This window comes from Pecten maximus, chromosome 18, assembly GCF_902652985.1.
Source record: "Pecten maximus chromosome 18, xPecMax1.1, whole genome shotgun sequence".
Taxonomy (NCBI): Eukaryota; Metazoa; Mollusca; class Bivalvia; order Pectinida; family Pectinidae; genus Pecten; species Pecten maximus.
The window spans coordinates 15,798,434-15,939,033 of NC_047032.1; the positions used below are offsets into that span (position 1 = coordinate 15,798,434).

The window sequence follows — 140,600 nt, forward strand, 5'->3', positions numbered from 1 at the left end:
GAAATGTTCTGGCGCCGATGAAATACCGAAGGGTAGACGGTTGAAACAATAACGCCCACATGGAGTAATAAAAGTTGTCAACAATCTCGAAGATTGTTCTAGCGGGATCTGCCAGAATCCTGAGTTTGCGTCAATTTTAGAGAATACCTTTGCTCCTGTCAATCGGTGTAAAGTCTGTTCTACACTAGGTAACTGTAGGTGTTCCCTGCGAACCGATTTGTTCAACTGTGTAAGATCAACGCATATACGTACAGTTCCATCCTTTTTAGGTACCACGACAAGACCAGAGCACCAATCTGTCGGTTCCTCAACAGGGGAGATAACCCCCAAGCTCTCCATCCTGGCAAGTTCATCCTTTACCTTGTCCAATAGTGGTAGCGCCACGCGCCTTGGCGAAGTGAGAGCAAACGGTGTGGCGTTGTCGCGAAGTTTAATGGTGTAGTCGCCTTCAATTTTACCTAGTCCACTAAACAGTTTTGGATACCTTTCCTGGATACTACCGGTTGACTGTACTGAAGCCACAGTTTTCACAAGGTTGAGTTTTTCAATAGCTGGACGACCTAACAATGGCTTACTCAATGTCCTGATGACATAAATATCTGTCTCAGCCCGAGTTCCCTTCTCTGTACATAATTTACTTGAAAATTTTCCCAACACTTTGAGACGGTTCTGACCTGGACCTTGTAGAACTCTTGTCGAGGATTCTAACTTCTGACCGATTCGTTGAAAGACACTCTCAGGTATAGCTGTAACATCTGCCCCTGTATCTATCTTAAAATTTACCGGTGTGTGTGTTTGACCTGTCTGAATAACCAGATCTATGTTCCATGGTAGGGATCCTTTGCTTTCTACCGCTCCTAAAAAGCTTTGTACCTCGCCAACTGTTGATCGGCATTTCTTGGCATAGTGACCCTTTTTGCGACATTTCCGACACTCGGCATCTTTTGCAGGACAGCTTCCTTTCCTGTGTCTAAATCCACACCTGTGACACTCTGGATTCGTCTGATTATTAAATGACTTCCGGTTTTCGGATGCCTTCCGGTTTTCAGATGACTTCCGGTTTTCAGACGACTTCCGGTTTCCTGAGAACTTATGTTTTGGACCTTTCTGGAATACTGCATCCACATTACTATCTGCCTGACTACTACTCGTAATAGGATCTCTGTCCCTAACAATTGACTGTTGTTGCTTGACTGCCTCAGATTGGCGAACCTGGTTTACAGCCTTCTCTAGAGTAAGTGTTGCGTCAAGCTGGAGTTTCTCCGATAATCTACTATCGCGAATACCCACGACAATACGGTCCCTTATCATCTCAGACTTCAAATCTCCATACTCACAGTGCTCAACTAGTGAATATAAGGCCATGATAAAACTTTCTGCAGTTTCTCCCTCATTCTGCTTTCGGTGATTGAACCTAGCTCTTTCAAATATCGTATTTCGTCTGGTAATAAAGTAATTGTCAAATTTCTCAACAACTTTCTCATACTTTTTGGCATCCTCATCTGACAATCCAAATGACTTGATAATATCTTCTGCCTGACCTCCCATAGAGTAGATAAAAGTATTAACCTGGATTGGGCCCTCCTTGGCTCCTAATCCCGCCGCTACTCGAAACCGTTCGAACCTCATTAACCATTTCGGCCATTCCTCTGGTTTATTGAACGTAAAATTTTCTGGGGGTTGCACCTGATATGTTGCCATGACGACGAAATTCTTAACAATACTTGATGATATGATAACGCCAGGTATCTCAGTGTTCGATCATAATATATGAAAGTTCAAATAAATGATGGAATCTATCATAGTCGTCATCTCCGACTGTTCTGAGAATTTGAGTCAACCACGTGCGCGAGAACACTGCTGCCTTATCGTGTGTAAATCTCATAAAATCTGTCTTTTCAACATGACTTCACTGCGATGGTTTACTCTTACCGCTTAAGAAGATGTTGACCGACTTCTGACACCATGTTGAATGGGATGACAGTCGACAAGAGACATAGGAAACATTCATAAGCTGTATTGCTAAAACACTGTATGTTTACATGCCGGCCATTTGTACAGGACAGAATTGAACGATAGTTGACATATCTGGGATGAGATCACCTCCTTGCACTGTTTTTTTTAATTAAACAGGTACCCGGATGCTTGCGATGCGGGACTTACCGGAAGAGGTTACAGGAAGCGGAGCTATGGATGAGTTCCGGCGGAACTGCCTCTATGCTTCACAGTCATGAAGATCATACTCTCCACTGCGTTTTATTCGGACGGAAAGACTTTATTGTCATTGACGCAGAACATCGTAAAATTTTTAATTATAAAGAAAAGGTAAGCATTATATATATTTCAATTTGTTGTTGGTTGAAAACCTTCACAAGGCAAACTAATACCAGATATGATTTGTTCAAAAGATTAACTATAAAATGAAACGCCTGTTATAATTTGTTTCAAATTTCAACGCTAAACAAGGAAGCGAATGCAACGCTTTATATGATTAGATGGAAGGATATACAGGAAATAGTTGTGCTAGATATGATTTGTTCAAAATTAAAAAGGAAATATAACGCCAAATATAATTTGTTGAAAAGTAACACTAGGAACTATCACGCCTCATGTGATTGAGTATCTATACCAAAGGCATTTTATAACGATACATATCATTGGTTGAATAAACTGCACAGTGATATGCACAAAAGATATGACTGGCTGACAAAAACATGAGAAGCAACCAATTGCAACCATAATAATTTTCTTCTTTATAAATGTCCAATACATGCCTAATTATTCATATAAAATATGGTAGTGTTTTCTTTTCTGAATTATCAAATGGGCTAAAATTATCTTGTGCGTGCTTATCTCCCCTTTCAGTACCACAATGCAGGAGCGGGTTACTCGCCCATGGACATGGATTTCATCAATATGTTCCAAAATTCCAAAATCTCCAAGACGCCCTGGACTTACAGCACTCTTACACCGGGGGACTGCCTCTTCTTACCGGCAGGTATATAACGATAACACACCCTACCCACTTCGGTCATATTAAATTGTGAACGTGGTGATATCTGTCGTTTTTTGTCATGGTATGGTTAGAATTCGTTAGCATCTATCTTCTATAATTTTGGTGAGTTCCATGTTCTTTTCATTGATACTTTATCCTTTTCTTTGGTCATTCATTGACCCAAATGACTTCTTTCTCTGTCCATACGCCGTTTACGTCTTTGGAATATATACCATCTGTATCTGTGTAATACTGTGCTGCCTTCAGATCGGAAGATTATTGCTCAGGGTGGGGTAGCGTGGCGGAAATTAGTCTCTTTTGTGGAGGTTACTTCGGAAGTCCTCTACACCACTTGGTGTTACACAGTTGTGATCTAGATGGTTCCAGTCTTTGACTGTTCGTGGGAAGGAGCTGTTGTAGATTGCTGTGGTCGCCGTGAGAAGATTTAAGTTTTTTGCATGTTTTGACGTGTTCTTTTAGTGTTTGGAGTAATAAAGTTTTCAGGGGGAATTGCTACTAGGTCGTTTTTTAATTTAGACATTATGATGAGGCGGTGCTCTCTTCATCTTTCTGCCAGGGGAGTCAAATTTAGTTTCTCCATCATTTCTGATACACTGGAAAAGGTTTGTGAATAGTTTATTAAATGGTTCCTGGTTGAATTATCTGATTAATCGCTTAGCTAGTTTTCGCCCACCAAAACTAAAGCCTGCTAAATGAAATATATGCTATTGCAAGTTTTCTTTTTTTTCTTTGATCAAACGCCAACACACGAATTCTTGGCACGAATACCCAATCTACCGTCCATATACACAAAAAATGTATCATATGATCGTGGATTGGGTTTTCTTGCAAAAACGTCTGTTGACACATCGTTAGTTCTTTCCTTGAAAATGTCCCCTTTTAATTCTTTCTTGCTCAGCTAAAATGTGCTATTTTCGTATTCCATTTAGGGTACATGCACCAGGTTCGTTCGTATGGTAGAGGGATTTCCTACACTGTACTGTTTTCTCCGTCGTTCGAGTTCGATTCATCCGACTGCCGAGTACAAGTAGAGAAAAAGGGCGACAAACCAAGTATTCCATCTCTGGCTGATGTCGACTTCGTCTGGACTGCACGAAACGGTGAAAGGGTAAACATGCTTTATTGTCAATCGCAACATTTCGGCTAATTCCGTCAAGGTCCGGAAAGATTTTTATGGATTTGGCTGAGATGTCATAATTATCTAAAACGTTCTTAAATCATATTACGTTCTCCAATCTAACAGGCATACCTCCTCTTGCAGTTAAAATATTAGCATTGTGGTCTATAGTCCATTAGAGGTTATGGGATATATAAAATAGCACTCAAATGTATCAGATTACGCTTAAGTCGAATACTGCCCCGATTTTGCCTTCATCTTATAGCAAATCTGACACATTTTTTTTTTTTTAAACTGTCTAATCGAAAATTGCGGTTGTATCGAATATATTTTGTGGCCCGTCCCGTCTATTCAAACCAAGACTTACCTTCTCTTTGGCGAACATTTTGTTTGTCAATACATATGAAATATTGCATTTCGAATCTAATGGAAAACGACTATGTTCACCATCACAGGAACTTATGATGCAGTGGCTGTGGGTTCAGAATCCGTGCCAAGTGCCTGTGTTCACCAAAAGTGTGTATCATCTGGTCCTTTGTAATGACCGATTTTCTTTCGAGGCTAACAAAATACAAATATTTATCATCTTAATGTTTAATAACTAAACCCGTTTTATGATTAATAATGAATCCAAATTGGCGATATATCAATATTGATAATTTTAGTCATAGAAATATCCTTGCTATTATCATTTTTTAGAATTAGAAAAAAATATATATTGGTACTAGGCAACGAAGATAATGAAGCTTGGATGTGCTTACACCGGCATTTATGACAATGTATGCACTTTTTGTGAAAGGCATAATTTTTGCAATTTTATTATTGCATTTTAGAAGAAGAAAAAACATTTTTAGAGTTTCCTTACCTGCAGGTGGGGCGTAAAATATGTACCTGCTGCCCTAATTTCATGATCGTTAGAGGCGACTAAATTTGGAATCTTAGGTTTTCTCTTCTTTCTAAAAAGCTTTCTTTTTCCTTATGTTTCCCTTGAAACTGTCTCACTTTTTGTGTTTAGTTGAGCGTTCGCCCTATGTGAGAAAGGCTTTGGGTTCTTTCCCCTGGCCGAGATATACCGGAGTCTATAAAAATCAGCATTGTAGGAGTGTGACGACTGGTTCGTCTGTTGCCAGTATAATGTGACTAGGTGGAGTATCCCGGCGGTATGCTTTAGTTAATTAGGTAGCACTATAAAGTCAGTGGTCGGCGGTATGCTTCAGTGAGATAGCACAATAAAGTCAGTTCCCCACTATCACGAAGAGACGACCATGAACATACTGCAGCCTTCCAAAGCACACACAAACACTTCACGTGAATCTCGTACGCAGTGGAGGTCATCCTTAAAAGATCAGAGCTGTTAGTATTAAGAGTATTTTATTTGACCCATATACATTAAATGCAAAATTACAAAATAATCAGTTCATCATTTTCAAAAGGATATGGAAGCAAGATTAAATCTTATATCAATCCATCTCCCTTAAAAGTTGAAAGAACGTTAAACCATACCAAATCAAGCAACCCATTAGCGTAGAGTTTCCGTTTTTGTTTTAATTTATTAATTTATTTGTTTTGTGTGGTGTTTATAGTTACATATCGGATGTGTATTACCGACTGATAAGAACTCCCAAGTGAGAGAAACCGACACCGCTGCCAATTGAATGTTATCATAAAAGAAATGATATATCTACATATGGTGGCTGGCTCCAATTACATGCCACCAATGTCTTAACGTTATCACAAACGGACAGCGGCGTAAATGATTTGCTTCATTTTTTGTTGTTGCATGTTTTGGGTGCCAATGGGTATTGAACTGATTGAATAAATCATTCATGATAAAGGAACAGTCCACCCTTATATAACTTATTATTTTCACTGATAATGCTCATATTCATTAATATAATTAACATTTTCGTAACAGGTGCTGAATATTGATGCAATGACGCCCTCAATTCTATCACACATACTCGATATGCTGATTAGGAACAAAGACAAACTCTACATTGAACAATTTGAACACTTCTACCTTGACGCACTTCAAAAGGTAAGACTGTTATTGTATTTTATCAGAGTTACTTCCCCTTTGTTTCACTCGGTCCGTACCATAGCGGTAGCCAGGCTGACAGCTATCTCGCCGATGGAGTTTCCAGAAAACTGGCCCGCCCTGTAAGTTATTGAACTTATAAATGGACATGGTCCTGACGGGTTGATCTCTAGGGGCTACTAACATAGTATTAGATTTATGTTTGGCAAACCTTCACAAAATCGAGTGGCCAGTAGCAAATCTGGTTTATAAGAGTTGCCGAATTTAATTTTTTAATATATCAAAATTAAATAAATGACGTTATTTGTTATCATTATCTTATATATATTGTATATATTTTTATATATTTTATAATATAAATGTAGTTATATTAAAAAAAAATCTTACAAATTTGAAAACGATATTAGGTATCGATTTTAGCATTTAAATCTAGTAGACATTTTATTAAAAAAAAAAAAAATAAGGAATTAAAGTAAAAAAAAACAAACAAAAAACTATGATACTTCAATTCGTTTTTTTTTCTTTTCTACTATTCATAGGCTTATCAGTATCCTCCTGCAAAGACGGCTTTTGAAATCCTGACTGGAAGTGCAGAGAAAACCTTCCTAACCAGGACCTCAATAAAGAACCTGAAACTGGAACAATTACAGCAAATGTGTCGGTTATATAACGACGCATTTCTAGAGCCGACATTACACAAGGAGGAATTATAGAAAGGGAAAGTTGTAGTTTTTTTTATAAATAAAATCTGTAATCTACCTGTTTATTTCTAGTTGTTACTTAGGAGGCAGGGGGTTCGATTCTCCGATCGTACTTGAAAATGTATGGTTTCACCTTCATCTTAAACCGGGCAAACAAGAGTGATTCATGTAAATTGATAGGACTTGTTTCGCAGTTGTTGTAAAATAAATAAATTCTGTTTTTTCAAGAATGAAAATATTATCCCCATTCCTACTTTTTCATAATCTTGATTGCCATTATAAGGGAGACAAATCGTACAAACCTATCTGCTACTCGTGAGTTTGTTTTGTATGGTTAAATCGTGAATCGTGTATCGTGTATCGGCGGAAAAAAATTCCACCTGATATATGGTTAGAGTAATTCATGACAGATAAAGGTAGCGATTTGTTCAACTTGCGTCAACTGTGGGCCCGGACATACACATTCTCATCTATGTTTATTTAACTCCAGGGGCAGTCAGATATCTACGAATTTCATTTCGTCTTCCGAGATGTTTGGTTCAATAATTACATGAACTTGCCTGCGCTTAGAGAACTCTAGGTCCACGGACTTCCCTGTTTTGTCATTGTTGTGATATTAAAATGACCTCCCCCCCCCCCCCCCCCCCCTCCACCCCCACCCCCAAATGCTGTGGATGCGATGAGCCTCTCGTATGTTGCTCAGTGAGGTAGCCACCAGCTACTACAAGGAGACTCGGCCCCCAAAATTACACTGTCAGTTTATGGTTTAATAAACAAATAGCGGTAATATCACGCTCCACTCTTAGCTAACGGTTTATACTCTTCCCCAAAAAAACAAAAGTATTAGCATTAATAAAAAATAAATAAAAAATAAATGTTCATTACCCTATGTCCTGGAAGTGGTCACATTTGAAATGTGAGATGTACATGTTTGTGAATTTACATAAATATTTCACAAATATTCTATTTAGTTTATTTTTCATTTATTATAATTTCTGGCTATTGAGTGCTAATTTTGTCTTCGTGTATTGGCACGGATTTGAAAATGGTATTCCATATTTACCTTACACCATCATGTACTTTTAAAACATTGGCACCGAACTCATCCTCTTCATCAAGTCTTCAGTGGTGATGTATATTGTTGCTAATTGGGAGCCACACACGGTCTTAAAACATACCCATTCGTTTTCTGCCATCGCCATCATCGTCATACTTTTCTATAGACCACTATCCATCATTAGAAGTCTATGATGCTCCGAGCGTCATGCTGTGTTTCGTCTGTAGATAACTAGACGGGCTTTTTTTCTACACTGTCTTGGTTTTTGACGTAACTTCTATGCTATCTGTTTTGTTGTGTCTTCTCATTTTTTGTTGACAATGTGGTGTTGTTTTGTTTGTAATGGAATACAATGTGCCAATATTTTAAAATTTCAGTCATAAAAATTTCAGTCATCATCTGTTCATGTTTAAGGATGGATTTACCTCCAATGCCCCAAGTGTACCCAAACTCTTGTGTATTCGCATTGTTTTTTCCTCTAAAATCAAATTTGATTTTTTTTGCTAAAAACTGTTTAAAAAAAAGACTAACAGAGAGCACCGACAAAATAAATAAATAAATTCACATAAAAATAAATGAATGCATTAATAAATAGATAAAGACAAAAATTAAAAAAAAAGGGAATAAAGATAAATAAATAAATGAAAAGGAATATTCCGATAAATAGATAAATAAATAAAAAGGAATAATGAAATAAATAAAGGAATAAATAAATACAATTTTAAAAAATCTAACTTAGAATGTGTAAATTTGACAAAGCGAGGGAAAATATATAGACTGGCATAGAGGCCCTTAAATTAGTACAAGGAGAATAAGACAGGTTTTCCGGAAGGTTAAGCTCTACTTCATCGACGTCGTACGAGATGCACATCTACTATAGAAAAATCAACATATCGTTTCGCACATGGAAATATAATTTTTCCCAGCGAGACAATGATGTCCGCCATAACGCTTCCATGAGGTCGCCATCTGTATCTCTTTTGACCTTGTGTTGTTTATTTCACTTTCAGTAACCGACATCTGTCACGGAAATCGTGATCATGAAAACTCGTTGAATGTCGAATCAAATGGGACATGTAAACATTGTAGATAAGAGAAGCTGGGAGGTTACTAACTAGAAATGGAAAAAAATAGCGTTTGGGAATTTGAAACCATCTCGTTTCTTTGTAAGGTTATACTTGTTGTAAGTATAGACAGAGATAATTGGCCGATATTGATAGTCTGAAATGAATTGATTTCAATTTAGATAAGATCATTACGTTCTTTGTTATCTGTATGTGAAATTAAAGGACTTTTCAAGTTTAATGCAATAAAATAAATAGGTCGGGCTAGAGAGGGAACAGTTTTGCTCCTATGGGTATGTCAAAAATATGTTGGAAGATCAGAAATTTTATAATTTTTCTCTAAGCCCTAGCCATAGATTGTAAGGTATGTGGCCGTATAGTTCACAACTATGTTCCTATAACGCTGATTTTCTTTTCATCACAAGAGAAAAAAGGCGTTCTCCGAGTTAGGATCGGAGGATGACAGTGTTAACGGTAGAGAAATCAAATGTTTTGATAGAAGAAACGCTATTAAGAAACGGATTTCTAAACAACTGAAGCTCTGAAGTCCTAAAACAGTTAAGTTTATTTCAAATAATATAGAACGAATTATAATATTACTAAACCTTTTCAGTCGAATAAATAATTGATGTGTTATTTGTTCATTTTACATACAATCATAACGTAAATTGACTTGAGGTGACTTTTTTAATCAAGTGTATGACGTCAACAGTTTTGCGTGTGGTTTATGAAGTTAATACGCATGACGTAAGATAGCTAAGAACACGGATGTAAATGTTATGACATTTGAGATTTTGATAAATACATTTCTACCACAATACATGACTCTCCTAATTAGGCATTTATTAATCATTTCAACTGTTGTAAAGCAAACATTTACATCAAACGTAGAAAAAAATGTCAATGTATGGAACGCCAGAGCTGTCTTATGTGTTTTAGTTTAATCATATGCTGTTATTGATTAATCATATGATGCCATTCAGTAATTATATTCGGTGGTTCTATTATTATATGCTGTGCTTCAGTAATTATATGCTGTGGTTCTATTATTGTATGCTGTGCTTCAGTAATTATATTCGGTGGTTCTATTATTATATGCTTTGCTTCAGTAATTATATTCGGTGGTTCTATTGTTATATGCTGTGGTTCAGTAATTATATTCGGTGGTTCTATTATTATATGCTTTGCTTCAGTAATTATATTCGGTGGTTCTATTGTTATATGCTGTGGTTCAGTAATTATATTCGGTGGTTCTATTATTATATGCTGTGCTTCAGTAATTATATTCGGTGGTTCTAATATTATATGATGTGGTTCAGTAAATATATTCGGTGGTTCTATTATTATATGCTGTGCTTCAGTAAATATATTCGGTGGTTCTAATATTATATGCTGTTGATCTAATATTATATTATGCTGTTGTTTTATTATATGTGGTAGTTATGTTATTATATGTTGTAGTTCTATTATTATATGAAGTGGTATTGGTATTATATGTGGTGGTTCTAATATTATATGCAGATACATTATTATGCTGATGAGGTGTTGAATCCGAATTCGTACGGGAAGCTGTTTTTTTGTTACATGTACTACCGCTGTAGAGATGATGGCGGGCGCTAGGTCGAATTTGAGATGACCTACACGTAAACCCTTAATCATTTAAGTTCACATATGTCAATTGGTTAAAGCCTTTAAACAACTTTCTCATTAAGAAAACTTTGGACTGGTATTTCCAGCAGGATTACAAAGACTTGTATATTTTTACACATTTACAGTTCCAAAATGTTACCACACTTAGGGGAGGGAAAATGCATTTTAGCTTTGACCAAGAATGAGTTGAGTAAAAATTCAATAAAAAGTATTTGATTGTTACATATTTTTTTGTTTTATTTTGACCTCTCTAAACTTGACGCAACATACAACTCAACATATTACTTGATTACAACGTCAGTTGTTACTAGTCCTGAAGTACTGAATGCATTTAAAGTCGAAAAAATACGCTATGTTCTGTAGGCTGCTCCGCACCTTAGATGGCGATCTGTGCTATTGTAGGTCTGCTCCCAATAGCTAACTTTCTTTTCCTCTTTGTTTTATGCCTAAGTTACATCCCTTACACGGCTTTTTTGCCACTTCTATTAGGTCATCTGACCCGAAGTGTCATGATGACCTTTTACCATCGTGCTTTGTCCGTCGTCATACGCCGTGTGCCGTTAGACTTTTACTTTCAAAACGCTACTTCTCCTTAACCCTAAAGCGAATTACTCCCAAATTTAGCGTGAAACATCACTGGGGGAGGGCATTTATATTTTATATAACTGAGGCTGGTCCGACCCATTGGAACAGGATGAGGCCCCAAAACAGAAACTCGGCAGAAATTTTGTTTTCTGCTACTTGACTCTGTGTACATGAATGCTACTTGTATTAAGTTTTTGTTTCCTGTGATGTTTGCTTGCACCCTTTTTAAATGGTTGTCTGTATGCTTTTTTATTTATGTTTTACTCTGTCGCAATAATAGCACTACAGTGCTAATGCTCTTTGCTTACAATGTGCAATAAATAAGTATTCTTGTATCTTGCATTAGAACCCATTGTGGTCAAAAACACTGTTTGGGGAAGCGGTTAAGATTTTGCAAAATGCTTAATATGACAATGTAATGAATAATACCCGAGGTGAAAATATAACCGTTGAATGTGTCTCAGATTGTATTTGTTGTCAAAATGAAATGTAATCTGGGTGCCAAATAACACCGGATGTCCTGGTGTTTATCTTGCACCAAGATTGCATTCATATTGACAATGAATGCAATCTGACAGACATTAAATAGTTAACCAAATCGAAAATCAGATTAAGAAATTGTTCAAATTGATATAATTACAGGTAGCATATGATCAGTTTATTTCCTCCTGATCAGTGGTTGTTTTTGAGACATTGGTCTTTTTTCACAATAAAAACACAGTTTACTCCTTGTTTGCAAATAACCTGACAATACATGCCAATACAAACAAATTATTTATCTTGTTAGTTTTTTTAAATCAACTTGAATATTTGTTTTTCATGAGCATGATTATTCAAATGTTCAAATGTATTAAATTCTTCAATCTCAATAAGGAGCAAGTTTGTTGAAATGAGTGACATGACCACACAATCTGACCAATTCTGCATATAGTCCATCCCACACCTGCGGTAAACAAGCGTAGGCCGTAGCTCGTGATCTAGTTGTGCCTTTAAACAATATCCAAACATCTTTGAAAATCCTCGATTTCGATCTTTTGGTCGTCCCGTCTGTAATTGTGTGCCAAAACATCCATGCACTCGTCACTGATCAAGGTGGAAAGTTTCAAAAATTGGCTGTCTTCTTCTTCAACGCTGTCTTGATCTACAAGTCCCTCAATCCCATAATTGTGTAGATCCTCAGCACTATGAAGTCCAACAGGGTTTTGAAGCTGTCCTGATGTCCATATATTCAGCGGAGGAGATCTTACAGTGCGTATTCTATGTCCTGCCCATGCCTCACTCCAAAACACAAGCTTTCTGTTGATTTCTTGGAGAAAAACATAGTGAAGGACAGCAGGATGAATTGGGTTTAGTGGATCAAGTAGGTTTTTTATCCTCTATATAATAAAACAAGTGGTAGAAATATATCAAAACTCCATCGTAAACATCTCTCCATAGTCTCTATATGCGTTGGTTGTGGGTGCTTTTCCCTGTTATGATACTTCCTTGACCATTTTTATTAAACATGCAATCAGCCACAGAAACATTCTCCATTCCTTTGTCAGATCTGACTCGGTTTGGAATACCATGTTTTTGAACACCTGCTAAAAAACATTGCAATACAGTTTCGGATGTGTTGTTGTCTGTACATTTAAGAAACGTTACCAATCTACTGAAATCATCGATTCCACCTACCATAATAAATCGCCAGCGGACAAGTTTATGATTCGTGTCAATGTGCCACAGATGTTTTGGTCCCATTACACTGTAGACACGCCTTTGAAGTCTACCAACTCGTCGTTCATGAACACCCTCCTGTGTATCCATTCTATGTATGCTTTCTCGTAACCTCCATCTTGGTAATCGTATACCTTTTAGAGTTATCATTTGTTTCAAGAAGTTTTCTACACGCATTGGAAAATCTTTCACAATTTCTCCCAAGTTTTAAATCAAGCTCATGGTCGTTTTTTTTTTCAGAAAAAAATCAATTTACTTAACCCATAGTGGCCCATTCTTCAATAAATGGTACTTTCAGATACTGATAACAGTTTCGATATGTAGGAAATTGTGCATCCATTGTCTAGGGAATTGTCCAATACTGATTTAGGAATGTTAAAGACTGGAGGACCACAATGAGATTATACTCATATTTTACACATTCATTTCCCAACCTCGACATTTCTGCTGCGCTGGAAATTCCTAACTGTTTCATTTCATGTACAGACATTTTACATACCAGGTATGGTGTTATTTTTTTAAACTTCGAATCTCTCTCTAAACATTTGTAGGTTTAAATCTTTCAAAACTTTTCCGATCGATCTTATTTTGATCTTGAAACTTATGATTCTAGCATTTTAACCACAATATTATAATTGTACTACTGAATATAATAATGGTATAATATAATACTAGAACCACAGCATATAATAAAAGAACCACCGAATATGATGATTGTACAACCTAATATAATAATAATATAATATAATAATATGACTACAGCATATAATATTAGATCAACAGGATATAATAAAAGAACCACATCATATAATAATAGAACCACCGAATATAATTACTGAAGCACATCATATAATTAATAGATAACAGCATATGATTAAACTAAAACACATAAGACAGCTCTGGCGTTCCATATTAATGCGTTTTGATTGGCTGACACGATGAACTTTGACCATGAAGACGCTTCACGCTATCGCGGAAAATAAAACGCACAAACCCGTTAATTCCGTGTTATAACTTGTAATATATTTAAAGATTTCCATATATTTCGGACATTGATAGTTTTGCATTTTAACTAGCGACATTTCACCACATGTCATATCAATACGCTGAACTTATATCGTTAGCAAAACAGATGTAGATACTGAACAGGCGAATTCATCCCCGCAATATTTCATTGTGGTAGAAACAAGTCAAACAAACGTATGATTGTTTTACATGTACATGTATATGCTATTTCTTGCACTCTCGTTCATTATTTTTCAAAAGTTACAAAATACTCTCGATAGAGCTCGTGCTTTAAGTTTTTGTAACTTTTAGAAAAAGCAAACAAAACATAACAACTCGAATGGAAGAAATGCCACATAAAGCACCCATGCTTGTGTAGCCTGTATATAACCTATACAGCCATCAATCAAAATTCCAGGCCAAATGTCTTCTTAGTGCATAAATGTGAACAGGTTTTATACTCAACATGATAGGGTAATCTGCATATCAAATACTGCATCACACATTGTATTATGTATCATAAGTCCTTCATATTAAATTATACTGAGAGAAGGCGTAGATAAGTTTTGCTTAATCCTTTGTTATAACTTTGACAATAGATATCTTTAAATCAATAAACATGGAAATTAGTTTGCTGGAGTATATAACGGGCACGAAGACGACAGCGCTATCTGTTGGATATGAAGATGGCTTAATTTTCTAAGCGGAATGAAATGTATAACTGTATTTGAACTTAAAGCATAGAGGATAAGAAATAGAAATTCTACTTTAAGTTAAAAAAACGAACCTCAAGGGCTTTCATTTTTGGAAAGCCTTAGCCGTATTTCCAAAAATTGTCAAGTGTTTCAGCATACTGTACATGCCTACGACATATATTCGGTTAAATACAGTTTCTTTTGCATGCGAAAAAAGATTTTATTGTTTATGGCAGAGTTTTCATTTTCAAATATTTTGTTATTTCAAACGACTGCACACAGACTAACGACTGCACACAGACCAACGACTGCACACAGACCAACGACTGCAATTTGAACATCGTGATCAGGGTACGAATATGTACTTTTTTCAATTTGAAACAAAGTTGATAATTCTTAGTACAATTACGGGCCCGGGGCAGACACGTCGACTCTTTTAAGTAGACGCTAATTATTAGAGACGGCCAACATTTATAGCGAATAAATGTCAAGATTTTCTTCTCAAAATGACTCTAAATGAAAATAAAAGACATCTTAATGTTTTCATATACTATGAAATAATAGCAAAACATATCTCTAATATTTTTTCTTATTTGCATTTAAAAGATGACATTCTTACGCAAATTTGTCATAGATAAATTGCACATGTGTAGCTTCCTTAAGTATGTATGGCCGGAGTCTACCTGTCGTAGTTTGTTTCCTGCTCTGTACGGTGGCTTGTCTCTCCGTGACTGTCATGACACTGAAACCATAACGGCCAACTAAACAACTAAGGATTGTGTAAATCTTACTATGTAACACTTGGTAGGGCTTGTCAACAAGCATATTCATTTGCATCATGGCATTTACGATTAGCGTTAATTACTTCATTCACCGGTGGCTCTTGACACACCTTTGCGGTGACACGATGACGTAAGAAGGAAATATGATATTTAATAACAACTAAATCATTTTCTGTAACATAACTTATTGTCGCGTGCGACTTTTTTTTTGCATATTTTCGCGGGGGATTTAAGATCGCGAAAATTATTCGCCGCAAAATAGTTTCAATAACAGGTACAGTAGGCCTTTTATGATTGTAAATCTCGAAATTGAATCGCCATAAAAAGTCGTTAGGCATGAAAACGCGAAATAAAGTCGCCGCGAAAACTAGTTAGTTTTCAGAATTGACTGTGGAACACTTAATCTTAAGCGAATAACTAAATTTCAACATTATAAGTACGATGATGAATTGGCGCTCCCTACAACACACATCGTAGACAGCAATTACTCTGTACGCAATCATAATTTAGTACAAGGCTTTAAACGCAAACAAAGCGCTATAATTGTATAACCGCTAAATTGGTTATCTACAGAACACGCTGGGGCGTTGTACTGGATTGGGATGGCCGTGTAATAAAGTATACCATTTTGATATCTCTTAATTTCGGTTGACCATCATTCATCTATTGTGTTTGAATCCAGTTAAGCGCTAAAAGTTTAATTCGTCAAAATCAATGAACAGCTATCTACATTTCCAATGACGATAGTTTGTTTATATTGATTCCATTTGATTCTTGCTGTCGTTGATACGGGAATGTGCTTTTAGCTTGTTGCTAATACATAAGCTAACGCAGTTCAGGTTTATATTTGGCTATAAGTCCTTGGAAAACAGCAATCGTAAAAACTATTCATCATGAATCAGTTCAAACATTTTATTATGTTGCTCTCTTCTGGTCTAAACTCTATTTGTTGTTATTAAAATGACATCGTGTGTTTATTACGTCATAATGCGGAGGCATTTCCGCTGAATTTGAAAAATGAGTAATGCGGTCGAATGAAATATATATATATGTCGGCGTCTTGATTTTGTTTATGGAGACACGGTTTCACCAATTTCAGAAATTTGAGTATCTGTCCTTTCATGTCTTTTCTGTATATTAATGTACATTTGTGTAGTGACGAAAAGAACAATACGTGCACACTTGTAACAAAATATAATAGGAAAATGGTTTAAAAGGTATTTCCAATCACCAAGCTATTACGAACAGAGAATTCAAATCGCCCGCGGAGGGTGCCCAGGTGGAATATTTTCTGCGTCTAAATCTATTTATATGACAATTATCATGGAAACTACAGAAGCCCCTACAAGGAAAAAATATTCTTTGAAAATACATCTATGGCGTTCCTATCACTATGGGTATTGTATCCTGACATCATTTCCCTACTGTTAACACGTGGTGCGGGTGAGAATCATATCGATTAAGAACCAGTTGGGAAGATACACAGCTTAATCAACGTAACACGTTTATAAAAAAAACACGAATAAGGCGATATTATCTTCTGTTGTATGATGGAACAAACATTTGAGTATGATATGTTAAGCTAGTGTCATTTATCACTTGAATGAAGCAGCTGAGATATCTGGGGATACCAAGTAAATTATTCAAGTTGCCGCAATTGTTGCTTGAAACGACAAAAGAAAATATTAAGGGCAATGACGCCGTATTTGTTTATTGTAATTTGAGGTAAATTTGACATTTTTACGAATTGGAATAAAAGACTGATATATATTTCTAAGGAAGATCAGATCGAGGTCAACTGCTTCTGTAGATAATAAAGGGAAGAATGGGTTGTCTGTCATGGTAGGCAACTTATCAGCTTGAATGCAAACATTTCGAAAGAAGAAACAACAAGATCAATGGCAATGTATGTGTCAAAAGAAAATATCTGCTCATTAATAGTTAAATAATTGTATATGTTTCCTTACAAGATATAACCTGGTGTAAAACATAACTGATGGTATCACGATATGGTTTCCCTAACAAACGAACATAAGAATAAAAAGAGTATCGATATCATAACCAAACATTCCAACTGAAAATCGATGGAACGAGGGCAGAATATGAGCATGAATATAGATTCGCTTGCTTGAAGACCCCCAGACAAATACAAGAAAAATAAAACCAGGTGTTCAGGAAATTAAGCGTCTTTTGCTTCACCGACGACACCCGCCATACCAATCCAGCTCAAATCCTGGGTTAATTCATGTTTTCAAAATGAGAGTTAAGGTGATGACAAGTATCTTGATTTTTCGAAATTCCTGGCCCAAATCAATAGAAGCAACCGGTCCAGTATACTTCTTTTCTAAAGGAAACATGTCAGTTGATGTCTTATGAGGTTTGCCACCGTAATGCCTATTCAACCTGCCTCCACTTCGCTGATATTGAGTATATTGCATCAAAACACAGAAAGATGTGCATGTATTGTATATCTTCATGATTTTGTTTTGTAATGTAGGTATGTCTGTTTGTCTATCTGTCTGTCTGTCTGTTTCGACCTTGGCTGCCGTGTCTGTTTTCCCTGTTCAAGCCGTAACTAACTAACAATCATTTTTAACTTCCAAACAGCGCAATACCTAAATTGCATGAACCTTCAAACAATAGAATTAACAGATGGAAATCATTTCTGGTGAATGCTAAGCTAATAACGCTTTCGGATTTGGACAGGAAATGCATAGAAATGATCGATGAAATATTGACGGGATTATTTAATAATATGGATATGTAAACAAACCTTAAATAATGTTTAATCTTGTGGATGGCGCGAAGCGGCTCTAGTACCTGAAACCACAAACTCCGAACAATACTGTACGGACTCTATTCTTCGCAAATAAATGATTGTTAATTTTAATATGAAACGACATTGATTTGCCGGCGGAGAGTGCGGAAGGCCTTTACTAGTGATTGCCCGTAATAAGAATACGTGCTGACTGGTCCTCGCGGGGAGTCCTCTTACCCTGTCAATCCCGTTTTGTACCGATGTCAGATGTACTCGAGTAATTAGAGCAGTTGTCCTCCCCTCGCCCCGGACTCCCTGGTATGATGAGATTCAAAAATTGATTCTAAAAGAAAATTTGAGTTATTGTGTGGGTTGTTGACTTCTAATTACCAACTTCAACGTCTCCTCACCTGGGGAAAGTTAATCCCTAAAACATGAGGTGTGGAAAAATCACCGTTTTTGTTGTCATTGTTGAAAAAAAACCAGAAGAATTATTCTGACATAGAACGAAAAATCATAGAGTATTACATTTTTATGTTATCATTTTATTTTCAAGTAAGTTAGTTATTGCATACAAGCGTACTAGACAAAATTAAAGATGCTATTTCCTGTTCTGTTCGGGTTTTCTGTATATAAATATGTTAAAAGTCGCGGAAATGTTATTTCACTACATTGACCATTAAATATAGCGCGAAAATAAATATTCAGCGAATATCTTTATTCCTATGTACAAACAAAAGTATAGAATGTTTACTAAAGAATGTCTACATGGGAGGAGTGGTAACGCGAAATTCAGCAACAGCAAAAAACCTGGACAATTGGGTAATATCAGTTTAAACTATACAGTATCTAAACTGTTTAAGGTAGTGCAACGCCCTCATTTTTTGACGCACATTGTCTTGAATAAGACTCCTTTCCTTCCGAGACTGATGGTCTTATCCCCTCATGACGACGTCGAGTCAGGAATACCATATATAGATCGGGAATGAGAATGCTTCGTAGGAATTCGTGTTGCATGATTCCAAGGTCAAGGTCGAGGCCACAGTTGTTTTTATAGATTTTTTATCAATGCTAAAACGACTTCATTATTTAATTTTGATCAAAATTACCGTATTGGTATGTATGAAAAGACCTAAACCGGGTTCATGTGAATACGCGAGAAAGTTAGTATCGTGTGTGATGTCTTACCTGATCGTGATTTTAGGGGATCCAAAAACTATCATAGAAACCCTAGATAAAATGCCGGTAAAAACAATTAAGAAAGACAGAACAAATCTCTTCTCTTCATCAGATGTAATACAACGGCGAAGTTAAATCTTTGTCGAAACAATAAAATGTCACGCTCTCATAATGAGAATCGGAGTAGTGTCTGACTGAGTTCATTTTACTGTAATGACAAGTCTCCCATATTTCACTGTCTGTCGGTCGGTCGGTCTGTCTGTCTTTAAGGGGTTTAGTTTGGTTTGTTTGGTTTGTTTTTACCCAGGTTCATTTCAGGACGTGCCAGGTTTTGGAGGTGGAGGAAAGCCGGAGTACCTGGAGAAAAACCACCGGCCTACAGTCAGTACCTGGCAACTGACCCACGTGGGTTTCGAGCTCGCAACCCAGAGGTGGAGGGCTAGTGTTAAAGTGTCGGGACACCTTAACCACTCGGCCACCGCGGCCCCGATATATGGGGCACAAAACATATGAGAAATGTAACCATTCATGCAACAGACAATTACATCCAGGTGTCAGATTGATATACAATTTTAGATTAACATCACTTTGTAACCGATGCGATTAATCGTATTCATTCTGAGGATCTGATATAACTCAGCTTTTTATATATGTCAGTTGTCGTCGATGGAGCCGGAGATGCTGACCCTTCCGGAGCACCTGGTCCTGTAATCCTTATACTATTTCAGGGATGGCAAAATACGTGTTTTTTTTTTAAATTTTGCCCTCGTTTTATTGATTCCGCGTTATAAGTACTGTATTGTCAGTATTCTCTGTTGTCAAAGCCACACATTTATTGTGGGAATTGTGCACCCCGCACGTATCAATATCATATACATATGTATAGATAAATTAAGAAATTGATTACAAATGTACACATTACATCATTTAAGTAAAATTCAGGCTTTGTTCATTATTATTTTGTAGGTATACACTTATGGTGATTCCGTTGATACAATCCTGGCTTTGGCATGCTATTTACATGGTGGACATTCGTTATTTGTAGTTTCCACCCAATGCATTGATTCAGAGACAAAAATACATTTTTACTTACAGGTAGATATTATGTGACTGTTTTAAGCCAAATATACACATGCATGTTTAGTTAATGTCATATTTAAATTTAGAACACCTAATACTTTATTATAATCTAAAAAAACGTTTTGTATATTAAATACTTTTTTAAAGTTTGACATTCGATTATCATATAAAGCACGAATGTTGATTTTACACTTATGTTTAAATTGACTATTATATCATTAAATGCTTTAATTAGAACCAAGCAACTCTATACGACATTTGATAAAAAAATAATTAACACTGATTAATGTTACCTGAATAGTGCCACCTGTGACAGAAATATGACATCGTAAATCACTTCTGGCAAGTTGACATATAATAAATATTAATCTGAGCATGCGTTTGTCTTCCTTTACATACACGTCAAATGTAATTGGAGGCAACTCACAATAGCTCGAGAACATATGATATTTCGCCCAGAAGATCAGCATAGGTGATAGGAACACTTGTGAGATGAGATGTAATTTAATGGGTTAAACTGTAAACAGGAGATACTCCGTCAACAGTTGGCATTTTCATGAGACCTGTTTAGGCTGTAATGTCAACGGAGTTGAAGACATGAACAAAAAGACATGCCAAGTGTAATTTAGGAATTGTGGACTCGGATTTCTTAACTACGGAAGACCCACGACACAGTTACGTTTTGCGAGTATAGCTATGATTTTGATGTATCATGTTTCATACTCATAAAGCATCAATTCAGTTTATATTATTGTAAACTTGTGATAAACCGCACTGGAAACCCACAGCTAATATATGTATGAGTAAGTTAGTAATAAAGTTGTTCTCCTCCGCTAATATCTGCTGTATGTGTTTATGTATTTTGTGAATTAATCATGTTTAAATAACATTAATACATTTTTACATATCTAACCTTCAGACTTCTTCGCTATGTGAAGAAATGAGCAGATTAGGAAAATAGGATACATATTGTTTTTATACCAGTTTGTTCACATAAGGCGACTAATGTGAACTATTTTCGCCTGTGTTATGAAGCAATAAAGAGGCAAACAATGATCTGCTGATGTCGTTCATGTTCGTTTGTTTGTACAAGGTCTAAAGTCCCCTCAAAAGGTAGGGATGTAATAGGACGAGTGTCAGGGAGATATCAACAGAGAAAACCCGAAGCAACGAAAGAAAAAGGTCAGATAGGAAAGAAGAAAGGAAAAGATAGAGGCATAGTGGTTTGATGAGGACAGCAGGTCAAGTTCAAGCTTTTCGTTGTTCCTTGAGCTGAACAATAGGTGGAAAATTCCCAATTCAAAATACAATAAGAATATTCTTGGCCTGATTCTGCACGAGTTCATATTTTTATATCATATCATATTTTTCCTTCTCTCTCAGATACATTTGATTTATCGTCCTCAGTATCAGTTTTCATATGAAATAAGTTGCAGTCGAAATATAAAACGCTGGAAAAGTAAATTAAATAAATAATGAAATAAGTGAATCCATACACATGCAACAAACAAAATGTCAAAAAAATGTCAAAAAAACGATATGAAAAAATGAACCGTCGTATGTGAAATACGCCAGTCTTATTTTGTGGTATTTGAGACAGCATTACGATAAGTATACAATATGTGTATTAGTTTACGCTCTGCTCGCACTGTCCCACCAACCAATTCGCTGTTCTGTATCCGTGAGTGTGACTAATGTACACAAAATACGTTCGGGGCGGAGCTTTTTGAAAGATTATTACAGTTGAATTCTGTCACCGTTTAAAAAGTCAAGATTTGTTGGACTAACAAGGTCGTGCCGGCAAAATCTTTACAGCCCGTGCTTACACATGAAGAGCGGCTAATTGATCGTTATCGAGAGGAAGGCGAGCGGTATTGACGACTAACGGAGGAAAGACTCGGTGAAAAGGCCTCAATTAATAATTTTCGCTTTTCATCGAACGCAGTGTATACAGCGTTTAGTTTGGATTAACGTCAATGCAGGGTGTTTACGGGATTTTTTCGTATGATTCATACATGTGATTTTGCCAACATTTTTATAGTTTTTTTTCAGTATTGACAAGCATATATGCAGGCTTACTGAATAATGCTGTATGCATATATGATTTATATGTATAATGATTCTATAGTAGTGCAGATCTCCAACAGAAGTATTAAATAGAGTGGCATGTATATAGTACATAGGTGTTGTATATGTACTATAACTGTGTATATTTATCTAAAAACTGGATTTACAAATGTATATAGGATCGCGTAGGGATGGCAGTAGAAACAAAACATCTGTAGTGCGTGGTATGCCTCAGAGGATGATTAGAATCACGAGCAATCGTTATATCTGTGTGTGATACAGCAGGCCAAGCAAGCAGAAATGGCTTGAGTGACACGGGCTTGTTTATGTCCTCTTTGCCAATTCCTTGAATATTTATAATTCTTGATTCCTGAGCTACTCCTGCTGGAGGTGTATGTATAGGTCTCCCTGTCAGACGCTGGTATTTGTGTTTCTCTGGAAAGGGGCGAGAAAACCAGACCTGGGATTCTTGTTTAATTCAAAGATAAAAGACAGAAAGGGGGAGACATAAAGTGGTGAGAAGAGGAAAAAGTACATTAAGTTTTCTTGAATCATGGCATTGCCTGGGATATAAAATACTCCCGAGATGTAAGGATGAGACTGGACAATTGGAAGCGGCACCTGGTGGCCGTCTTGGGGATTATAGTGACCGTCGTCCTGCTTGGACCTTTACGGTGGATTATAGGGACACCACGTGACGATATTTACAAAGAGTAAGTATACAGGATATTAGAAATATTGAACTTCCTGGTCTGTTAATTTCACTTTAACTACTACCAAATGTATGTGATGTATAGCGATAATAAATAGTTGGGTTTTTCTTAAAAAGTTGATAATTTTACTACATCAGATTTTATCAAAGAATTTCGCAACATCAACACGAGTATAAGCCTTGAAGGAGTTGTTATTTCAGGAGAAAGAGAATAACTAAACAAGGCAGGCAGGGAACATGCATGAAGATAACATTTTTAAGCGACACTTTTAATATGTTGGTGAGGCAAGAGGCCATGCTATTGTTGTAAAATGATAGGTATAATATATAGACAAAATGTAACAAATATATAGAACTACCAGGAAATGTATATAACCGCTATAATGTAGTAAACTATGTGTTCTGTAGTAAGATGTACAATCATAAATGAATTACACAATGCATTGAAAGTGAACTAAACAAGCAAGCAAAATAAAAATCTTTAAGCAATACTTACCTTTAGCAAATGTTCTTGTGAAATAAATTCATTCAAACTAAAGTTGAAAAAGAAACTACTTTAAATGCGTGGATTTAAATGTATGCAGCAATTTGATTTCTTCAAATACGCAAAAATAACCCAACTTTAGAAAACACCCACCTACATAATGGAGAGTTTACTTAAACATGATTTAGTAAAGACATATTTGTGAAGAATGTAGTTTGGCACATTACAATAGGTATTGTTCTCATGTCAATGAGTTTTCCATTGGGGTATTCGAATAAATTAGCAATAAGGTAATGTAATTGTTGTAAATCTATGGAAATACTTTATAAAAAGGAATTAATCTACCGAATAAAGTTTTCTCGTATGGACATCAACGTTAAAACGACTGTGTCTATCTGTTAAGAATTTCAGTCTTATTTAACCGTATAACAAATGTCAACTGGAGAGAAACCAAAGTTTTTAGGACCAGCTTCACTTAGATCGTATTTTGAATATAAAATGAAGTATTACGTAACTAAACGTTATTAAGGTTAAACAAAACGTTTATATAACTCGTTGCAAGATGTGGACGTATGAAGAAAACAAAATACTACCAGACCGACAGGTGTTGGAAATGAACAAGATATGCCATTATTCAATTAGCATTGTATTGATCAGTAGAAAGACACCCACGTTGTCATGCCTGAAAAGATATACGAAATGAAATAGCATCCCACCTTTATGTTATTATCGATATAATGACGCCATGTCTCAATTATATTAGGGGCATTATCTGTTGTAATTGTTAATTTGGTGTGAAATTTAACACAATTAGTTAATAGTTAGTATGAGAGTGTTCTACAATTTCTCTTAGAATTTTATTCGTGAACTCTTCACTCCTAGAAAACCTAGAATATAGTACACGCAATTAGAAAAACTCTTTGTAAATTATTATTGTTTCTCCTACATTTGTAGCTATCCCTCGGAATTAATGTGGAACAATATCACGGCCTGATATAATGATTACAAAACATATTGCCTTCCTGGTATGTGCATCAATACATATGATATCTGCCAGGCAAGTTCAATGCTGTGATATGCACTTCGCTGTAGATCTATGCGATAAGGGGCTTAGTGGGTATTCAGTGTGTTTATAAACAGGCTAAAATGACTTAATGAATTGTCCTAATTACGCCATAGAGGTATGCAGGCAATTTGACATGTCTAGCAGCTGTTTAGCGTGTCAAAACGACAGTTGACTACGGGAGCAAGCTAAATGTTAGAAATAGTTTATGAATAACGCGCCACTCAATAGGAATGAGGAACTACCTAGCACAAGGATATGAGTCCAGACGCGATCTGTCGACATTGTCGCTGATATCATAGAGTAGGATAGGGACCAAAGTCTCCCTAACAATTTCAAACGTGACTCGAAGTTGACCAATTGTAATAGTGCCAATCATGTTAGGTTCATTCCAATACATTTGTTTAGTTATAATCTGTATTTTACACTAGGTGGGAATTTGTAAAAATCATACGATTGTAACATATACCAAAACATTTTTTATAATAAGGATTTACGGAAATTTGAATGTTATGAAAAGTTGGTTGGTACAGAGATAATGGTGACGGACAGAAAAGATTGATTTCGTTTGGACAATTCCTTTCCGACGATATAGATTGCATCGCACAAATTACCTGCGCCATACTTTGCTCTACTGTATCTTACTGTCAATTTGTTTGGAAAAATTCTAATATAAAGTGGGGTTTTTTTGTACATTCCTTGTAGCCATTTAAAGAAAGGCATTTACAATTTGAATTAATACTTATGACTGGGATATATTTTTTAATTTGATCAATCTAACATTAAGACGATTATATTAAAATATGTAACGCTAAATACTGATATTTCTATAGACTAATAATGAATGAATAATGAAATTATATATCATCGGTATGGGAAACCGTATTGTTAACTCAAACTCTTAAGTTGTTGTCAGAAATATTTGAAAAGTGTTCTTCAAACCTGCAATGTATGTCTAGGTCAATTCCAAGTAATGTCAAGTTCTTCAAATAAGAACCGAGGTAGTGAAAAACCGGAATAAGGGAATATCAGCTAAATCGCTTTATTTTGAACAAAGGGGATATTAGCTAGCACAGAAATCGTGATATTTGGATCATGTAGTCAAATATTGATTCAACTGTGAAATGAAATGAACGCCGCACCCTGGCGAAGAGGGGATATTACTATCTAGAAATGGGGGAAATATACGAGACAAATTGAAGTAATTCGCTTATGATACAGCTTAGTATCAAGCTGTCCCTGTGGTTACGATGCATGTTAATGTCGGGGTAAACGACATATAAGCTAGAGTCTGTAGTATTCATGAATGTGGAGATCTAGTTCACAGCCAAATATTATCACGCGTATTGCAGTTTGCCTTTCTTTGAAAATAAAGTTCATTAAGCAAGGAAGGAGTTCATCATTCTGTCAGCATATCCTAATGACTCCCATCTATTATCGCCACTTGACATGATTACTTGATTATTAATTTGATGTGTTTCTCATTGAACACATCCTTCACTGATTACGTCATGATGAAATCAGATAATCAAGAAATCAAATGAGCTACACTTATTGCTAAATTTTCATATTTCAATTAAGATAATAATTATGATATTTTGAAAATGTCACTTCGACTATCATAAACAGAATAAACAGTTTCCAAAGCTAGAAACAATTTCCCAGTTAAATCCTATGATAGCTAAATTTGTCAATGAAAAAGGTGGTAAGATATTGATTTTTTGATCAGAAAACTCAAAGCAGCCTAATTACTTCTCTGAGCATTCTAAGAAACGAGCTGCTTGTTACTGGATAAATATTATGTGCTTAGTAACGTTTAAAAGTTATAAATATGTTGATTACATCAGCAAAATGTCAATTAATGCGAAAACAGACGTCCACGAATGAAAGTGATTTCTATGATTAAGCTACAGGTTCTTGATATACATCTAAGAATTGCTCATTATTGTTACTTGATAACAAGCGAATCCTTAGATTAGTTTCTAAATTGTCAGAACCGTTAAACATAACGTAATATTTCAAAGTTTTCATATGATTTGTCAACATCAAGGCATTTTATTGGGGTATATTCAATACTGTTTTAGATGTTTAAGCGACTGAACCTATATTATCCAAGAAATGCCATTTTGACATTACAAACCATATCCTTTATGATTTGCTAGCGGTCTTGATTTTCCTGCTTTATAACGAGGCAAACTCGATCGGATTTCGAGGGGTGCATGTTGATAAGTAATGCTGAAAAGTTAAACAATGTGTTACGGTTTTCATAGTTAATGTATTTGGGTTTTTTCTTTTGATGTATGAAGTTACTCGTATACGTGGTTTTCAATAATAGTTCATATTCCCTGAACTTCTGCCAAACGGGAGTTGTCTGTATTCAAACATGATTTCTTCAGGTGTGATACGCAAAATAATTTTTTTTCTGGTATGGTTTGAAATTAAAACAGGTATAATTTTGTGAAATAAAAGTAAAATTATGCGTCATCAAAGTCTTGGTTCTGAAGAGAAAAAAATTGGTTTGACCGGCGAAATGAATTAAATAAAAACAAAAAAACAAGAAAAAGAAAAAAGAAAAAAAGAAGAGCTTGGAGATAAGCAAATTTCAATCTTATCACGAATACTCGTGATTAGATATTTTTCAACATTAATCAGCGAAAAGAACAAAAAATTAATATTGAATCGAACTATTTTGCAGTTGGAGGAAATTTAGATAAACGTTTAAACGCTCAATGAAAATAGCCTATGACATTATATATTGTCAATGTATTGATAAGCTGTACTAAATGTTGTTAACTTAATGGCCAGAAGATTTACGAGCTACATCCGTTATAATGTAGTAGAGCGTAATTGAGAAATGCAACCATCGACTTAGTACTTAAAATCACTGATGCGTAATTCAATTAACCCTGTATAATCCGTAATACTACACAGCGGTTGACAGTAATGTATTTCTGCTTGAGCGATATGTCTACGCTATGCATTAATGAAGCTTTGTAGACATCAAGCACCATTAGTAAGATTGGGAGATTAGTAAAGTACACATATATAATTTAATGGGCTGATTTGGCGTATTAGCCAATGCTCCATTCAGGAGTATGATGATGTTTAACTCCACTTATTTCTGCTGTATTTTCTTCTCAATTTGTATTGAAAACTGTTGATATCTCTTTTCGGGCTCGTGCAATCGAATATTCACCTAATCAAGAGTCAATAAATTATATATTTGATAACACGCAGTGGAATAAATTCACATCACCGTTTATTACATTACGTTTAGTGCATGTCAACTTATGTCAATATGACGGTTTTGAAGAGTACAATAACACCGTCGGACAAACTGTCGCATACCACTTGGAGAAGTTAAGAGACAATTCGACAGGAGTAACAAGACCAATTGAGACATACATATGTATAATTTAAGTTTTAGTGTTTTATACGGAACATGTTCTCGTGCTTAAACGAGTATTCGTCACGTGTTTGTTGAAATGATGTACTGTTCTTTCAGATTACCTTTCTAGATAGCAACATTCCAGCACAACTTACCTATGGAGTTTACACGTCCCAGATCTTTCATCTCTCCTAGAACTGTTGAAAAATTTTCTTAAGAATTTTCTGTTAGTTACAGTAACATTTCTAGTAAATATATGAGCTTTAATTTTAGCGTATTATCAAATTAGCGAATATCAAAAGTAGCAATAAGAATGTGTTCATCCGTAATATTTGTCAAGGAAAGCAAATAAATTACTTAAATTGGTTTTAAACAATTAGCGCAGTCATAATTTAGCACAATGCTTTCAGCGCGTAAAGATCACTGCTGAAATTGTTTGTAATTAAACTATCTAGGTAACTAGAGCTTCTACTAACGGCAAAAGTGTGGTGAATTGCTAGGGAAATCTATAAAACAACAGAATGTATTGTGTCAAGATTATCTATCAGAGAGGCTGGAAACAACAAAGCAGTAAGTTTACAGATATCATAGGGATCTACCATATAATACAGTCTTCAATCTATAATGAAAATTCGAATGATCAATGCTAAAAAATATATAAGTATATCTTGCATATCATTACCATGTTCATAATAAGGTTGTAGAGTGTCTACCTTAATCCAAGACTTCTTCCTTATCTCTATGATCGCTCGTGACCTATATTTTTCTCTGTCTGAATTGACGAGATACGCCGTGACATGTGTCACACCTGGTACAGGAAGCACTTAACAATACGGAGCATCTGTTTGCCTCTTGGTTTGGCGGGCGATGTTTTAGTGCTGTTTCCACGTCTTGTGTAGACTTTGCGTTCCGTTTGAATTTTCATGCAGATACAATTTATCGCGTTCCGTTTTTGTTGACGCCTGGTAAATATATCTCGTATCGAGTAACTGATGTTTGCAATGTGAACGGCGTTAACATTTTAGCAGCTACTTTGCCAAGACAACATGCGACGGGCTCTCCGTGTGACGTCAGTAAGGTAGCCAACTCTAAAACAAAAACGGCGGCAAAATATAAACAAGATATAGATTCTCATGAAGACTTTCAAAAAGGTAAAACTGAGAAACAGTTTATAATGACAGTACATTTCGTTTTTTGTTTGTTTATTTTAGCAATTTTTAATGACAGTACACTGATTTCGTGTTCGTGTCATGGCTCCATAACATAAAAAATATACTCAAGATAAATCTTAATCATCTTTAGATAACCACTGTCAAATGGATTGGTTCCAAACCACCAATGCAATACCTGGTACCGGTCATATAAGCACCAAGGCTCCATATCATCACATCTCCAATCAGTAGCCCGATAGTATAAAGAATGTTGTTAAACTTTCATTAGAATCAGAATCAAAGATTGGAATAATATTTAAGGAGTAACTGTTATGATATTTCTTTGGGTTTTGACGTTCAGCATTTGTGTATTCGATATCAAAGGCAGCGTTAAAGATTTAACAGCAAATGATATAATTTTGATAAAGCTAAATATTAAAACTTGTCACGCAAGTAGTAACCAGCTGATCAAGAAACACAGATTTTTTTTTGTGTGTGTGGCCTCATACTAGAATGTTCTGTTGACCCAATCAAAACACTCTCCTTTCCTCTCACGATACCGTCATGTCTCGTGCGTGACATATTTGATACGGCATTAATAAAATCCTACGCATAAAGGTTATGTACTGTTCAATGAAAGAGAAAAGCCGTATAAAAAAGGAACAAAAACATATGACACATAATGCTAAGCTTAAACCATAGATTGACGATAAGTTTGAAAAATCAAATTAACTAAGGAATTGGGTAGCGTAAATATTTAAACAGACACTCTCTCACAAGGCAGCATGATTATTGCGAATTCGCACGATAAACTTGACGGTTTATCACACAATGGCTCATAGTCTTAATTCGGTCATGCATTGTGCTGAAAACACAAACGATTTGTAAAGCTTGACCAACGACAGTTCAGTAATTATACGACATGCAATTCATCTCTTTTCTTTATGATTACCGAGGAATTGCATGTGAATATATGCTTACTCCGTAGAAGCCACATATTAGCTTATTTTGTGTTGAACTTTGGTCTAACTTATGATTGGGTTGCTGTTGGTTCGAATTTCAAATATAACAAAATTGCTTGACTTACTAGAATCACTTTCTCTTCTGTTTACATAAATTTGAACTGGTTTTTCTTTCCTTTTCAGATTAATCTTTACTGTTGAACTTTGATATTGCCTTAACCCTTGGTATGGTTAACTGAACGTTTAGTTTAGGGGTGTCCAATGTGGCTTCGATACGTGATGCCTCAACAGGTTCTTGACACACTATCTAATATATATTATTCATATTTTGACGAGAGATTGTGGTTGTCTCTCAAGTTCCTTTGGATGATTTCATATGTATAACACAACCCTACTGTATACAGACGACCTTCAAATAATCATAACCATTATTTTTCGCGTTACGATCTCCCATTTACTCAATGTTTAATATGCATTGAACCGCATTGCTATGGCATCTAAAGTCGTTATGAGTAACAGATTTTCAGTGAAACGCACCATCGCTATTTTATCGGTGGAGGATGTTTTTCAACTAAATTATTGATTTAATCAATTACATTATTTAGGGAAATTTTCTTAACAGATTTTCATTGTTCTTGATTTTCGACAAACTGATGCTCTTTTGCCGAATATATAAATTATGAATTATAACCAAGGGTCTTATTCAACAGCGTCCGGTTTCCTTTCTTATTCAATATTGGCCTATTGGCCTGCAGCTTGTGTTTTATAATCGTACCTTGTTTCCCAATTGCATGATCTTAAAATGCGACTAAATTTGGGATCTTTTCTTTTCACTTCTTTCTAAACAGCTTTCTTCGTTATGTCTCCCTTGACACTGCCTCAATTTTGGCCTTTAGTTTAGCGTTCGCCCAATCTGAGGAATGCTTTAGGTTCCATTCACTATTCGCTACTCCTGCTTAACGCTCGGCATTTTGGGAGTTGGGCAACTGGTTCGCCTGTTGTCAGCATAATGTGACACGGTAGGGTGTCCTGTTGAGTGACTTCGGCAGTCTAGTTCTGGGAGGTAGCACCGAAACATCGGCATCAGTTCCGCGAATAACGAAGTCTTCCAAAACACACTTACATTCACCACAATAATGCATCTCGCACACTCGTGAGGCCGTCTTGAAATGACCAAAGCTGTTAAATAATGCACAACCTAAAACCATCCTCATCAATTATGGAGATCATACAAATCCGTAATGCTTTGGTTCATGCGTCCTTATTTGCTATACTTTGTTTTAGGCTACTGGTAAATGTTAACTTTCTGTAGGTTAATAAAACATTGTATTGACCTCAATAACGGTGAATGGTTGTATTAATAAACTTTTATAAAAAAATAATAATAAAGTCTGTACTGAGCGGTATGTTTTAATAAAATGTAATAACGTGTTTTTCCAATGTACTTTAACAATGATTTCTATTTGGTTTAACCTGAAATGTTAGCGTGGTTATTAATTTGGTTTTACATTTAATAAAATACAAGGTATAAAATCAATAACAGTCAAAATCCGTTTGTATTTGTATAAGATATATTACACACGATATTGACTTCATAACTGTGTATACCGGGTAAGAGAGCCTCAATCAAAACTTCTAGTCAAATGAACAAAATAAAGCCGGCCTTAAACTGTGTAGGAATTGACTAGAACTACGGTTTATTATTGTCATTAGTCATGTCAGCGTACTGAGTACTCGACCCAATGACAGGGTCAACTGATAGTGCACGCGGCATACCCTGGGTACAAACCGTTGCCCTGGTGGATTTCCGGCAGTTGTTTAAATCAGGTTTCATACGGCGTCGTAATGAAAGTGGAATATACAGAAATCAATAACTCCTATGTTTACAAATTTCAAATCTAAATTTCTCAATATTATACGTGGAATGCAAAGTATAAATTCATTTTAATATTTCTTAATTGAAAAAGTTAAAAATATCCTGCAATTTTGAAAAATTTTTACCTTTTCTTTTAAATAACAAGGTTTTCTGATAATGTTTTGAAATGGTTTTAGAAATGTATTTAGAAAAAAAAAATAGCGCTTAATTTAAACAAGCAGAAAATTAATTTTCAATGTATAAATTCGCTTTTGATAAACTCGTTTTGTGTTTGGATTATCTATCCCTGTCGCGTCCCTTCCTAGGCGAGTTTAAGTAGGATTAGACCTTGAGCTGATGTTTGTGTTTCTCAAACCATCTTTGACAGTTTGAACAACCTTAGATTACACTTGTCTCGTCAATTACGCCAACACGAGAAACACGACAGCAAACGCTGCCATTATATGTCGCATTGGCATTGCATAACGTAAGTAAAAACAGTAAAAACCCTGATCGGTAAAACCCACATATTCATTTTAGAACACATTTTGTTGATAATGTATAAGGGTCAATTTGTCCGCTTACTATACAAATTCTACAGATTAGTTGATTTTGTGCCAAGCTTCCGAAGAATTATTTTCAATAACATTTCAAAAATGACATTTAAAAATATATGTTTTAGGACTAAATGTTTGTTTTTCTTATCCAGACTGATTTTTACCAGATATCAAAATAAACTTGAACTAGCATGTGCTTATGTGTCAGTGTCAGTCCTGAGGTATTTACAGAGGCTGTACCCGCGAGTTGTACATATTGCACGTGTAATGCGTGGCAGACTGGCGCATGCCTGACGATCTGAACGTGCAGATATAGCTCCACAAACATAACACAGATGAATTCCCTAGAAGAAAGAGCATCCGTTTTAATTTGTCAAACTTGTATGGCTGGGAGACTTTTTATCGGGTCTATGGAGCTGAAGCTTTTCGGAAATATCACAATCCAATGGCGAATTTTGGGAACAACGCCGAGAGGGGTAGCGGTTAAACATCAGTTTTAATGTCTTAATGGCGTTAGCAAAGTTGAAAGAATATGACGCAAATCAGCACTTGATTTGAAATACTTATTCATAAAATTTTGGAAAATGTCGAAGATTCATTATACACAATATCTGATAATTATTGTCCATTATGGGCTTCCATACTAATGGCTGTCTACCCATCTGTCTGTCTATGCATTCGGTACTTTTTTATCCTCTATTCCTCTCTTTAAGTTTCATGGCCACAAGACCCTTCCATTCAAAAGCAAACTGTAAAGTTTTTTTCTTCTCACCGACAAGCTTCCCTTCGGGAAAAAAATGAAAGGTAACTCGGTTTGAATAAATCGCGCTGTACAAGTAATGTACCTCCGGAAACCCTCGTGTGTGGTTAATGGTGGTAACATTCGCGAAGTAATCGGAACACCTCGTCTTCGTAGCCCAACGTGGTGCTGCAATCAAAGAGCCGGTCATTTGATTGACATGTTCTCAAATCTATTTTCTTATATATTTGTTTGTTTGTTTGTTTTGTTTTGTTTTGTTTGTTTATTTTCTTTTAGAAAAAGAAATCAATAATTATATCACTATCTCGTGCATTGTCTATGACCACATATAAAAAATAAGAAAAACAAGTCCTGAAAGCCTTAATGGATTTTGATTCAATTTGGTCTGGAACATTATTGTGCAAATAAGTTCAAACGTTGTATAAACCGGAGAAGCGGGGCCCGAGAGTGGAAATTCAGGAAAATCTTTTAAATCACTACTAGTTCTGAACACCTCAATTGATTTTGATGAAATATGGTCAGGGTCATTATTGGGCAAAGGAGATCAAACATTGTATAAACGGAGAGTGTGGCTTCCCTTGGCCGAAGAAGCGTGCCAAATACGGGGGATTGAGGTAAATCGTTTAAATCACTACTAGTCCTGAATGCCTGAATTGATTTTGATGAAATTTGGTTCATAAGTGGCCAAATGAGATCTAATGTTGTATAAAGGAAAGATGTGGCCCTCTTGGGAAGAGACAAAGGGGGCCTAATAGGGGTAATATAGCAAAAAAAAAATGCTTTATTCAGGAATAACAGGATTTGCTCCATCTGTAGTTTGAACCATTGTTTGGAAAGGCAGTTCAAAAGTAGGGAAATATTTAAAATACCTTGTATAACTTAAATAAAATTATTTTACCATAAATACAGATCTATCAAGGTGAGCGATTCAGGCCCTCTGGGCCTCCTGTTTTCCGGTACTATTGAGTTGTCGCGGTCAGGCCATAGGGAGAACGAGACGGACATTCGAGCGCTCTGCCTTTGAAAAAGTGGCCAATTTGGCTTGACCAGGAAGGCGGATAGATAAATGACGAGCGGTTCCGAAAGATTCTAGGAGTTCCGAGTATTGAAAGTTAACGTACGCGATACCTTAATGGAAACCACCCTGATGTGTTGTCTAATTAATTAACATTGATTCTTAATTTGATACTCGTGTCGATTACATGGAGATACGAAAACAACTTTGAATGCATTTTAAAGGATATCTCTTAACTGATAGGAAATCTCTCATACTGTAGTTTTGTGTGAACAGAAAAACCTATTGAGGAGCAACGTAATCCCATACAATGTACATGTAGATAGTATGTAGGCCAATGTTTTTTACCTAATTACTTTGCACCAAGACTCAGGTCAAATGAGTAGTTACACCCATACATTCCCACAATATAACCAGCATTTTAATGTTTTCATCAACACGGTACATTTTGCATTTACCTCAGAAAGGAGAAAGAATATCTCTTTATCAATTGTCTTTTAGATTTAGAAACGTAAACAATAGCATATATACGTACATAACAATGTATTCCATGTTTTTAATAGACTCATAAAATTGGGGATGATTACAAAGCATTCTTGCGAACAAAACTGTCGACATTTATTAATTATCTTACAAATTAAAAAGGGGGCTAATATTAAGTATTAATGCATTTCTAGTATTTGATAAAGTTCCTAACAGAATAAACCATTCAGATATTCGCGATTTAGATAGTTTTATGGCACACGGTTAAAAGTATTGTTTCTTAAAATACCAAGTTTTTTTGGTTTTTTTGTTTTTTTGGGTTTTTTTGGGTTTTTTTTGTTATGCAAAATTTTGTCAGCAAAAATCAATTTTATATTTGATATAGGGAGCAATAGAGTTACCACGTTGTTGTCATAGCCACTCGTCACACCTTTTCACTGTGAAAAGTGTTTCGTACATGTATTTGGACTATAATTCCAGATCCAGTTTATCAATACATGTATACAGAACTATTCTGGGTTACAAGGTTATAGAGATGACGGAGAATGTGTAGTGTATAACACTACTACACTTTATATAAGTCCACGTTTGCTCGGTTTATATTTTTTCTGGATTTTAGAGGTTTATCGATCTTAAGAACCAAAGACCAGTGAGCTCAACAGAACTTCTTGTTTCTTTCCGGAATAACAATGACGGATTCTATAAGTTTCTCCAACACAGTACTTTCTGACTCTAGGCCAAAGGTAGGAATCACGAAAGCAAACAGAACCGCAAGAGAATGAAGGTATTGTTTGTATGTAGATATATACATACATGTCAAATGCGCGTCTATACACATACGGTTCTAATTTCCCAGCATGCCTATCGCTGTTCCGGCGTCATCCCGATAACGCCACGTGCTGGGAAATGTTTCTGAAGCTAGTTTGGACACTCTGACAGTTCCTATCTACAAGAAATATCTACGTATTTTTTTCTTCCTCCTAGTTCTGATTTTCAAGGATACTTCCCCCCTTGAGCGTCTTGGTGAAATCGAACATGACATTAACTGGAAAAAGGGACGGGTATCTTCTTGTCCCGTATTTACTTGAAGATAGCTCGATAGCAAACGGTCTTGCGGGCTTTAGGAATGACAGACAGCAAAAAGCTTAGTCATCTTACATCACACAACATCCACAAGGTTTACTATGACGTTATTTTATTCAAATGCCTTTTGTGCGATGTAGAGTTAATTTTCTTTGGTTTGATTTGTATGTTAAAACAATAAATGCACCACTACAGCACCATTTGTGTAGAATTACTCATTAATGGAATTTGGTTTGGTTTGGGTTTATTTTTGTTTAACGTCATATCAACAGCTAAGGTCATTCACGCACGGCTGCATTATTGAAAATTCAAGTTAAATCCCAAATGTAGCATATATAGAATATCAGTACATAGAAATGAAAACAAATGATCATATAATCCATTAAACTAATCGGGTAACCTCGGCTAATTTCGTTCCGGAACTAGCCGAGCTGTAACGAGTTCTATCGGTCGGATATCTACGGATGTTTTCGACAAACTTAAAAAAACTCTCTGGGTTCGTTTTCTTCAAAGAGTTCTAGATGTTATGATGGAGTCTACAAATCGTATCGTTTTATAAAAGAAAACGAGTGTATGATACACTCGGATGAAGTTGACCCAGCAATACACGTTTGAGATTTTTTATGTAGTGTCAAGTTATGACATATTCCCCAGCTCAGTGTAAATGTCAAATGGTTTATCGAGAGCAGAAAATAAAACACAATATCTGTCAAAAATGTCTGTGTATGATATACCGTGGCGTGTTGTGTTACGAAATCGGTGTATGCTGTAGTCCCTTTCCTATGATTTTGACATGCTCCAAACCCCTTTTAACTTTTAGCTTAATTTGTGTGATAGGTTTATGAGATCACGTGATAGTATAGTTGTCATTTTTAATCTTAGTTGAAAAAGCCCGCTGTTTAGTGGAATATTCTTTGAAGACGAAGGAAACAAATGTCTCGACATGGTTAAAACATTATAACTTTACTATATCGTCAAATGTTGCATTTAAATGCTGATTTGCACCCCCTATTTGGAAAGATAGAATAAACATATCAATTCCAATCAGTCGATTTTGTAACCCCCCCCCCCCCCCCAAAAAAAAAAAACCCGAAAAAACCTTGGATATAAATTTCGGAATGCAAACGATGCGTACTATAGTTATTGATATAGGCTTAGTAACTATATGTCTTTATGGGTCATCTTTATAACAGAATAATGCTGAATTTCAAGCACCAATAAATATTTTAAAATTTGCACAAAAACAATCATGTAAAAAACCAAAATGTTTGTTTTGACATGCAGTTTCTTACAATCATCAATAATCTGCTGTATATGCTATAGGTTTCTTTATAGAGTATAGAGCTTTGTGGTTAGATGTAGCTTAGAATAATTATAAGTCAGACAAATAGCCAAGCCTGAAAAATAGCCAAGCTGTAATGCTCACAAGTGTCTATAGCACAGGGTAGGAACATTTGTTTGACCGGATTTGACTTTATGTACGTATGAACACATTTTGTTTTGACCTTGAAATGCGAATGGCGACTGTGAATAATATTTCACAAATATGGCATAGAGAGAGGCATTTTAGACAATGAAAATGCTCCTACAGCACACTTTGAAGACAACTGATCATAGCAAGAAGGACCGTTTTACGCCAAATTGTTAAACAGTGGAGTTTGTGTCCTTTTTTTAGAAAAAGCCACATTTTACCTCAAACTCAACGGTTGAACATTTTTTCTAAAAGCAGACTTCCTGTCATTTCTAGAGGTCTTTAAAGTGACTAATAAGAGCATTTTTGATGTTTGAAATACCTTCTTATATGCCATAATTGTGTGATATTATTCACGACCGCCATTTGTATTTCAATGTCAAAATAAAATTGTGTTTATGCATATTAAAAAGTCAAATATGATCAAATCAATGCTTCTTTTTTGTGCTTTAGACATTTGTGAGCAAAAATACATGACTATTTCGTGCAATATATGCGATACAAATTAGCTAATGAAACATGCACTTTTCGTTTGTTTTGTTGAAATTTACAAACAGCTGAACTAATTACATGTCAATGGTAAGGCCTACGGTTTACAATGGTACATACTTAAAGTTCATCAAGTTATATTTGATAAATTGCATCATTCTATGAATTTATAGGCTGATTAGATATCACTGTTTTGCTTGGATTAGCTGTTTGGATGCCCCCTATATCAGTCAATAGTGTGTCTGTTCGTCTAACATCGTGTGACGTCATAAGACAAAGCAAAACATAATTGAGGGATATATTGTGTTTCTCATCGCAAATGACCGTTTCTGAATCGTGAGCAAGTCAAAATGCTACAATTACATACCGATAGTAAGTTCTTTCAGTTAAAAGTGAAATAAGAACCCGGTTTTCTGTTTTGTTGGATCTATTTGCCTGCCATATAAGAGTGATATGGTAAAAGGAATAGACGCAGGTGGAAGCAAAGATAATTCAAACCAATGTGGCGAAAGATCGATGGTACGTTATCATACAATAAAATGAACCTGTCTTTCGCTTCAACTACAGAATACATGTGTAATTTTAACTCACCAGAGGTTTGGCCATAAAATTGAAAAATCCAACGCTTTATCTCCTATAAACAAATGTATATATACCCACGATCATTAAGGATTCGTTCAGAAGCCAAATTATTTAATGCTTCAACGCTGACTTATTAAATAAAGCTTCCAACGATTAATTTTCCGACTGAATCATACAAATACGACACAACCTTGATGGGTTTTTTTTGTTTGTTTTTTTTAAATCTTATTGATCAGGCGATACAACGATTCATGGATGGAGAAGACCCAGAGAAATAAAGCGAAAGCGTTCTTCTTAATCCGACAAGATGTCTTCTTGTCTCTCAATTTTTATTTGGTTTTTCTTCTGTTCCTGATTTTCTGGTAGTGCATATGTTGCGTTTCATTTTGTTTCGGTGTTTCTAAATTTCCTGTCATCGTTTGTCTTGGTATCTCCTTCATTCACTCTGATTCAATTCATTTGTTATTTGTATCTCCTCGAGCCGTTCAGTGATGTTAACTTACTTATCGTCTCCCCAAGTTTGGTTTTAACTTTCCCTTTTCAAAAAGAATGTTCGTTCGTTCCTAATTTTGTCGTGTCTTCCGTGTTTGAGGCTCTAGGTAACCTGTGCTGTCATTTATTCAGCTCTTTTTCCTCCGTCAGCTATGAATTTTCGCTTGGTGCTGTATCGATGTGTTTCTCATATTCATATACCTCAATAACATGGAAACGTATATTGCAAAATAATTGGCCTTGAAAATATACCATAAACGATGACATCCTGTTATTCATTCAGCAAATAAGTTGTAAAATGATTCATTGAAAAATTCTAGCCTTTATCTGTCATATTGAACCAGACGAGTTCTTCATATAGTGTGTTATTTTGACCCGGAATGATTTTTTTTAAAGGAAAGTCAATAATGGTTGCATTTTGAAGAGCCCAAACTTTTGACAACACCACTATATCAATACAATATTCAGGATTTAGTTCAACTTGTTCGTCAAAAACCCGCTCTAGTTATGTTTACACAAATGTTGGAATAAAAGAGGTAAGTGTCTCCTTCCGTAAGAAGGTCAACACTCTGCGTCATCGGATCATGAAATTTATTTCTACACTCCTACACGAACTGTCTCTTTATTGGCTGTGGCGAGTTCAAGTGAAAGGTTTTGAAACTACAATAAATACACGAACATTGGAATTTAAACATTTCTGTTCACCAAAGTCGATAACGTGCACTTAGATAGTTACAGGCTATAATTTCAAGCATTTATCCAACCGATCTGCCCTGATTCCTTCATACCACTTTCCTATAATTTGATGTTGCAGCATCCTGCCTCAGTAGTAAATTTTCTATCTAGTAAGGGTCAGCGAGAAGCAGTGATAAATTAATTGGAGTCATTGTTTTCTGAACGAAAGATATGAAGCCGTGTTCTATTTTTAGCAGCACTTTCACGCTAACAAGATGTAGATGGTTGTCAGATGTTGATAGTGTTTGGACATACGGCATTTAAGGTTTGGTGTAAGTTATCTCCTGTTTACAATACTTGTAACGAGATCGGTGCATTTAAACCGGAGGGGTTTCTTTCTAGGGTATAGACCAAGGCTTGGGATATGTAATAAACCTGGCGGGGAAGAGAGTTTTCCTATTTCTTGACATTCAAGCTTCAATTAATTACATTTGTTTGTGAGTTAAAATGTCATAAACTATCGCTGCATAGCCTAGATTAATACCCTTTAACAAAGTATCAAAGAGATCATTACCTTGGCAATAGGCAATAAGGAATAAGCAAAGCATAATCAGTTTATAATAGAATCAGTTACCAGTGGCAATTTGCAATCATTTAGATATTGCTAAAGGAGATATGATAAGTATGATATTATTCTTTCTTGTAGCATTCTATTTTTTACGAAGCGGGATAAATTACACATAGTTTATTTTTATTGTTAAGCATTACACATTTCCATCAATGTGAAAATTATGAATTTTAAGGAATGCACGGTTCATCTTTGTCCTTTGTGCTTTTAATAATATTACTAAATGCATTTAATCCTTCATTTCATCAATAATATTTATCATAATAAAAAACTTAATTGACAAATAATTTTTGATGTCACTTCTTTTGAGCTATTCCTTGGTAATGTAGTGTCTCTCAGCGATTTCCTTGTTAGACTCTTTACCAATTCAAATTATATTATTTTTCAATGTTCAGAATCAATATCATTCCTCTGAGGATAATCTGTCGTGTTATTTCTAGAGCATATACAGTAACAGGGAACGGATAAGTATGAACGGAATGCATAGTTATGTACACCCTGTTATGATAATCAAGATATAGAGAGAATATATCATAGGGCAATTTTTCAAATGTTCATTAGAAAAAAACCGTAGAAAGCATTGTTGAACAACGGTATACAATTACTGCCTTTTGTCTGGTATTTGTAGTCCCGTTCCCATGTCTGTGTTTAAATCACTTTCCCGTTAATGCTTTTCTACACGATTTATTGACTTTGTTTTTTAATCATAGCTACAAACTTTTATTTCAACACGTAGGTCTTCATCTGTACTCTATGACTTTCGTCATCCCGGTTTATAAATATACCTTGACACTTGGCTGAGGGTTCAGTGAGGGAAATTCTCATTGATTTCCTATATTTACACAGATGTCAAACAGTTTAAAACTAGTTATAATGTTTCAATGCCAAATTGGAATTTATTTTAATCGTTTAGACCATCCAGAGTGACACAACAAGTATTTGGATGTATTAGTTACCCCGTGGTGGGCCTCACAAACCTGACAAGCTTGGTGGCATTGATAGGCGTAAGCAGTTTCTGACAGCTGAATAAAACATCTACAATAGAGGATCCCGAGAGGATCTGGCAGGTGCGATCACTGACTGGTTCAATTGCTTGCACCGTACCGATATCTCCGTGTCAAGCTGGGGATAACGGCCACACCATGGGATACTGACTGAGGTATTTTTTTAATCGTTAAATGAATACCTCACAGATAACTAAGATAAAAATGTCCGCTAATGTTTTGACTTAATAACCCGGTCGGCCCTTATAAATCTGTTCTGTTTTAGGTTTTGAGTTTGTATAACGCGATGGTAATTTAAGAGGGTGAATGTAAGGAAACTTAATGTTATTTGATGATGATTCATAGCATCTTCGAAACCAAACTAGATCAATCTAGTGAGAATACTACAGTTATAAATAAATAAATAAAACTTCATGATATTGAGCAAGGCAATTCTTTACAACTACATGTACATAACTTAAATAGGGGTTGGCGGTAAATCCAGTTTACTAATGGGATTACGATATTGATTTTGAAACTTTTATTTTTCATGCAATTACATAGTGAGTGAAAAATATATCATTAACGATTATATTCTACTATTATATAAATTTCAAACTTGCAGGAAATATTTCAGGCAGGAGAACTAAGCTAGAAGAATGTGAATTCGACCAGATGTAAGGTCAGAATCACGATGATATTCTTAATGTAAATATAGATAAAAGAACTTAAAATGACCTGTTCTCAAAGTGATGACTGGGCAAATAATTATAATCAGACATGTGAAAAAACTCATTTGGAAATATACTATCGTCACAACACTAGTTATCATTTTGAAAATATGACTTATTCCGGTTTTGACCTAGATTTGTATGGTGGGTGTCGTCAACGGGGCAGAAGATGCTTTCTCTCCGGAACGCCTGGAACACCTTGTTTTCTCTTGTACTTAATCTATATATTTTGTTCATATCTTAACCTGTTTCGTTATTATGTCGATATTCTCTGTTGTTGTTTGAAGTCGTCGAACTTGACTCGTAACTTTTATAATACGGCATAACAGCTTCATTACATGATATTGCAGAATCTTTTACAGAATAAGCCCTTGAATATCCAGTCAACCACATAGATTAGGAAAGTAAAGCTAAAGCAATGTACTAGTATTAAGTTCAGTTCATAAAACACAGATAGCCCTTTTAGTTTCATTTGGTTCATATGGTGTATTTTATCAAATATTGGAAAACATTTGGGAGTGTTGTTGGTTTCCATTTCCCGCCAGAAAATTAACGCCAAGTGGAAACCAATCGGGTGTTTCCGTCATAAAGGAATAATAACCTGATAGGCCACGAGATTGTTACGGACACACCAGATTGGACAAGCAAGTAAATGATAGGTTTTGAAGTCGTCTTTTCTGTGTAGAGATTTGACAACGGACATATAGATGTTTAGAGATAAACGTTAATGACATATTAATTCTTTAATGGCCCATTGTTATAGTTACTCATAAATGTATTGTTAAAGTATTACAATGCTAAATAGACTTTAAAGAACGTTGACACCTTACATTATAATAGTTGAATCAAACATACAGGTAGAATGTTTGTAACTATACAGGTAATATATACTGTACATGTACAAAATATATCATTTTACCGGTAGAATATAAATTATACATAATCATACAGGTAAATTGTATATTTTTAGTTACAAATGTACACATTAAATCAATTACGTATTAAAATAGTAATTTTCAGACATTAATGTGCATGGACATAAATGTATTCCTGTTATCTTTTCCTTGTGTTAATCTATTTTTTGTTTAAATTCCAAATCATTAGAGCATAGTTAAGAATTTTATTCTGGCATAAGTGATTAATTTTGGGGGGAAACGACAATCACACTCTCTTAAAATGTTATCAGTGACAATTTGAAGCACCGTGGACCGTTCGTTGACATTGGGTACGTTACCTTATAATTCTTTTTCGTGTCAGTCGTTCTTGACACAAACTATATATTATTGTAATGCAAGCTGACACGCAGCATTTACCTGTAGACATGTAGTAAAGTTTACCTGTTGATGAGGGGGAGGTTTAAATTCCATTATTGTTCAACAAGGTTGGCAAGATCCGATTATAAAGATTAATGATTCAACGCACGTGCAATAACTACTAAAGGCGAATGCAGTTGATTTAATTATTCAATGTAGATTAGTTACTGGAAAATTATGTGTTTTTCGCGTGATATTAGTTGTCGGCGTATCCTGGTATTGAACATCGAGTTCTAGTGTATTAAAGATAAACATTCGAAAACAGAATTGAAATATTAATTCAAGATAATAAAAATGTAATTGAATACTAACTTTAAAATTTACGAGTGTGGCAGTCAAAATTGACATCACGCTTGTGCTTTTCCAAATCATCATTGACTATGAATTTTACAATAACTATAGCTGTTGAAGCTTTATGGTTGAAATCGTGATCTCATTTTGAATTATTGTATTATCTTCATGATATGAAGCCAGACGTGTTTGAGACTCCTTGATATATGAATACTTATATACATATAATAAAAAATTAAAAAAAAATACGCAGATGTACCCAATGGTTCTGCTGTCACCACTCTAACTCCCATCCTTGATGGGACTATATTTGACCTAAATCTGAATAACATGAGTTGTTGATGAACTGGAAGACGCTTACTTTTCCGGATCACCTGGTCTTATCCCCATAATTTTTTTATCAATTGTGAGTAAGAATCTCGAATCTGAATTCATTAATATCGTTTCGTAACCAAACTTACATAATTGCATGACTGTACAGTATGTCCTAAGACTGTTAAGTATGCTCTGACACTATAAAGTATGCTCGGTTTCTGTAAAGTATGCCCTGACACAGTAGAGTATGATTTGAAACCGTAAAATATGCGCTGACCCTGTAAAGTATGTTCGGACCCTGAAAAGTAAGCTCTGACCCTGTAAAGTATGCTCTGTCAAGTGTGACATGACCTTGTAAAGTATGACCTGACACTGTAAAGTATGCTCTGACACTGTAAAGGAAGCTCTGACACTGTAAAGTATGCCCTGACACCACTGTCAAGTATGCTCTGACACTGTAAAGTATGATCTGACACTGTAAAGTATGCTTCGACACTGTAAAGTATGCCCTGATACCACTGTAAAGTATGCCCTGACACAGTAAAGTATGCTCTGACACTGTAAAGTATGCTCTGACACTGTAAAGTATGCCCTTACACAGTAAAGTATGCCCTGACACTGTAAAGTATGCCCTTACACTGTAAAGTATGCCCTGACACTGTAAAGCATGCTCTGACCCTGTAAAGTATGCCCTGGCACTGTAAAGTATGCCCTTACACTGTCAAGTATGCTCTGACACTGTCAAGTATGCTCTGACACTGTAAAGTACGCTTTGACACTGTAAAGTATGCCCTTACACTGTAAGTATGCTCTGATACTGTCAAGTATGCTTTGACACTGTAAAGAACGCTCTGATCTTGTAAAGTATGCCCTGACACAGTAAAGTATGCCCTTACACTGTAAAGTATGCCCTGACACTGTAAAGCATGCTCTGATACTGTAAAGTATGCCCTGACACTGTAAAGTATGATCTGACACTGTAAAGTATGCTCTGATACCACTGTTAAGTATGCCCTGATCCTGTAAAGAACGCTCTGATCTTGTAAAGTATGCTCTGACCCTGTAAAGTATGCTCTGACACTGTAAAGTATGCTCTGACACTGTAAAGTATGCCCTGACACTGTAAAGTATACTCTGATACCACTGTAAAGTATGCCCTGATCCTGTAAAGAATGCTCTGATCTTGTAAAGTATGCTCTGACCCTGTAAAGTATGCTCTGACCCTGTAAAGTATGCCCTGACACAGTAAAGTATGCCCTTACACTGTAAAGTATGCCCTGACACAGTAAAGTATGCCCTTACACAGTAAAGTATGCTCTGACACTGTCAAGTATGCTCTGACACTGTCAAGTATGCTCTGACACTGTAAAGTACGCTCTGACACTGTAAAGTATGCTTTGAAACCGTAGAATATGCTCTGACCCTGTTAAGTATGCCGTGACCCTGTAAAGTATGTTCTAACACTGTAAAATATGCTCTGATACTGTCAAGTATGCTCTGACACTGTAAAGTAGGCTCTGACGCTGTAAAGTATGCTCTGACACTGTAAAATATGCTCTAACGCTGTAAAGTGTGTCATGACACTGTAAAGTATGCACTGAGACTGTACTGTATGTCCTGACAGTGTAAAGTATGATCGTACACTGTAAAGTATGCTCTGATCCTGTAAAATATGCCCTGAGACTGTACAGTATGCCCTGACACTGTAAAGTATGCCCTGGCACTGTAAAGTATGCTCTGACATCGTAAAGTATGCTCTGACATCGTAAAGTATGCTCGGATACCGTAAATTATGTTCTGACCCTGTAAAATATGCTCGCTCGGACACTGTAAAGTATGATCTGACGCTGTAAAGTATACTCTGATACTGTCAAGTATAATCTTACACTGTAAAGTATACTCTGATACTGTAAATTATGCTCGGACACTGTAAAGTATGCTCGGACACTGTAAAGTATACTCTGATACTGTAAAGTATGCTCGGACACTGTAAAGTATGCCCTGACACAGTAAAATATGCTCTGACACTGTAAAGTATGATATGGCACTGTAAAGTATGCTCTGACACTGTAAAGTACGCCCTGACACTGTAAAGTATGCCCTGACACTGTCAAGTATGCTCTGACACTGTAAAGTATGCTCTGATACCACTGTAAAGTATGCTCTGACACTGGAAAGGAAGCTCTGACACTGCAAAGTATGCTCTGACCCTGTAAAATATGCCCTGAGACTGTACAGTATGTCCTGACACTGTACAGTATGATCGTACACTGTAAAGTAAGGTCTGACACTGTAAAGTATGCTCTGACACTGTAAAGTATGATCTGACACTGTAAAGGAAGCTCTGACACTGTAAAGTATGCCCTGGCACTGTAAAGTATGCTCTAACACCGTAAAGTATGCTCGGATACCGTAAATTATGCTCGGATATCGTAAATTATGCTCGGACACTGTAAAGTATGCTCTGACACCGTTAAGTATGCTCGGACACTGTAAAATATGCCCTGACACAGTAAAATATGCTCTTACATGACGCCACTATTTTCAGACTAACACGATGACAGTACATTTGTTTTGTAAGCAACAGTAAACAAACCTTACTTGCCGCACAAACATTATTGTCTAGATTAACAACAAGGTAAATGATTTCAAACTAGCTGATGGTATCTGTACATATCGGTCGATATAATCTGGTTGTCAATCAAAATAAAAAGCCGTAAATGGTCACACGTGTTAATAATGACATAAGTGATTGATGCAAGTGATCTAAACAACTATAGTATACCACGTAAAATAACATATATGGACTCTAACAATATGAACTAACGACAAACAAACACCCAGCAACATTGTCGTTTTAAACCTGAATCATGTCTAAATACTAAAAAAAAGCTATTGCTATACCTTTCACGACCAATCTGATCAATATTCGATAGAAAATGTTGAACAGTTTGACTATAAAGACTTTGTTAGGTAAGTCTCGCATCATTTTAAAGCTAGTGAAGCTCTATATATTCAGGCCTTGAACTGGTTTTCTAGCTACATAATCCGTTATTGATTCAATGTCGTAGAGAAAGTAAACAAAAATGGTGATATCAGCACGCTTGGATGGTGGTAAATGATTGTCACATATGACTCGTTCTGGAGTCTAAGCTTTATTTCTATTTTACAGACCGCCTGCGGCGTGACATTTAGTCGATAAACAGATGTTGTACTACCAAGGGCAGACAACTAGATTGTATTTTGATATAAAATTAAGCAATGTGACACAGTCATTTGTAGTTTTCTGTAATCAGATGTATAATGTAAAAATGTCAAAGTATCGATTTCCATCAAAGAAGAAGCAGTTTTTGTTATCTTTTCTATTTGGTTGGGATCTTTTTAATTGTTAAACATTATGTAAGTTTATTCAAACGTAAAGACAGTCTTTAATAAGTCATTATGGATACAACTTTGTTCGACCGTACGTGTTGATGTACTTGTATTGACATGTAACATATGTTTCTACAAGCGTGTAAGACATGTTAAAGCTACAATATAAATATAGACACACTTAAAATCCAATAATAAAAAGTAATGCCACGTTCTCAAAATAAGAGAGCTGGCAGAAGGGCTAATTGTCGATGTGAAATAGTATATTGCAGAAGGGACTTAGCGTCCAGCTTGTCGGAGGACTTACCATACATTGATCAGTAGTATGTACTAACAAACACCGGTTAAACACCGGTTTGTTTTGACCAAGTTTCCATATTTCAACAATATGACAATATGAAATAACAATATCAAGAATATGTCTTGCGGGAGAAGTAATAGTTAATGCAACACAATACTCTACATCAAGTTTCGGTGGAAAAATTAAAATTCGCCAAGAAGTGAAATGTGTCTAAAATATTTATTAGTATATTTACTTACCAATGTATATGTACCAAAATAAGCAGACACGTCATGACGTTCGAATGGTCCACCCTCATTCGTTACGGTGTTACAATTATTGGAGAATTCAATTTACAATAGACAGAAGAAAAATTTTCTTTAGTAATGGCCGATGTCAGGGATTAATAGTGGTCAGACAAAGTAAACGGTACCACGAATTAAATGGAAAATAGAGAGGCATTATTCCGAAATAAATGGGGACTAAAGAGGAGATTGGTTTAGATTATATGCCGAAATAAATGGTGACTAAGGTTTCGGTTTAGACGGAATAATGAAACAGAGACTGGAACACATTGCATGTTTTTCCTATATTGTTATCCTCTAATATTCTTTTTCTTTTCTTTGCAGAAAGGACATCCAGTTGAGACGTCTTGTCAGATCCCTCCATAGTCTAGAAAAGGACCGACAACTCACTGAGGACTCCAAAACTGAAGCTAATCATAGAACGGTTTCCTCCAAAGTGCCATGGCTACAGAAACATCCCGACAAATTCTTGCCAAATGTATATCTAAGAAAATCCTCCAAACCGACGATACGAGATTCTGCAATAGTGTTTCTACAACAGGAATTCGCCACTGCAGATAGCCTTCTCCACACATGTTTGTCAAATATATCGTATGCCAATAACTTGTCTATGTCACCAGTGATGCACGTGCAAAACCGCTTGTTGTGGGACGCTGGAACGAAAGATTCCATGATGTTTAAGGAACGGATAAAAGTTCATCGTGGTCCTTACTCGTTTGGTGCCTGTGATAACATAAACATTAAATGTGCCCATTTTATTATGGTACATGAACCGTTTGAGTTAGCAATGTCAAGCTACGAATTTTGCAAAGCAAATCCGTCGCATGAAAAGTGTTCTGTGTTTCAATCAAAATCTGTTTCCCTGCGGGAATGGGTGCTTCTTCAAAAAGGTGCTTTATTTCATCAATTACTGTTTTCTTCAGAAATGTGTTCACAAGACAAATCACAACATTTAACAAATCTCCATAAGTCACAATTGAATTCCACTCTTCATGACCATGATCAGAAGAATCCTTGCTGGTATCGACAGAAGCTGCTGTTAGGTCAAGCGTTAAGTGACACAGACATTAGTCATATCACCGACTATATCGTCAGCCATCTTTCTGATTGGTTCGCTGTGATCGGCCTCGGTTCCGATGTAAATAATAGCTTGCTCATGTTTGAAAAAGCTCTCGAACTCCCTTTTACTAAGTGCCGTAAAGGTAGTAATGATAACACCGCTGATTCAGACAATAACAACACTTATAACAATGATAATCAAAAAACATCAGAGGAAGATGATGAACCTTCGGATGATAATGAAGATATGGACGATGAAACATTAGATTTAAGAGATGATTATCGTGTGCAAGAAGCCATGATACCTGATTTAAGAATCTACAAGGAAGCTAAGAGGTTATTTAATATCCAGCAGCAAATCCTCTTAAACAAAGTATAATAGACGGTTTTTATTTTTTCTTGAACGTAATAAATTAAATAAGATAGCTTTAATTTATGTTTGTGTCTTGTAAGTAGTGTTGATTAACATGTACATCTTTTAAATGAGAACTACATGTATATCAAAGATATTACGAACGCAATAGTAATGATAACAATACACTACAGACATATTTTCGTGTATATCGCGCGCGAGGAAACGTCGTGAAAATTAATCAATGCGAAATAGTTTCAATCACAGATACAGTAGGCATTTTATGACTATAAATCGCAAAATTAAATCAAAGAGAAAAACGTCGTTAGGTATGAAAAAGCGAAATAAAATCGCCCCGAAATTCAATGAGTTCAATACAATTTACACAATCGCAGAAACTGTAATATATAGAAAAATGTATTCTATGCTAAACGTAACTCTTAGCTATTTCAAAATAAAGGTTCAAATTAATTAACACGCAGAAAAGATCGATAAGCTTAAGATAATGAGCGCCAGTTAACAATGTATTGAGATTTTGTTTAAACAATATTACAACAGTAACGTTCATGTAAACTGTTATATGTCATATTTGAATTAATTGCAATATTTTCTCCCCAGGTTTAAAAAAACCGTGCGAGTCTTCTGGATATGCATACGAAACTGGTACTGACCTTTTCTGTCTCAAAAGTTGATATTCTTATTAGTGCGTCACACTTAGACATCGAAGCATTCTTTCAAACTAAAACAAGCAGTTAAAAGTTAATCCCAATTTTTAATTTACATGTTTATTTATTTGACATTCGTTGTATAGAATAGTGACATACATTTCCTGAACCCAGTTAAATCATTCCCTAAATTAAGAAAATCCCTTAACCTAATTTGTTTCCATATATAAGTATAACAGTTTTGTTTCCTTTAATCCAATAAATATTTCTGGTGGAAAATTAAGTCAGGGAATTTCTTTAAGTACCATGAAATCGAAGGTTGGTTAAATATAAAAATTTCTGAACACAAGCCATCAAAAGGCGATCTGTGTATCAATCAAACATATAACATGGGGCTTAAAACTATAACTGGGGTGAACATTCGACTACAATAATGTGGGGATTAATCTGCTATGACATGCTGTAGACAGATCAGTATTATGGTATACTGATAAAAGTATTGAGACTCTGAGTGTAAATGACGAAGAGATGAATGGAGGAATACATGAATACACGGTTAGAGAAAATGCTTTATATTTATATTGAATGAAAGCTTGACATGTGTGAATAAATTAAAAAGATTCAGCTTTGAATTTTGTGTATTTTATGTTTATATTCCTTTATAAAAACTTGTATCATGTAAATGACACAAAGTTAATCGGTTTCCCTCCTGGAAGTAGCAAGTAAATACTTCAGGGCATTCCTAGTGCGTTTTTGCACATTCGCAAGTCTACTAAACATTTGAAGTAATTTTCGAGGAAATAATGACACGACAGGACCATATCTTAAAATAAGATATAACTTATTTTCAAAATATTCATTTCCCTAAAATTACTCTATCCCCGAAAAATTCCGTTGAAAATCTTTTACGGTACCCGGTATTACATTGTTCCTGGCCGGTCTCAGCTTGTGTTTTTCGGGAAGCTGGAAAAGAGGCAGGTCGGTGTTATCGTACTTGTGTCCTTGCACAAGGCAGTTTACATTAGTTGCTATGAATGACATGAAACGAGCCTTCCGTATTTTGTTCAGTGAGGTAGTCGCCAACTCGTCTTTGTTAAGCATGGCATTAGAGCTGTTTGGATCAGCAAGGCAACATGACCGAGAGGTAGGCATGGATCTGATTTCGTCTTTGCTTAATCTAGAATTAGATCTGTTTGAATTGAAAAGACAACATAATCGAGAGGTTTTTCTAGGATCTGATTTCGTCTTTGCTTAATCTGGAATTACATATACATATGTATTAGAAAAAGAAAGACAACATGGCCGAGAGGTAGACATGGATCTGATTTCGTCTTTGCTTAATCAGGAATTAGATCTGTTTGAATTGAAAAGACAACATAACCGAGAGGTTTTTTTAGGATCTGATTTCGTCGTTGTTTGAGAAAGACAACACGACCGAGAGGAAGGCAATGATCTGATTTCGTCGTTGTTTAGCCTGACATAGAGCTGTTTGAATGAGGCCAAGACCTGATGTCGTGTTTGTTTACCCTGAAATTAGATATATTAGAAAACAAGACAACATGACCGAGAGGAAGGCAATGATCTGATTTCGTCGTTGTTTAGCCTGATATTAGAGCTGTTTAAATGAAGCCAAGACCTGATGTGGTGTTTGTTTACCCTGAAATTAGATATATTAGAAAACAAAAGACAACATGACCGAGAGGAAAGCAATGATCTGATTTCGTCGTTGTTTAGCCTGACATTAGAGCTGTTTAAATGAAGCCAAGACCTGATGTGGTGTTTGTTTACCCTGAAATTAGATATATTAGAAAACAAAAGACAACATGACCGAGAGGAAAGCAATGATCTGATTTCGTCGTTGTTTAGCCTGACATTAGAGCTGTTTAATAGAGCCAAGACCTGATGTGGTGTTTGTTTACCCTGAAATTAGATATATTAGAAAACAAAAGACAACATGACCGAGAGGAAGGCCAGGATCTGATTTCGTCGTTGTTTAATCTGGAATTAGATCTGTTTGAATGAGAAAGACAACACGACCGAGAGGAAAGCAATGATCTGATTTCGTCGTTGTTTAGCCTGACATTAGAGCTGTTTAATAGAGCCAAGACCTGATGTGGTGTTTGTTTACCCTGAAATTAGATATATTAGAAAACAAAAGACAACATGACCGAGAGGAAGGCCAGGATCTAATTTCGTCCTTGCTTAATCTGGAATTAGATCTGTTTGAATGAGAAAGACAACATGACCGAGAGGAAAGCAATGATCTGATTTCGTCGTTGTTTAGCCTGACATTAGAGCTGTTTAATAGAGCCAAGACCTGATGTCGTGTTTGTTTACCATGGAATTAGATATATTAGAAAACAATATGACCGAGATGTAGGCAAGGATCTGATTTCGTCGTTGTTTAGCCTGACATAGAGCTGTTTGAATGAGGCCAAGACCTGATGTCGTGTTTGTTTACCCTGAAATTAGATATATTAGAAAGCAAAAGACAATATGACCGAGATGTAGGCCAGGATCTGATTTCGTCGTTGTTTAATCTGGAGTTAGATCTGTTTGAATGAGAACGGCAATACGACCGAGAGATCTGACTTCGCCTCTATTGAGCCTGGCATTAGGCCTGTTACAACGTGTTGAGATCTAAATTGAAAGAGCAAGGTGAATTTTAAGCAATAGTACAGCCAGGCAATTATTATTCCTCAAGCAAACCACAAACACCTGTACATATGTACATACAAATATTTGATTCGTCTTCAAATGACACCGAAAGTCGCGTCTCATAAGTTTGACAACAGGGTGTCAATTTTTCCTGGATTCTGGAAGGGTAGAGTAAAGCGTTTTTTTTGTTTTTTGTTTTAATTTTATGAGGTCAAAATATAAGAAATAAACTTGAGCATAACTTTAGCAATACATATCTCCTATCAGTACTCGCAAGTTCCAAGGGCCACAACTCTCTCAAAATGGGTGATTACGAACAGAAAATTATTTAATCCATATGCTAGATCACTTCTACATACAATACAAAACCCAAACAAAAGCATTTCATACATGTATGTTACGTTCTTGTTGTAATCTTACTTTTCTTGGTTTTGATTAATTACTCCACCGTCATTAAATACGGCTGAATGGTCCATGTCATATCCCGTAATCATTCCCATTCTAAACTCAAGGAAGTATATCAATCTTGGTTTCATCAATCTATAATCAACAGAAACATTCGCAAGTCACATCGGAGCAGACTAGAACAGATCGTATGTGACATAATATTATCATGGCAGTCTGATATTACTTCAATCTTGCCAGCCTACATTAAACTTAACAAATAACAACAAAGAATTAAAAATATGAAAATGCATGGAGACTCCTGAAAAAGTCCAAGGAGATTAAGTCCATGTGCTTCGGAAGAGTTAGCGTCTTTTGCTTCATCGACAAAAGATGCTGATATATTGTGTGTTTTTTGTACAAAGGGAACAAGACCAGATACCATACGCGGTGGCATACTTAACAGTAATGCAATAAAATGACCCAAAACAAATATTTAAAATCTTATCCTAATCCAGGTCTCATCGAGGATTTTAATTTCCATCAAATGATGTGAATTACTACTGTCGAATTTTCTAAATATGAAAACTGCACACTTTGCTAGTAAATTTTTAAATCAATTATATTGAAAATGTATAATCAAGACGAAAATAAGAAGTCATACAAGAAAGAACATTGGATTTCTTTAGATTGTTTGACGGTGACACCTTTTAATATGTTTAATGTAAAGGGGCCGCGGTGGCCGAATGGTTAAGGTGCCCCGACACTTTATCACTAGCCCTTCACCTCTGGGTCGCTAGTTCGAAACTGTAGGGCAGTTGCCAGGTACCGACCGTAGACCAGTGTTTTTTCTCCGCGTACTCCGACTTTCCTACACCTCCAAAACCGGCCATGTCCTTATATGACCCTGGCAGCTTATATGCCGATAAACAAAATAAACTGAACCAATTTTACATTATATTACTCTACCTCCAAGTAAAGAAAACACTGTCACCAATACATATCATCTAATTATTTATCACGATTGAGCATACCACTACAGAAGTGTTAAGGGTTTTGAAAAGTTACTTTCGTGCTAAAACCACAACGGTTTAAAGAGAAGTGGACATACTTTGTTTAGCCTAACATTTAGAAGCGATTGGTTGAACATAATTTAGTAAAACGCAATGTTTGTGTAGAGACCAGTCGTGATATATGTGTCTCGGCTAAGTAGTCAATTTAGAGAAAATATATGGCACCCCTGAGGACTACATTGTACAAGACCAGACGAGTTGTCTCCCGTTACTCCGTATACTGAAAGCAGTGCGGGCAACGTGACATGCATACGGGTAACGTGACATGCAATTTCATTAATGCAGATAGTAGTTACTTTAACCGCGGCGCGGAAAATACATTAGGGGAAGGGGGGGGGGGGGGGGGGGGGGGGGGGGGTGAACTTGTACAAAATATCACAATATTTATACTTAGGTGTTCTTAAATGAGTATTCCTATTTAAATGGAATATCCCTATCTTCAGGTGAGATGTTTTATGCACCATTTCAAGGTAACATCAAATTGTAATTTTCAGACATTTTTCAATTATTGATATCTGAATTAATTGATGCTCATTTTCGGAAACAAGTGTATTTATGCTGTTATTGTGTTATTCGACCAGTACAATATTAATTAGATACTAAGTCAAAGTCTTTATTACACTTCAAACAAATGCAAAAGTGACAAAACAATATCTTTGTAGCTAAAATAATTTTATTTTCATTCGTGACATGACATAATGAATAAATATTGATACCAGTTCAAACTGATTTTATACATGTAACTAAGGTTCAACATGCTTAAATTTCAGTTCAAATTCACTGAATAACAAATAATCAAACCACACGTCTATGACTATGCTCGTGGTGTTTCTTAATAGCAAGAGGTGAGTTCGGGGACCATGATATAATAACATAATCATTCATGTAGCACTACACATGCGTTAAAGTGATAACGGTAAAGAGCAGTGAATTGTCTGAATAATGTGTTCCATTTCAAGACAGGACAACTGCGTTATCACAAACCAAATTCCTTCTTCTTATTACAATGTTAATTTTGATTGGGGATATTTTGCTAAATGAACAGAGACCCTCATTTAGACGCCGTGTACCTTAACGTTTTAGCATTACGGTCATTTTGACAACTGTATTATAATCGAATACATACAGTATGTACTCACTAAGGTTCAACACGCTTAAATACAATACAAATCAATATACATGACAAGGATAGGGAACCCTTTCTGTGAAGCACTGTAAATTACATACATTTCGCGTGTGATTTATTTTCGCGTTAATATGCAAGAGTCGATCGCAAATTCAAATCTTTCGCGATTATTTGTACGAAAATAGTACCTTGGGATGTTTGCCGATATAAGGGTCTTGCAAAATCAAGGCTTTAATAGCTTATTAATCGCAAATTAAAAGTCATCGTTGATCAGCGTTCGCGAAATCGTGCATTCGCGAATACGTCTGAAGAGGTAAGTTTACGAAATAAAGTATTCGCGAAATCCAAGAGAATTACAGTATAACATGTAGTACATAATCCCGATTATAATCATTGTTGACATATCGAGCCTATTCTATTTCATTCAAATTTTGTCTGTCAATAGCATATGTTAACCCAAAAATACAATTCTGACACAGAACTCTCAGATTTAGGTGTTTAAACACTCAAATACCTCTTCGATGGTCGATATATAAATTGCTTTTTGGCAAATTTTACAATTTTATATCATTCCACAGCCATTTTAAAGAAGACAAAAGTTTTCAAAAATTTATCATCACAAGCCTTCTATTAAGGTACTAGATCTCCGACAACGAGCAATTACCATACCTGAAAACAAGTGTTTCCCCATATATTCTATACAATGCCGAAACTTAAAAATTTACGCTATCACTACCCTCCCCAAATGTTTGCTGCTTTTTTTTTTTTACCTGTTTACATATATATATATTATCCTGGTCCCCTTTTCTGCATTTTCGTGACACCCAGTGAATACCTATACACTACGTATAAAACGCTGTTGGCGATATAGCAGCTCTAAATGAACATTTGCAAATCAGTGACACAACAAATACAAGCTCTTATGCTTTTGATTTCATCACTTAATAGGTTAAGTCATTTCAATGTCATGGTTGCATGTTTTTCTTCCTAATGCTGTAAACGTATTTTGGCGCGCTCCCCAAAAATGCCGCGAACTAAAGAAAGTGTTATTAGCGCATTTATAAATAATGTTTTCAGCGCTAAAATAAGAATTCCGCTTAATACGTTTACAGTATCAATACAGTTTAGATTAAAAGTGTAAAAAAAATCACAATTTAGTAAATGCAATTTTAGGAAATACAAAAATGTCAGAAAATGTTTATGGAAAGCAAATTCCATCAACGGAATGGTATATGCATACAAAGAACAACAATGTAAACTTAAGAGAAGATATTTAATCGGAAATATAAACCAAGAGCTGTAAAAGTATATATTTTAGCGATAGTCTCATTTTAGCATTTTTCCTTTTGGATGCTTTCCTGTAGATTATAATTGCGTTAGTTGCAGATTCTATATAATGATAACTGATGAAAGTGACGTGGTTGTGCTAACTCACCATAGCGCTATCTGTCTTAATTCAGTCATGTGCTAAACTTTGAGTGCGCAACATTAAAACATGTGATACAATCGTAAAGAGATTTCTATGTATATTAAAGAATAAATGAACTATCGCAAAAATATGTGACACAGAAGGGTGTTAGAAAAGAGATTTCTTATGACGTATAGATTATAATAGTAAAATTGTCGCCAAAGCATATATAGTTGTATGAAAATGAAACATCACAACCACGTATTTCCATATCATTTCACATTCTAGGAAAATATCTTGTTATTAATGATTATTTGAGTGAAGAACCGCCTATAAATGATGTACGTTTCAATTCAGTAAACTACAATGCAATTATACTCAATACGTTATTTTCATAAATTAACCAGGAGAAATTCCTACGGAAGATATTTCATATAATTGACGTAATACTTCTAGTATTTTGTTGTCAAGATCAAAATGATTAACCATAAATAAACACACCATCAGATAAATCTTCCACTGATCACGTGATAAGAATCATATCGTATACATGCGCACAGAAAAACATGAAAACATTTGTATATAGGTTAATAATATTCTAAAATAAGAAAAGATGATTCCTGCCAATCAAAATCGGATTTTTCAATTTTCCCTGATTAATATGATATACAAATGTATAATTATGTGCAAAAAAACATGAAGTGAAGTGATCATATAATATATATATAACATATATATATTGAGATAATGACTATAAATATTATAATGCAGATGACAATGATGATGATAGATTCTCGCTAACGGACTTGGCATCTTAATTACCTTTGGGTTCCTGTAATCAAATGCTACAATAAACGTCACATGATCTACGATAATCACGTGAAAAAAACATATGTCAGTAGTCAGAGATACGACTCTTTAGTAGAATAGTCTAAAAATATCCTTATATTGCTTTGTTTTCACCCTCATAATCAAAATTAAGAAGATGTTGGCGATACAAAGATCAACTTTTTTATCGTGTGATTGTGATCAAAATCAAAGAAAGTGTCATATTTTTTTTTATTTTTTTATTTTTTTTTCAAATTACATGTATTAAGTTATATCAATAATAAAACAGACGATGTTTTTTATGAGGAAAGATCGTAGATTCACATGTACAATGCGTTGATTTAAGCATCATCAACAAAGTGGTTTAAAACATGTATTATCATATGTTCTTCCATCATATTTTTGTTCAGGAAGTTTCTGAGAGTTTGCCATGCACCTCAAATTTCTAACCATAACAAATAAAACAGAATTTAACCAGTAGTCTTAAATTTAAACAAAAAAAGCCTGATTCTATATATCACAAGATTTAAATCATAGCCGTAGATTTGAAAAAGCGCTTTGAAACAATACATAATAATAATTATGTCCAAATTAATCACAAACATAACATATGATTCAACAATGTATGAAATAACAACAAAAGATCAACACTCTTGATGCATAAATGCTGGGATATGTAAAGATTTCGCTAGAGTAACAATCAACAGTTTAAGCAGTATGAGTTCTTTACATGTATCTGACACCACATGTCATGATTTTATTGAAAAAATAAATTCTATTATAGAGAAAATAAAAGCTATCCAAAAAATAAAATCTATTATGGCAAAAACATTTTTTTAAATAAAAAAAAATGATAATCACCAATAACGACCAATAGGAATTTGTTATACCATCTACATCAATTATTCAAAAGCATATGAATAAATTCAAAAAAATCATTGGCAATTGCTTCACATATTGGATCTGTCCTGAAAGTGGATATATGTTCATGAAATAAGATTTTATTTTCGGTGTATTATAGTTTCTGTCTTAGAATGCAAAAATCTTAATCTGTACAAGGAAAAATCGTAATTTGTACCAAGAAAAAAATCTCACTTTGTACCAAGAAAAAATCTTAATTTGTGCCAAGGAAAAATCTTAATTTGTACCAAGAGAAAATCTTACTGTGTAGTTGTTATCAAAAGAGTAAGCATCCATCCAAAAATGTCTGATTCCAGAACAGGTGCTGACATAGCTATCGCGACAACAAAAACTGATGACCATCGGAATTTAAATGTTTGTCATCACATATTTCTTAGTCATAAACACATCATCATCCTATTTTCATTAGATTTACTAGGGGAGCTTAAAAAGCAGACAGAATAGAAAATATCATCGACCTAGAGATTATGAAAATATCTTAACAAAGTATATTATTAATAAATCCTCAGTTAATGTTAATTATGCAGTTCATGATCTGTAACACATTACAGGTCAATACTTTCATCTGAAATGTTTTAAAGGTAGCATCCAAAACTTGTCGAAAACTTATAAACCTTTTTCCGATAAGTTTTTTTCTCAAAACGTACTAGCCTGTTTTGAGAGTTCCTTTCTTTCTATCTTCATAGTGCTCAAAACAATAATTTATCAATAAATGGTTTTAGTGAACACGGTTCTACTTCCATGATGTAATATGTTGTCATGGAGTTAAGCAATACATATATAGTAGGGCCAAGATTATACTTTAAGGTATAAACACGTAACGATATAGGTTATACAAGATATATACTAATGTGCAACTATATGACTATGAGCAAATACCAGGATAAATTTGTACGGCAAGTCAAAGCGGAAACAAAATCCATTTTTGATATTGAAAATTTGATCAGTTATAATGCATTAATATTTGATAATTCTTATTAAATGAAAAGCATTAATACTCCAATCAACTCTGCGCCAAAAACTGAAAGTAATTGGCTTTCTAGTTGGTATTTTCTCATACCAATATGTTTTTTTAAGAGGACATCTCTAATTGTTTTGTAACTCCTTATATAAACCACTTATTTATTTTATTTTATAACATTTTCATGGAATGCTTTAATTGTTTTCAAAAGTGCATATTAAAATAACGTCTCATCTCGGATTGCCACTTTGAGATTTCTGATATCATGTGAGGTGATGCTGACCACAATTATGCCATTCACAAACAAGAGGCCCATGGGGCCTGTATCGCTCACCTGGTTGGATTTGACCAAATGTCAAAATAATGTTCATGTTCAATTTATTCATACACATACTCTCTAAGGGACTGAAAGACCCTATGGATTATTTTTACAACCTAATTGTGTTTGAAGAAACTAAGTCCCTTAGGGTGGGGAAAGACCCTTGGGCCTCTTAGACTCCGCCCCTCAGGCCCCTGGGTGTTCAGAGTAAAATTTATACAAACTCTGTTCCCCTCCCCCCAAGGATGTTCCTGACCAAATATGGTTCTAATTCATTCATAACTTTATGACTTGTAGCAATTTAAAGACTAATCTCTATTCCCCTATTTGGCCCCGCCCCTCAGGCCTCTGGGGGTTCAGAGTAAAAATTTATACAAACTCTGTTCCCCCTTCTCCCAAGGATGTTCCTGTTCAAATTCATCCATAACTTTATGACTAGTAGCAATTTAAATAATTAACCCTATTTCCTCTATTTGGCCCCGCCCCTCAGGCCCCTGGGGATTCAGAGTAAAAATTTATACAAACTCTGTTCCCCTTCTCCCAATGATAGTTCCTGACCAAATTTGGTTCAAATTCATTCATAACTTTATGACTAGTAGCGATTTAAAGGATTAACCCTATTTCCCCTATTTGGCCCCGCCCCTCAGGCCCCTGAGGGTTCAGAGTAAAAATTAATACAAACTCTGTTCACCTTCCCCCAAGGATGTTCCTGACCAAATCTAGTTAAAATCCATTAAAAACTTTATGACTAGTAGCGATTTAAAGACTAATATCTATTTCCCCTATTTGGCTCCGCCCCTCAGGCCCCTGGGGGTTCAGAGTAAAAATGTATACAAACTCTGTTCCCCTTCTCCCAAGAATGTTACTGACCAAATTTGGTTCAAATTCATTTATAACTTTATGACTAGTAGCGATTTAAAGGATTAACCCTATTTCCCCTATTGGGCCCCACCCCTAAGGCCCCTGGGGGCCAGACCCACCGTTTATACAAAATTGGTTCCCCTTCACCCAAGGATGTTTCAGACCAAATATGGATCAAATCCCTTTATTCCTGCAGAAGAAGAAGGATTTCAAAGAATTTGCTATATTTCCCTATTGGGCCCCGCCCCTCAGGCCCCTGGGAGGCCAGACCCACCGTTTATACAAAATTGGTTCCCCTTCACCCAAGGATGCTTCAGACCAAACATGGATCAAATCCCTTTATTCCTGCAGAAGAAGAAGGATTTCAAAGAATTTGCTATATTTCCCTATTGGGCCCCGCCCCTCAGGCCCCTGGGAGGCCAGACCCACCGTTTATACAAAATTGGTTCCCCTTCACCCAAGGATGCTTCAGACCAAACATGGATCAAATCCCTTTATTCCTGCAGAAGTAGAAGGATTTTAAAGAATATGCAATATTCCCTTATTGGGCCCCACCCCCCAGGCCCCTGTGGGGCCAGACCCACCGTTTATACAAAATTGGTTCTCCTTCACCTAAGGATGCTTCAGACCAAACATGGATCAAATCCCTTCATTTCTACAGAAGAAGAAGGATTTTAAAGAATTTGCTATATTTCCCCTATTGGGCCCCGCCCCTCAGGCCCCTGGGAGGCCAGACCCACCGTTTATACAAAATTGGTTCCCCTTCACCCAAGGATGTTTCAGACCAAATATGGATCAAATCCCTTTATTCCTACAGAAGAAGAAGGATTTCAAAGAATTTGCTATATTTCCTTATTGGGGCCCCGCCCCTCAGGCCCCTGGGAGGCCAGACCCACCGTTTATACAAAATTGGTTCCCCTTCACCCAAGGATGCTTCAGACCAAACATGGATCAAATCCCTTTATTCCTGCAGAAGAAGAAGGATTTTAAAGAATATGCAATATTCCCTTATTGGGCCCCACCCCCCAGGCCCCTGTGGGGCCAGACCCACCGTTTATACAAAATTGGTTCCCCTTCACCCAAGGATGCTTCAGACCAAATATGGATCAAATCCCTTCATTTCTACAGAAGAAGAAGGATTTTAAAGAATTTGCTATATTTCCCCTATTGGGCCCCACCCCTACGGCCCCTGGGGGGGCCAGACCCACCGTTTATACAAAATTGGTTCCCCTTCACCCAAGGATGTTTCAGACCAAATATGGATCAAATCCCTTTATTCCTACAGAAGAAGAAGGATTTCAAAGAATTTGCTATATTTCTCCTATTGGGCCCCGCCCCTCAGGCCCCTAGGAGGCCAGACCCACCGTTTATACAAAATTGGTTCCCCTTCACCCAAGGATGCTTCAGACCAAACATGGATCAAATCCCTTTATTCCTGCAGAAGAAGAAGGATTTTAAAGAATATGCAATATTCCCCTATTGGGCCCCACCCCCCAGGCCCCTGGGGGGCCAGACCCACCGTTTATACAAAATTGGTTCCCCTTCACCCAAGGATGCTTCAAACCAAATATGAATCAAATCCCTTCATTTCTACAGAAGAAGAAGGATTTTAAAGAATTCGCTATATTTCTCCTATCGGGCCCCGCCCCTAAGGCCCCTGGGGGGCCAGACCCACTGTTTATACAAAATTGGTTCCCCTTCACCCAAGGAGGCTTCAGACCAAATATGAATCTAATCCCTTCATTTCTACAGAAGAAGAAGGATTTTGAAGAATTTGCTATATTTTCCCTATTGGGCCCCGCCCCTAAGGCCCCTGGGGGGCCAGACCCACCGTTTATACAAAATTGGTTCCCCTTCACCCAAGGATGCTTCAGACCAAACATGGATCAAATCCCTTTATTCCTGCAGAAGAAGAAGGATTTTAAAGAATATGCAATATTCCCCTATTGGGCCCCACCCCCCAGGCCCCTGGGGGGCCAGACCCACCGTTTATACAAAATTGGTTCCCCTTCACCCAAGGATGCTTCAAACCAAATATGAATCAAATCCCTTCATTTCTACAGAAGAAGAAGGATTTTAAAGAATTCGCTATATTTCTCCTATCGGGCCCCGCCCCTAAGGCCCCTGGGGGGCCAGACCCACTGTTTATACAAAATTGGTTCCCCTTCACCCAAGGAGGCTTCAGACCAAATATGAATCTAATCCCTTCATTTCTACAGAAGAAGAAGGATTTTGAAGAATTTGCTATATTTCCCCTATTGGGCCCGCCCCTAAGGCCCCTGGGGGGCCAGACCCACCGTTTATACAAAATTGGTTCCCCTTCACCCAAGGATGCTTCAGACCAAATATGAATCAAATCCCTTCATTTCTACAGAAGAAGAAGGATTTTAAAGAATTCGCTATATTTCTCCTATCGGGCCCCGCCCCTAAGGCCCCTGGAGGGCCAGACCCACTGTTTATACAAAATTGGTTCCCCTTCACCCAAGGAGGCTTCAGACCAAATATGAATCTAATCATTTCATTTCTACAGAAGAAGAAGGATTTTGAAGAATTTGCTATATTTTCCCTATTGGGCCCCGCCCCTAAGGCCCCTGGGGGGCCAGACCCACCGTTTATACAAAATTGGTTCCCCTTCACCCAAGGATGCTTCAGACCAAATATGAATCAAATCCCTTCATTTCTACAGAAGAAGAAGGATTTTAAAGAATTAGCTATTTTTCCCCTATTGGGCCCCAACCCATACGGCCCCTGGGGGGGCCAGACCCACCGTTTATACAAAATTGGTTCCCCTTCACCCAAGGATGTTTCAGACCAAATATGGATCAAATCCCTTTATTCCTACAGAAGAAGAAGGATTTCAAAGAATTTGCTATATTTCTCCTATTGGGCCCCGCCCCTCAGGCCCCTAGGAGGCCAGACCCACCGTTTATACAAAATTGGTTCCCCTTCACCCAAGGATGCTTCAGACCAAACATGGATCAAATCCCTTTATTCCTGCAGAAGAAGAAGGATTTTAAAGAATATGCAATATTCCCCTATTGGGCCCCACCCCCCAGGCCCCTGGGGGGCCAGACCCACCGTTTATACAAAATTGGTTCCCCTTCACCCAAGGATGCTTCAAACCAAATATGAATCAAATCCCTTCATTTCTACAGAAGAAGAAGGATTTTAAAGAATTCGCTATATTTCTCCTATCGGGCCCCGCCCCTAAGGCCCCTGGGGGGGCAGACCCACTGTTTATACAAAATTGGTTCCCCTTCACCCAAGGAGGCTTCAGACCAAATATGAATCTAATCCCTTCATTTCTACAGAAGAAGAAGGATTTTGAAGAATTTGCTATATTTCCCCTATTGGGCCCCGCCCCTAAGGCCCCTGGGGGGCCAGACCCACCGTTTATACAAAATTGGTTCCCCTTCACCCAAGGATGCTTCAGACCAAATATGAATCAAATCCCTTCATTTCTACAGAAGAAGAAGGATTTTAAAGAATTCGCTATATTTCTCCTATCGGGCCCCGCCCCTAAGGCCCCTGGAGGGCCAGACCCACTGTTTATACAAAATTGGTTCCCCTTCACCCAAGGAGGCTTCAGACCAAATATGAATCTAATCATTTCATTTCTACAGAAGAAGAAGGATTTTGAAGAATTTGCTATATTTTCCCTATTGGGCCCCGCCCCTAAGGCCCCTGGGGGGCCAGACCCACCGTTTATACAAAATTGGTTCCCCTTCACCCAAGGATGCTTCAGACCAAATATGAATCAAATCCCTTCATTTCTACAGAAGAAGAAGGATTTTAAAGAATTTGCTATATTTCTCCTATCGGGCCCCGCCCCTAAGGCCCCTGGGGGGCCAGACCCATTGTTTATACAAAATTGGTTCCCCTTCACCCAAGGAGGCTTCAGACCAAATATGAATCAAATCCCTTCATTTCTACAGAAGAAGAAGGATTTTGAAGAATTTGCTATATTTCCCCTATTGGGCCCCGCCCCTAAGGCCCCTGGGGGGCCAGACCCACCGTTTATACAAAATTGGTTCCCCTTCACCCAAGGAGGCTTCAGACCAAATATGAATCAAATCCCTTCATTTCTACAGAAGAAGAAGGATTTTAAAGAATTTGCTATATTTCCCCTATTGGGCCCCGCCCCTAAGGCCCCTGGGGGGCCAGACCCACCGTTTATACAAAATTGGTTCCCCTTCACCCAAGGATGCTTCAGACCAAATTTGGTCAAAATCCACTGAGTAGTTTAGGACTAGTAGCGATTTAAAGGAAAAGTTGACGGACGGACGACGGACGGACGACGGACGCTGCGCCATGCCATAAGCTCACTAGCCCTTCGGGCCAGGTGAGCTAAAAAGGGAAGACTGTTTATAAAAAAACAACTCACAAAAAAAACAAACATCTTGGTAAGACATAGTTGATACCAATCCTGCAGTTCCGTCGATTTCTAACCTAACTATCACATCAATTGTTATAAGAGACAATAAAGATAATTATCTATCAAAATGATATAAAGAAGGCTTTTATACAACATAAAAGCTGCAGATGATTTTAACTTCATACACACATGGATCTCTGAAACATTTTTAGATACTTCTCTAAGATCACAATGGTATCAAATTTGGACTTTTTAATTATTCATGTATAATGTTTTGACACATACAGTACAATGTGTACAAATTGAAAATTGCTAAAATTTGTGACGACCAAACTGTTCCTACCACCTGCACCACCCACTATTTTCATTTGGACTTTTCCCAGAGCCTGCTACACCCTACAGTTTTTTGTAGTTTTTAAGAGTTGGATTATCTCCACTACCTAGGCTACCTATGTAAACCAATTTGGAGCATCCCTCCACCTTTACCATCATGATGTGTTATTAGGATTTTCCTATTTCCTTTTGAGATTCTACTGTCAATTAGATATACTCTTTTCCACTTAGAAAAGGAGAGATTAACAAAAAATAAAAACTTGTATAACTTCTTGTAGACACAAATATTCGATGACAAAAACTTGTTTAAATTTACTCCTGCAACAGTCATACGAATGAATTGTCAATTTCATCGGGTTTCTCCATTGTCATTAATATGCCATGACATCAAGCAGGTAACTACCATGAAAATCATAGGTTATCAGGGGAAGAAATGGATCTATAAATTAAACCATTGGTTACCACAAGAACAAGCAGATTACCATGGAAACCAGGCGTTACCATGGAAACCAGTGATCACCATGCATGGGGACAAGTTGGTTTAATCTAAATGCATTGTCATTCCAGCTAAAGCTAAATTACCCCACAGACTAGATTGTTAACTAATACAGGTAAAAAATTGCATCTTTAATGGACTTTATGCCTACAAGCTTATACTGTACTGACTTTAAATACGAATATGAAGAAGCATTGTTTTCTGTTGCTTAATATGGTCGATAGAAACATGTTTTATTAACATTTGATCCTGAAATTAGCCCAGAGTACCAACACATGAACTATTCTTCAAGATATGGGGATTGTTGTAGGACAATGAGATGCTTTTTACTGAATTGCAATAGAAACAGGTTTGCTAGATCGTTATCAATGATGGGCTTAATTATTGTCAGAAAAATATGGTATTTAACAAACATTATCAGGATCCCCCTATTATGATACTGTATACTTAAAACAAGAGACCCATGGGCCGTAACGGTCATCTGACTAAACTATTTTTGATTGTGTACTTCATTGAATATCAAATAGAAAGAGGCCCTATTGGCCTTAATCGCTAATTGGCATGGAGTTTTTGGTTCAAAGGTTGTTTGAAGACTTGAGTCCTGTAATCTTAAAACAAGGTCAAGGTTATTCACTTAAACAATCTTGGTACCCTTCAATAAAACATGCTACAGGCCTAATATCAAGTTCCTACAAAATGTAGGCTTCTCGGTTATTGAGAAGAAGTTGTTTGAAAATTTTAGCCTATTTGACCCATATGACCTTGAATGAAGGTCAAGGTCATTCATTTGAACAAACTTGGTAGCCCATTATCCCAGCATCTTACATGACCAATATCAAGTCCCTAGTCTATTGAAATGAATTTTTTCATCTTCAATTGGTGTAATTTTAAATTCACATGAATGCAAAATTTTTATAATTATGCTAAGTTATTAATAGTGTATATGAGGGCTCCACCGCTGAAGTCCAACAAAATTCATAACATCTCTTTTTTTTTTTCAAGATAAGGAATGGAATAGTATTCTACTTTTCACAAAAAGATATTTCATTACGCCTACACATAAAAAAGTCCAAAACTGAAACAAAAATCTTATAATGTATATATTGTCATCCACAATCTTAAAAATCAAAAATAAAATTCATAAATCATGGATCACTTCCAGGATTACAACAGGACTGCCACTGTTAATTATATTAATCTGTACCTCAATATTAATTAGTAGAGAATTTGGGTCCATCACCGGAATGTGTACAAGTTTGGGATCTATCAGGGTGGTGGACGGACCGGTACAGCAGCCTTGTCTAAGAGTACAAAATCTAAATTCAGATGTTCCTTTTTATCTCCATCGGTGGCTTCAATTTTAAACCTGAAAAGAAGTGCAAAAATCCTTTACCAACACAAAATAAAGTGGAACTTCATTAACTCGAACTTGACAGGACCACAAAAAAACTTTGAGTTATGCGAGTGTTAGAAATAAGCGAGTTGTCATTTTTGGTGTTAAGTTTGGTCAATATTTGTCAACGTTATATGATTATAACTCCGCTCTGTCACTCATCAATTCAGTGTAAAAACTGGTCAATAGATGCACATGTATATTATTATGTAATATTTCTTTCTATCTCTCGTAGTTTGGTGTAATATTGCCGCTATAGACAGTCACGATAAAGTTTCTTTCACTTAGTCACTTCAATAACAGTTTAATATTCATGTCATGTTTGCAAAAGGACAGTAAAACGGAATTCAACCGAATAACAATTTATTAACATCATATCAAATAACCGTTTAAATTTAATACAAATTATATGTAAAATTTAACAGAACCATTATCATATATTAGACATATAAAATACTGTTTGTTAGGCCTACTCAAGATTTACTGATAACCATGTCATTTCCATGTGTATTAGCACAGGAAGTAGAGCTGTGCATGTGCATTTAAAATGTTACAGAGTTTACATGTTATCCAATTTAATGGACAGCGGTGATAGTTTATACAGACGTACTCTGAACACTTCAGAAATAATTACGCTATTGTTTCAGTTGTTAAGATTTAATAGAGTGTCAGAGATTAGTTCTGCTTGAGCGAGCAGGCAGATGAATTGTTGACTGTAGTGTGTATTATTATCAGCGACCGTCTGATGTAAGTAAAGCAGTACTTTTTATCACCAAGAGTTGTTGTTTTAAGAATCCACAGACAATTTGTTTAATTGATTTATTAAACACTTGTAATAGCATACGGTATAATAATCGGTAAGTTTGAAGTGCCGATATCTTCTGTATTACAAACGGAAGCTTGATGTTGAAAAAATGTTGGCATTGACAACCGAACGTTGTTAAGACTCCAAAATGATACTTCTGAGTTATTCAATCATTTTAAGTAGGATTTTTATTGTTGGGACCAAATTTTCACTTTGTATTATCTGAGTTTTTCTAATTTTCCGAATTTGAGTTTTCCTAGTTTTTTTTTACAAGGATAAAGAGCAAAATCTGCCGGAACTGACGAAGTACTTCCAGTTAAGCGGGGTATTCAAGTTTTCTGAGTTTGAGATAACAAAGTTCCACTATAACATCAAAGTAATTTTAATACTCTGGGGATAAGCAAGATCCTGGAAACTACATGTAATTATTTACCTTTTCGACCTTACAATTAATTATTTTCTACAGTATGAAGAATATCCGGTAGTTAAACACAATTGTCCATAGGAATGTATTTCGGGTATTTCCATAAGGATGTTTGTCAGATTTCAGAATTGTCCAATGGGTGTTTGACATTTCATCAGAATTAGTGGATAGGTGTCTGTACACAAGTGAGGTGTTTGTCACTATAGCTGTAAAGGCCTGTGCATGTGGACAAGCAAAATCTAAATAAAAATTATCATTCATTAAATCAAATTTAACACACAGAACCTTAAGAGTTTTCAAACCTCCTGTACATTGTCGCCTTTTTGGGTGTCCTGCTCACAAGTACAATTCCTGATTTAGTTTATTTTGTTCAACGTCCTATTAATAGCCAGGGTCAGTAAAAAACATGCCAGGTTTTTGAGAAACCACCGGCCTATGTTCAGTACCTGGCAATTGCCCCACGTGGGTTTCGAACTCGCAACCAAGAGATGGAGGACTATAGTGATAAAGTTCCGGGCCACCGAGGCCCCTTTCTTGTATTTGAACTTATATTTGAAATGGTTAAACATGTATCTATACATATAAAATACAAAGTGTTTTTGAGCAAGAGTTGTATAACTGAGTATACAATGACAGAAGCTTATACAGACAAACATGATTGTTTTCAAGTTATGTTGGGTGTTCCATATCGTCCATAATGGCTAATTGCACTTCTACAAGCCTTTTTTAGGCTAAAACAATTTGGATATGTAGAATGTTTATTGTAAATCTTTTAAATTTGTTTTGATATTCTCCAGTATGGCACTAAATTGCACTTATATCAATAATACATTGAACATGAGAAGAATTTTTTTTTTTTGTTAAAGAAACTCGTCAACTTAAAACTTAAATGAACTGCCTAATCTGACAATTATAATTCATTCTTACCTCTTATCCAAATTACACATCCAATTTACGATACGACCCCACAAGACACTCCATGGCATCTACTTTGGAAGACTTGGTCGCTTTGGCTTTAGCGTCCAGGAGGCCGTATTTAGCTTCTTGGTCAAATTGCTCATTGCATTTTAACAATGTCTCTGCCCAGTCCTGAGAAACACAAAGTGATTTGATATCTAATGTTCAGTTGAATTTTTATCATGGTAGATAATTTATAGGTTGATGACAAATAATTAATAAATCAAAAGTAAAAATCAATTACCAATAATAACACTGTTATCACACTAAATGCTCGTTTGTACTTTCTTTCATGGTTTGGATCTTCCAAATTATTTCTGGGTACAAATTTTCATGGATAGCCCAAGCAGCAATATTATAACAATGATACATACAACAATATCAACTGCATTTATATTCGTAGTTCCATAGCAACCATGAAAGTAATGAAACTTTATTCATAATGAATGTTTCTATTAAATTTCTTTCTCATGTAATCATGAGGTCAGAAAAAACTGTTGGTTGTATAGAGATTTCAGACTTGTAGTGTTAATAGTTGTATTCACTGACTATGGGAGTCACCAATGGAATATGGGAGTCACCAATGGACTATGTGAGTCACCAATGGACTATGTGAGTCACCAATGGACTATGGGAGTCACTAGTTGGACTATGTAAGTCACCAATGGACTATGGGAGTCACCAATGGACTATGGGAGTCACCAATGGACTATGGGAGTCACCAATAGACTATGGGAGTCACCAATGGACTATGGGAGTCACCAATGGACTATGGGAGTCATCAATGGACTATGTGAGTCATCAATGGACTATGTGAGTCACCAATGGACTATGGGAGTCACCAATGGACTATGGGAGTCACCAATGGAGTATGTGAGTCACCAATGGACTATGGGAGTCACCAATGGACTTTGGGAGTCACCAATGGACTATGGGAGTCACCAATGGACTATGGGAGTCACCAATGGACTATGGGAGTCATCAATGGACTATGGGAGTCACCAATGGACTATGGGAGTCACCAATGGACTATGGGAGTCATCAATGGACTATGGGAGTCATCAATGGACTATGGGAGCCATCAATGGACTATGGGAGTCACCAATGGACTATGTGAGTCACCAATGGACTATGTGAGTCACCAGTTGGACTATGGGAGTCACCAATGGACTATGGGAGTCACCAATGGACTATGTGAGTCACCAGTTGGACTTTGGGAGTCACCAATGGACTATGGGAGTCACCAATGGACTATGGGAGTCACCAATGGACTATGGGAGTCACCAATGGGGTATGTGAGTCACCAATGGACTATGGGAGTCACCAATGGACTTTGGGAGTCACCAATGGACTATGGGAGTCACCAATGGACTATGGGAGTCACCAATGGACTATGTGAGTCACCAATGGACTATGTGAGTCACCAATGGACTATGGGAGTCACCAATGGACTATGGGAGTCATCAATGGACTATGTGAGTCATCAATGGACTATGTGAGTCACCAATGGACTATGGGAGTCACCAATGGACTATGGGAGTCACCAGTGGACTATGGGAGTCATCAATGGACTATGGGAGTCATCAATGGACTATGGGAGTCACCAATGGACTATGGGAGTCACCAATGGACTATGGGAGTCACCAATGGACTATGGGAGTCACCAATGGACTATGTGAGTCACCAATGGACTATGGGAGCCATCAATGGACTATGGGAGTCACCAATGGACTATGGGAGTCATCAATGGACTATGTGAGTCACCAATGGACTATGGGAGTCACCAATGGACTATGGGAGTCACCAATGGACTATGGGAGTCATCAATGGACTATGGGAGTCACCAATGGACTATGGGAGTCACCAATGGACTAGTGGCGATATCAATGCACACCTGCAGTCTTTTACTGAGTCATCATATAAATTTCAATTTTTTTTTTAGAACTTGTTTTTTTAAATTCAAGGATTTTTCAGACACTTTTCCGGGACAGTGATTGACTTTTAATAGAGTTATATAATTTTGTAATACAGTACGAAATTTGACATAACATTAAACCTTGAATATAGCACTGTCCTAGCATAATTATGAACAAGGATTTTCATTTTGCCTATTAAATTCCAAGACATTCAATACATGACACTGAATTTCAAGACTTTCCAGACAAGGGCTGAAATTCAAGGGTTTTTTCATATATGTATCAACCATGTTTTATCAAGATGAATAAGATTTATCACTTCAAGTTGAAAAACATATTTTGGAATTGTTGTAAAATACATAATGTTTATAGATTTTTTATTTTACAGAATGTATTATGTGACTGTTAATGTGATGTGAGGAACCATTACCTTATTGGAAAATGCTGGTAGATCACCCCCATATTCCTTTGGAAGGTTGGCCTTGTCTATATATTCTGTCAACTCCTCAACTCTGTCACTGTGGAAATGTAGCTGTGGAAGAAATTGTTGGATTTTTTACAAAGTTTCTTAGACTTACTGGTATTTGATATCATAAACTGGTCCATAAGCCAAACCATGGGTTGTCTCCCTTTGACCAAAATTAGTACATTATATAACTAAAGTAAGATTTCAATGAACAAGAGATCCCAGAGGGATTTTGACGCCCACCAATGAATGATCTTTATTGCTTCTATCTCTGACTGATCTTCTCTCAACTTTTCCCTTCTTTCTTCTTTTACTCTTAATGATCTGATGACAAGGACAAGTGGAACCTTGTAACCTGTGAAGTTTGAGGACCATCCCTCACTTTTTAAGAAATACTGATAACAAACTTTAATTCTCAAAACTCAAGAGGCCCCCTGTTGGCCATTTTGTTTTTCTGATCAAAACTCTAAATTGAATTGGTACAACTAGCAACCAAGAGGAGAACCTACACATGAAGTTTAAAGAAAATCCGAGCAGTACTTTTTATGCAGTAGCAAAAACAAGGATTGATTACAGACGGACGGACAACTGACGGACGACAGATGGATGAGAGACAGACAACAGACGCAGAGGGATTTGGATAGCCCACCATCATCAGATCAAAAAAGAAATTTGACACTTCAATTAATAACATTTACCTTTCAACTTGATTGTAAATAACCTCTTGATACTAAATAATTCTACACGATACTTACCCTGCTGACAGTCTTCTCTTTCAAGAACTGTTTCATGATAGAGAAGACATAATCAAAGAAAGACGGCTCATGTAAGTAGTGAAGGCCTTTGAACCTGGCTGGGAATGCGTCCTGTAATAAACATTTATATTTCAAGTCGAGCTGGTCAGATTGAAGGACATACCTGTATAACAAGCCTGTGTTGATATGTGAAGTTTGTTATTCATATTGTCATGAATGCATCCTCAATGTATTAGTACATTCGGTAACATTAAATTTTGCTCTCTGCAGCCTCGGAATAAGTGGTGGCAAAATTGATGGCAGTGTGTTTAGTTTGGTTTATTCTGTTTAACGTCCTATTAACAGCCAGGGTCATTTAAGGACGTGCCTGGTTTTTAAGGTGGAGGAAAGCCGGAGTACCCGGAGAAAAACCACCGGCCTACAGTCAGTACCAGACAACTACCCCGTGTGGGTCTCAAACTCGCAACCCAGAGGTGGAGGGCTAGTGATTAAGTGTCGGGACACCTTACCACTCGGCCACCACGGCCCAGTTTTTGATGACACACAAAGAGATTATCATAGTTGATAAACATTACTAATGTAGGCTTCTCAGCCAATATTATATTTCATTTAATTAGAGAACTTTCCATCTTTGAGTGTTTTGATTAATTGAAGCCATTTTAATACTACCAGGTAATAATAAAATATTTCTGCAAACATTTTTGAAGAATACACATATGTCTTAAATGGTAACCGCTTATTTTGATTTTGTAATCCTTATAAGATTTTAACAAAATCATATGCACTTACCTGTAGTAAGCCTGAAATACGCTTAGCATAAAATGGAGAAATGCATTTTGCATGATTCCAACCCATTTCCTTTAGATCAATCACCATGACTATACCATTCACCTGAGTTTCTTCCTCCTAGAAATCAGAAATAAAAGAAACAATATTTATCCTGTAATAGGTCAAAAAACACAAAAGCTTGGACTAATATCCTGTAATAAGCCTGGGGACCAATACACAAACTACGACCAATATCCTGAAATAAGTCAAGATAAAGGGGCCAACACAAAAGCGCGGACTAATATCCTGTATTAATCCAGGGGGATCAATACACAAACTTGGACTAATATCTTGTAATAAGCCTGGGGGATCAATACACAAACTTGGACTAATATCCTGTAATAAGCCTGGGGGATTAATACACAAACTTGGACTAATATCCTGTAATAAGCCTGGGGGATCAATACACAAACTTGGACTAATATCCTGTAATAAGCCTGGGGGATCAATACACAAACTTGGACTAATATCCTGTAATAAGCCTGGGGGATCAATACACAAACTTGGACTAATATCTTGTAATAAGCCTGGGGGATCAATACACAAACTTGGACTAATATCCTGTAATAAGCCTGGGGGATCAATACACAAACTTGGACTAATATCTTGTAATAAGCCTGGGGGATCAATACACAAACTTGGACTAATATCTTGTAATAAGCCTGGGGGATCAATACACAAACTTGGACTAATATCTTGTAATAAGCCTGGGGGATCAATACACAAACTTGGACTAATATCTTGTAATAAGCCTGGGGGATCAATACACAAACTTGGACTAATATCTTGTAATAATCCTGGGGGATCAATACACAAACTTGGACTAATATCTTGTAATAAGCCTGGGGGATCAATACACAAACTTGGACTAATATCTTGTAATAAGCCTGGGGGATTAATACACAAACTTGGACTAATATCTTGTAATAAGCCTGGGGGATTAATACACAAACTTGGACTTATATCCTGTAATAAGCCTGGGGGAACAATACACAAACTTGGACTAATATCCTGTAATAAGCCTGGGGGATCAATACACAAACTTGGACTAATATCCTGTAATAAGCCTGGGGGATCAATACACAAACTTGGACTAATATCCTGTAATAAGCCTGGGGGATCAATACACAAACTTGGACTAATATCTTGTAATAAGCCTGGGGGATCAATACACAAACTTGGACTAATATCCTGTAATAAGCCTGGGGGATCAATACACAAACTTGGACTAATATCTTGTAATAAGCCTGGGGGATCAATACACAAACTTGGACTAATATCTTGTAATAAGCCTGGGGGATCAATACACAAACTTGGACTAATATCTTGTAATAAGCCTGGGGGATCAATACACAAACTTGGACTAATATCTTGTAATAATCCTGGGGGATTAATACACAAACTTGGACTAATATCTTGTAATAAGCCTGGGGGATCAATACACAAACTTGGACTAATATCTTGTAATAAGCCTGGGGGATTAATACACAAACTTGGACTTATATCCTGTAATAAGCCTGGGGGAACAATACGCAAACTTGGACTAATATCTTGTAATAAGCCTGGGGGATTAATACATAAACTTGGACTAATATCTTGTAATAAGCCTGGGGGATTAATACACAAACTTGGACTAATATCCTGTAATAAGCCTGGGGGATCAATACACAAACTTGGACTAATATCCTGTAATAAGCCTGGGGGATCAATACACAAACTTGGACTAATATCCTGTAATAAGCCTGGGGGATCAATACACAAACTTGGACTAATATCTTGTAATAAGCCTGGGGGGGATCAATACACAAACTTGGACTAATATCTTGTAATAAGCCTGGGGGATCAATACACAAACTTGGACTAATATCCTGTAATAAGCCTGGGGAATCAATACACAAACTTGGACTAATATCTTGTAATAAGTCTGGGGGATTAATACACAAACTTGGACTAATATCTTGTAATAAGCCTGGGGGATTAATACACAAACTTGGACTAATATCTTGTAATAAGCCAGGGGGATTAATACACAAACTTGGACTAATATCTTGTAATAAGCCTGGGGGATCAATACACAAACTTGGACTAATATCTTGTAATAAGCCTGGGGGATCAATACACAAACTTGGACTAATATCTTGTAATAAGCCTGGGGGATTAATACACAAACTTGGACTAATATCTTGTAATAAGCCTGGGGGATCAATACACAAATTTGGACTAATATCCTGTAATAAGCCCAGGGGATCATTACACAAACTTGGACTAATATCCTGTAATAATCCAGGGGGATCAATACACAAACTTGGACTAATATCTTGTAATAAGCCTGGGGGATCAATACACAAACTTGGACTAATATCCTGTAATAAGCCTGGGGGATTAATACACAAACTTGGACTAATATCTTGTAATAAGCCCAGGGGAACCAATATGCAAACTTGGACTAATATCCTGTAATAAGCCCAGGGTGACCAATACACAAATTTGGATTAATATCTTGTAATAAGCCTGGAGGATCAATACACAAACTTGGACTAATATCCTGTAATAAGCCCAGGGTGACCAATACAAAAACTTGGGACTAATATACTAGTAATAAGCCTGGGGGATTAATACACAAACTTGGACTAATATCTTGTAATAAGCCTGGGAACCAATACAAAAACTTGGACTAATATACTAGTAATAAGCCCAGGGGATCAATACATAAACTTGAACTACAATGTAATATCCTGTAATAAGCCCAGGGGAACCAATATGCAAACTTGGACTAATATCCTGTAATAAGTCTGGGAACCAATTCACAAACTTGGACTAATATCCTGTAATAAGCCCAGGGTGACCAATACACAAATTTGGACTAATATCCTGTAATTAGCCTGGATTAATACACAAACTTAGACTAATTATTAATTAATTTATTTATTAATTTTAAAGCTTTGAAAATGTATTTTGAAATCTTATATTTAAATACTACTTCAAATTGTCCTCCTCTATAACAGATATTCAACTTGAGACTTGAGATTATTTTTAAGTTTTATTCAATACCGTTTACCTCTATAAGTTTTGTTAATGTCATGAAGTTTGTTCGGAAAACATCATCTAAAGGATATCTTGATGGATCCCATTTGCCTGTGAATGTAAAGGAGTATTAATTAAAAATAAAGTCAAGCTGAGTACATTTTAAAAGCAATTTAATGGTCACGTAGCAATCTTAATTACATAAGAACAAGTTTTGTATATAAATGATATGGGTATAAAATGTATATTGTAGTCATATAGCCCTGATTAATTTTGTCTTGATAAAATTTAACTTTTCATTAGAGTGTTCCTTTTAATTATTCTTCAATTAAGACTGATTACCACAAAATTATAATCAGAAATACATTATTTTTTTTTTTTTTGAAAACAATATACAAAAATTGAAATTAGTGCAATAATAATTTAGCAGAATGTTTTCAATGCCAAAGCTGCTAAAATAAAGATTACCACTAAAATGATTATATTTGCAGAAATGATTCAGAGGTATATACAAAAAAATTACATGTAGAGGACTTTTTCAACTTTATTGAACCAACCTGGTCGGAATATACAGACACGTCGACCTTCTTTATCACGGCTAGACAGAACTCCTGTCACCCCGTCATCCAACACGTGCTTGACTGCTGATGGGCGGAAGTTAGTAAATAACTCTCTGTTCTCCACCTTCATTTTGTAATGGTTCATAATCAGCTGAAAGGCCCGGTCATAGTCAAACTTTTTCGCACGAAGGAATCGCAGCAGAAAGGCATCGTCAGTTCTTATCTTCAGATCTAAAATCATGATTTGACACATGGAAAGATCGTATTTTGTTATAAACAAATAAACAAAGAAAAAATAAATTATTACAAAAAAAAAAAAGAGAAAATAAATTGTTCATAGACAAAATTTAAACGGATAAATGTATTGTTCTATCATAGACTTAATCCTTGGGGATAAATGTATTGTTCTATCATAGACTTAATCCTTGGGGATAAATGTATTGTTCTATCATAGACTTAATCCTTGGGTATAAATGTATTGTTCTATCTTAGACTTAATCCTTGGGGATAAATGTATTGTTCTATCATAGACTTAATCCTTGGGTATAAATGTATTGTTCTATCATAGACTTAATCCTTGGGGATAAATGTATTGTTCTATCATAGACTTAATCCTTGGGTATAAATGTATTGTTCTATCTTAGACTTAATCCTTGGGGATAAATGTATTGTTCTATCTTAGACTTAATCCTTGGGGATAAATGTATTGTTCTATCATAGACTTAATCCTTGGGGATAAATGTATTGTTCTATCATAGACTTAATCCTTGGGTATAAATGTATTGTTCTATCTTAGACTTAATCCTTGGGGATAAATGTATTGTTCTATCATAGACTTAATCCTTGGGGATAAATGTACTGTTCTGTCATAGACTTAATCCTTGGGGATAAATGTATTGTTCTATCATAGACTTAATCCTTGGGGATAAATGTATTGTTCTGTCCATAGACTTAATCCTTGGAGATAGATGGTCTGTTTTCTTTGAACACTTAATTCATAGGGATACATATATTATTCTGTCCATAGAGACTTAATCCTTAGGGATACATAAATGTATTAATAATAATAATAATAATAATAATATCTTTTATTTAACCAGGGTAACATATTTAGACAATGTCTAGTTTACAACATGGCCCTGCATCAAATATATTTACACAAGCATGGCATAATTTAAAAAAACGATATAATATAACAATGTAATAAATATATAATTATCATCACAGCTTAAATATGATTTATAAATGAACGCTTGTATATCACACAAGTGTTGCTGAAGGACATTATTAAAGCACAAGGAGTCGAATATACATACAATGCTAATATAGCAAAAGGTAAAAATTGACAGAATATACACTAATATAGTGTGAATTAAAATGGTACAATGAAGTAGGTGATCTAAAATTAAATTTAGAAGATTGAATATTACTATACTAAAATATCAGTGTAAGGGATGAATCACAGATATAACTATATATTCTATTAATAATCACAAAAGAAATATTTAGAAATTAAAACTAGACTAGTTATAAAATATTGCAGTATATATATATATATATATATATAGCTAAGATTTTGAGAAGTAAAGCTGCAGGTATCTAGTTTTAAAAATCCCAATACTAACTGAGTCTCTAATAGTATCATTAGCTTCGTTCCATAAAATTGAACATGTATATACAAATGAACGTTTGAAATAGTTTGTTCTGGCTGTTGGAACATACAATTTGTTTGATATAGAAGATCTAGTGTTTCTGCCATTCACATTTTTTACATAAGAAAACATGTTTGTTAAAATACCTGGTGATTCACAATGTAAAATTTTGTAACACAAAACCATTTTTCTAAAATCGTAAAAGTCTGCAATTGGCATCCATTTTAATTTTTCAAAGAGGGATTTGGAGGGAGTAAGAATATCTCTAACATTTAATAATATCCTGGCTGCTCTTTTCTGTAATTTTAAGACCATATCTATGTACACTTTGTTGCTAGGTTTACTCCAGACAGTTGAACAGTACATAAAATGGGGGAAAACAATACTGTTATATACGTTGGTAATGACATCATCTGACATATAAATGACCTTAGTCTTCTCAACACACCTATTTTCTTGGATATTTTCTTTGTCATAAATTTAATATGCTCTTTCCATGAGAGACAACTATCAATAAAAACACCCAGTAACTTTGCACATTGGACAGTTTCAATCGTGAGATCCCCAACTTTCAAAATCAGCTGCCGACATCTTGCGAGTTTTTGAGAGGATCCTATCATCATGCATTGTTTTGTCCATAGACTTAATTCATAAGCAGGGTTAAATGGTTTTATTGTTTTGGTCGTAGACTAAATCCTTAGGAGCTAATTAAATGATTTGTTCTGTCCATAGACTTACTACATTCAATTCAATTCAATTTTTTATTCACTTTAGGCCATACAGCCTATCAGTATATACAGAATTCATTTGTATTATCGATAATACAGAATATGGCATGCAGTAACTATACTAATATGGCTTACAAGAACACAAAATATGACAAAAATTATAGTTAAGTCAAATGTATAGACGAATGTTACTTAGAGTTATTATCCGTACAAAAATTACATTCAATATTTTCTGTAATACATCTACATAATCAGAACATAAGGTGTAGAACCATGTAATAACAGAATCATAAACAATTAAACCATACATTTTTATTGTTAAGATTCCATAAATAGTGGTCTGTCCGGAACGGGAACATTAAATATTACTGATTGGTCAGAGAGCTGTGTCTATGTGAAATAAAATACAAATTGACGGATTAAGTTAAACAATTCTATGCTTGAAAGCTTCAATAATTAATTTACCTAACAAGTTTAATTCCTTTATATTGTTTGATTTTAATAATTCAATAACCTTCAAAACTGTATAGGGACTATATTATTATTTTGTTCTGTCCATAGATTAATCTTCAGGAGCTGAATCATTTGTTCTCTCTATAAACTTAATACATAGGGGTTAAATGTTTTCTTCTGTCCATATAGACTTTATCCATAGGGGCTAAATGATTCGTTTTGTCCATAGAATTTATCCATAGGGGCTAAATGATTCGTTTTGTCCATAGAATTTATCCATAGGGGCTAAATGATTTGTTCTGTCAATAGACGTATAAAATAAGTCCATAGAGACAAAATGTTTGGTTCTGTCCATAGACTTAATTTCCTGGGGTTGGATGTTTAAAGCTCAGTACAGAGAATTTATTCATATGGGGGCTAAATGTTTTGTTATGTCTATGCATAATTAATCGATAGGGACTACAGATTTTTTTCCGTGTATATATTTAAGACTGTTCTTTGATACCTACCTCTCTGTTTGACAACCATGTCTCTGAGGGCCTGGATGTCTCTACTTCTCCACTGAGGTTTTTCATTGAGTTCCTTCTCAGCCTTTTCTACGAGTTCTTGAGGCAGAGTACATACGTACTCCGACTGAGCTTCTGTCATGGTGGTCAATTAGCTAGCTTGTGTGGCTCTACAAATCAAGGAAGAACACACCGGTAAATACCAAAGGTCATGTTAACTGTTTACACACTGTAGTTTAACTTATTTATAATAGTTACAGATATGAATTAACGTAAGCATGTACAAGCTTGAAAGTAATAACATAGGTAAAACTGTAATCCATTTGTGGACGATAGCTTATAGACAGAACGCTGGCCACATAATTAATCTCAGGTGAAGATCCCAGGTATGTAATGAGGTTCGACGGTTTGTGTTTCTTGGGAAGCTGATCAGAAACGGGCCATTCTGTGCTGTCCTGGTTGTGTCCTTGGGCAAGACACTTTACCTTTATTGCTCTGGATGGCATAAGACAAACAACCTGTACAATATATGTTGTTCAGTGAGATAGTCACCAGCTACTACAAGTATATTCCTCCTAAAATGACCTTGGCTGTTCAGAGGGCCACAAACTCACTAAACAAACAGTAATTCAAAATCAAATAATTAATTAACCTTCTTCAATGGTACAAATTAGAGAGAATTTTGGGATTCTGCTAGCCAGGTGTCTGTTAGGTTCAAGGAAACTCCATCACATTAAAGGAATTTGACTTTTCATTGAATATGTTGAGTAAGAGGGGGAAATTTCGCTTTATAGCAATCATGACCAGATGCTTATAATAACAGAAATTAAAAAAATTTAATCCCAGGGATTAATCTAGAATTTAGGGGAAACTATATACCCTTTTTGGACCATACAACGTTATAGGGGAAAATCAGTTCTGAAAAGGGGGAATTTAAATTAAACCTCACAAAGTTTCAGTTTTTTTTGCTTTAAAAACACATTTTCCAAGTAAAAACAGCAAATGGTTAATTAGGAAAGCAAATCTGGAGTATTTGGGAATATTATTGCAATAAAAATGAGGGAAAATACAATATTTCAGTGAATTTAACAGAAGTCTGAGGGGAAAAATGGATTAAAATCCTGAGGGGAAACTACCCATAAACGGTAGTAAAAAATCCCTAGATTGATCCCTGAATCCATATATGTAGTGGCCTTAAAAATTACATTTATGATTTTAAAGGACACTACATGTTATGAGTCAGCTATGGACCAGATACTGGAAGGACAATAATATACATATATAAGTTACCCAGCGTTAAATCAAACTCTGAGCTGCATGTACAATGTAGAGGATGTACATGTAGCCATACACATGTACCTTAAGGCTTTGTATCAGGTGCAAATGTATTAAGTTTAGATGTGTAATTATAATGGAGCCTTCAGCTGATTTTTTTCATTCAAATAGCCTGAAGACATATATTTTACGGACACGCCTCAGTGCTTTACGTATCATCATGTCACATGTCCTAAATATAGAGCACTCTATGGTACAGCAGTCCTGTTATACATGTAGGGGGCATGTAGCTAGGTGGGCGATCAAGCAAAACAAACAATACTTCAATTTAGTAGGATTTAATAGGATAATTAATGGACGCAGGCATTGGTATGCCTCTATGTCCATATCTTGAATCTTATAATAATACAGAATTAAACATTAGTTAGTACTTCCTGGTTCCAGTCTGCAACTACATGTAGATAGCTAAATGATTATATTTAAGTTCCAGATTTGCCCAATGGTTATCCAAGCCTATCTCAAAGTCCCTTATTGTTGCAGAGTTTATACTATCTTCAGATAGACTGTTCCATACATCGATAATTCTAAATCCAAAGGAGGGGCTTGACTTTTTACTCAAATACACTCAAATACACTCAAATATACTCAAATACACTCAAATACACAAAATAAATACTCAAATACAAATAAAATTCACTTCTATAACATCAATTTGTATGTAATGTGATCATTAATTTGTAAATATTACGACATAAGGCCTGATAAAAACCAAAATCAAACAAACAACTTTGCAAGGGAGGTAACTCCTTTTCCTATACAACCTATCATACCTATTGAAAACATCAGTCTGGTTTTCTTTAATGTTTTTTAAGGCCCGACTCTTTCCTACAAATGTATTTGATTATTATTATTATTTTTAAGGATGTTAGTCTGCCTGTCTCTGTCTACTAAATATATCAAATTACATGTAATATATTGTTACTCAATCAAAATACTCTAGATTTCATTTTCAATACGTACATAAACTATAAAATGCCATGTATGCAAAGAATATTTACTCATGCACAAATATTTTTTTTAGTTGAGGAAATAGACTTTTTTGTCAGGTTATAGTCACTTTCAGCATTAAACGGAATTACCGTGGATTAAAGGAAAAGTTTCCGTTCATCCTTGTCCAAGTATCACTAATACTCAAAATATAACAATACATGTACTAATGTCTGTTTGATGCACTATTGTTCATGTGTTTTATCGTATAGATTTTAATTCCTCTTATCTCTCTATATCTATATCTGTGTAAATTTATGTGTGCTTATCATATCTATTCCGATGCCGATGGCAAAAGATAATCGAATTTCCAGGAGGCATAGGAAACGAACGGAGAGAGCTAACCATGGCACAGGATATGTGATGAACTTTAGAAACAGCAGATCAGAGTGTTTTGAAAAGCGAATAGCGTGGACTTCTGCTATCGGCATCGGAATAGTTTATTGGAATAGTTTACTTGAATTGTTTATTCATTTGATAATCTATAGTCATAATGATTTTTTTTAAATTATATATGTCATCTTGTAAAAATAAATGTATTATATGTATGTAAAATTATATAGGGAAAGGGCTTAATATAAGTTTGATAACTTGTGCCCAATTCCCATGTATATATTAAGATACAATAAAATATGTTTAAATCAAAATGTGTTTTATCATTTTCTCTGGCATTAATGACAAGATTTTTATTAGAATGAACGAAAACATTTGTCCAGTCTCATCTATTTTTATGGCATATTGTAGCACAATTATCCTCTGTAAAATATTTAGATTTCAATTTTCTTCAAATCTAATGGGCAAATTTCCTTCTATTTCAAATTAGTGATAGGTTTTTGTCCAACTTTGGTCTGAGCTGTCTTTGAGTCATGTAAAGCCACCAATTTAATTAAGGAAATTAATTATGACTTCATATAATGTGTTCTGTGATCTATGGAGCCCTAAGTGTTGAGCCAAATAGGAAAAATTCCTAAATATATTTTCCTTTAATGTAGGAATGACATGGTTTTTCTTAATCAGGTCCATACAGGTGCCCTATAGTAATCACTCTGTCTGTTTGTTTGTCCATCCATAATAGTTCCTTAACTTTCATACTTATTGATCATGACCAACTCCTGACCAAGACGAAGCTACATTTAGGTCACTCTGGGTGAGAGGTCAGGGTCATTTGGATCAAAAGGTGGAAGGACATATTATGTAGATCTTTGACAATAATTCTGTCTGTTTGTGTGAAGGTAAAAGCTAACGTGTGTTTTATAGTATACTGTATTTATATTTCCTTTAGCACAGAAACTGTGATTATAACTAGTAAAATGAATACTTTATAGTCCTTCATGTGAAATCTAAAGCAGGTCAGCATTTTCTCAAGCCTAAGTTGAGTATAGGACACACGTTCTTCAAATGTATATTTTCATATAAAATATGAAATTCCAAAAATATATTGAAACCTCTAAACATTTTTATTATTTTTGTATAGACCAGTAGTCTTTCCCATATTTTCCAGTCCTTATTAAAGAAGTTCAGATGATTTCCCCTTTTACTGGTTGCAATATCTTAGAGTGTGGTATGTTTCTTTGATGTAATTTTTCAAAGCTGATAAAGACAGACCCTTTTCCTGGCATCTTGTGTTATATATGTATTTTCATCAAAATCAAACAATACTTCCCATTTCCTTTTTCCAGTAGATGCTATATTATTTTTACACAGACACTTATAAAATTATCTTGCTCCTCTTTTCTGTTTGAAAAAAAAATCTTAAGTTGGCAGGTATGTAAGTTTTATGAATTCAGTGGAGATATCTTCTTTGGAAAAATTCTTTTTTATAGCACTTTTGACACTTTGATAAGTGTGAAAGTTAGTATGAATATTGAATTTCTCCATTAATTCTGTATAGCTGTAAAATCTACCATTGCTATTTTCTTTGACTATAATTTTTTTTATATAAATCCTTTTCTATACCAATCTATATAAACAAGAGATCCCAGAGGGATCTTGGCGCCCACCATTGAATGATCTTCATAGGTTCCATGTCAGATTGATCTTTTCTCTACTTTTCCCTTCATTTTACTAATCTGTGCAAATTGAGACATCTCTCCAGTACTTTTCAAACAAGGGAATCCTAGCTATATAAGAAATTTGAGATTTAACGATAATGGCTGTTTGTTTGCCAGGTTGTTTTCAGGACAGACTGGTCCAAAAATGCAATACAAGGGACCAAGGGGAACCTACTTATGAAATTTGAGAAAGATCCCTTCAGTACTTTCTCAGAAATAGCGATAACAAACTTCAATTGCCAAACTCCAAGATGGCTGCCTGTCGGCCATGTTGTTATCCGATTGGTCTCAAAACGCAATATGCATAACTAGGCACCAAGGGGAACCTTCATATGAAATTTGAGAATGATCCCTTCAGTACTTTCTCAGAAATAGCGATAACAAGAATTGTTTACGGACGAGGGACGGACGGACCACGGACCACGGACACAGGGCGATTTGAATAGCCCACCATCTGATGATGGTGGGCTAAAAATGCTCTTATTTTCTATTGTTACTAAAATAAAAGATTGTAAATGTTTCATTTTCAGATTGCTTTCACTACAGTTCTTAATAACTACATCTCTTTATCTTGTCTGATGAACTTTTCCATAAGAAATAATAAATTTCTATATTCAGTTTCCTAATGACTATCACCAGGATTTTGTAAAGTAATAAAAAGATGATTTAACAACTTCATGAACAGATGATACATATTATAAGTATATTCAGGCAAAATGCAACCTCTCAAATAAAATTGAATAAAATTAATGTATTGCATTTTTTGTTTTTTTTGCTTTTAGTTTGTTTTTAGTTGATATGCCTACTTCACACAGAAAAAAAATCATCTAAATATATAAATGTACACAATTAACTAAATTGCTCATGTTATATTTTAATGTAATTTAAATGTACACATATATATTAATGTACAATCCTGGTGTATTTCTGTTTTTGATGGGAAATTAAAAAGCTAAAAAAAAGGTATGTGTTAAGCCTTTACCTGATTATGGAAAACGTTAAACATACATGTTTAGTACACTTGAAGTAGAATCCTTGAAGTTTCCTTATAAGAAGTAAAACCATCTTATGGACCATAATATTCAATCATATCATCACAGAGTAAATTTTGAAGCCCATATATGAATCAACACCTGATGGTCTTAACTTATTTCTCCATAGAATCTATATATGAAATATTTTGCTTGTATTATGTCTCTTTTATCAGTTTAATGTTGTTTTTGTTTCTTTTTTATATTAACAAATTTTGGGATATTGTGGTATACTATATATAAATTAAGGTTTATTATGAGTTTATCACATATATTCTTATTTTGGTAAAATGTGCTATAATTGTAGAAAGCTTATAATTATGTTCTTAACATTGCTCATGTTATATTTTAATGTAATTATTGAATATTTGATGAACTTAATATTAATTGCGCGAGGTGCAAAAGAAGAGTAACAAGCTGAGTCCCTGATACAATATTTTTAATTCATACTCATCTTTAAACTTGAGTTTGTATACTGATGTTAAATGACCAGGTTAAGATAATTCATTTTATATCTGGTTTAATTATAGGTCTTAGGAAATTAAATCTTCAGTATATCTCACAGGTAAAAATTAGAGGTTATAGGACCCCCTCCCCCATCTCTCCCTCTCTCTCCACCTGCTAACACAGGTGTGACACCCTTTCATTACCTGGACAGTTCAGTTATAGCCTTAGGGGGAATCTTTCAATACACTGGTCAATTAGTGTAAGTTACACAGGCGTGTCAATCATCTCCCAAGGTGTGAAAAATTGATCTACAAATATTTTAGAAATAACATCCATATCTGTGAAAGTGTTGAGGGGGTGGAGTGATTTATAAAATCTAACTAAAATGTGGCAAATTAATATTGTCCAGTAAATAAAACCAAACAATATATCACACAGAAACTTGATCATGTAAACCATGGCCATATTATAATGCTCATAATATAATTACTCATCACCAAGTTAAGGTAATAACATAAATTGAAGTCATACAACACAACCAATATGACTTTCAACATTCTTACATATAATATTGGTTGTATTATATCACTTCAATTGTTTTTGCGTAACCATCCTAAAGAAAATGTTCCAGAAGATTTTCATTTCCTTTCGACATTCAATAAATGGAAAGCAATGCAGTATACATGTATTATAAGGAAATCATTACAATAATGTGTTTGGGGATTAATTTTCAAATGTTTCTAACAATATCTGCATCATCCTACAGAGTACAAACACCTTTCTGAAAATGACAAGTAATAAATATCGAAGATCTTTACAACATGATTTAGGATTGCACAAAAGATACATGATATTAATATCTTTCAAAATAAATTAAGAGATGGATGCTGTATAGCAAAAACCAATAATAGTTGTTTTATCCTAGGATACGTGAATGCATGATGCTCAGGGACTTAACACAGTGATCAAAGAACCCAAAAGCAACCAAAAAACTTATATCAGATCAGTTGATGTTAAAGGACTAGTTAATAGATTATATCCATAAATCATCATACTGTCACTAGTAACACACTTCGGTACAAGTAGTATTTCCTAAAACTTAAAGAAAGGTCAAATGTTTTTTTAAGTATTTATTTATACAAAAAATGAAAATCTATATGGAATAAAGATTTTTTGCCATTATCAGATGGAAGTACATCAACAATTCCTATTTATCTTTTAGTCTGATCAGGAAAACAAAATGGCTTTAAGCCAGCCAGCCCACCATCAGTTTCAACAGTTTAATCTGTTATTGATACATTTCCAAAAGTTTTTCTTAAGATCTATCTTAGACTTCATATGTAGGCTTCCAATATAATCAAATGAATAATAAGTAATAGGGGAAAGAAGGGAAAAGTAGAAAAGAGATCAATCTCAATGGTGGACACCAAGATCCCCTGGAATCTCTTGTTATACAGCTGATGGTTTATGATTATTTCTGATGCTTTTTTAAGTCTGATTTTAAACAATGATGAAATCCTGCTAAAGATACACTGACATGTTGATTTCATTTGGAAGTCAATTCTAATAATCCACCTATTGCTCTTGAGATATAATCTAAATTTGACATCATTCATTCTAAAGTTGGTCACATATCTCTTCATATTATACTACAGGTATTTTACAGTAATATTCATATGTAATGCTATCCACTCAGTGATTGAGATTACAGTAGACTACACTCGCTTTGTGGATATTGACAACTTGGCTATCATATTAACATACTACATGTAATTTAATTTTAAAATTATAACTGAAATTTTATGACAGCATGGCACAAAAAGTCATCTGGAAAATTTTTAACAGTTTATCGAAAAATTATTACGGAAAATACTAATTCATTGCCTTGACTTCAATTTTCAATGAAGTAATACCAAAGATTGAAATATGGATTTGAGAGGGGAAAAAATTCAATAAAAATGAATTGTTTTACAAAATACCACAAATTTGACAACAATTTTATACAGAGAATCAAACACAGTATAGAAATTCTTGTAATAAATATTAATTATAACTATCTAGTATGAGTATTTTTGCATTTGTGAGTAGATAATCCGGATTTCAGTTTTCCTGCTCCTTTTTATTTTATTCGCGCCCAATGCGTAAACAAAAATTGGGTCGTGAATGGGGTATTTTGATTATCATTTTAAAATACTTCTTGAGAAAATAAATAAAAAATATTTTACATGTGACCTCTATACATACCAAAGAATACTATTTTGGGTCCATTATATCATAAAAATATTGATTTCAGGTCCGTTATCGACCATTTCGACAAATCAACTCTGACGGCAATGGGGTCGTAAATCGGATATTTTGACAATTATTTCAAAATACTTCGAGTGAAAATTAATCTAAGATATTTTACATATGACCTCTATAGACACCAAAGAATACCATATTGAGTCCATTCTCTTATGAAAATATCGATTTCGGGTCCATTATCGGCCATTTCTGTAATTCAACTCTGACGACAATCGGGCCGCGAATCGCGAATGATTAAAACATTGATTTAAACTACTTCTCGGTCAAATAAACCCCTAATGTTTTGCATATGATACAGTTGGGCATTTCAGAACAAATATTTGGCTCTGTTCTCTGAAAAAATGCTAATTTAAGCCCCATTTCCCAACGTTTCGATAATTCCAAGTCAATTTCGGTAAAGCCTAAATATCCCAACCGACCCGGGTATCATAGTTCGTAAGAATCACCAAGATCGTATATTAACGACCATATTACGCACAAAATAAGGTTATGTGTGTGAAATACATTTGTATTTGAGTCTATTTTTGTGTATTTGAGTATATTTTATGTGTATTTGAGTATATTTGAGTGTATTTGAGTATATTTGAGTGTATTTGAGTAAAAAGTCAAGCCGCCAAAGGAGTATTTACGTACATTGTATGTCTAATTTGCATTGTTTTTTCTTTAGTTTCTGTGAGTGACCTCTGGTCCTGGATGTTGTATCATGCTCAAATATTCCCATTGTAACATTTTCGTCATGGAAATTGTTCATGATTTTGTATACATTGATGATATCTCCTCGCAGTCTGCGGTATGCTAATGAAGGGAAGCCTAGTCTCTTTAATCTATCACTCTATGGTAGATCCTTTAGTCTTGGAATTAGTTTTGTTGCCCTTCGCTGTACTTTTTCAATTATTTCGATGTCTTTTGTTTTGTAAGGATTCTAGACACTTGCTGCGTATTCCAGATGGGGTCTGACTAGTGCCTTAAATAGTTGTTTAAATGTTATCTTATCTATATATACAAATGATCTCCTTATCAGTCCAACGATACTGTTCGCTTTGTTAATGAATTTTTTCATCTGTTTATGCACATGGGGTATATCTAGTGTTATATGACAAATGATAATCAGAAATGTCTATATATTTAAAGAATTAAAACCAGCCAGAAATACCTAGGTAATAAGGTATATTTCTGTTGGTTTTTTTCATAGGACACTTGACATGTTAAGTTTGTTATCGATAATCGAGTACGTTCCTGTGGTTTATGCCTACCTGTGTATGCCAACGTTTTAATCTATTCCGGACGTGCTCTTGATCTTCAAATAGCTTCCTGCACTTAACACAGCCTATACGTTTCCGTTAAATATATAAACACACGTGTAGTGTTCTAAAACCTTCTAAAAAACTAAGCGTTGGTGACATGGAGCGAATATGTTGTCGTGCGTTTAATGACAGGTGCGTTCGATTGGAAAGGATAAACGGTGCGCCATAAGATATAGTCCCCGAGTATCACGTTCCATCGGAAGTAATTGTGTCCTAGTGAAAATTATATTTAGAAGATCATTTTTTGGTAAATTGCTGGGCGACTACAATCGCTTGTATTTTTATGCCCGTGTGTATTGGAGTATAGCTTCAAAAAACGTTAGGTCTAGCCGGCTCAGGCAAAACCAAAATGGAATTGTATACATAAAATTTCATTAGAAGCAGAGACCTACTGTATATACTAAATTAATATAGGTCTCTGTTTGAAGTAACCGATTCTGAAAATAAGGCACATGTTTCAGATATTTGTAAACATAGCAAGTTAACCATTTATATTACCCATAACCCCCCCCCCCCCCCCCCCCCCCAAACTTGAAAAAAAGGCATATAAACATATGCATTGATATTTTATATACATTGAGACATGAGAACAGACGAATTACATCTATCTCCAACTAAGTCCTCTACATGTATAAAAAAAAATGTATCAAATATACCAAGATTATTAAATATTGGTTAAAAACCGTGCATAACCAAAATAATGTACTGGTTAAGTCTATATATAACAGCGTTACACGCAACCGGAAACTTCTCATACCATAAATTGGGCTAAACTAGTGAAGAACATATTATGCACTCATGGTATTGGTTATGTTTGGCTTGAACAAGGAGTTGGAGATATTGATGTATTTGATCATTATTCCAATTAAGGGTACGAGATATATTTATACAAGACTGGCATAAAGTACAAGTATTAAGAAGGTTTCGGGTATCTTCTCATAGATTAAATATAGAAGCAGGAATATGGCATCGCCCGATTCCAATACCTCCGGAAATGCGTTATTTTTGTACTCAAATTGAAAAAGAATATCATTTTTATGGATTGTCCCTTATACTAACAAATCCTTTCATTTTTTTTTTGTATAGGAAATATTATGTTAGATCTAATATGTTAAGATTAATAGATCTTATGTTATCAGAGAAATGTACCTTTACAAAGCATGAATTAAGAAATTAAATACTGATTAACTAAGAGACATGTTATTATCCTTCGCTTACTTTATGGTAATACTGTTTTTCATGCTTTAATGTTCTGTCATAAATACTTTGATGAACTATTTCATTTATCAGTTTATCAATTGTAAATGTTGGCTGAAATCGTACGAAAGTAGTATTATTTTTCCTACTGAGTATAACCCTAGTATGTATTGATTTTGTTTAGCCTATCAATAATAACGGATTGGCAGCAGGTCATATGATAGCACTTTTTTTGTGACCAGCTGGGATGTGGAACCCAGTCTGTCTCTGAGGCTAAGGTTATTTCTTATCAAATCAATTAATCACAGCTAGGTATTCAATTAATTTGCAACAGTAATGTTTGTAGAATTGAAGTAATATGTTTATTGTACCCGTACATACAATGTTGTCTAATAATCGGCCTACTGTACTATTATGTATAGCCATTCCTCAACCGAATTACATCAAATAATTTATATAAAAAAACATGGAGGGTCAAGTCAAGGTATTGTAATTGGCGTTGGCTTGAGATTCATAAGGTTTTTTTTTTACAGATCTTTGGATCCAGCATCTGTTCCCTTTGATATCTTGCAAATCAATAAAGATTTTCAAACTCAGGCTATTTCCAATACCTTGTCAAATAATTCAGTATCTGACAATAATTTGTATTTTACAACGCTGCAACTTGCAAGTGATTACATGGTTATACTAGTCTATTATCTTATTATTAGTTAGAATCACGTCAACGGATAAATATAATGTGTTTGATGATAACGAATAAACTTAAATTGTACATTATCAATAACATTAGCTCATTATTGTTTAAAAAATAAAGTTGGTACACACATATTGTATTTTCTTGCGAGCAATATTTTGTCAAGATTTGTTCACAGGTACATGTACTTGGGGTAAGAAATTATATATTGTAAATATATACTATATATCCTCGTATCATTAGGCTACATAGTATATATATACAATATATAATTTCTTACCCCAAGTTACCAAGTATCTGTGGATTTGTTAATTATCATGCAAACCACAACGACTTGATATCATGTGTTCCCTCCACCTCCCCCTCCAAAACGTCACCAGTCCAAAACCTGATCTAAGACTCAGTTGATGGTGATCACGACGATTCCATCAATAAAAAAAAACTTCCAAAGATTTCAATTTTTGAATCACTTATTTTAGGGGATTATGATGCGCTCATTTCGATCAGTAGTACCCAATAATCTGGAATGCCCTACTTCAGAACAACAACCACGTGCGCACTTACACAATCTAAAACACTCCTGGACAGCTGGTAGGGGCCTAAATGTCAATGCAACGTACACATGCAGACAAAACAAATACAAAGCACAGAGTACAATTACTCCGTATTTATCACAGGTTTTTTTAGCTACATGTATTTCATGATATTTACAGTATTAAGTGTGTTTTCATTTATAATGTAATTGTGAATGTCTTTTATGTGTCGGTTTCAATCGCTAATATTATTTTGTTTTACCCTGTACCGACGTTTTCATTTGATTTAATTTTGATCCGGGGATCTAAATTTAAAGAGTACATTTTTTAAAGACACCTAAGCCATTGAAATGAATCTAATCGAATGCACCTGATTTTACCGGAAGTTATCTAAAAATCGTCTGATAACATTTTGTATTATTTTAATATGATATTTTACTTAATGCAGATGATTAAAAAATGCATGTCCATTAAACGAAAAATAATCTATCTTGATAGAAAAGTTCTAGAGAGTTTCTTGAATTTAACTGAAGTGAAACAATGCGTAAATTCTTATGTGGGCTATCGGGTTTGTCATCACTTGGATGAAGCAAAGATGATGAAGGGTAGCGATCGAATCGATGCAGTTTTTGTTCAGGTTTCTTTCATTTCGCTATTTTTATTTTGTTTTATGATTTGTTTTGAATACTTTTGTCATTAGTGTGTTTACTGTATTAGCTGTGTATTGAGATACTTCGGCTGCTGATGCTGAATGTAATTTTCTCAAACGTCCCGGCTCCGGCCGTTTTCTTTCATCTTTAATTTCATTCACAGGTGCCCGGGTTCTAATACCTAGACACTGTGTAGAAACAATAACAACATATCCTCTACTACTATATTAATGATATAGTAGGAAATGATGTATGAGTAGTAATTATATAGCAATAGAACGTGTGGTATCATGTTTTCATATCGTGATCTGGAGGCACCTGAGATTTTATTCTGACTGAAGCAAAAATCAGTTCTTTCATTTTAGTTAAAATAAACACTTGTCCTTATTTCCTCACTATGCTGTTTTATTCACATGTATTTTGTTACTTTTTTTTTTTTTTTTTTTGCTAATTTACTTACAAATGTACATGTATGTTCATGGGTGTAACATTATCGTTGAACATTGTGTTTTAAAATCTTGAATCTTGAATATACCAGATACCAAATATATGTGTAACCAGAGACATATATACAGATCTGTATATATGTCTCTGGTGTAACAAGAGAGAACAAATGCAACGACCAGACTAGGACTCAAACCTGGGACCTCCAAACTCTAGACGGTAGCTGAGATAACATACATAGGAGTGGAAAAATGCACGGCCAGCCCGGGGTTCGAACCTGGGACCTCCGAACACTAGCCGGATGCTCTACCGATTGAGCTACCTGGTCGCCGATGATCGACCCGGTCCAGTTCCGCTACAGTAGCTCTGGACAACGGACGGACAATTTCTGACAGATGGTCGTCATCAGAGCTACGATTCCCTTCCATTGACGATAGTGTTGCAAAGCAATGAACCTCGAAAATGCTACAAATAGCAGATGTCATGTAACTTTGGAGTAATATTAAGGATAATTAGATATTTCTAATGCAATTTCAGCAATGTATTAGCCTTATGCCGTCACATCTGGAAATCTTTAATTTGCACATTCCAATATTATACTACTTGGAGTTGTCTCCGCATAATCTGCCATGATACTTCTCGAAGAACTCTCGGAGGATGCTAATCCGAATATGGTATGCGAACCATATATGGATGAAGCTAATACGATGAAAAAAATATTATCAGAGATATTCAACCAGTTTTTGTAAGGGTTGTGAAGAAAGTGCATCTTCCTTTGTGTAATTTTTCAATTTCAGAATGTTTGACCTTGCTCACCGAGGTATATAACTCCGAATCTGTTTATCTGTTGAAATCTCGTGGGAAATCTCATTAGTATCAATTTATTTTGATTTCCTTATAAGGAAATTGACTTTTACACTTGTATCAAATTAAAGATGGCGGTATGTTTGAACTGATATCTACGTGTGTCTTGCTCGTTTTTGATTTTACCATTTATTATGAAAGAAATGACATAATGTGCAGGTTTGTGGATTGAATATTGATAATAGATACCAGAATCATCAATTTACATGTGTTTTTTATCTGAGAAAATTATCATCATAGCTATAATAACTGCCCAATGTGAATCACATTGGGGCTTGCTACACTGTTGGCAATGGGAGGGACTTCATACCCTGCCAGAGAGCAGTGTAGGCAGGGTATGAATATTCGTTCTATCTTAGACAGGAGCTCTTACCATTTGAGCTACAAGGCCATCAGAGCTCATCCCAGTCCAGTTCATATGTACAGTACTGTATATGTAGTCCTCTGAATATGCTGTATATGGTTAATTTAGAGGGTATATAAGCTAGGTTATCTTGTTTTTACTAGCTCAGACTTTTGGGAATTTCCATTTAGGTTAAGATGTTACATCTTCACTTAGAAGGGTCACTATTGTGGTGTTCAACATACTACTGAAGAAGGTTGCTGACAGAAAACCAAATCCAATTTGGATACCACACCCATGGGATGCTCTCTCTGAGAAAATACTGAATGGATATATATATATAGTACACCAGCTATATCTCACCAGTGGGTGATACAGGCCACATGCACTCTTAGTCTCTTACATCGTTTACATGTAAAGCCTATGCTAGCAAATATAAAGGAGGTGTAAAACAAGTAAATCAAACCAAACCAGAGCTGGTTCACTGTAGTTCAAGTCTGAAATTACAATGCTCCTTCCAATTACAGATTTGGTGCCGTGACCAGGATACAGTTGTGATTGTCTTTGATTTGGTGCCGATTTTGTTTAAGAAGTAAAAGATCACCTTATATGATTAGATCAGGCAGGTGGGACTTTCCCTTCAGCCTAGCTATAGTTGAGTGTAGACGCAATATTCAGTTAATGTTTTGACAAAATACTCACCTGATGTTAGCTTATTGTGCAGAGATCATCGGGTAACAGGAGAAAGTGCTAAACTTGCGTTGATCAGTCCTTTCAAAATGGGGCTATCTAGATGACATTCCGGTTGCGTCACAAATATAGATGACCTCATAACTATGTTACCGATTCCCGCACTTATTAATCCGCTGAGGGCTTGAATTATTTAACTGCGTATACCCTAATTTATTCGCAGTCAGAGTTTACTAAGTTAAAGAAGGGAGATAATTTTTTGTAAATATATATATACATGTATATAGTAATTGAAATTTCTAAGTATATTAAACATAGATTTTGTGAAGAATTTTAACTGGTAGATGTTTCTTTTTCTCAGATTCTGAAGGTCAAGACGATGAAAATGTGACAGGTTTAAATGACGTTCTCATGACCACACATATGGCGGAGTACGGGTGGGGACTCTCCGAGGAGCTCGTGAGAAAGGCCCGCACTGAGCTTAACGAGGAACCAGAGAAGTTTGCTGAGTTCATCACAGCAGTAACTGATCAAATGGTCACAAGGCCAGATATTAGTAGGTGTAGACTTGACTTAAGAGAGGGGGAGGGAGGTGGGCTTATTTGCTGTATTTGCAGATATATTATTGTTAAGTGTATTTTCAATATGTATATAAGCATTGTACTGATAATTAAAATTTCAGAAACTGAATTCAATAATTAAACTTGATAAATTAGATTTAGATTTAGGACATATTGTTTAATATCTATTTATGTGATAAAAAAAAATGTTTTTTTTACATTGATTACAAGGAAAGAAAACTTGATCTGTTAGTAATGAAGAATAAGTTATGTCCACAAATTTATGATATACATTAATCTATATCTTCTTTCATTTAGCTTTCCTGAGAACAGATGAATCATTTGTCACTAGATTCCTTCGAGCTCGAAAATACGACACATTTGAGGCATTCAAACTGTTCGCCCGTTACTTTGAATTTCGCCAAGACAACACAAATCTTTTTAAGAAGTTTCAAGCTTCAGAACCGGGAATTAAGGATGCCTTGTATGATGGGCTCCCAGGAGTCTTACCAAACCTTGACCACTTTGGACGTAAAATTATCGTTCTGTACTCGGCAAATTGGGACAATAATAGATATGGTCTTGCATCAATATATCGGGCAATATTACTGACACTGGAAAAGTTGATTGATGATGATGAGGCACAGATTAATGGATTTGTTGTCATTGTCGACTGGAGTCAGTTCACATTCAAACAGTCAACGTGGCTCAGTCCAAAAGTTCTCAAGTTGATGATTGAAGGGCTACAGGTAATTTCCTGAATATAATATTTAGTGTAAAAGGTTACGATCACCATTTATTCTTTGTGGTTGGCAATATAAGCGTCAGTAAGTATCAAATTGTTCTGATTAATATTAAAATATCCATTGATGCATAAACAATTATTCAGAATCATTCTGTTAGGTATACCTTGATTTCTCATGTGTTTTGTTGAATATGTTTTTTATGTTTTGACAATAAAAACACAAAATACTGGAGTGTACTCTGAATAAACTGTAAAGCTCCATAACAGAAGAATTATTTTGAAGTTAATCTTTTTAATTTAATTTACTTTACACAATCCCTTTTGGAAATCTGACTTTTATTGATATTAAAACTCTTTTCTCTTAGAAATTATTATGCCACTGTGTAAGCAGCATTACAAACAGCAACAACATTTTTGTGTTGCCTGCAAAAGTAAGTGACATAAAAGTATAACTATGTTAGTGTTGGCTTTGGCAGTATCCACACAGAGGTTTCCGTGCGATAACTCAAGTTCCTTTTGGCCGACCAAACTCAAACTTAATGCAGATCTTCTTTACCTAAAATGCTTGCTTGGGATAGCTTTTCAGATCCAAAAGTCCATGATCAAGGTCACTTAGTACTAAAAATTAAAAAATTGTGTCAGTATGATAACTCAATTTCCCTTCGGCTAATCAAACTCAAACTTCATGCAGATCTTTCTAAGAAAAGTGCTTGCTTGGCATTGCTTTTCAGGTCAGAAGGTCAAGGTCACTAATACTTAAAATAGAAAACTCAAGATCTCTTCTCATAATTAAACTCAAACTTCCTGCAGATCTTCCTTACCAAGCTTCGAACTAGCAACCTGTCGCTATCAAGGCAAACACCCTACCATTAGGCTAAAGGGAAATTAACGATAGTCTGACCTAGTAAGGTGACCTTTACTCTCCATTTTTAGACTTCCTTGGGATTGCTTTTCAGGTGTAAAGGTCAAATGTCAAGGTCACTGTTACTAAAAACAGAAAATTGTGCCTTGGCGGCCATCAAACTCAATTTTCATGCAGGTTTTCCATGCAAAATGCATGTTTTTTTTTTAATTGGTCAAAGGTCAAGGTCACTTACTATAAATAGAAAATCTGTTTCTGTGCAATAACTCCTGTAATCGCTTAACTTTCTGTGCAGGCGACACATCCACTTCTGCAGAATTCTTGAGTATGTTAGTTTGGCTGATAACATACACTTTTAAAGCCAATTAAAGTGCTTGTTACAAGCAAGGTTAAATTATTCGGAAATATTTCCATTTATCAACCACTTTTTCGCATTGAGCATCAGATCAATGGAACTGAAATGAAGATTTGAAGTGTGTGGTCTGACCTCTGTTTGTTATGGTTTGTGTTTCTCAGGAAGCTGAGGACACATAACTGTGCTGTTGTGGTTGTGCCCTTGCCCAAGACACTCTACCCAATTGCTTGCGATAATGTGACAGCCTCTTGTACATGTATGTTGTTTAGTGAAGTAGCTACCAGCTACTACTAGTACAAGTGCACCCCACTCCATCTCAAAATGACTCGGAAGTGTTCAGGAGGCAGTTAACCTAGCAATCAAACAAAAATATATTTGAAGTTCTAGCATTGATCATTATTCATTGGAATTCATATCTTGCAGTGTTTCTGCAATATTAACATTTGGTAACTTTATAGGACTGTTTTCCGGCACGGTTTGGAGCCATTCACTTTGTTAATCAGCCTTGGTACATTGAAGCTGTCTTCAAGATGCTGAAACCTTTCCTCAAGGAGAAAAGCAAAGACAAGGTTGGTTGCTACTGAAAATAATTGTGATAATAATTGTAATCTCTTAAATTGTAGACAATCTTTTGACTAGAAAATGCTCTGAAACATTTTGATTTAATTTACTTACCATTGCTTGTATGCTAAAGCCCCAAACCAAGACAAAACAAAAACTCATGCAAGGATGATGAAAATCCATAGAATTTATAATTTCTCAATATGCAACACGTGTAGCAATTTCATTCTCAACATTTTTTGTCCATTGCCCTACCATTTGACTTTGTAAGAAAGTGGCCTAGCATGATATACAATGTAGTATAAAATTTACAATAACCAGCAATTTCATCTTTAAAATGACATTGATAAATCTAAAGCAAGATTAGGTAGTATATATCCCAATGAGATATATACTGTCTCGCTAAAACAATACCACTGTTTTCAACTCTTTTGTCTTTGAAGGATCATATTGAGTTTAAACAAACAAATTGAAATGCAAATTGCTATAAATGGAACTTGAAAAATTGGAAACGGTTATCTTTGTCAGGTTGATAAACATCTCGATGACCTCCACAAAGGATAATTATTGTACATCATTGTGATTACAGATTCATATGCATGGCATAAACTTGGGCACACTACACGTTCATATCCACAAAGAGGTCCTGCCTGCAGAACTTGGCGGCACACTACCCCCCTACAACAATCTTCTCTGGGCCAAAGAGTTGATCGGAGATGAAAGTTTTAGCTTTGGTGATAAACAGATCTACTGGCCAGGCCATTGTTCAAAGTAAGTTGATATGGCCTTACCTTGGTAATTACCTGTATGATAGTCCTGGTATTATTTCTATTGTATTATTGGTTTGTTCAGATAATTACTTTAAATGAAACCAAGTTTTCTTCCCGTCCGTTTGTCTTTCCATCTGTCTGCATGTCTGTCAGCTCAGCTTTCCACACGTTTCTCGGCAATACTTCAAGGTCAGTTAGGTAAAGTTGGTATGTAACATCAATATGAGTAGCTACAGATCAAGTTTGAGTTGCAGGTTTTTTTTGGGTCAAGGTCAAGGTCACTGTTACTATTTTTGGGATGGGTGGGTAAGGTACATGTATTGCTTAAGCATAATATCCAGCATGCTTGTTTTTAGGTTTTGTGTTGGAATTGTTCAGAAAGTTGCTTAAAATGTCATTATTTTGCAGATCTCGAGCTGTAAGATCAGAATCGTTTCCAATTGACCACTTCTCTAGCCATGCTGACCATGGGTCAGGGGATGATACCGGCACACACTTGGACGAAGAGTTCTTCCTTATAGAATGACCAACAACTTGTAAGGCCAAATCATTTATATATTAAGTGTTTTCCTGCAATCTCCACCCCCCATCTGATATATTCAAACAAATAGCCATTTGATATTCAAAATACTGCAGAGTAGCTAATTTTTTGCATATATACTTGAAGATTGATGGAATCACATAAAAAGATCGCAAAATATAAAAAAGAAAAACACCTGGAGCTACCACGATTCAAATGCAGACTACGTGTGATTTTGTATATCTGTATCAAAAAGTAAATATATATTGATGAAACGCTCATTTAAGCAGCTATTTGAAAGATTATATGATTCTTTTCAGAATTTTTAGTCAAATTATGAAGTAAAAGGCATGATTTTTAATTTTGAAACAATTAATGATTGAATATTATATAAAAGAGATATAATTAAAAATACATGTTTGCTAATTGATTGGGTACATTGAGATGAGATTAACAAAAAATGAAAATTAGAACAAGAAAATTTGATTGAAAATATGAATTAGAACCAGGTTTTTAAGTTAAAAAATGCATAAAAATGCACCCTCAAATAATTACTACGTATTTGCTAGGTGAAGACTTAATTTTCTGGACTATTTTCTCCTTAATAATGCATTGTTCTTGCCAGTTGAAGGACTGTTTTGGTCAAAAGTTGAAAGTTATTAGGAAAAAGAAGTACCTTGATGGAAGTAGCAAGTTATATAATATTTGATGTCAAAGGTTAAAATAAAAATTTTGACAATTGCTGAGAAATTCCCGATAAATTCTGAACAGTCTAATTAGTAAAAACAGATCTTAAATAACATTTCAAATCACTGCTACCATTTTACAATTTTCTTTTCTGCTAAAGTCTTCATATATTTTGTTGTAGAGTAAGGTGCTAAAGTAAGTTTATTTGGAAAGTTAGCATAACTTGTGATTTTGTCATAGTAATACCGGTAATTATAAAATTAATAAAACATACAATGTCAATGTATATACTGTAAACTTACATATTTTAGTGGTAATATTATTTTAGAGCTTTTCACGCAGAGGGAATTGATGATTGCACTAATTATACCTTCTTTACATTGTTTTCTATGGCAAGCATTTTTGCTTGTGCTAATTCATCATTGTGCTTATCTGTTTAAATTCGGTGATGCACTATAATTTGAGTACGCTAAAATAGATACGTTTATAGAACTTGCCTTAATTTAACTTAATCTTAAGCCATGGACTTTATTGAAATGTTCCCATATCAAAGTGCTTCCCTGGGAAATGATAATGATGATTCCCTTTCTTCAAAAGAAAGAGACATGTCTCGCTTATTTATATTACTTTTTTTCTGCTGACCCACATTAAAAGGACATCAAAATGTTTGTAAACAATGTGATTGTGTGTTGTTTAGGATGTTTAACTGATAATGAAATAAGAACTAACAGTTCCACTGCAGACAAGGTTGATTGTTATAAATGGACACAGAGAAACAGCTGTCTGGTGATTACCTCCATCTCAAACTGTAGTGCATAGGTCTGAAATGCAATATACCCAGGGTACACTGTAGTATTTATTTATTTGTTTGTAAGTACAGTTTTTAGGTCACCTGAGACAAAGTCTCAAGTGACCTATTCTAATCCCCTTTTGTCCGTCGTCGTCCGTCGTCCGTCGTCCGTCGTGCGTCCGTAAACAATTTACATTTTCGACTTCTTCTCCAAAACCCACAAACCAAATTCTATGAAATTTGGCAGGAAGCTTCTATGGCTAAAGGTCAACCAAAATTGTAAATTATATGGTCCCCACCCCCACGGGGCCTGAGGGGCGGGGCCAAAAAGGGTCAAATTGACTAAAACTTCAAAAATCTTCTTCTCTACTCTCAGATATGCTGGAATCAAACACTCTTCATAGATGTAAGGGTCTTAAGGTGTTTTACCATAATTGTAAATTTCATGACCCAGGGGTTTCACGTTTGCCCCTGGGGAGGGGCTAAACTTTACAATAGTTTATATAGGGAAATCACATTTTTGACTTTAATTTGTTTTATTTCTATTGGAATTCATTCTAATTTTGCAAACATTGTCAGCATGGGATGACAGTTTGATGGCATGCACATGTTGGCCCTGACTGACCCCCAGGGGCTGATGGGCGGGGCTAAAAAGGGCCAAATTGACTGAAATTTCACAAATCTTCTTCTCTACTCTCAGATATGATAGAATCAAATACACTTCATAGATGGCTGGGTTTGAAAGTTCTTTACCAAAATTGTGAATTTCATGACCCTGGGGTCTCAAGTTTGCCCCTGGGGCGGGGCTAAACATTACTATAGTTTATATAGGGAAATAACATTTTTGACTTTAATTTGTTTTGTTTCTATTGGAATTCATTCTAATTTTGTAAACATTGTCAGCATGGGATGACAGTTTGATGGCATGCACCTGTTGGCCCTGACTGACCCCCAGGGGCTGATGGGCGGGGCTAAAAAGGGCCAAATTGACTGAAATTTCACAAATCTTCTTCTCTACTCTCAGATATGATAGAATCAAATACACTTCATAGATGGCTGGGTTTGAAGGTTCTTTACCAAAATTGTGAATTTCATGACCCTGGGGTCTCAAGTTTGCCCCTGGGGCGGGGCTAAACTTTACTATAGTTTATATAGGGAAATAACATTTTTGACTTTTATTGGTTTTGGAATTCATTCTAATTTTGTAAACATTGTCAGCGTGGGATGACAGTTTGATGGCATGCACATGTTGGCCCTGACTGACCCCCCCGGGGCTGATGGACGGGGCTAAAAAGGTTCAAATTGACTGAAATTTCAAAAATCTTCTTCTCAAGACTGAAATAAGGTGGAATCAAATACTCTTTATAGTTTGAAGGGTCTTATGGTGCTTTATTGAAATTTTAAATTTCATGACCCTGGGGTCACAAGTTTGCCCCTGGGGAGGGGGTAAATTTTACTATAGTTTATATAGGGAAATCACATTTTTGACTGATTTGTTTTGATTTCTATTGGAATTCATTCTGGTTAACATTTTCAGCATGGAATGAAAGTTTGATAATATGCATTATGTTGGCCCTGACTGACCCCTAGGGGCTGATTGGGGGGGGGGGGGGGGGGGGGCAAAAAGGGTCAATTAAATAAACTGAAATATTTCAAATCTCAGGTGACCGTTAAGGCCCATGGGCCTCTTGTTCTCTGTACATTTATCTGCAATAAATATAACTTGGCTTATGACCAAGCACAGGGTTATTGCTTGATAATACACAATACAAGTACAAATTGCCATATAGCTGAAGTGAAATGTATGATAAGTTCTTAAGATACTATACAAGTTTATGGATATACTATATGTCCTATTGTATAGAACCATGTTTTAATTTGTATTAAATTGACATCAGTATTGAAAGCTTGGAAAAGTTCTCAATTGTTGAAACTGGAGTAATAAAATTAAAAAAAAAATACTATTGCTGAATACAATGTATTTATTTATCTTACTGTGCCACACTGACATTTTAATATATATGAAAATACACATCTAGAAGAAGCTTGCAGTGGTGTCAAAATAAGGATATGATCAAGTTTTCAACATTTGTGTGCATCAGTAGGTGAAACTATATATTTAAAAAAAAAAAAAAATTTATATATATATTTTTTTTTCTTTTTAATCTATATTTCAATCAGATATTTGCACTTTTTATGTTCCTGACCAGGTCTCAATTGAATTTCTAGTAAATGATATAGGAGCTTTTCTTATACATATTATATTTCTTTTATCATCCTGTTCCACTACAACACTTTACGTGTATGTTTTAATTATCCTTGATACTGTTTGTGAGACAATAGATATTGCATCATGGTATATTTCCTGCTAACTGCTGCAGATTTGAAATCCTGAGGTTGTTTATATATGTAATTTTATATATTTGGCAAAAATCTCAATTTAACAGGACCAATTCTTTAAAAAAAATGTTAGTGGAATGCTGTCAACACTGAAATGAGATTATCACTTGAATATGTACGTTTGATGTTAATAAACTACAGCAAATAAGATGTTACCCAGAATATTACCCATGATGCAATATTGTCAACATCTTCACTGTAGTTTATTATAGAGAAGTAAGAGATCTCATTTTTATCATAATAAATTAATTAGATTATTTTAATAAGACTAGTGATGTGCATTTTCTTAGCAATTGTGTAAACTCTGTATTAGAATATGGGACATTGGTTGGGAGTTTGTGCCAAGTATTTGTTAACATAATTTACAGATCTACACTTTTGTATTTATTCAATATTTTTTATTAATTTATTTTGAATAATTGCACAACAAAAGAAAACAAAAATTCATTTCGTGCAACCACTGCAATAAGTAAATATATGTTCAATGCCATAAAAATAAACCATCAGAAAATATAACTATATAAAATATTACTTTGTTCACATATAAGCTAAGGCCATCTTTAAAATATCTTGGTTTGCTGTAACCCGACCAGGGGATTTTGCATATATGTAGGGAGGTCGTGCTGAACTTTATTTTTATTCAGTTCTGAAAACAAGTTTTCAACCTTCAATACAAAAACAAACCAGGATATAAACTGTTTGGAAACCATTATTTATTTTGTGATTTTAAACATAAGAAACACACACCAAGTTAATTTGGGTTTGCAAGACATGTTTTTAAACTTGTAGAGCAACTTCTAGACATAAATATCCGGAACTGTGAAGTCATTAAATAAAAAAATAAAAAGTTTGATTTTTCACAATAAAATTTTCTGAGTAGGCATATTTTTTCTGGGTCGGGCGTGTTACGCCAAACCAAATATATTTTTATTTTGGCCTAATGATTGTTGTAGGTATCCTCCTTGAAATAGTTTGATGCGTTCGTCGGTGTTCTGATATTGTTTATGGTTTTACATTTTTATACACAGTTATTGATTAAGCGATATTTTAAATTTTTGATACAGTTTGTTTTATTTTGTTCATTAAAAAGGCAATTGGAACTATGTTACAGAACCCTAAAAATGATGTTTTTGTGGGGAAAACGATAATTATTCTTTCAATTGACATGTTTTTGCAGATTGTCATTAAGATAAGGTTAAAACTAATTGTGTAACATTGCTGAGTCACAGAAACATTTTTGATAGTGATATGTGATAAATTACAGTAATAACCACAGATCTAGTCATAGGCACAATACCAGCAGCCAGTTATCCTTGAAACTAGTAAAATGTGAGATTCTAGTCATAAATGAGATACCAACCAGTATCCATGAAACTAGTCAAATGTGAGATTCTAGTCATAAATAAGATACCACCCAGTATCCGTGAAACTAGTCAAATGTGAGATTCTAGTCATAAATGAGATACCACCCAGTATCCGTGAAACTAGTCAAATGTGAGATTCTAGTCATAAATGAGATACCAACCAGTATCCATGAAACTAGTCAAATGTGAGATTCTAGTCATAAATAAGATACCACCCAGTATCCGTGAAACTAGTCAAATGTGAGATTCTAGTCATAAATAAGATACCACCCAGTATCCGTGAAACTAGTCAAATGTGAGATTCTAGTCATAAATGAGATACCAACCAGTTAATTATGAAACACAATCCAAGGGAGATTTTAATCGTAGATTAGATACCAGTCTGTCAAATATGAAAATACAGACAGATGTGAAAATCTTCTGTAGTCAAATATCCGGCACTATTCAACAGATTCATTTTTTTGTGGAATGTGAGAAATTAATTATCGACTGAAATTCTAAACAGATTTTTTTTTGTGGAATGTGAGGGATTAATTATCGACTGAAATTCCAAACAATTATGAGGTCTTGACTCAATTGTGTGATTCTAGTCAAACATTAGACACCAGCCAATTCAGTGATATTCTGTATAACTATTTTGCTAACTGTATGGTATTATTTAGCTATTTGTGATATAAAACAGTCGAGTATTGTGAGTAACGATGATCATCATGCTTGTCTCACTATAGAAATCCACGTGGTTTTTTTGGGGGTTTTTTTTGGTTTTTGTTTTTTGGGGTTTTTTTTTGCATTTCTATTGTTTAAGCCACATTTTATTGGATGCAAGAATATCGGTGTTTTAATTTGGAAATAATTTTATTATATAACCTATACCAAATCTTAAGAAAACTTTATTCATAGCATCTATAGCAGACTACTGCATATTTGCATCACTCCTTCCAGCATCAAACACTAGAGTAACAAAGATGGACAGTGGCCATCAAAAGACCTCAGTAAGCTTTGAATAGAAAGTTGTGATTAATGCATGTACAAATGTAGGGTCAAATCTAATTCTACAACAGTATTCATAGGAGTCCCAATTGAATATGTTTGAGTAAAAGTTATAACTGACGATTGTTTCATGATTTAGTTGGTTGTGGGATTTTAAAACAATAATATTCACCAAAATATTAACATATTTCTAAAATTTTGAATCTGGTAATTTATTCAGACATGCAGGTGAACAAAGTCCCAGTCCAGCTGCTGCCAGAACATGTGGCTAGTTCTTGGCTGCTCTGAAGTTTGTTATTGACACATACACATGTGATATACATGCTTTGATGTATCATGGTGAAAATGTTTATTATTATATATTGTAAGTCATATTTAATGTCTTCATGTTAATAATAGGTTGAACAATTGGGTTGAAAACCAAACATATTTATATCTTTTGTTTCAGTATTGTTGTTGCTTTTGTGTTATATATTATTAGTGTACATTAAATGTACATATTAAGAATATCTTATTGTTAAAAGCTGGTCAACAAAACATTTTTATTTATTGTCAGTTATATTCCTTTTTATGAAACAATGACCACACCCAAAACAGCAGCCATACATGAAACCACACACGAAACAATGACTAACTCGAAACAATGACCACACACGATATACACAAAACAATAACTATAAACAAAGCAATGGCCACAAATGAAACAATTACCACACGAAACAATGACCACACACGAAACAATGCATGACTACACCCAAAAGAGTAACCATACACGAAACCACATCACATGAAACAATGACAATACACGAAACCACATCACACGAAACAATGACCACACACGAAATAATGACCATACACGAAAATGACTATACACGAAACAATGACCACACACGAAACAATGACCACACACGAAACAATGACCATACACGATAAACACGTAACAATGACTATACACGAAACAATGACCATACACGATAAACACGAAACAATGACCATACACGAAACAATGACCACACACGAAACAATGACCATACACGATAAACACGTAACAATGACTATACACGAAACAATGACCATACACGATAAACACGAAACAATGACTATACACGAAACAATGACCATACACGAAACAACCACATCACACGAAACAATGACCACACACGAAATAATGACCATACACGATAAACACGTAACAATGACCATACACGAAACAATGACCACACACGAAACAATGGCCGTACTGGAAACAATGACCATACACGAAACAATGACCATACACGAAACAATGACCACACACGAAACAATGACCACACACGAAACAATGACCGTACTGGAAACAATGATAACACTCAAAACAAAACCATGTGACACGAAATAATGACACACACACAAAGAATCATCGACATTCATCAAAAGAATTCCTCTCACTATGGGAAATACATATCGAGTAAACCCGGATCCATTCAAAGTGTTGTTAAATTACATCCCAAAGAGGATGAGTAAAATTCAAAGCATGTGCTTGATTACACTCAGATTCACTAACATTCATCAAAAACGCACTCAACGTACACGTTAATAGATAATACACTGGCCATATTATATAAACATATACATGTACTATATGGCCATGTTAAATTTATAAATATTTATATGTAGGTGCTGTGTTGTAATATGCCTTGTGAGTACACGTTTTAGACAATAAACTGTTTGTTATCGTGACATTAATGATTTAACATATAAAGCTAACGCATATCCCATTTCTTAAAGAAGAATATGCATTATATATATATAACTCACCTTTAGAAAAAGAAAATGAAGATTTTGTTTTCCATTTATAATCTGTTATCCTTTCATTCGCTGTCAAATTCGTAATTATCCATATTGTCGGCAATAGATCTGGAAAATGTTACGTAAAATAGATTGACGATTTTGAATGACTTTAACACCATTCATGTTGATGATAGATTGTTAAATTAGTGGTATTGCATACATTTAAAGCAGTTGATACACTGGAGAATTTTATCAGATCTTGGATTCGAGGCCCTAAACCAAGTATATATTTTTGTGGTCTTTAAACTTTCAAAGCTGACGGTCAAAGCTGTGGGAGCTTAAAGAAAACCACAAAAATATATATAAACCTAGTATCGTAAATAATAATATATACCGCAAACATAACATTTCCAACCCGTTACAAAATGTAGACATCGATTTTTATCTTTTGGATCCTATGAATTCGGACGTTTTTGATGTTTTTTTTTTATGTATTTGTTGTTGTACGGCACTTCGACAGTAGAGATTAATTAAGAACCAAACAACACTAGGAAAAGACGTTCACAAAATAGATACTTCACTTTAGACCAAAGTATCAAATGGTTGAAAATCTTATCATTACATCAAAAGATACACTCTCAACATTAGATATATAACATGTTGGTTGTAATAGTCCAATATTAATGACAGAAAAAACTGATGACAGTAAAATCATTTTACATGTCCTACATGGCCGAAATGACTGCGGCAGTAAATGTTCATATTCGTTTAGACATTTTTTCTTTGACCTATATACAGCTATGCATGTAGAACCTTTCTTGCCTCGAGTTTAGCAAACAACAGTGAGTGTAGCTATAGGTAGCTAACATTTTGCTATGAAACAAAATCTTACGAAAGTGTTTTTTACTCTATCTGTCACATTTTCTTCTGCTCATAATTATTGTCAAATGACATATACAATGTAGGTAAAGGTAACAGAACATGTATGAAACAAACAGACAAGTCTTCCAATATGTTGCACGACTAGTTATAGGTAGTGTAATTATTTCAATTTCTAACTATATGTCAACAAGCTATATGAATACACTAAATAACCCTATGTGTTAATGTTATGAGTTGACATGTGCTTCAATTTGTGATTTATAATGTAGATCTTGTAATACGATCAATCAAAATAATTTGTGCTCATTTACTATTTGTATACCTCTGTTTTGTTAGTATTTACTTATTATAAGTCCTTTATGCGAAGTAGTTTTCTACAATGTTTTACATAATGATATTACGATGAAAAATACTTTTTATCTCCCACGCAATGTGTTATTATTTTTAATGTAATCCAGTGCTAGGGTTTATAACATTCATGATTTTGTTATAATTTCTAATTGTTTTATTTTATTTTTCTCTATTAAACGTTTATAGCTATATATGTATACGTCATGTGATATTACTGTACATTATGATACATTTATTGATACTCAATATTGTGTTCGGTTTAAGTTTTGTAGTGTATATTGGACTAAACTTGGTTTCTCCTTTTTTGTTGGAAAAACTTTTAAAATTATTAAATATTCCAAGCAAATTGAATTATATATCAAATTAAAATCACGTATGAGGAATATCTCTTTTGCCATCCGAAGGTTCCGTTTTCAGCGCACAAATTTTCTCTTCACACTAGAAATGTGCTGAGAAACCTCAAAGCACTTTAAGAAAGGAATCGCATGTTCAGGCTTTCGTGACATTTCCCTGACAAATTGTCTCGTTTCTATGGCGCCTTGTAGAGCTTTTGAATTTGCACTAGAATATCCAAAGGGTACAGATACATGTAAGTTATGTTTGTCGAGCGAAACCTTTGGGCTATGTAGTTAGATAATGGAAATAATTGCATAGCGTTGCCAGTAATTAAGAGACAAAATGACTGGGATTAGTTCCTCAGTTACGCGCAGGCGAGGATATGAGGGCGACTAGGTATATACGTAGTCATCGGAGTTGTCGAGGCGCCCTACTCCAAATGTTAGAATTCATATGAAAAGTGTAAATAATGTTTCGGTTAAAATTTTCATATTTGTCGGGCACAAAAGTGGTTATTTCAATTTTTGGTTTATCAAGGAACATCTATATGCTACCAAGGGATGGGTTACATGATATTATTCTCTAATCTGTATTTATACTTTAATGTCGGCTAGAAATTACCAAAATAATCATTAGAATTCAAATCACATCACAGGAAATTGAGAAACCAAGTTTAGAGGAAAGTATCTTAGTGACCATGTTATGCATTTAAAAATAAAGATAAACCATGGCATCAGTGTTGCTTTTGTTTTGATATTCATTGTCACATTTGGATTCTTTATATATTAATCTGGTCGATCAGCTCACCGCCAGTGATTTGACTGAATTTGGAGGGATTCACCGATCTCTTCCCTGTAAGTGTAATATGGCTTTATGTATTTACGCTTTTTGTATTTTCTGATGGGTGCATAAACTGTGTTTTTAAAATAACAACGTAAGATGAGTTTACATATGGGGGGAGGGGGGAGGGGGGAGAGAATTCCCGAGTCCGATGAATCATGTGGGGCGTGTCATGTAAGGATGAATATGGTTACATAACCCTACACACTGTTTATCAGTCTGTGCCCCTAAAGCCTCTGGTTCTATCATATAAAAAGGTATATGTCGGAAGGTCATACGCACTCGTACACATTCCTTTGATAGTCATAGTCATACAAAGCACACACACGGGACTGGGGGCATGATACAACTACACAAGTAAAGTGATCTTTAACTATCAACAGAACTGTGTAAACTGTTAGAAGTTTATTAAGGCAGTAAATAAAAAGTGTAACTTGAGAGAAAGTCTATTTTATTACGAAGCTACATTAGAAAAGTACATTATGTACATTCGCTCCGACTGTTAAGAAACGTTGTAGATTCTTCATACCAGAAATTACAAACTACGAGTGTCATATATTTTTCTAGGATAATAAAATAAATTATTAAATGTAAATATACAGATCGGATACCAAAGAACGGATAGAAGAAGATATCAAGTGTTGCATATGAGGCAGCAGGTTGGCATGTTGGCTGTTCTCGCCAATGTTGGCTGGTCTCTTCAAAGTACTTTGTACATTTAGTTAACCTTCAGGGATATTTCGATCATAACCCGATTGTTTATTTTTTGTATACTGGGAGACCTGCAGGAACATATTCGATACACATTTACCTTAAATGTTTAGTAATTAAATTACCATGTTCTTTTCACGCGTCAATCTCAGTGACGTGTTTGGATTTACATTAACAAATATAAACTGATTTTGACGGTGTAGATGTTTACCTTATCTAAACGACTCTATTAAAACTTGGTCGGTTCTTTCTGAATGGGAAATGACAAAATAATGCAATGTTGATCTTCAATTTTAATCCTGAATGACTATATGTGCAACTAGAACCAAAATCCCACAACAGCCTTCTATATTGTACTTGTATTGCTAAGTTCGTATTAATACTTTTATTGATTCAGTAATACTGTTGGGGTGATTAGGTCACTATGTCTATTTATGTCAATCACGATCATATGTTAAATAGAAAATTTTAGAAAAGATATGTCAACAATTTTGCCTCAAGCGTAGTTGATAATTCTCTATAAATGGACTTTTGCCAACAGTAAGGCTTAGATAATCATGAACGAAACTTTTGCCGGCTAAAAATCTTTCTTTGATAAATATCTTTGCAGATATATAATAAATGAAATGGTGTTTAATTGATCAACATGAGCTTTCCTATACATCTCTTTCCTATACATCTCTTGGTTGAGAGACAGAGAAAGCATTAACAGCAGATACTTTGTATACTCTTCTTTGATCTCATAACGAAACTTTTGCCGGCTAAAAATCTTTCTTTGATAAATATCTTTGCAGATATATAATAAATGAAATGGTGTTTAATTGATCAACATGAGCTTTCCTATACATCTCTATTACAACTTGTTGTGAAAGGTTTTAGGTTAAATGTTTTCTGCATGCATTTTTGGCTACGAAACTATTAAATCAGAAAGTTACCAAAACTAAAAAGTAAGGCATTTCTAGCTCTTTTGAAATGAATATACATGTCAAATATGAACAGAAATCCCTTTAGTTGAGAATAAACTCTCCGAGACAAGACGAAACGTAAAGGCACTCGGGATTCGATCTGAATACCGACTTAGAAGCTTGAAACGTCAAGTGGTTACATATTTTTTTAATATGACTTTTCTGTTTTATTTGTCAGCTTTCAAAAAATATCGTTAAAACAATTGCCAACCAAATCTTAAATTCCCTTAATTCATCGAATTCGGAGTTTCGGACCTCTCTACCCGTTAGGTGTATAATTGACCTGTAAAATTACTAAGACGTTAAGGAATTTAGACTTATAATTGAGCCATACTTACAGTTAGGTAGCTTTTACATACACAAGAGTTAAGATATCATCTCTAGAAATATGTTGTATATATTATACCTCGGATAAAGACCCCATGATTATCGCACGTAGTTCGTACGTCCTACTAGCCTACAATGCACTGCACATCTGATGCACAGTTGCTGTCAATATACAGCAGATGTTTGCTTTACATACATGCTATTCTTTTCGCGACGATTAATTTTCGCGATTGAAAGTTATACGAGGGCTGATTGATATGTTGTTAGCCTCATATTGAAGGATTTGAATTTTGCCGGACATATTGTATTATTTTTCAACATAATCCCCTGCAGTATACACTTTTGCCAGCCTTTTCTTGGCTGTTCAGAAAGTCATCCACTGCATGTTAATGTTAGGGCTAGGTTTAGGGTGCCTGAAATATAGCTGTTTTCGGTTTTGAAAAATAGATTAAAGTCTGATGGAGCGAGATCAGGTGAATAAGTCGAATGCTCAATAAATTTAAAGCCACAATCGTGAATGGCAGTCATGGCAAGGACAGGATTTATCAGCCTAATCCTAACCGATTTTGTCCATTTTTCAAAAGCCGCTTGTCTTGTTTACTTTTGAGTGCTACTTCGTCGATATACGCTCACCAAATGAAACCAGTCCTTGGGTACACGGTCCTATATAGTCAGAGAATAGTAGGACATAAAAAGAACATTTTTCCTTGAGTGCCTTCTTCAATACGAGGCTCACAACATATCAATCAACCCTCGAAAAAAAACATATTGTACCCGTGATGGGATTTCTTTTACACGCAAAAATATGTAGGTATACAATGTATACCAAGAGGTTATCCATGAGGTATGGCAAGCAAAGGTGTCATTTATTCGTGGAGCAATGTTGATCAAGTATTTTACTAAGTTAGATAGGTTATCTTATATGTTTATAAGATATCTTATATGTTTATAAGATATCTTATATGATTATGATATATCTTATTATGTTTATAAGATATGTTAAATGTTTATGAGATATCTTATATGTTGTATGTTTATGAGATATCTTATATGTTTATGAGATATCATATATGTTTATGAGATTATGAAAATTCCTGGATCAACGTTGCTCCGTGAATAACTGACAACTTGGCTTGCCATAATGAGATATTGTCTTATGACATAACTTGTTAGAACGATCAGGAGCAAACTGTACTATATTATTTGTGCCATTGTAATGAAAAAAAGTATCAGCATTACGTCTATAATGTTCCAGTGTGAGCTGCTAAAATCATAACACCGTTTTATTCTTTTTGATTAGCAATCGACTACCAGATGATATAGGCTTATTTGAGTGATATAGTAGAGAAATACTATTTGGAAAACCACTTCGAAATAATGCATATGTGCTATTGAGAATGTATTTACAATAGAAGAATGAAATACAAAGAAAACAAACACTGAACTGAACTTTTGTTACCCGACAGGGCTAAATGTCCGTGAGCTGTCACAAGCAAGTCATCTGAGGTAAAGTTTGTATAAAACAAACAGAGGTTTACTAAGCTTGAAACTTTACAAAGTTAAAACTTCGTCAGAATTAGAAAGTATTATCATTGTGATATAAGCTACCACTTCTTGTTTGAAAAAAAGCCTTTATCATCTTCTTTAACATTTATAATTGGTTTAGGATCTGATGTATTAATCTGACGTTAAACAATATTGACGACTGTGTTGAAGATGACATGGCACGATTTAATCTGGACTCGTCTTTTGGGGGTATATGATGACATCTCACACTCTGTAATCTTTGATGCACGTATATGATATATGAAAGCTGATTGGTATCACATAAAAAAGAGTATATAACACGCAACAAACACAATGACATGATTGTTTTCTCGCTACATAATGTTACAGGGTATGTACGTGTTTAAAACGTTATGGTCACATGACTATCTTTTCCAAAATCCTGAAAGGAGACAGATTTTCAGTCCGTAGTTTAAAGAAAATCAAAACAAAATAGTTATTGCTTTTGTTTCAATGCCTTTTAGATCCTGAAGTTGTGAATCCTTTTATTTTCATGTCACATTCCTTATTCCAGATTTTCTTTCTTTCTTAATTATGTTTTTTTCATAATGAAATGTTTTTCCTCTTTAAAACGAATAGCGCTGTCGATGGTTAAGTAACGATACAATTGAGAAATCTGGTAATCTTTATATACACCATAAACACTATCTCATATCTGTACATATCAGGCCAGTGCAATGGGATGTACATGTAAGTACGTGAATTAGGGTTCATGTGTACTCATGATTTCAATAGCCTTTAAATTATGTGGTAATTTCAAGCTTAAATGTTCCCAGCGGATCAAAATAATTTACCTTCTACACACAATTATAAGCTTTCTTTAATGCTTTACTATTTTTATGCATATTCATTTCTCTACCGTGCTTTCGCCAATCAGATCAGTAGTGGTGGTGGTGGTGGTGGTGGTGGTGGTGGTGGTATTTTTGTTACATATACTATATATTTCTATCGTGAATGTTTACATAACAAGCTTACCAATGACTTGAAAAAAACATAGAACATATCCTTCAATTGTTAAAAGAAAGAATATCTTGCAAATTTTATCAATAATACTGGACATTTCTTTAGTCTATTTAAGTTCAAAATAGTTCATTCTTATGTGATACTCTAGAAGAAAAAAAAATTAAATAGAATGCGATTTAAAATCTATGAGTTTAAAGTCTAAACATATAATATAATCGGGACCCAAATTGTGCAATATAATGTCTAAGTGATATTTTGACCTCATACCTAAATCATTTGTCAAAACGTGAATACTTCTTAAAGGTCATTGTTTGAATTGATCATGGTGCTTTTTAATTAACATATGCAGAAACCGGATAGTTTCTTCAGCCGCGGACTTTTATTTAATCTTGTACAAATATAGAACTCATTAAATGTGTGATTTCAACTCTTACATAACCTTAGTAACACTAATATTGAACAAGTGCATAGTTAGTAGCATTGTGTTAAATATACATAGAATATGACCAGCCTTATCACAAACATTTGATATGAAAAATGAAATTCAAAAATCAACTTTATAGAATAAATATTTTTCACTACTCATCATATTTAAACAGAAATAGCATATGAATTAAACTTATCTTTATTTGTAACTTAAGATACAAAGGGACTGGGCACAAGTTTCGTCTTTGATACTCAAACCATACATAATGAGTACATTTGCTCCGAGACCTAGCAAATTTTCAATGCTCAGTGCGTATAAAAGACTCCATATATCAGGAAATCAAATACAAAGTAGCAAACTAAATATCTAAATATTTCATTATTTGTTTTTGTATACGGTATTTTATTGATATAACAAAACATTTTGGTATTTCTGAATGCCGATGGACTCTTTCATCTATTTGACACGATAATAATGTTTGCATGTCTGGAAATTGGTGTACTTCGAGGGGAATATTATGTACGATAAAGTAATTCAAGCAGGAAATGAGCAACGTTTTATATGGAAGTCATGGGATAGTCACGAACCTGAAATTGAACCAACACCTTTTTCTATACAGTGGCTGATTTGTGCCATTTTGTCTTTTCGACTTTTCGCCCCGAAAAGGCGAAAAACATATCTTTAGTTACTTCTTTTCGCACCGTAATGACGGAAATCTAACGTATTTCTATCTTTGGCGAGCATTCTACCTTCCCTGTATACCTCACCAGGCAATGCCTAGAAATTATTTAAGTGTCTATCTTCAAACATAAGAAAATGTTATAAATATCACAAAAATGGTTTAACAAACAAATCCGTAAGCTCAGGTGCACAACTAAAGTGTATGCTGACTACATCAATAATGTTTCAAAACGTTTTGATGTTAACTGTAGACGGAATTGTCCTGACAGTGTATAATCTGAATAAAATAGGTAATAACTGCGATAGTTATGCTCCTTCTTTTTATTGGTTGATTGATGCGACATAAAACAGAGGAGCCTCGTATAATTCATTGGACATTTACCTCCGTTTCGAAGATTTCAACTTCGCGGATGGCATCAGTCTCACATGCAAACAGCAGATACAAGAGACGATAATCGAGTTGAAGGAAAAGGACAGAAAGATTGGCTTTGAAATTGACCAGAGGTAGCCAAAGGTAGCCAAAGATAATTAATAAGGATGAACAGCAAACACACCAGTTAAATCAGCATAGATGGAGTTGATCTAGAGAATGACGAGATACTACTATCTTGGAAGGAGTGTAGTTAATATCAAAGGTGAAGTAAAGGAAGAAGTCAAGATTCAAACGGAGATCAAAGCAGGCTTAGAGGGTTTAAAAGAAGGTGTTTGAGATCGATTCTAGGAGTGAGTTGGCAACATGGGATCAGTCACAAGCAGGTATAGGATACATAAACATGCAGATGAAGCGCATAATGCATGTATTGGTAATTAAAGAAGATAGTTTTGGGAATCACTTGGAAAGAAAACCCCTGCTAGACTGAGAGGGCCACGAAAGAGAACAGTAGAGGCAGAATGTAGGAGTCAAGATACAACTGGGACACAATAGGGCGAACAGAACAGCCAGGAGCCAGTGGAGAAACCTTGTAGTTCCCTGATGTGTTGACATAAACGAAGAACATTAAGCAAGTAAATTATTGTCATAAAATAATTGGAGGTACACGCCTTCAGTGTGTGATGCCTACATCCTTAATGTTTGAAAGATTTGATGAAATCTGTAGGAGAAGGTTTGCGGATAAAATCTGACGCTGACATATGGACGATTGCAACTAGTTGGGTTAAGTGTCATGCATTGGGATTGATTGGATGCAACTCACAGTTCACATTAAAATCGTAAACTCTGTTTGAATTTCCATTCATTCAGTCGCTCAAAGTCACATGCGAAGTGAGGTTTAATGCTACTGAGTAAAAACCAAATTTGCGCTTAATTTCATCTATTGGCGACAAAGAAAGTTTAATTTGATGATGATGACCATAGGGTACCCCTCTTAAAATTGATTAGCGTTCTTGTCCATTAATGTTGTGTTCTCCAAAATGAGCTGCAGCGTTTGCACGGACTATCGGGAAAAGCTGAAATTAGACAAGAGTACTGTCAGTCAATTACATCATTATTACATTTAATGACAATTTTATATTTCTTCTAAATTGCGTTTCTTTGTGTTCTTAGTGTATTTTTACATGACAGCAACATCATATACATAATTATTTTGCAATCAAAATGTAAATTAAAAAAAAAAAAAAAAAAAACAAACAAAAACAAATATAAACTAAAATAAAATAAATGAATGAAAATAAATAAAAATAAACAAATAAAAGCTATACGCATATCATGAGTACACTATGATACAGTATGACCTGCTGGGATTCAATTCCAACTAATTTATCCTATTACTATAACAATCAAATAAAGTGTTTTGAGTGATTGCAGCTGATATAGAGTCAATAACTAGAACGATCCTGATTAGAAACCAGCTTTAAAGGAATGTGAATGTGATATGGAGAATGTATTAACAATAGATGAATGAAATACAAATACAACAAACACTGAACTGAACTTTTGTTACCCGACAGGGTTAAATATCGGTGAAATGTAAGAGGTAAGTCATCTAAGGTAAAGTCTATATAGAACAAACACATGGATAGCCAGCCTAAACACCACAATGTTAAAACCCTGCAGAATATTAATGGATTATCATTAAGGTCATCATAATATCGAAAAACTTGGGATATGTTTTTACATTTATTTTGGCCTATTTGGATCTCCATGACTTCCTCTTTGAAAATACATATTCTTGGTAACTTACATATTTATGATTCAAAGATTGAAGGATTATAGCGGTATGATAAGAATAACGTAAAATCATATTGTATTTCTGACGTTTATTCCATACGAAAGGTGATGTAGTCTAATAGAAGAATTTGTTTCGGGAATAATATCTCGTTCATATTGTTTTACACACTTTTGATAAAACTTATATTCGAAAACCTTTACACGCGTCGTCTTCAGGAAGATCTCCTTACAGAATGCCAGTCCTTGACTGTTATGAATCTTACACATACAGATAACATATTCCATAACTGTCATGTTCTGAATTTAAAGTGATTTTATCATTTTCTGAGTAACATTCTAGATTATTGTGTCGTGGCCACCTTCGTACAAGTAAATAGTTATACTCTATATTATTATGACAAGGTGACTTAATGATGTAGAGTGTATGCTATATGTACCTAACTGTTTCAAACACACTAAGGAATACGTTTAATGTTCGAAAACCGTTCCGTGATCTGGAAACTTGAGTAGATTATTATAACTTTCCATGACATGGAAGTGTTTTTTGTATACAAGTTCAAATTCTTAACAGATTTCAATTCCTTTTTACCAACGTAGCTTGTAAACCGCAAAACGACCTATGGAAACATATTTCTGTACGCCTTAAGATACGCCAAATAATGACATAGAAAACAGACACTCTTCCCTTCTTTAAACAAACATTAAACATTTCTGTATCGGGAATATTGCATTTTAATATTTATTTCAATTTTTGTGGACAAGCAGTCTTATATTTGACTTCACGGTACAAATTCTTTAGCATCGCCCATTCACAAAGACAACAATCTTACTTGAAGATATGTCTAGTTAGACACGAATAAAAAAGGAGGAAACGCAAGTGAACGTGCCATCAACTACAGATACATGTAGTTCTGGACTTGATATGGCCCTTTGAAAAGATGTTCATTAGTATTCTCTATGAAAAATCTTCGTTATATATCCCTATGGAAAGGTGTTAATCATACATTTCTTTGAAAAGATGTTAAAGATGTTCCCTATGAAAAAAGTTCATCAATCCCTGATAGGATATTCAGCATGATTCTTTATAAAAAGTTTTCCGTCTTTAATCCCTGTGAAAAGATGTTCATCATAAATGTTTATGAAAATCGTTCATTAGAAAGCATCTCTATAACAAATGATCATTACAAGTCTTTGTAAAAAGATGTCCATCACAAATCTCTATGAAAAGATGTTAATCATCAATCCGTATGAAAGGATGTTGAGTATAAAAAAGATGACCATCATTAATCGTCTCTATGTAAAGGTGTTGGTGATAAATCTGTATGAACACTATTCATCACACGCCTCTAGGAGAGTTCGTTATTGATCTGTATAAAGATGAGGTTGTGTCCAGCATAAATAGCAATGAAAGCATTTCCTCATACATCACTTTGAAAAAGTTTTCATCATAAATCTCCATGAATTTCTCTTAAAAATGATCACTTTGAATATCAATGAAAAATGCTCATCATACATTTCTATGATAAAATGTTCATGCTAAATATCTGTCTTTTTGTATATGTTTTCACTTTTTAATTTCTCAACTGTTTTTCTCTAAGACAGCTTAAATAAAAAGTCTTTGTACTGTCTGTTCTTTATAGTCAAGCTTACTTTTTTGAAGTGAAGCTTTTTCCAACCTCTCCGACATTCATCATTGAATAGATGACTAATGTTTTATGGAAAAGAGGTAATGGCCATCCGCATTCGAACACTTACCAAACACACAAGAATTGAAACGTAGTATCAAAGGAAATCAGAACATTTTTCTACGAAATATTTTAGATTTGATTGCGAAATTTTTGTTTGTTTCAAATGGAGTTAAACCTATAGCAACAACCATGGCTGTATGAGGCCAGGTATCAAGACGACAAAATAAGGGAGAAACAAAGCACAGAAGGGAAGATTCTAAAGGAATTACAAGATTAATGTCCGAAAAAAAGTTTTGCAAAGTTTTTGTTAACCTACATATTTTAGCGATATTCCTATTTTAGTGATTTTTAGCGCTGAAGCATTCCGCTAAATTGTGACTGCGCTAGGTGTAATTGATGCTACTGCGCTAATTCGTCTTTCCACTTATCTGTTTAAATTTGGTTTTGCGCTTAAAGAGAAGGTCAAATGAGGTACGTTTACAGTATAGACAGCCGATCAATTCTGGTTTCTGCAATGTCCTCTTAGCAGAATACAATATATTGTTAGAGCCTTTCAAGGTTATCTAGGAGTTAAAGCGATTGCTTACGTTTTGTATATAGCGAGACCTGTAGGGATATTGTTTATAGACACTCATTGTAAATGTTTAGTCATTAAATTACCATGTTCTTTTCATGCATCAATCTAAGTGACATGTTTGGATTTACATTAACAAATATAAACTGATTTTGACGGTGTAGATGTTTACCTTATCTAAACGACTCTATTAAAACTTGGTCGGTTCTTTCTGAATGGGAAATGACAAAATAATGCAATGTTGATCTTCAATTTTAATCCTGAATGACTCTGTGTGCACCCCAAAAATAAATGCTGCCTCGGCGGCATATATTACTGTAGTTTGCAATAGTACCTGTTATTATTTATTTTGAAATGTCACGTAAGGTTAGTAGACCGCTTATGGCTATTGATGTGAATTACAGTCATTCGTTAAAGAGGAAATATAAAATACAATGTCAACAGCTTTCCCTCCAGCGTAGCAAATTATGTTCTATAAATTGGCTTATACCAACAGTAAAGACTGAATACTTACCCTGTTTAACTTAAATACGTGTTTTTCATTTCCTTCCTTCAAACAAAACCAATAGTTTACAAAGTGAAGGAATGAGATGGGGTGTGTGTGAAGGGTGTTGGGGTAGGTTTAGGCAATGGGCCTAAAACAACTTTTTTATGTATATAAGCCGCAAATGTAACATTTCCACTTTCATCTCATAGGATAACCGTTATTATTGATAATTGTTTTGCAATATATAGAGGATATCTAACAGTGTCTTCAGTAATACCAAATATATTTCACGAGTGGGGCTAATATTTTGATATTTTTCACGAGTGCGAATTGTTGGGAGGTGTTTTGTGATGTTTATCATTTATTTCCCGAATTAGATTGGGGATCAAGATTTAACGACGTCCTGTTTTCGTACAATGAATATATCGGTAATTTCATGGGCTTTTGTCTTATTCCTAAAGAAATAGTGTTGTATCGTGATGGTAACATCAGATACTTGTAAATATTTTCATTATTATAATTAAATAGATGTCCGTTTTCTGTGTTCACTGTGACACAGTGTGACCTGCCAGGATCATAGCACTTACGGCTTTATCCTTTTAATTTACCAATTAAACGACAATAGACCGTTATTAGTGATAGCAACTGATATCGCCGGAGTCAAGCAACTAGAATGATCCTGTTTAGAATACCACTTCGAAGTAATGCATATGTGATATGGAGAATGTATTAACAATAGACGAATGAAATACAAAGAAAACAACCGCTGAACTGAACTTTTGTTACCCGACAGGACTAAATGTCCGTGAACTGTCACAAGCAAGTCATCTGGGGTAAAGTTTGTATAGAACCAATAGAGGCATGCCCAGCTTGAAACTTCCAAAAGTTATTACCACATCGAAATAATTAAGGATTACAATTTAAATAAAAGCTGCCCTACTGTATAATGCACAAAGTGTTTTATTCAACGATTTAAAACTGATTTTATATCATGCATATTAGGCTGGAACGATACAATATAGATGCATATGTTGAAGCTGATTGGGCACGATTTCATATTGAGCTCGTCTGTTAGGGTATATGAGGACATCTCACGGTCTGTAAACTGTGACGCATGTATAATGAAGCAGTTTCTTTCGGGTGGGTACAACACCGCCGCAAAATATCAAGATACCAAAATATGGTTTATTTGTTCGATGTGATATTTGTGCTCGCTGTATAAAGAAGATATATGTACGGATGAGCTGAAAATAACCTATTATGTACATACCATTGTCTCTATGAGAATAATGTTGTCTAAAGAGCGTGCTAAGAGGTCAATTTGACTTCTGGTAAATAAATCCACCGAAATTGCAATCGTAATAATTAAAACCCTGATTTGACAGCAAATCGAACAAACACACCCGCGAATTGTATGCGTTAACTTTATTATTCAATTTACTTCAGGGAAAATTGGTCAAATCCGATTTTCGGTGTAATTTCAATGTCATAATGTTTGAAATATCATGTAAGATTTAAGATGCCATGACGCTTACCACCACGCCTGTTAAAGAAAGCGCAACTCAGTTTTTCTGACGTTATTCCTTTTGTTTTGTGTCACCCTCTTCATTTCCTGTTATTGTTCTTTCTTTCTTTCTTTAAAGTTATTCTTGCTTTTGTTTCCTTTTCTTCTTTTTTAAATCTTTTGTTTGCAGCAAGCAGCATAAAGATTAAGAATATGAATTGTTTCTCAGCCATGAAACCACGATGGAAGTTTGTTTGATTCATTTAAGCTGCAATTGAGATTGATCTTCAAACTTGTCGTCTATACATTATCTTATATAAAGCCTTCCAAGGCACAGACTAGGTATAACATTATAGGCCTAGCCAACTTGCATAAATTTGGGCATATGTGTATTCACAGCAATTCAATCACCTAACAAAATATCGACGAAATAAAATCCAAACACGACAACTGACTATACCTCCGAGTAAGTTTTCGCGTGAAATAACTGATTTCCTCTTTCCGGGTTGAGTGGTAAAATAAGTTGAAAATGTTCTATAGTCTGTCAGTAACCCTGTTTCTCTAACGCTATACCATTTACATGCATAACCATTTCTCCGCCGTGGGTTCGACGAGGATACAGCCAATCAGATTCGATTGAATTTAAACGGTAAATTCCTCTACACTAAAATAGTAGATTACAGCAGAAATCGTTTAGACTTGGTAAAACCGCAAAATGTCATAATCACAATATGTGGACGTCGGTGTGTCATAACAGATATTTAAATGTTTGAGGAAAGTGGACGTCGAATATCAGAATGAAGGAGGTCGTGTTATTACTACCGATATTGATGCTGATGGGGCCCACAGGCAAGGTATCTACAAATAATACATATCCCATTATGACATTACGAATCTTGCGGCTCATTCAAAAAATCGATTTACAAAATGTATTTCATAAATTTCATTATATTTTATCTTTTCCGTTTTAAATGATTTTTTTTTTTTTTTTTTGAAATACATTTCACTTTCGTTCGAGCTTTGCTCTATATCGCGTTTCCTTATTACTTCTTGCACGTGCGATTAACCTCCCTCTGCCCATTGTGACTGTCTCCATCATCTTTTTGTTGTTATTCCCGATCACTTTATATATATATGATATTGGGCTGTAACGATACACGGTATATTGTAAAATTGTACCCATCCAGCTATAAAAACAACTCGCATAAATCTAATTTCTTCTCGGTCTAAAATTGAGATGATAATTGAATGTTTCCATAGTCCTATGACTGTTTTGAACGTCCAAAATGTACCATTGAGAAAACAAAATGGACAATGTACTTTGAAATGGTGATTTTAACTGTAACTTGTTTACAGAACTTTTGTTACCGCCATATTAAATGGAAATGTGATTATATCCTCAGTCGAATACACGTCTGGAGCTGAAACCTGTTTCCCTTCCAGAAAGTTATAAATTGGCGAATTCTAAAACTACTTTAATGATTATATAAGATATTACTCTGGGAAGAGGTGACTTTGGCCCATTTTTCATCTTGTGATTGTTAATAAACCCGGTTATCACCTAGATTTGTATGACGGGTGTTGCCGATGAACCAGAAGACGCACTCCCTTTCGTAACATACAAGAGTTTCCATGTGAATCTATAATTTTTGTTCCTGTTTTGCCATTGATTTTGAGTTCGAATTACATTTGATGCTTTGTCGGTATTCTCTGTTGTTTTGTTCGTCGACAATCCGGTCATTTTTCTCATGCAATTTTAATCTTGAAAACTTTATATATTTTTCTGTGCATGCATACGTTCATGCGCGCGCGATCTAGCGTCTGCCGTTTTTGTCAGGAAAAACTCCTCGTGCAGTTTTATTATTAAAGCTATAAAACATCCCGATGACATTTAACCAGATATATCTAAACAGATAAAGTTGACGTATTACCTATGTAATGTTGGTCTGGTTTGGTTTATTTTGTTTAACAGCTAAGGTCATTTAAGGACGGCCTCCCGTGCATGAAACATGCATGCACGTGTGGCGAGTGCGAATGTGTGTTTTGGGAGGCTGCGGTATGTTAGTGTTAAGTCTCCTTGTGATAGTCCGGAATTTTTGCCGATTTATAGTACCTATGTAAAATGACCACACAGTTGTTTCATCAGATGCAGATTGAAATTATTAGTCATTTGTATTTCGCTGCAATGGTCTTGTTGGTATTATAATAATTTCCGTACGCTGTATTAATATTGACTTTTTGCCAATTGTTGGCTTTTGTTGTCACATCATTGAAGAGACCTGCTGGATTAAATTGAAACATTGGACATCGTCGCAGAACAAAAACAAAAAAAAACACAACAACAACAACATATAATTCCGGAGTATTTGGTCTTTTGTTTTAGAATACTGTAAACTTACATATTTTAGCGGTAATCTTATTTTAACGATTTTCGCCTTGAATGTATTTCGCTTAATTATGACTGTGCTAATCCTTATAGATTTATATGGCAATCACTGTTGATGCACTAATTCATTATTCCGCTAATCTGTTTTAATTTGGTTCGCGCAAAAATTTGAATGCGTCAAATGACGTACAATCACAGTATATCTGTAATTAGGCTACTTGTTTATAATATACTCTGTAATTCTATTGATTTTTATCATGATATACATTTTGGTATTCATATTTTAAATTTAAACTTCATAAATACATGCATATTTATTTTTGTGGTGTTCGCAAACGCTACACAATTATTTCGGCTACAAAAAATGTCACCATATCGCACGTGTCGATTATAATGTGTCTTTTCTGGCATAGTTGGTCGTATTTGTACATATGTATGCAATATACCAGTTTATATTTATCTTAAGATAGCGCGGGAGTGAAACCAATTTAAAGTGCTATCCCACTGAAATTTCATGCCAAAAGAACACAACACGATAATTCGTCCGTTAACAATACATAGACACTAAGTAAAGCAGTTTTATTTACTGGAGTCCTTGCTTTTGTTCAGTGTCATTTCAGCACAATAGGGCCTTATAAAGACGGTACCTACTGGTGTCAACTTTAGGGTCGCTATTTTACTGAAATACCATATCGTAGCACAGCGGTCGGCACATCTTATTCATAATAGTATAAGACTCTTTCATATGTGTATATGTAGGATAGGGACATTCCACCCGAGGGGTCACAAAATGTGGTGAAACCCGAGGCTTGCCGAGGGTTTTACCACATTTTGTGATCCCGAGGGTGGAATATCCCTATCCTACATACACACATAATGAAAGAGTCTTTTTCTCTCATATCATTACCGAATTTCTGGCGAAAGTGTCCCTCAGCCATCCATTTTCTTCAATTTTTTAATTTCTTTATTTGACGTTTTTACTAAATATACTTGTGATATTCTGAAAGATCATACCCTATTTTTGGCAAACATGGTTTGCACACAAATTTCATTCATTTTGTGGTTAAGTGATGAACGAATGAACAATTCGCCGATAAAAATTACCGTAACTTGACCGACTTTTACGTGGCCGTGATCAAATTGTCAACATCCGAGAAAAAGAAGTTCTATCAACAATACTGAAAGCCAACGCTGAAATGAGTTTCCCAACTTCACATATAATTTGATTTGCACCTCGACATATTTAATCATTTCACAGAACACACTGTACTTTTAAATGTCAAGTCATTTTTTTTTATAAAATACTACGTCACTGCATGACGTCACGACTGTCATTGGAATTCCATTCATAGTTCAATGAGAGTGATGTCGATCTCGATCGCCATGACGCGGCGATGTTTCGTGGCTGGTAATTTTAAATTCACTGTGATTTTGGCAACTTCGTGTGTGAACCAGCGAACAGTGACTCTATACGAGTATTCGATCTTTTCTGTGACATAGGATTATATGTGTTTAACCGGTTGTCTTGATGGAATGACGAAGGTAGGTCAGTCGATAGGCTAACGATGATCATATTGAAAGGCTAGGATGGCAGTTAGTTTTCATGGTTACTCTACACAAATATAGACTCTGAGTTACAATTGAAATAAATATTTTTTATATGAACATCGAGGGGTGTCATTTTTACCGAATGTTCGTTCATTTAAGAGCCAATTCCCAACTTCCAAATACACAGGTTACTGAGTAGGCCTAACAGTTACTGACAGTACCGTAGAGTAAACAAATTCCAGGGCCCCCTGCTGACGCAAACGGAACCATTTCATAGGTTGTGACGTTTGACATTTTCTTTTTTATATTTTTTTATGTATGGCTTTTATTTTACTTCCTGTCATTGCCAGGTGATTGTGTGTGTTTACATGTTTTTAATGACAAATGACAAATCTGTCGGGTAGGCAAGTCAGATGAAATGTCTAATCGTTTAACCGTGTAGCCCTATTGATTTACTGCTGATATGATATATATTTATCTAAGAATGTATGTATTTTTATAGTTAAGTCCAACGTTTCAAAACCGACACCGACGATAAGGACTGTCGGATGTGAACACAAGCAGACGACGTTGTGAGAGTTGTCCCCCTTGAACGCAGATTAATCCGCGCGCGTGAAATGCTATGTAAGATAGATTTATCTTACATAGCTATCTTACATGGGCAAACTCTATCCAACATGGCGAGATATGAGAGAAAAAGCTGTCTTTGGAATCCATTTTATATCAAAACACTATTAAATAAATGAGCTGGACGTTCATGGTATGGCCTGCTAGCTAACTACGTGGTATATGTACATTTATAGTATGACTTTAATATATCACAAATCTGGGACATGTTTAATTAATCATATTGATAAATGCACATGCAGTTAATAAAATATGATAGTTGAAATCACATTTTGAATTACTTCGATATCCAAAGAGGTTAACAGTACTCTTGAGACTGACGAAACCCGTCGCCTTTCGTACATATTATTGATATAAAGACACATTCGTATAACAAGCATACATTATCTTGTATGATTAGGTGAGTGTTTATGTATGATCCAAGGTTTGATGGGCTCTGAGTATTTGTGTATGATATGCAAGGTTTGGCGGGCTCTGAGTGTTTATATTTTATCAATATATCATTCATATATTAAATGCTAATCAAATGGCAACAAATATTAGGTCATAATGACCACGTGGTGCATTTCATTTACCCGCATGTATAAAGCTACACATTGATTTGGAGAGTAGCATCGTAGCCATATATTTGAATAGTAATTTATTGATGCTTAGTGAAAACATTCCTTATATCACACATGGCGTGGTCGGGTGGTACAGTGGTAACACACTCGCCTTCACCTGGGCGGCGGGTTGGATTCCCCGATCGGACATGCAAAGGTATTACCGGGTACTCTAGTTTCCCTCCCTCACGCTTTCTTCCATCCCGGCCCACAGCAACGATTAATATCACTTGATATCAATTGTTTCGTAATTGTTTTAAAACAAAGTTTTAAATTTTACATTATATCGCATATGTTCAAGTGGACAAATACATAAAACTATCAATGGAAGTCAATGTTTGCTTGATCGAGTAATCGTTGAACTCTATATCAACCGACCACAGGCGCCATTTAAATAAGAACAATTTTGACTTTGATATCATATCAAGGACATATATTTATTTTCGGATTCACAAAACACTTAGATTTCATTTGTAAACATTTTCACGGAAAGCAGTTACGTCAGCAATTTTGTTGTTGCGTCACAGCAAGTAATATCTAAACAAAGAAAAACTCTTGGTTGAACTTTTTTGAGAAAGTATCTATTACAGTGACGTCTGCTTTGTCATGTGGGGGCATCTACAATTCAACTGGCTTCACCGACCTGATACATAAAGACCAGAAAGTGGAAAACAAAAGAGGTAAGTAATCTAGTGTATATCATACCAGTCTCCTATTCAAGAAGAAAACATATATTTGACAAGCCCCTAGCTTACTAATCATGCAATGCATTTAGAGAATTTCCGCCAAAGCTTCGAAAGCGTCATAGATGCGTTTTTTAAAGCATATAAGAAGAAAAGAAGAAATGTTATATGATATTAAGATATTTTAAGGAATACGAGAATACGATTTATTTTCGATGTTATATATTTAAGATTACGTTTGTCATTACCAGCTCGAGGGTACGTAGTTCGTGAGTCCTTGTACACATTCCAATGCTGCGGGGTAATCACTGCCTGGGAAATACTAGCCGGATATACTGGTACGATTGAGCTCATGGTGTGGAAATCTGTCGGTGGCGATGATGAGAGGCTTGTCGGCAAAAACGTCCGGAATATAGGTTAGTCAATAAACATATAGTCAACGTCCATCTAAACGTCCGGGTCATAGGTTAATGGATGAATATAGGCCACGCCCTTCTAATCGTCCGGGTCATAGGTTAGTGAATATATACACGTATAGGCAAAGACCATCTTTATGGGAGCTTTCATTCTTTATTTTGAACGTCCGGGTCATAGGTCAATGAATATGATTATTTAGGCATCGTACAACTTAACGGAAACTTTTAAGCATTAGCTTATGCTTTTGAGAATGTTCTCAGTCAAATAACAGGAAATATAATAAAACAAGGAGTAGTTTACGAGAGTTTTATTTAAAAGAAAAACAGTAGGTCTGATGTAAGGGTTTGTGGTGGGATAAAATAAAAGTCTTGGGTAAGGGTTTATGTCGAAATAAGCTAAATGTATCATGTAATGGCTTATGTCGAAATATGTTGGGATAAACTAAAGGTCTGATGTAAGGATTTATGTTAGGATAAACTAAAGGTCTCATGTTAGGGTTTATGTTGGGATAAACTAAAGGTCTGATGTAAGGGTTTGTGGTGGGATAAAATAAAAGTCTTGGGTAAGGGTTTATGTCGAAATAAGCTAAATGTCTCATGTAATGGCTTATGTCGAAATATGTTGGGATAAACTAAAGGTCTCATGTAAGGGTTTATGTTGGGATAAACTAAAGGTCTGATGTAAGGATTTATGTTGGGATAAACTAAAGGTCTGATGTAAGGATTTATGTTGGGATAAACTAAAGGTCTCGTGTAAGGGTTTATGTTGGGATAAACTAAAGGTCTCATGTTAGGGTTTATGTTGGGATAAACTAAAGGTCTCATGTAAGGGTTTATGTTAGGATAAACTAAAGGTCTCATGTAAGGGTTTATGTTGGGATAAACTAAAGGTCTCGTGTAAGGGTTTATGTTGGGATAAACTAAAGGTCTCATGTTAGGGTTTATGTTGGGATAAACTAAAGGTCTCATGTAAGGGTTTATGTTAGGATAAACTAAAGGTCTCATGTTAGGGTTTATGTTGGGATAAACTAAAGGTCTCATGTAAGGGTTTATGTTAGGATAAACTAAAGGTCTCATGTAAGGGTTTATGTTGGGATAAACTAAAGGTCTCATGTAAGGGTTTATGTTGGGATAAACTAAAGGTCTCATGTAAGGGTTTATGTAGGGATAAACTAAAGGTCTCATGTAAGGGTTTATGTTGGGATAAACTAAAGGTCTCATGTAAGGGTTTATGTTGGGATAAACTAAAGGTCTCATGTAAGGATTTATGTTGATAAAAACATCATTTAGTACTATGTATATATAGCAATGTTTCACAGCAGATGGAGATTGGTATCAAATATCAATGTTTTACTATTTAAAAAAAAGGAGATCATATTAAAGTTTTACCATACGGGGAACATTACAATGTATATGAATGTTAGCTGTATAAAAATTGAAGGCGTTATATCGAGGTTTAATTTTATAAACGAAGGACATTGTATTGAGGTTTCTGTTGATAAACGAGATGTCATATACAAGGTATTAACGTTTACGGCGTATCAGTGTTATATCGAAGTTTTGCTATTATATATAAATACGGGAGGTGCATTATACCAAGGTCAACTGCATAAAAATCTAGTGAGTTCTACAAAAAAAATACCATATACATCCGAGCAGGGCATCCATTTGAGCCGTGGTTTTGAGCAATCTCCGAAGTGAAATCATTTTTCTCAGAAACTTGAAGGGTCAAATAATAGTCAAGTATGTATATCTCTTTAATCTCAAGAGTTATATTTCTTTTTTGGAAGTCAAACACATACTGACAAGGCTCTACTGGATGATCTAAGGAGGCAAGTTATCAAGGTTTTATATCCATAAACGAGGGTATTTTTGTAATATATAAGATTATATAATAAGTGCAAGATTACTGATTGAAGGTGCAAATGAACTGTCTCGTCCACTATGTCGATTGTTCAACAAATCCTTACATTCCTTTTATTACCCAGATGAATGGAAATTTGCAAATATTATTCCAATCTTTAACAAAGGCGACAAAAGCAATGTCACAATTTATAGACCAGTGTCACAATTTATAGACCAACAACGTTTTGCACAGAACAAACTTCTTCAGTAAGTCACAATATGGTTCCCTCCCTGTGGACTCTGCTGTAAACCAATTGGTAATTATTGCGAACGATATTAGTAAGGCTATTGATAACGAGAAAGAAATAATGGTTATATTTTGCGATTTTAGTGAAACATTTGACAGGGTTTGGCATAAAGGCTTACTTAACAAAATGGAAAAGACGGGAATTTTAAAAAAAATCTTTCAAACAGACAACAGCGTGAGGTAATTAACGGGAACTCATCTCAATAAAAGGAAATTAAAGCAGGAGTTTCCCAGGGATCAATTTTAGGTCCTCTTCTCTTCCTCGTTTATATCAATGATATTGTTAGTGACATTGACAGTACAATTAAACTCTTTGGATGATACTACCATTTATTTATATGGTAGTTGACATTCCTATTACAACTAACCAACTGATAAATAATTTGGGCAAATGATTGGCTAGTCACATTCAATCAAACTAAAACAGAGTCTCTACTTGTAAGCAAAAAACATACTAGACCAATTCATCCGCCAGTGTTAATGAATAATACAGTCGTATCCAATGAAACGTCTCATAAGCATCTGGGTGTATACTTGTCCTCTAGTTTTGACTTGGTTGACCACACTGAATACATTTTAAAGAAAACTTCCAAACGTTTAGGTACACTTAGGAAACTGAAATATGTTCTTAATAGAAACTCTCTACGGGATCTATATATATATTTCATTAGAAAAATATTAGAATATGACGATATTGTTTGGGATGCACTACCAAAATATCTCAGACAAAATAGAGCAGGTTCAAATTGAGGCTGGCAGAATAGTGACAGGTGCTACCAAAATTGTTATGCTGGGAAAAATAATCAGATCGAAGGAAAAAGCATAAAATTGTCCAATTTCACAAAATGTTTCACAATAAAGCACCAAACTATCCATGTTCCTTTGTACCTTCCTTACACTCAGATCTTCATGATTATAGAACCAGACAAGCTAGTCAGCTCTTATCAGTTCAGACAAAAACAAATTATTATAAATTATCTTTCTTACCGTCAGCTGTAGAATTATGGAACTCCGTACCTTCAGAAATAAGAAATAACCCTTCAATTACAAACTTTAAAAAAAAATCCTTAATATAAATCTTACACGCCCTCCTTCATACAGAAACTATGGAAAACGTAAATTGCAAATTTTACAAACGAGACTTCGCTTACATTGTAGTACTTGTTCAATAGAAACTTATCTGACAGCCCGTTTTGTACGTGTGGATATATTGAAGACAACTTCCATGTATCAAAATGGACTTAAACACCGATATACTGTTATCAGGACACCAAGATTTCTCTGACGAAGAAAATAAAACAATTATTGGTGCGGTGCAGAATTTTATTCTTTATTCTAAAAGGTTTGACTAAAAGGAATCTGAATAGATATCAAAGTTAAACCCAAGTAACAAATCAAATGGAAGCTATGAATGTGATAGTTCTGTATCAATGTAAAATATTCAAATAATTCGCAACAACTTTGCGTTATGTATGTTCCACCAATGTTCTTTACTTGACATTTCATTCATTGAATGAACATCTTATGTTTTAATATATTTTCATTTATATAACTACCGGTATAAATTGTAGAATCACTTAGCACTGTTGTGACTTGACCACTATGTTACATAAATGTATGCTGAACATTTGAGGGAGATGGATTGATATAAGCTATAAGCTTGTTTCCAGATCCTTTTGCAAATTATGGACTGATATGTTGTATTTTGGTATGCAATGTCTTTGAATTAAATAAAATACTGTCTACAATAATTATATGAGGACTTCTGTATATAAACGTGCAGCAGTATATCGATGATTTTATATATAAATAATGGGCGTTAAATCGAGGATTTCATACATGTATATAACTAATTGAATTATATCGATGATTTTATATATAAATAATGGGCATTATATCGAATATTTTATATATCAATAATGGGCATTATATCGATGATTTTATATATAAATAATGGGCGTTAAATCGAGGGTTTCATTCATCTATATAACTAATTAAATTATATCGATGGTTTTATATATAAATAATGGGTATTATATCGATAATTTTATATATAAATAATGTGCGTTATATCGATGATTTTATATATAAATAATGGGCGTTATATCGAAGATTTTATATATCAATAATGGGCGTTATATCGATGTTTTTATACATGTATATAACTAATTGAAATTGTATAGAGGGTTTTATATATAAATAATGTGCGTTATATCGATAATTTTATACATAAATAATGGGCGTTATATCGATGATTTTGTATATAAATAATGGGCATTATATCGATGTTTTAATACATGTATATGACTAATTGAAATTATATCGAGGAATGTATATATACATGTAAATAATGGGCGTTATATTTTGATCCTACATTAATTGCATTTTGTTATACAGAGGTCATTATAGATAATTGCAATAAGAAATTTACAAACTAGAAAAAAAAAGAATATTAACTACAAAATCTTGTTTTAAATATTGTAGCATCGGTGAACCCTCCCGGCGGCGAGGAAAAGGGAGAATTATTGGTTTTTGATATTCCGGAAGCAGAGCAGATCATCGTGGAGCCTGGATACCGGATCGGCTGGTAAAACCAACCGGCCCATTCTTTATACAGAAAAAAAATCTTTATATTGCTATTACATAGGGAGAACGGGAATTATGTATTTTTTCGATGCGTGCCTAGGGAGCTGTAACTCGAGTCCCAGCACGTGTTAAGGATATTTCTTTATGCTTCCTATTCGTAATTACAATTTGAAGGTTTTGCTACATATAGAAACTGCAAAGTTCTCACTTCCTATATCTTAAACTACAATTTCCAAATGAAGTAAAGTCTTCATATTGTTTGTTATATATGTTTTTTTATGAATGAGGTTCATCATATTTCTATATAAAGCAATATGTTTAGTTTTGTCGAATAAATAAAAGGAACTCGGATGACATTATATTGAGGTTTTACTGTCTATAAAATATAGAGGTTTTAATGTATGTGAACATAGGGGGCCGCTGTGGTCTTGTGGTTAAGGTGTCTCTGACCATAAGCCGATGGTTTTTCTCTGGGTATTCCGGTTTTCTTCCTCCTCCAAAATCTGGCACGTTCTTAAATAACCATTGGTGTTAAAATGACGTTCAGTAACTATGTGTCGATGCTATTCGTAATTCGTAAGTTCGCCAGATATGTATATGAAGCCAACAAAGCCTGATTGTAATAAGCATATTATAGACAGATCACATGTATTTTATGAATAGTCAGAATTGATTCGACCAGGTTCTCCGCCATTTTGTCTGTATGAATTGCTGTATTTGTCTTGTAATCCTATATGCTATGTTGCATTTTGGAATAAATTGCAATGAATTGAATTGAGCGTGAAACAAAACAAACCAAAACAAATCCAACATTGACTATCTTCTGATTATCAGGTACTGCAGTGATTTGGACATACTGGTGGCTTATACAAAAGGAGGGGCATCTTTTAAGAATAATTACTACATGGAAGACATGGGCAACACAAACGTCGGGGAGACTGTGACACTTTCTAAACAAGACAATGATGCAACATGGGGAATCAAGGCTTATACTGAACAAGGTAAATATTAACAAGTAAATATGACGTCACAATAAGTATGCTACCGAACAAGGTAAATTTTTGTGAAAAACATGTTTATGCCAAAACAAGTAACTATCACGTCATAATAAGTATTATACCGAAACAAGTAACTATGACGTCACAACAAGGTTTATTGATGATGTTTAACGACCCACTGATACCTATGTTTACTTTAGGTGTAATAAGAACTATATGACGGCACAATGATGAAGATATTTTATTGAGCAAGGTAACTAGTAAGAACAGCATGCTTCTTTTATTATAATTATCATTTTCTGCATATCGCAGCCAATTATTATTGTGTTTGATGACATCAGGATGTGTTCCAGCATTAAATGGTGTGTAAGTCTCTTATACTATGTATATGTTCCATTTCACAGGAAGTGCCCCGATGTTAAGCGGTTTACCGACTTCCGTTACTATCGATTCTGACCTTGCCCAGGGTTCAACGATATACCTTCCGATCGTCACCGATCCCAACTCTCTGGACGCTTTCACATTTTCTGAGAAAGGCGCAGTGTCTATTTATTTCGCCGTCGATAGCACGACTGGTATGTATACAACAACAACAACAACAACAACAACAACAACAACACATGTGATGAATAATATTCTGTACTAAGCATGATCTATATAACAACAATATTATTTCTATGCCCTTTCTTAAGCTGTTTCAATGAGGCACTTACCTATCTGTTAGGGGAATTGCACAAGAGACCGCGATTATCCTAAAGCCTTCGTTAGTACAATCTCGGATATGACCATAAACAACTAAAAGGGATAGCCTGTCACCATAAACGTTTTCAGATGTGAAATCCTATAAACAAACATATTTGTTTTTGTTTTCTGTATATGGCATCATTGGTTAGTCATGAAATCTGCCAAACATTGTGTTTTGTTGCTTTTATTTACAAGTTTTACTTATATTACTAATATTAACTAATAATCATATTCAATCTGCTTTTGACCATTACTTTAGTGATATTACATGAAGTGTATAAGTTTTATTATAATTTAGGTGCTGTCACTGTGAATACAGCCTCGACTCTTGTTCCCGGGACTTACCCGGTAAATATTACCGTTACAGATGTCTGTCTTCTCTCAAGTACGGCAACTCTTACAGTTATTGTCCAAAATCAGGTAAGGTGAATTTTAATAAATCATTATATATTTTGTAAATGGTTTGATTAAATTACAAAACTCATTGATTAGTTAGGCATCTCGTATAATTCAGCTATTTTTTTATTGTTTATAATTTTTTCACATAGATTGGTTTTTTACTTATTTATCTATCTATTGATTTTTTTTATGTTTGACTTTATTTTCATTTGGTATTTCTATTTTCTATTTCATTTTTATTAATACATATTTTCTTTTTTCTTTTTCTTCTTTTATATTTTTATTTATAATGATTTTTTTTCTATTTCTGTTTTTTTCCTGTATTGATTTTATTAATTGATTTTTTATTTATTCATTTATTTGTTTGTATTAGTGGAAACTGGAAAACTTGTATTTGATATGATTGATTATGCTATTGTTAATAACCTTATTTCTATTATAAATAGTATCCGTCTAATGTCTAATATATATATAGATACATGTATGTTCATGCTCATTGCTCGGAATTGGTTGGTAAAGGCTAAACGCTGTTGCCCGATTCCCACTATGCTAAGATCTGCACATTAAAATATTCTGAAATGAAATAAAAATCTTTTCGATACTATATGTATTTTTTTCGTCTATTTGTATCTCCAGTCGCCTGTATTGCAAGGTCTGCCAACTACAATATCAATTCACGAGGATACGACAGGGGAGACAACTCTTTATGAATATCAGACCACGGATGTTGAAGGCGATTCAGTAGCGTGCTCACTTCCAATAGACTCGCCTTTCTACATCAAGAAGGATGCTGCAAGTATGATTAAATCAACTGAAAGGGAAAAACGATAATCATTGTTCTATGATGACACTCATCATCATCATCATCATCATCATCGTCGTCATCATCATCATCGTCATCGTCGTCGTCGTCGTCGTCATTCATGTACTGATTTCATATTTTGAGGCATTTTTTGCGAAGTACGTATTACATACAATCGAGGGGTTTCCATATTTCAGTCTTTATCCCAATGGAAAATTTAAGTTTTCAATGGCACCGTCATAATTGATCTACGCAAATTATCCATATACAGTAACTTTAATGAATTGATAAAAAATAAGAAAATAATGAAAAAAATACCGACTTTCTTCCAATTTACACAGACCACTACGTTTGCTACAAAGGAAGTCCTGTCCTTTCTTACAACAACCAGTCTTCATATACACTGTCAGTCCTGTGTACAGATGGATTCAATAATGTCACAAGTACAGTTAGCGTACTGGTATTACAGAACCAGCCTCCTTCGTTCACCAACATCCCAGGTACGTCATGACTTATCTCCACTGAAAATAATTGAGAATCTAAGCTCGTTCTCAGGCGCGTTTCTGAATTTGCGAAAAAGGGGGGTCAAGTAATTTAGTGATAATGCGAGTGACGATTTTTTTTTTCCATTTTAAAGGCTATATAAACAAATTTCCTCCACTGCAATTTTCATGACGAAATAATGTTCAAATTTTGGTGAGATAAACATGCCCCCAAAATAAAATTACATGTTAAATTTTCTCAACTGAAATAGGATTCCCATTAACCTACAAAACATTAACATTGAGTTGTGGTACCGGTATTTTTCATCTTTCGCTTTGAAATGATAATATTTTTGAAAAAAAATTGCATCCTTTCTCTAAAAAGTCTAAATATCGAGTAGATTAGCATGGAAAAACATAGTAATTTTTTACAGCAAATCAAATGGTGGCGCAAAGATTATTTATGTCGATTTTCATGACAATCGCTTGTTTACTTTCTGACTGTATCGTAACCCCTTTATGCTTTTTTGTAGGAGCTGTGACTGTTTCGGCGAAATCGACCGGCTCATCAGTAACTGTGTTCACCGTCACGGCATCCGACCCTGATGATAACTTGACCACATTCACTATGACCTGTTCGTCCTGTCCATTTACAGTTTTTCCAGGTATTGTCTTGTGTACAGTTTTACTATATCATCTAAAATGTCTACCGAGCAATTTTCCTTGATAGCTTTGAAGAATTATTACCCTAGCATATCTCGCGCACAAACTAACAATATTGAGTGTTAACAATTATGAACAATGTCGTCTATGACCCCTTGTACTCTACGATGAATATGATCTAATGAACATTTTCACCCAACATACAATGTAAAAACACATTTGTATAGTGAACAATGTTACGTGGTTTGAAATACCAGATAACATAATCAAAATTAAGAAATCGACAAAAATAATTTCAAAATTAAATAAAAGGTTATTTCAAGATTTAGTAAAAATTAGTTCTAAAATGAAATAAAAAATATTTTGAAAATAAAATAAAAAATAAAATAAATAAAAATCAAATTTTAATATTGGATGAGAAAAAATGAGTTTAAATAAAATTAATTTAAAAATGAAATTGAAAACTGATAAAAATTAAATGAAAACAATTTATGTTTCTGTTATACTAGCTAAGTGTTCAGTTGCAGTGATGTTTTACATTTGTGTAGCAGTTCATGTCGGCGTTACGAATATAGTGACATGTTGCAATTTTTCAGACGGTCGTGTTGTGACAAATAAGAATCTAAGGGATGAGACAGCGGTGTCTGTTGTCTTGTCTGTTAGTGTATCAGATACCAAGACTTCAGTGGGACCAGTCCTATTGACCGTCATACTTACCGGTACGTGACCTTGTAAATATAGACTATTGTGATGTACATATTTATGTATTGATGTTTAGGGTCGTTTATAGCACCAGTTCATCAGTACGCTCTGACTAATATGTAGGTAAATATTTGTATTTTCATTAAATGTACAGAGGGTTAGACTATAAATGTAATAATATTTCAGTTATATCTTACTATAGTTTTGTTTTTTGGGGTTTTTTTTTCTCCATAAATTACATCCGTTTCAGGAGGGGTGCTTTTCTATTTTGTGAAATACAAAAAAGATTGTAGGTTGAGCCTGTCAAAATGTTGTTTTTCTGGCTAACATAATCAAGGATGTTCACATTATACAGATCACAACTCCATTCCGTCATTTTCGAACTTGCCGAAAGTTTTGTACGTACCGGAGACAACACAACTCGGAAGTAACATCTACCAGCTTTCATTCACTGACCCGGATGTAAATGATACACTTGGGGTCGCTGTTGACACTATACACCCTACTTCCGGTGGCATTCTGTTTGGATTTAATGCATCAGGTATGTTTGTTGACTCGCTTGCTATACGCTGTACATCAGCTAGGTCTGCAGGTAGATTTATATCTTAGTCTCCAACTTGTAGGTATTTTTTTCCACCTCCTCCAAAATAGTCAGACTTTTAGCCTTGTCTCCCAAACGTCGCCACGTACACTTGTAGCTTCACTTCATCCACAGCAGGTAGATTGTTAGCCCCGCATCCTAAACGGTAGGTGAACTGTAACCCCGCATCCTACTCAACAGGTAGATTGTAGCCCCGCCTCCTAATCAACTGGTGAACTTAAGCCCCGCCTCATACTCAACTGGTATGCTTAAGCCCCGACTCCTACTCAACTTGTGCACTTAAGGCCCGCCTCCTACTCAACTGGTGCACTTAAGGTCCGCCTCTTACTCAACTGGTGCACTTAAGGCCCGCCTCCTACTCAACTGGTATACTTATACGCCGACTCCTACTCAACTGGTATACTTAAGGCCCGCATCCTACATCAAAGGCAGATTGTTTTCAAAAGTTTCCTTTTTTCCCATAGTGTCCTATGCTCGGTTATTACAGAAAGAAGACCGTTAAGCCCCAACAATCGACCAATCTAAGGCAGATTTGTAGTCTTCCGTCAAAGCGTCAAGTACATTTGTAGTTTTCTTGCTCCACCTACTACGTTGAACAGTTGAATATGTAGCTCCGCCTACTACACTTAACAACAAGTTGATTTGAAGCTCCGCCTCTTTCTCATCGTTCGACAACTTTTAATTTATAATTTGAATTTAAAAAAAGGGGGTTTCACAAATACCAACAAAGGATCTTTTATATCTTTGTTCATAAGCCTTAATCTGTATATCTGAATATCTCAACTGATCTATAACTTTTAACTTTGTATAATTTATAATACTTAAATAAAGATATATTAGTGTTTATGTTATGACGTTGTTCCAAAATTACAATTTGTCTAAATGGTCTTTCAAACTGTTGAAAATTGGTTCTTAAATTACATTTTCTGGTCAAGATTTCCGGCTTTCCACAATTCTTTGAGTGATGAAAATAGCCCCATGCCAAGTCTGATTCTTGATTTACATAGGCTGTTCAACAGTAACTAAATAATATATGTTATGAGTTAAAAATGATTATGCCAAGAACAAGATGTATATGTCTATGCCTGTGTGGTACTGGCCAACTTCAACAATTTGAAGGAGAACTACCAGACGGGAGTGAACAGGTTTATTTTTGTATGTGTATTAAGAAAAAATATTTGAAATAAATCCTTTTTAAATATTCAATTTGAAAATTAAAATGATTGTTTGTGAATTGGTCAGATTAAAAAGATTCATATACAAATGTATAATGCTTTGGTTGTTTCAGACACCACGCTATATATACTTTCAACTGCCATACTGGACTATGAGTACGCAACAGTTCACAACTTCACAATCTTCTATGTAGTCGATGATGGAATCACGTCATCAACATCTTCCGTGGAAATCAATGTCCTCGACGAAAACGAGGCTCCTTCGTTTTCATCTACCACTTACTACATATCAACAAATGAAGATGATGTAAGTAAATAATTAAAAAGATAACAAATTGGGTTATTATCTTGAGGAATTTATAGCTTGAAAATCACGGAAATGTATATTTATTAAGCATTTAAGATATCGACCGATATCTCACACGTCTGTTGAGGGGATACACTGATTACCCAGTGTCAGACATTCTATGATCTTGCTCGACTGATTGTCTTATAATTGAAATAAAGATTGAATGTGATGTTTAACCAAAAGAAATATCCTAGATAAATTGCAAACAAATCTGAACAAAAATTCCAGTTTAATAATAGTGCTCTATTTTCATGTAAACAAGCGCCATATTATAAACGTTCGCTCAATTTGAACCCTAGGTGAAAACTTCTGTTTTGAATATTTTTCAGCCTGGAACTGCACTTCCTTTTGTAAGTTTATCTGTGACAGACCCGGATGCCGGGGATACACATACCTATAGTATTGACGGAGGAATCGACGCTGGTTATTTTGCCATCAACCAATCAACAGGCGCCATTTCATTTGCTGCTGTTTTTGACGTGTTACCGGCAGATAGTCCGAAAACAACTGAACTCATCGTCAAGGCAACCGACAACGGTGGACTAACGGGAACAGCTACCTTGTCAATAACAATAACAAATGTTAATAAGTCGCCATATTTTACAAACATTCCAAAGACCATACAAGTCTCTGAGAGTGTCACTTCCGGTACCCAACTATACGTCATATCTACAAATGATCTTGACGGGGATGTCGTACAGGTTTCCATGACGACAGACACCATCATGACGT

The 140,600-nt window shown here is 35.0% G+C and overlaps 4 protein-coding genes across 4 annotated transcripts in view; 3 read left to right on the forward strand and 1 right to left on the reverse strand.

Annotated features, from left to right (window-relative positions):
• LOC117316600 (bifunctional peptidase and arginyl-hydroxylase JMJD5-like) overlaps positions 1–6,931 on the forward strand; it is an 11,974-nt gene extending 5,043 nt beyond the window's left edge. The window contains exons 4-8 of the mRNA XM_033871262.1: positions 2,134–2,325; positions 2,866–2,998; positions 3,946–4,124; positions 6,049–6,171; positions 6,711–6,931. Coding sequence (XP_033727153.1) covers positions 2,134–2,325; positions 2,866–2,998; positions 3,946–4,124; positions 6,049–6,171; positions 6,711–6,884 — 801 coding nt within the window. The 3' untranslated portion in view covers positions 6,885–6,931. The remainder of the gene's footprint in view (positions 1–2,133; positions 2,326–2,865; positions 2,999–3,945; positions 4,125–6,048; positions 6,172–6,710) is intronic.
• A 15,268-nt stretch (positions 6,932–22,199) lies between these two features.
• On the forward strand, positions 22,200–50,658 carry LOC117316601. The gene is made up of 2 exons (XM_033871263.1): positions 22,200–23,223; positions 48,275–50,658. Exons 1-2 carry the CDS (start codon positions 23,105–23,107, stop codon positions 49,386–49,388), a joined length of 1,233 nt encoding a protein of 410 aa, XP_033727154.1. The 5' UTR covers positions 22,200–23,104; the 3' UTR covers positions 49,389–50,658.
• Positions 50,659–64,917: 14,259 nt separating this feature from the next.
• LOC117316603 (alpha-tocopherol transfer protein-like) lies at positions 64,918–89,822 on the reverse strand. The gene is made up of 9 exons (XM_033871264.1): positions 89,645–89,822; positions 80,240–80,406; positions 76,895–77,128; positions 76,372–76,448; positions 73,275–73,391; positions 72,486–72,596; positions 71,695–71,796; positions 69,319–69,480; positions 64,918–67,135 (listed from the first exon to the last, which is right to left on the reverse strand). The coding sequence occupies exons 2-8, from the start codon at positions 80,376–80,378 to the stop codon at positions 69,331–69,333; spliced, it is 930 nt and encodes a 309-aa protein (XP_033727155.1). The 5' UTR covers positions 80,379–80,406; positions 89,645–89,822; the 3' UTR covers positions 64,918–67,135; positions 69,319–69,330.
• A 2,876-nt stretch (positions 89,823–92,698) lies between these two features.
• Positions 92,699–101,049, forward strand: LOC117316079 (clavesin-2-like). Its single transcript, XM_033870566.1, has 6 exons — positions 92,699–92,756; positions 95,472–95,666; positions 95,989–96,419; positions 98,091–98,201; positions 98,783–98,964; positions 99,372–101,049. Exons 2-6 carry the CDS (start codon positions 95,522–95,524, stop codon positions 99,487–99,489), a joined length of 987 nt encoding a protein of 328 aa, XP_033726457.1. The 5' UTR covers positions 92,699–92,756; positions 95,472–95,521; the 3' UTR covers positions 99,490–101,049.
• Positions 101,050–140,600: the final 39,551 nt, after the last annotated feature.

Excerpts from the sequence above, each read along its gene's own strand:
- LOC117316079 (XM_033870566.1), top strand. The coding sequence starts at position 95,522 with ATGACCACACATATGGCGGAGTACGGGTGGGGACTCTCCGAGGAGCTC. Across the intron at positions 95,667-95,988 it reads GGTCACAAGGCCAGATATTA|CTTTCCTGAGAACAGATGAA; the intron begins GTAGGTGTAGAC and ends TCTTTCATTTAG. Across the intron at positions 98,965-99,371 it reads TGGCCAGGCCATTGTTCAAA|ATCTCGAGCTGTAAGATCAG; the intron begins GTAAGTTGATAT and ends ATTATTTTGCAG.
- LOC117316601 (XM_033871263.1), top strand. The coding sequence starts at position 23,105 with ATGAGACTGGACAATTGGAAGCGGCACCTGGTGGCCGTCTTGGGGATT. Across the intron at positions 23,224-48,274 it reads CGTGACGATATTTACAAAGA|AAAGGACATCCAGTTGAGAC; the intron begins GTAAGTATACAG and ends TTTTCTTTGCAG.
- LOC117316603 (XM_033871264.1), bottom strand. The coding sequence starts at position 80,378 with ATGACAGAAGCTCAGTCGGAGTACGTATGTACTCTGCCTCAAGAACTC. Across the intron at positions 76,449-76,894 it reads TGTCTGTATATTCCGACCAG|GCAAATGGGATCCATCAAGA; the intron begins GTTGGTTCAATA and ends TTACATTCACAG. Across the intron at positions 73,392-76,371 it reads CATTAACAAAACTTATAGAG|GAGGAAGAAACTCAGGTGAA; the intron begins GTAAACGGTATT and ends TCTGATTTCTAG.